The 121,896-nt window shown below is 43.8% G+C and overlaps 4 protein-coding genes and 1 pseudogene across 7 annotated transcripts in view; 2 read left to right on the top strand and 3 right to left on the bottom strand.

The window, feature by feature from the left end:
* The first annotated feature begins 3,688 nt into the window (after nucleotides 1-3,688).
* Nucleotides 3,689-21,218, top strand: SYNC (syncoilin, intermediate filament protein). Of its 2 annotated transcripts, XM_026516775.4 has the most exons (5): nucleotides 3,692-3,809; nucleotides 10,741-11,893; nucleotides 18,511-18,635; nucleotides 18,813-18,889; nucleotides 20,033-21,218. In XM_026516775.4, exons 1-5 carry the CDS (start codon nucleotides 3,757-3,759, stop codon nucleotides 20,041-20,043), a joined length of 1,419 nt encoding a protein of 472 aa, XP_026372560.1. In that variant the 5' UTR covers nucleotides 3,692-3,756; the 3' UTR covers nucleotides 20,044-21,218. The 2 variants fall into 2 exon arrangements, with proteins under 2 accessions (XP_026372562.1, XP_026372560.1); XM_026516777.4 differs by lacking the exon at nucleotides 18,813-18,889 and having other exon boundaries at nucleotides 3,689-3,809.
* Nucleotides 8,716-10,184, bottom strand: LOC113268349 (POU domain, class 5, transcription factor 1-like; annotated as a pseudogene).
* On the bottom strand, nucleotides 21,219-42,419 carry RBBP4 (RB binding protein 4, chromatin remodeling factor). The gene is made up of 12 exons (XM_026516782.4): nucleotides 42,124-42,419; nucleotides 41,387-41,534; nucleotides 36,673-36,818; nucleotides 29,746-29,919; nucleotides 29,282-29,397; nucleotides 29,004-29,164; nucleotides 28,781-28,907; nucleotides 28,568-28,645; nucleotides 26,513-26,589; nucleotides 26,348-26,405; nucleotides 26,146-26,256; nucleotides 21,219-22,202 (listed from the first exon to the last, which is right to left on the bottom strand). Exons 1-12 carry the CDS (start codon nucleotides 42,137-42,139, stop codon nucleotides 22,137-22,139), a joined length of 1,278 nt encoding a protein of 425 aa, XP_026372567.1. The 5' UTR covers nucleotides 42,140-42,419; the 3' UTR covers nucleotides 21,219-22,136.
* A 461-nt stretch (nucleotides 42,420-42,880) lies between these two features.
* Nucleotides 42,881-63,223, top strand: ZBTB8OS (zinc finger and BTB domain containing 8 opposite strand). The gene is made up of 7 exons (XM_026516783.4): nucleotides 42,881-43,028; nucleotides 55,108-55,132; nucleotides 55,408-55,529; nucleotides 55,750-55,832; nucleotides 56,803-56,855; nucleotides 58,330-58,366; nucleotides 61,035-63,223. The coding sequence occupies exons 1-7, from the start codon at nucleotides 42,896-42,898 to the stop codon at nucleotides 61,119-61,121; spliced, it is 540 nt and encodes a 179-aa protein (XP_026372568.1). The 5' UTR covers nucleotides 42,881-42,895; the 3' UTR covers nucleotides 61,122-63,223.
* An 8,964-nt stretch (nucleotides 63,224-72,187) lies between these two features.
* The window catches only part of ZBTB8A (zinc finger and BTB domain containing 8A), a 59,170-nt gene continuing 9,461 nt past the window's right edge, over nucleotides 72,188-121,896 (bottom strand). For 2 of the 3 annotated variants that reach the window (XM_048221882.2, XM_057305251.1), the window contains exons 3-6: nucleotides 119,970-120,073; nucleotides 85,340-86,163; nucleotides 81,111-81,280; nucleotides 72,188-76,416 (exon numbers count right to left, since the gene is read on the bottom strand). In XM_048221882.2, the coding sequence (XP_048077839.1) occupies nucleotides 76,084-76,416; nucleotides 81,111-81,280; nucleotides 85,340-86,162 (1,326 nt within the window). In that variant the 5' untranslated portion in view covers nucleotide 86,163; nucleotides 119,970-120,073 and the 3' untranslated portion in view covers nucleotides 72,188-76,083. The remainder of the gene's footprint in view (nucleotides 76,417-81,110; nucleotides 81,281-85,339; nucleotides 86,164-119,969; nucleotides 120,074-121,896) is intronic. The other variant, XM_026516781.4, reaches the window with a different exon arrangement.

Genomic DNA, 121,896 nt, shown 5'->3' with positions numbered 1-121,896 from the left:
GTTTTAGGCTTGGATTTGTACCCTGGCTCCCTTGAAGCCCTGGCCTCTTCCTGTCCCCGTCCCACCCCTTGATGGGAGCTCTTGGCGCACAGAAACGCCGCAGAATGGCCTCTACCTGCACCAGTAATAATGAGGAATGTGCTACTCTCAGCTTTTGGAACAAGTTTACTCCACTCACTCATGTGCTGAACCTCACATCTGATTGCTTTTCACAACAATCCTGTGAAGAGGGTATTGATTGCCCATTTCACAGACAGGGAACTGAGGTTCAGGGAGGTTGGCTTCCCAAGGCCCCGTAAGGCATGTTCTGGAGCAAGACAGAGGCTGCTGCCAAGGCTCCGCCCGCTGTGTGGCCCTCTGGTGCCTCTGTGCTTCCAAGCTCATGCCTCTGCCATCCCCCACCCCCCATTCCTCGCTGCTCATCCCCCTCCCTGCCCTGTTCTCCTGGCCAGGGTAACTCCAGGCAGAAGCCTGAGTAAGGTGAGCTAAGAGGAACCTCTTGGGTTGGGCTCCTGCCCAGAGTGGTGTGGCCAGGAGGGCACTGTTCACCTAGGATGGGATTTTGATCAGTTCACAACTTTTCCAATTCTGGTTTTGGTGGCAATTTAGAAAGAGGGTCCTCTTGAATTCTCTGCCGAGGGCTCTCCTTCCCTTGGTTTGGTTCTTAACCTTAGGGATCTCAGCAGGAAAAAGGAAACACAAAGCATCAGCCAGGAGAGGGTTTAATGATGGAACTATTCATGGAGGTGTGGCAGGAATGGTGAAGCACCCTGGGGCTCCCAACAGTGGGATGGAATCATTGCCCTGGGGACCTGAAGGGCAAGGGAGGGATCCTTGTTAATGAACCTGGAGAGAGTTGGACCCATGGGTGCAGGCCTCCCCACAAGAGCTCTGGCTTTCAGTGGAGAACATAGTCACGGGCAAAATCACGGAGCAAGGGTGGGTAGTAGAAATATCTCAGGCTAACTCCCCTCCTTCGCACTGGTCTCTTGTCAGTGTCTCTTATTGGCCAAACTCAACAGGAAACTATAAGGCAAGGGGGCCCAAGTGAGACTGTCAGCAGGGGTCAGCCCCAAGATGGCTTTGTGGAAGGGCCCCAGAGACCGAGTGGCTATGCTTGTCTTGTGCCTGACACCTCACCCTTCCTCCTCCTTCCAGCCCAGGTTCCTTTGTCTGTGAGGGTGTCCCAGCCTTGGAGTTCCTCTCTCCCATCCCTCGCTCCCCCCGGTTCTCCCTGCCTACCACACCCCTCAGCCCCCTGATGGAGCATTAGTGTCGGCATGCGTTTGTCTCCCCAGACAACAGTTCCTGCCGCCTCTACACTGTGAGCTCTTCTCAGGCAGGAGCCTGGGCCGAATAAGGCTGATCGCCCTGACGCACAGGCCGAATGCCACCTTTTGCCAGCTGAACTGAGTCCTGTGTCAGAAGACCTGTTTCCCTGAGCACACCGGGGCCTCCTTGGTGGTGAGCAGCGCAGGCCTGTTGCGTAGCGGGCATCAAATGTTGTCTGAATTGGCCTAGGTAGGACCTTCTTCTTTCTCTCATTCATTCAACAACGTTTCTTTATTTATTTGAGGTCCTATTATGTGCCAGGCCCTGTGCTGGGTGCTGGGGACACAGCAGTGACTGAGACGCACCAAGTCCCTGCTGTCACGGGGCTTCTATTCTAGTGGGGAAAGCAGACTAGGAGGGAATGGAAAACCAACAGTATGACTGCAGACTGTGATAAGTACTGTACCGAAAATAAACAGTACATGGAGAGACGTTTATGCCGGGGGCGGGGGACTTCAGGGAAGTGTTTTCTGAGGCGATGACATGTAAGCTGAGACCCAGAAAGAGCAGAAACTGGGATGTGAAGGGTTGGAAAGGGTGTTCCAGGCAGAGGGAACAGCAGAAATTAAGGTATGGAGGTGGAAGTGCTTCTGGGACCCTGGGAGATTCAGAGTTTCAGCCTAAAGAAGGCCTTAGGGGAGGTCAAAGGGGGTGAGGGATTCGGACTTGGGGACAGCCCAGGGCCAGGTCCTGGGCTGGGGGGGTGGAGGGGAAGGGATAGCCCTTCTTCACGCCACCCTGGCCGCCTGTTGCCTAGCACCCACAGCAAACAGTGCTGCCGGCAGGCCTTGCCCTTTCTCCCCCAGCACCCCTCCGACTGGCAGCAGCTGTCAAATGACCAGCCTTTGCCAACCTCCTTCCCTGGAATATTTTAGGGGTAAGTCAGAAAATGACCAGCCGCCTCCTTAAAACCCAGCTTTTTCTCGTGCACGCCTTACAAGGGTGTATTTGGCTACCCTGGGTGTTAATGTCCCAGCCCCTTGCATTAGCCAGAGAGATATAAATACACAGCCACAGGCGGCACACTCAAATACACAGATTAATGAACCCGTCGGCAGGCCCCAGTCCCGGAGGACACTCCACCCATCGGCTTGTGAGCACCCACTCCCATACTTGCAGGCATCAGCCCTAGGCCCTCACAGGCACACAATTACACGCAGGCCCATACACAGTCCACAGCCAGCCTTCAGCACACATAATAACCACTCTCTACGCCCCCCCTGCCCCAGATTATACAAGCACACAACCACATGTCCACACACAGACATGTACCCCTCGGTCGTCCCAGAGTCACACACGGCACGCAATCCCACATTCTCCCCCTCCACACACACACACACACCCACCCATGTAGTGTTCACACAGCCTGCAGTGGGCACACTGATCGCAACACACAACCCACACATGCTCAACACAGCGGCACCATTGCCCCCCCACCCCGGGCCCCCGCCCCATACTCAGGGCCTCTCTGATTAAACACACATCCAGCCCCACGCTCTTTACAGTGCAGAGCATTCTTCTGCGATTGAGTCAAAGACCTCCCCAGACAGAGAGGTTAAGTGGAAAAAAGGCATCAGAAGGGAGAATGCCCGAGGCCCAGGTCTGGGAAGGGGCCGGCAGCTTCTGGCTTAGGGAGAAAGACTTCAGTATTGAAATTTGACCCTGACTCTAATGGGCTAAGGCCTTGGGGGAGGGGGCATGCCTTGGAGGGGACAAAAGCGGGGCTGGGTCAGGGTGACAGGTGGAGTAGCGGAGAGACTCCAGGAAACCTCGCAGCGTGGGGGTGGACGTCGGTGTTAAATCTGGACTCGACCTTATAGGCTTAAACCCCTCGACGCAGTCCTCCCACCGCCCTTCCCTAACCCCGGCAACAGGCTCCCGACTGTCCCTAAAAGCACGGGGTGTGGCCGTGACCCCTCCTCCCCCAGCCCTTCAGGACAGCTGCGGGACACGGCGCTCCGGCCTCCCCCCCCCCCCCCGCCACCGCGCGGGTGGGGATCGCAGGGGAGCCGAGCTACGCGCGCTGGGGTGCTGGGTCCTTCACAGCCCCCACCCCAAACCCCTGCACCCGCCGGCCGGGCAGGGGAAGTGCTCTCCCGGGGCCGCAGAGCCACCCTCCTCCCCGGCCCCCTGCAACCGGGACCCTTGGAAAGAAGGCGTGAAGAGAAAGAAGGTTCGGGAAGATCTCGGGGCGAGGCGGTTTGGGAGACGCCGATCGGCCACCCCCCACCCCCCGCCCCCGGCCGTGCGGCCCGCTCCCTCCTCCCGCGGGCGGGAGCTGGGGCCAAGTGGGCGCGCCCGGCCCGGGGCGGGCGGGATCCGGTGTCGGCGGCAGCTGCCAGTGCGGCGGGCGCGGGCGCGGAGCGAGCGGCCGGCGGGGCCGGCTATTAATAACGCGGCCGCCCAGCCCGGGGTCGCGCAGCCATGGCCAGCCCGGAGCCCCGGCACGGCGGGGACGGCGCCGCCCAGGCCGCGAGGTAGGACCGTGCAGGGCCCGCGTCGCGGTCCTGTGGGGAGGGGGCGCTGCACGAGCCGCCCCTCGACCCCCCGCGGGCACCTTTCTCCTGGCTAGGGGTGGTGGGCCAGCCGGGGTGCGGCGCTGGCACCGGGCGGAGCCACCGGCCGAGGGAGATGGGAGAGGCCCGGGGTCCCGGCACCTCCGTTTGTCTGTGGCTTTTTATAGTGGCCCCCACCGGGGCTGGGTGAGAATTAACCCTTTCAGACCGGTGGGCATCAACCCTCAAATGCCACTGGGCCAGGGTGGCCCAGGACGCTGGCTCCTCGCTTTCCTTCGTGCCTCACCCCAAATGCAACTGGAGATGGAGGCCTCCGGGGGCTGAATTCGCTGTGTGGAGGAGACTTGGTGCAAGGCTGGGCGGCTGCCAGCGCGGAGTTCGGAGTCTGTTCTGGCAGCCCGCGCTCTCCTGTCTGAGGCCTGGGATGGGGGGCGGGCGTGGGGAGGGTCGCCCGGCCCAGACCAGTAGGAGGGCCTTGGCAGCCGGCCTCGGCCAGGGGGCCCTGGAGCGGAGGCCCGCCCCCAACCATGCACACTGTCCCCTTACCACTGCTTAGGGGAAACGGCCTGTGGCTCCGGGATTTGGGGCCAGTAGGGAGGATTTCTGCCCCAGGTCGGACTCCGGCCCTGAAGAGGTGGTGGTGCAAATACACACACCCCGTCCCCCTTCAGCGTCTCACACAGCACGAAGCCGAGCATAGTTTTACAATCCCCTGCACTGCCGTATACACATACAAGTGCACACCCAGTCAGATCCACACCAGCTCACGTCCGCACAGTGTCTCAGACACTCCTAGCCACCGGGGTGATGCGGGGCCGGGAGCTGCTGGAGTCCTCCAGGTCCAAGGAGCCAGTGGCAGAAGCAGGCTGCTTGGAGTCCAAGGAAGCCTGAGGTCGGGGCCCCAGCGGGGCGGACTCCCTAGGCCTGAAGCCTCCCATGCTCTACTTGTCCCCAGCTCCTAAGAGAGAGAGAGGCATCTGTGGCTAGCAGAGGCCTGGCGCCGCTGGGGGGAGGGTGACAGAGGCAACCACAGCGTGTGGGGTAACAGCGCTGCCTGGGGGTCAGGAGGACAGGGTTCTATGTCCAGCTGGGCCCCTCGACCTTGGGCACGTTTCCTCTTTGGATCGCAGTCGACTTCTGCCTGCCTTCCCTCTACAGAGCCCCACCCTGGGATCCACAGGGAATGCGAACTCCCCTTGTGCTTAGGAGACGGACTCTCAGGGGACGCGGACACACTCACCGCTGTAACACAGAACACTAAGTGCAAAGATGAGGTGCGCACCCGGTGCCTTGAGAATGCAGTGGTGGGTTTGTCTGCAAAATACTTTGCAGAAGAGATGCAGTCAGAGCAGGGCTTGGAGGATGAGGAGACATTTACGAGTAGGGAAATCAGTACGTTTTGTTAGACCTGCTGGAGCCGTAGCCTGCTTTCGAACTCATGCCTGTTCTGAGAACAGAGTGGTCAGCGGGAGCTCCAGCCGGCTCTGGAGCCGGACGCCGTCTTCTCCAGGCTCCACCACTTACGTACAGGTCGTGGAGCTTTGAGTGAGTTCTCAGTGCTTTGGTTTCCTCATCTACAAAATGGGGGTAAAAGATAGCATCACATACATGACTTTTCACATGAAAGACTTGCAGTCCTGCCTTAGACACAGTTACGTCATCCCAGGGGGGAGGACTCAGCAAGAGCGTGTGAGGACCGTCTGCCGGGAAAGCAGGGGCTCTACTGAGGATCGAAGGGGGTCCGGCTGGCTGAGCGGGGGCACCCTTCCTGGCGCGAGGAGCTCTACCTTTCCAGGCAGTGCAGGACTGTTCTCTAATCGGATGGTGTACAATGAGCTGTATTTTCTCAGCTGGATCCTTTAGACATAGTGGGCTAGGAGTAGGAGGTGTAAAAGTGTTAACCCATGTTCGGGATTGTCAAGCACGGGGTGGGCGGCAGGGAGTGTGTGAGATGAGGCTGAAAAGGTATGTTGGGGCCACATCGTTAAGGGTTTTGAATCTATGCTAGGCCGTTGGCTGTGCGCGAAGTGGGGCGACACGGCTACGTTCTAGCAAGCTGTGGCACTGTAGAGAATGGACTGGCGTGAGAAGGACGAAACCCGTTGGAAGGCTGGCACACGAGGGCAGGTGTGCAGTGATGACTTGGAGTCCGGCTCTGGCAAGGGGAGGAGGAGGGGACGGAGGCTGGAGACTTTTTCTGAGATCGGTCAGTTCGCAGGGAGTTGGCTATGGTGGGCAGGGGGGCAGGGAAAGAGCTGCGTAAGGATCATTGTTTCATCAACCTGCTGTATGGGGCTGTGCGTCTCTGCGCTGGAGAATACAGGTGTAGCAAGCCCAGGGAGAAGGGTAGTCTGAGATGTCAGGTGACACCAGATGAAGAGATCTAAACAACACCCTCTCTGGTAGAGTGACGGGGGCGAACTAGGTGACAGTTGAGGCCGTCCTCAAGCTTTAGATTTCAGCGCAGGTGCTGGGCTGTGTGAGGCCAGTGACGTCCGGGGCCTGGTGAAGCCACACTTGTGGTTTCCCGAGGGCCACGAGGGCCACCGTGACACACAGAATGGGAAGCCAGGGATTCCTGGGGTGCTAGAGAGGAGGACAGAATACACAACGATTTAGAAGAGAAATGATCTGGGGGCGCCTGGGTTGCTCAGTCGGTTAAGCGTCTGACTCCTGATTTCAGCTCGGGTCATGATCTCAGGGCTGTGGGATCCAGCCCGTGTCGGGCTCTGTGCTCAGCGTGGAGTCTGCTTGAGGTTCTCTCTCTCCCTCTGCCTCTGTTCCTCCCCCTGCTCGAGCACGCTCTGTCTCTCTCTCTCAAAATAAATAAATCAAACCTTAGAATAAAAATAATCTGTAGTGGGAACTTGGAGCTAAGATATAGAGCTTAAAACCTGGACACGAGTAGGCCTTTACTTTTTTTTAAAATGTGCTTTTAAAAAAAGAAAAAAATATATTTTATTTGAGAGAGTGAGCATGAGCGGGGTGAGGGGCAGAGGGAGAAGCAGACTCCCCGCTGAGCAGGGAGCCAATGCAGGGCCCGAGTCGGGGACTCCAGGATCATGACCTGAGCCTTATCATGACACTTAACCAACTGAGCCACCCAGGCGCCCCACAAGTAGGCTTTTTCAAGACAGATACGTTCTTCGATACAGGGACTTTTCATTTATACTTTATATCTGAAGTAGCTTTCTTGAAAACTATACTCAAATTTAGACTGTCTTAAAACTGGTGCCCATGGCGTATCTGAGTTCCCTTGAGCAAACCGCATAATCTCTCTCTTTTTTTTAAAAGATTTTATTTATTTATTTGACAGAGATAGAGACAGCCAGCGAGAGAGGGAACACAAGCAGGAGGAGTGGGAGAGGAAGAAGCAGGCTCATAGCGGAGGAGCCTGATGTGGGGCCCGATCCCATAACGCCGGGATCACGCCCTGAGCCGAAGGCAGACGCCTAACAACTGCACCACCCAGGCGCCCCTGCATAATCTCTTTTAACCTCAGTTTCCTTATCTGTAAGATGGGGATAATAAATATAACTACCTCACAAAAATGTTATGAGGATTAAATGAGTCGATAAAGGTAAATCATTCAGCACGGAGCCTGGCACAAATAAGACCTTTATAAGTGTAATTTATTGTTACTATTTCCATGGTAGTTTATATTTTCAAAGAATTGCTCAGAGGTCCAAGGTAGGTAAGATGTATTTGCAACAGGAAGGATCAAAGCCGGCTGAAGTCCAAAGAAACGGGAGGAGATTCCTTAACAGGAGCCGGTTAAGCTAGCAGGCAACTGGCAGCTGGCTTAAGGAGCTTCCCCGCAGAATCACGGTATCTGAATTCAAGAGTCTTCGACAGGCCAGAGGATGGGCCAATCCTAACAAGATGAATGAAGTTTTGCTCTGTTCTGTTCTGTTTTGGAGGGGGAGATGGGAAGGGGCAGAGGGAGAGAGAGGGAGACTCTCAAGCAGGCTCCACGCCCAGAGCGGAGCCCGACGTGGGGCTCAATCCCACAACCCTTAGATCATGACTGGAGCCAAAAATCAAGAGTCAGATGCCTAACCAGTTGAGCCACCTAGACACCCCAACAAGATGAATGGAGTTTTACAGGAACAAGAGATGTGACTTAAAAGCACTTGGTGTGAAAAAGTCTTTTTTTTTTTTTTTTTGGTGTGAGAAAGTCTTTTTTTTTTTTTTGGTGTGAGAAAGCCTCAAGGTTTTTAGTCAAACTTAGCATTTGTCAACGATATGATAGAGCTGTTCTATATTGGCAATATTAGCCTTTATCAATAGGAGTGTAGTGTCCAGAGATTCACTGCTCAGAACACACCTGGGTACTGTTTCCAATACCCATCCCCAAGGGACAGTGACAATTTGGAAACTAGTCCAAAAGGAGTGACCCAAATGAGGAGAGCACTGGACACTTTGGCATGCATGGAATAGTCGAAAGATGTTAGTTTTCTTTAGGTGTCTAAAGAGCTTACATGAGAAAATAGGTAGGTTTGTCTGATTCTAGAAAGAGGAATCAAGCCTAGGTAAACATCGCAGACAAGGGGCGCCTGGGTGGCTCAGTCAGTCAAGTGTCTGACTCTTGGTTTCGGCTCAGGTTGTGATCTCAGGGTTGTGAGATTGAGCTCCGAGGTGGGCTCTGTGCTCGGTGCGGGCGTCTGCTTGTTCCTCTCTCCTCCTCTGTTCCTCCCCCATCTTCATTCTCTCTCTCTCTAAAATAATCTTTTTTTTTTTTTTTTTAACCTACTGAGTCCCAGGCTCCTTTATTTAAAAACGTGATGTGGGGATTCAAAACAAGAGCATCCTTGAACTTTACCTTCCCTCCAACCAGTCCCCCCAACTCCCTGCCCCCGCGCCCTTTGTGTTCCCAAATCCTTTCTTAGTGAAGGAAGAACTTAATCCCAAAGCCCTGGTACAAAGCCCAGGTTCTCTTTCCCAGCTCGGCTCTTCTCCTTCCTCTGGCCCCCACCCTGGGAAGGGCCAGCACCGCAGTTTGAATGCATGGGAGAGCCTAGAGAGGTGACAGACACGGAGGGGGAAAGCCTTCACCCTCAGGGACAGGGACCGAGGAGTACAGGGTAGTGAAGCGAGGGCCCTGATAGACTGGGGTACCAAAATGGGGCCCTGGTGCCAGAGGAAAGGATACTGGTGCCCCTGAGAAAGGGGACCCAGCAGCCTCAAAATCATCTCGTTGCAATAGTCACTGCTTGACCGTTTGCCCTTCTGCCGATGATGGCAGAACCACACTCGGACCATGTCCTTCTCAAGGCCGAGCTGCTGGGCCGCGTGGCTGATAGGCTGCAGGGCGGCCTTCGGGCACCGCAGGAACAGCAGGAACACGCTCTCCAGGTGGCCTCTCACTGGATACTCGTTTGCTTTCTCTTTCGGGCCTGCACGAGGGTCTCTGCTTTGCATATCTCCTGTAGATTTTCGTTGTCAGCCTCCTCCACCCGCTTCTGCAGCGGGGGCCGCAGCTTACACGTGTCCTCGAAACTGAGCTGCAGGGCCTCAAAACGGCAGATGCGGGGGTGCCTGGGTGGCACAGCGGTTAAGTGTCTGCCTTCGGCTCAGGGCGTGATCCCACGGTCCTGGGATCGAGCCCCACATCGGGCTTTTCCGCTGGGAGCCTGCTTCTTCCTCTCCCACTCCCCCTGCTTGTGTTCCCTCTCTCGCTGGCTGTCTCTATCTCTGTCAAATAAATAAATAAAATCTTAAAAAGAAAAAAACACAGCAGATGCTCGTTTGGCTGAACACCTTCCTAAGGAGAACCCCCAGGGTGAGCCCCACATCAGCCTGAGTGTATCCCAGGGTGATCCTCTTCTGCTTCAGGAGCTTGGCAAATTGTTCCAGGTCTTTCTGCAGAGCTTTGATGTCTTGGGACTCCTCGGGGTTTTGCTCCAGCTTCTCCTTGTCCGGCTTCACAGCCCCAGGTGAGGCAGCACAGGGGTTGCTCTCCACCCTGGCTCCCCGCTTGCCCACCCGCCCTTGGGCTGAGAGGTTTCCAGGCTGCCTTGGGGCACCAGCCCTACTCCAATCTGAGGTCCACAGTGCGCCATTCCTCCGCAGAAGTCATATGGCGGGGGGCACGGGGGAATCCCCCACACCTCAGTGCCTGGCCCAACCCCTGGCCCAATTGCCAACCCACTGGGAGGGCCTGGGAAGCTCAGCCAGGTCAGAGGGTCAACCCAGCCGGGCTCCAGCCTCCCGGCCCATCGAGTCCACCACCCAGGGCAGGCAAGAAGGCCAAGTCGGAAGCCAGGTGTCCCGCCATGGGGGAATGCAGGTGCCCCAAGCCAGGGGCCTGGAAAAATGAGGGCTCTCCAAAGCTGCTCAACACCTCTCTCTCTTTCTCTCTCTCTTTTTTTTTAAAGATTCCATCCATTTATTTGACAGAGTGAGCGAGCCAAGTAGGGGGGAGCAGCAGGCAGAGGGAGAGGGAGAAGCAGGCTCCCTGCTGGGCACGGAGCCCGCCATGGGGCTCAATCCCAGAACCCTGGGATCATGACCTGAGCTGAAGGCAGACGCCTAACCAACTGACCCAGCCAGGTGCACCTAAAATAAATCTTTAAAAAAAATTTCAGAGAAGGTTTTCCTTCAACACTAGAATTTTCTTATGACAGTGGAACAAATAGCGGTGGCTCAGGTGTGAGTTTCCCGGCCTTAAAGGTATATATGTAAGCAGAAACTAGGCACTGACATCATGGGGATGTTGTCAGGGGACCTGAGCATGGCATGGCGCATCTGTGCACGGGGCTAGACTGCTGGAGGGGAGGGAGCAGACAAGTGCCCTCTGAGATGTGAGCATGGGATATAACCCTAATGGCTCCCATGGCCAACCATCCTGGGATTGTGGCTGTCCTCTCACTTTAAGTCATTTCTCTTGCAGGGAGACAAAAGCAGAAGCCAGTTCTCCTCTTGAAGAGGAGAACTCTGAATCCCCGCATGAGGCAGGGACTTTGGACCCAGAAGTGACTCTGTCTTTGAAGGGGACCTTGAACTTAGAGGACATTCTCTACCTGGGGGACCCAGGTGACTTCGACGAGATAGATGAGATATTCTGCGTGGAAGAGACGGAGAAGCCCGAGGAGACACTGTACATCGAGGAGACCAGGCAGCCAGGCGAGGCGCTGGACGTGGACGAGCCTGTGAAGCCAGAGGAGACCCTCTATGTGGAAGAGCCCACGAAGCCCGAAAAGACCGCAAGCCCAGAGCAGACCAGCGACAGGGGAGAGACCGTCACGAGCGAGGAGAAACCTAGCGGCGAGCAGGGCCTCAGCGCCGGGCCTGGTGCCAGCACGGAGAGCCTGAGCATAGAGGACCTGGAACTGCTGGAGGAGCGTTTCCAGCAGTGTGTCCAGGCTGTGGCCCAGCTGGAAGAGGAGCGGGACCAGCTCATCCACGAGCTGGTGTTGCTCCGGGAACCAGCCCTCCAGGAGGTGCAGCAGGTCCATCAGGACATCCAGGCTGCCTACAAGCTGCACGCCCAAGCGGAGCTGGAGAGGGATGGGCTACGGGAGGAGACCCGGCTGGTCAAGCAGAAGCTGTTCAAGGTGACCAAGGAGTGTGTGGCCTACCAGTACCAGCTGGAGTGCCGCCGGCAGGACGTGGCCCAGTTTGCCGAGCTGCGGGAAGTGCTGAGCGCCCGGGCGGCGCAGCTCTCGGAGGAACTGGCCCAGCTCCGGGAGGCCTACCAGAAGCAGAAGGAGCAGCTCCAGCAGCAACTAGAAGCGCCTCCCAGCCAGAGGGACGGGCACTTTCTCCAGGAGAGCCGGCGGCTGTCTGCCCAGTTTGAGAACCTCATGGCCGAGAGCCGCCAGGGCCTGGAGGCGGAGTACGAGCCTCAGCTGCTGCGCCTCCTGGAGAGGAAGGAGGCTGCGGCCAAAGCTCTGCAGAAAACCCAGGCCGAGATCCAAGAGATGAAGGAGGCCCTGAGACCCCTGCAGGCGGAGGCCCGGCGGCTGCAGCTGCAGCACCGGAACCTGGAGGACCAGCTCACGCTCCTGAGGCAGAAGCGAGACGAGGAGGTGCAGCAGTACCGGGTAGGCCCCTGGGGAGGGAGGCGGGACCGCAGTCAGCCGTCTCCCGGGCACTTGCAAGGATCCTCTCCTGTGTAGGAAGCACAGCTTACTCCTTGGGGCGTCACCTCCCTTCCTGACTCCACTCTTCGTCCCACGCAGGCAGGCCTGTGCTAGGGGCTGAGCGCCGTGGGCACCCCTCGTGCACGCAGCACCCCGACAGCGTGGTCGCTTGGGCCGCTCATCAATCCTCCAAATCACGTATTATCACTTTCCTCAAGGAGCAAACAGGCTCAGCGAGCTGGGGACTTTTGTACCCTGGTCTGACCAGCCCTGAGTGTTTCAGTGCACTTCCCACGCTACCGTTTTCCAATTCTGCGTGAATCGTGGTTGGGTGCAGAGAGCAAGAGGGGCGGAGGCCAGGCGGGATGTTCCTTCTCTCCCTCCCTGTGTATTCACCCTCAAGTCCCACCTGTCCCATCTCCGCCTGAAGCTTCCCAGTTTTAAAACTGGGATGAGGGACACCTGACTGGCTCTGTTCAGTAGGGCACGCGACTCTTGATCTCAAGGTTGTGAGTTCGAGTCCCACCCTGGGTGTAGCGATTACTTAAAAAACAAAACGGGTGAAATCTATAAAGCTCTATTCCTCATTTTCTTTTTTTGTGCATTGCCACCATTTTGCTTGTATTTGAGTTACTTCTGATTGAGTGTGAGCCAGTTCTAATCTTTTTTTTTTTTTAAGATTTTATTTACTAGTCAGAGACATGGGCGCACAAGCAGGGGGAGCTGCAGGCAGAGGGAGAAGTAGGCTCCCCACTGAGCAGGGAGCCCAACACCAGACTCAATCCCAGGACCCCGGGACCGTGACCCAAGCTGAAGGCAGACGCTTCACCGACTGAGCCACCCAGGCACCCCCTACTCTCTTTAGAGACAGAATGGGATATAAATACTAAGTGAAAACACCACAGACTGTGAGCTTTCAGAAAGGAGTATGGTTTACTTATTCCTGCCACTCCGGCTCAGAGCACGGGTCAGTTAAATGCTGACATAAGCACTGCTGACCACTGTGAGAGCCTTTCAGAGCAGTATTTTCATCTTTTGAAGCACACATTCCTTTGGATAAACTTAAAAAGCTTACGCCCTTCCGGGGCGCCTGGGTGGCACAGTCGTTAAGCATCTACCTTCAGCTCAGGGCGTGATCCCGGCGTTATGGGATCGAGCCCCACATCAGGCTCCTCCGCTGGGAGCCTGCTTCTTCCTCTCCCACTCCCCCTGCTTGTGTTCCCTCTCTCGCTGGCTGTCTCTATCTGTGTTAAATAAATAAAATCTTTAAAAAAAAAAAAAAAAAAGGCTTACGCCCTTCCAGAGATTCTGATACATCCTTCAAGGAACAAATCCACTGTTGAAAATGGCTGCATTTACTTCTCTCAAGATTTTGTCAAGCTTTCTGTAGCTTGTATTATGAAAGCAATGGGGTTTTTGGCCCTAACAGTGAATGTGTGTGTGCTACCCTCAGTCCCCTCCCCCACTGCTTTTTTATTGGTTCACAATCTAGTGAAAGAGTTTAATTTTGTTTTTTGAATAAATACTGTCCTTAACAGCTTGTACTCAGACATCAATGGCTGTAACCCAGGGGAGACAGTAGCATGTGATGTGAGAGAGGTGCAGCTACGAGTGTTGTAGGATAATGAAATCTAGTCATTGGTTAAGTCACGGAATACTTCAAGGAAGAATGGGTGTTATTTGAAGTTTAGGCAGGATCTAGACCAGTGCTGTCCAAAAGACATACACAAGCCACATACAGAATTTTAAACTTTCTAGTAGCCACATTAAAAAAGTAAAAATAAATAGGTGAAGGTAATTTTAATATATTTAACACAACATATGCAAAATGTGTAGTGAACTGGCTGCATGTGAGAGGTGAAAAATTGAAAGGTGGGGTGCCAGGGTGGCTCAGGTCATGATTCTGGGGTCCTAGGATTGAGCCCCGCATCAGGCTCCTTGCTCAGTGGGGAGTCTGCTTCTCCCTCTGCCCCTCCCTCCACTAATGCTCATGCGCGCGCGCTCTCTCTCTCTAGGTCTCAAATAAATAAAATCTTAAAAAACAAGAAAAAGAACAACAGAAAGGTGATTTGAACCGTAAAGGTAGGTTGGGGCAGATTATACTGGACTCTGAAATCCAGACTACGGAACGTGGGTTTTAGTCAGAAGTCAGCTGCATCAGTAAAGGTGTTTGACTCAAGGCAGTAACACGACTGCCTCTCTACTTTTAGAAAAAGTACTGGTGGCAGTGTGCAAAATGGGCTGGAGACCTAGAAGCTAGGGGACTAATTAGGAAGCTATGATAGGTAAGAGGAAAAAATGGTAGCGGGAATGTGAGGAAGGGGAGGAATTCGAGAACAAATGCGAAATAAACGTGGCCACTGACTGAAGGGGGCGGAGGTGAGAAGTCACAGAAGGTGAAACTAACTGGGACAGTGGCGCCATCAACAGGGAATCCTCTGGGAGAGCTTTTTTGTTTTTTAAAGATTTATTTACTTGAGAGACAGAGAGAGAGCATGAGCAGGGGGAGGAGCAGAGGAAGAGGGAAAATCCGACTCTGCTCTGAGTGTGGAGCCTGACATGGGGCTCGAACTCACAACTCTGAGATCACGACCTGAGCCAAAATCAAGAGTCAGACACCCAACCCAACCGACTGAGACACCCAGGTGCCGCCTCTGGGGGAGTTTCCTGACACAAAATGAGCGTTGTAGAATTTGTCCCCCTGTGATTTTCATCACTGTACCGGATTTGTTTCAGATCTGATGGTCCGTGCGTCTTTCCAAAGATCATTCTATGAAAAACACTCTTGAGGAAATGTCTCCTATCGCTGTATCATAAAGTGGGAATCAAGGGCTAAGTGAGCAAATTTTTCTGAAACAGCTTCCCAAACTGTTTGCCAAAGGTCACTTAGGGCATCTGACTACTTTTCAAGGGTACACTTCGGTCTTGCAATTGTAAACTTTGCCTTCCATCACCATCACCTCAAGTAGTTTATAGTCCAGGATGGAAACCAGATAAAATGAATATATTTCATAAAATCTAAGACACTTGATTTTAAAATGCACCCTGACCTGAGATGTTAAAATGTGAAAGTCTTAGAATCGATGAAATAATTTTCTTCAATGTGATAAACACTGTAATAGTTGTAGGAATAAGGAAGGCATGGTACCAGTAAAATAGATATAATTACCCTGCCTGGGGAAATACAGGGGAAATTTCATGAGGATTAATAGCTAGCATGTACTTTTAGTTCTTTACACGTATTAATTCACTTAATCCTCACCTGTCTGTGGGATAGGTATGAATTGGTCATTGGAAAAATGAGAAAAGAGATGAGACAGAGAAGTTATTTGTTCAGGGCTATGTGGCTAGGAGTGATGGAAGGAGATTCTGACCCTGTGCAATCAAGCTCAAGTTCACATTCAACTTCCACAAGGTGTTAGAGCTGAGCCTTGAAGAATAAATTCATTGGGTAGACAAGGGAAAGGCATTCCAGGCAGAGGGAATAGCTTACACAAAAGCATGGAAACACAAAAAGACAGTGTTTTGTTTTGTTTTTTACATATGTTATTTGACAGAGAGTGAGAGAGAGCACAAGCAGGGGGAGAGGCAGAGGGAGAAGGAGAAGCCGACTTCCCTGTGGAGCAGGGAACCTGACATGGGGCTCGATCCCAGGAACCCGGAATCATGACCTGAGCTGAAGGCAGATGCTTAATGACTGAGCCCCCGGGTGCCCCACAAAAAGACATTGTTAAGGGAAGTGAGCTCAGTGTGGCTGAATCATAAGGAATGTAAGCGGTAGAGAGAAGTGGCTGGAGAGGTGGACTGGACCAGACTGTAAAGAGTTTTATCTATTAAGTCAGTGGTTTTCAAAAAAGGTTTTCTCCAAAGCCACAGACCCTTTTCCCCAAACAGAATCTTACATAGAATGGTAAAAGTGAGGAGCTACTTTCTAACTGTGGCAAGGGCACTTCAAAATGGCCTCCTACTAGGGTTTCATGGAAAAGTCTAGGACCACTGACAGGACGGCAGCGAAGCAGTTGTAAAGCATGAGCTCTAAGCCAGTGGCAAATCCTGGCTCTACTGCTTAATAAGTTTTGTTTAATCTCTACATCCATCATGGGGCTCAAACTCACGTCCCTGAGATCAAGAGCCACTTGAGTGGCTCTTCCCACTGAGTCAGCCAGGCGCGCTTGGCTCTACCACTTCCAACTGGGAAACTCTGGACAAATTACTTAACCTGTGACTCCAGTCCCTCACATGTAAACTGGTATTGGTGATAATACACATCATAGGGCTGCGGAAGGAAGGAGTCAGGTAATATTTGTGATGCGCTTGCCATGGTGCCTGGCACGTACAGGTACGCGCTCTTAAAAATGGCAGCGTGCAGGATGAATGGAAAGAGCCTGGAAAGACCACTTATGAGGGAGAAATAATGTAAGATACATGAAGAAATTTGGGTAGGATTTGGTGACTGGTGCAGGAGGTGGTACGAGGAATTTGCTGAGAACGCTGTCCAAGTTTTTAGCTGAAATCAGTAGGTCGCTTATGCTGAACTAGTGTTTACTATCTACATATTTCACACCAAGCATTGTGTAGGGTGCTGCACAGGGACCTACAATCTGATTGGGAGTCAGACATGAATAAAAAAGATAGATAGTGATATAATACAGCAGAGACTGTCTAGGTGACAGACCGTATTTCCAGTACTCGATAGCCACATGTGGTTGTAGTGGCTTCCATACCACACAGTGCAGACCAGAGCGAAGTGTTCCTATGAAAGAGTAATGGAGGTTCTAGTTAGAGGTAGGGGTCAAACTAGAGGGGGTCTGAATGCAGACTAAAGTGGTGGAAAGCCTTTGCAAGACTGAGATGATGAAGCGGTTTTTGGAAAGTTAATCTGGTTGGTGCTACACAGCATTAAGACTGGAGATTGTCTATAATGCGTCACTCTAGCAATATTTACTTCCTCCGGTGACATCGTTCCTGCCAGTTTAGCACTGATGGTACAGACCAGCCTTCCCAAGCGTGTACTTTTATGTCTAAGCAAAATACAGGTTTGCTGGCTATCTAAGGGAGGCTTGGGAAATTGGGACACAGAGGTATGCAGATGCCTCCCTTCAGAAGACAGGCTTAGATGGTAAGGCTGCTTCTGCGTGGTGCCAAAGTATGGGTAAGGCACTAAAAAAAGGCCTTTTGATAAGGTTGTTGGAAGCTGAGATTCAGCCAGAGTATCAAACCCTGCAGACTGATGTGCTACAGGTGTACCAAGGATGACTCGGAGAACCAATTATTTAGATCCTTCTAGTAACAGCGTGTACCCAAACTGGATTCCTGTCTTATTATTCTTCAAAGTCTGAGGTGAGGTCATTACCCCTTTAAAATAGGACTTCCAACTTCAACCTTCCCTTCCCATCTCCCTCATGCTTCCTAAGGATCCACGCCAGCTAGCAAATATGCCAGAGACAGATCTGCTGACATCTTCCTTACCTCACTCCTCAGGCATTAATCCTAGGCAGAGACAGTTTACAGAACGTATCCTGTCTGGTTTTGGCAGAATGGGAAACAGTTATCTTAAGGCTCCTGAGTGCCTCCAGGGCATTGCTTCTTCATCTTCCAACTTAGCACTTTGGAATGAATTCAGTCTTTTAGTGTAATGAGTACAGGATATAGGAAATTAACAATTACAATAGCCAACATCCTAATAAAGCGCCTATTTGCATAGGATGTTACAGTTAAGGACCAGGTAGAGCTATCTTGCACTTCAAGGAGGTTTGAAAACAAAACTTGTGGGCGCTTGGGTGGTTCAGTCGGTTAAGCCTCTGCCTTCGGTTCAGGTCATGATGCCGGGGTCCTGGGATCGAGTCCCGCGTCCGGCTCCCTGCTCAGCAGGGAGTCTGCTTCTACCTCTGCTTCTGCCACCCCTCTCCCCCACTTGTGCTCTCTCTCACTCTCTAATAAATAAAATCTTAAAAATATATATATAAAACTTGTATTTACTGTTTTTCCTGTAAAACAACTGGAGTTCTAGGAGTTGAACTCTCCCGGAATTGCAGTTAATGACTGCTTACAAAGAATTTATTTTCCTTTTCTTTTTTTAAGCCCCATGCCCAACATGGGGCTCGAACTTAGAACCCCGAGATCAAGAGTCGCATGTTCCAGACTTAGCCAGCCAAGTACCAAGACTTGGGCTTCTTTTACGTTAAGTCGTTTAAGTTGCAGGATGATAGAACTGATTATCCTAATAGAAACAAACTTGCACAGAGCCAGAGGTCCGTAAAACTCTCAGCATGCCAACTAGAGGACCAAAATCCTCCCCCACACTTAAGACTGCAACACAAACAAAAATCCCTCTGAGCACCCTCCCACCCTTTGCAGGATTCTACTGAACAGTCATCTGCGGATACAGACAAGACTCCTTTTCAGGTCACCATTGGCAAAAGCAGGATCGCTTTGTCCAAACACCTCTTTGAACCTCAGTTTCTCAACCTCAATACTGGTGTGAAGGTCAAACCCTGTGTAAGAAACTGCTTTACCAACTGTAACAATGTTTTTTACTGTTCTGCTCATTAGAGATGTTCTTGGCCTTCTCACTGCAGGATCAGCTGGAGGAAATGGAAGAACGAGAGAGGCAGTTAAGGAGCGGGGTGCAACTCCAGCAACAGAAGAACAAAGAGATGGAGCAGCTAAGGATCAGCCTCGCTGAAGAGCTTTCCACTTATAAGTCAGTTTTTGCTGCTATTCGCGTCTTAACCAACACTGGCTGAGGGGATGGTGGAGGGCAGATGTGGCTCCGGGGAAATTTCACTTAACAGGGAATAGCAAAAAAAATGACTTGGGAGATTATTTCCAAATTGCGCTCATCCATGACAAACGGAAAATGGATCTCTCTTTTTTAAAGGGCTATGCTACCCAAGAGCCTGGGACAGGCTAACGCCCCCACTTCTCAGGCTGGTGGAACGGAGACACAGTCTCAAGGTGATCCTTGAGGGTACAACAGTGGTGTTTGCATTATTGCTGCTCCTAACTTAACAATACTAATGCCTTGAAAAACTTAAAAGAGTGTGTCAAATGACAAGTCAGTTAGGAATAACGCGTATCTCCACATTGCCTGGCTTAAGCCTTCAGGGGTCACTTGGAATGTTTCAGTTTCTAGCAGGACTTAAAATATGCTCTAATTATCACCAGGAATTCTGTAACAGGATGACACGTCCGGGCTCTGTGCATTCTTACTTTCCTTGGCCTGTCCTACCCCACCTGCTATTCATAAATAGCTTCCTGAGAACAGCAGAGAAGACAGTTATGCTGTCTAATTCAGACTATGACAAAGGAGGCCAAAAGGCTAAATTAATCTGTAAGTCATAAAAAAGGCTCAAGTGGGTGTTGTTTATAGCCTGTGGGACAGGATTATTGCTTAATATATGAAACAAGCAATACACCTATCCATTGATTTCTTTATATACTCATGTTTTTATATTCTGTATAAAGTCCTAGATTGTCTCGGATAAAGAAACTAAGGATAAAAAAGGTCTGGGTCAAGTTGTATACTAGACGGATGCCCATAAATTTTATTCTTAATTTCCTAGTTAATCTTGCAAGTCTTGGATACAAACTCACAAATAACAATTATAACCAATACTTTTCCTAACTTACTAGCATTTTCTTTTACTGTGTTTTATCCAGGCATGACTGATAATGCTTATTGATGGGGAGACTAGAAAACCTTGTAATTGAGGAAAATGATACGTTAAACACCTCTGTGGATCAGATTAAAAGTACAATAGGGAAAGGGCAACAACTCGTCTTAAGAAATGAAACTACAGAATCCGGTCCTCTAATGCCCATGTAAGGTTAACCCGGGCAGAGAAAATCTCTAGCTAGCCCCTCCCATCACCACCACATAGGTTACCATTCATTCTATTTTGCAAATAGGAGGCACCTAAATAGGCATTTGGTGAGGAGAAATGCACCCCTAATCATATGCAAATTACACTCTAGCAATCTCTCCCCAACCTAGCCAGCACTAACTAAACTTCAGAAGTTCGTTGTGAACTTTACACTGTATTATTTCAAGTTGCACCAAGTATGAACTTATTCTTTTTTCTTTTCTCAACTTCACAGGGGCTGTTTAGAAACGTATGGCCGAATCTGTAACCCAGAAACAACAACAACAAACTTTTTAGCAAAGGATCACTAAGCACCCTTTGGACATACTTTTTTCCAGAGAAGGGAGTGCCAAGGACTTGGCAAGCAGTTCACCCTGGGAAAGTTACAAATACTGGCTGACCCGTTTTAAAAGATTTGAAGGCTGGCTGGAGGCAGAACACCATCAGTCAGGATTTAGGCGGAGTCTATTTCATGGGCGGCTGGTACCAATCTCAATGCACTTAGGAATGGAAAAATGGGCCTTCTGTCCTCTGGCAGCAACTCCCACGTGCACAGAGTAAAGGATGGATGTGTGGACACACTTTAGTGTTGTGAAGAACGTACCTTGCCTTGTGTTGATCCAAAACAAAAACCTTTTTTTGGAGTACAGATAGGGTCAAAAAGGCAGCCGATTTTCATGATATGGGTTTACAATTTGAATTCTTTTGTGCCATGAGTGTTAAGACTTTAAAATGAATCCTTTTACAAAGTTTAAGTCTGTGTGGACTCATACAGTTTACTCCTGTATCAAGATAATTTTCACAACACTCTAAAAGAACTACTGACTTGGAAAAAAGAAACCAACCTAGATTTGAACCTAAAGGTTTAAGGATATTCAGATTTTCCCAAAGACTGTACCTCATGAAAATGATTTTGGGTCAGTGATGTACTCCGTTAAATTGAGTGACTGGCAAAGAACCAGGCATTTTCTCTGGTTATGGCACTTGGTGATAAAGGCTTTCAAGAGCCTATTATTTCTAACCTCTAAGTACAGGCTCCAGTGAAAAACATACTGGGGAGATTCAACCTCTCTATGGGAAAAGGTTCAAACACCTTTTCCAAATTTAAAGTCTGCCTTAAACGCTCTCTGCCACATTGCCTTTGACAGCCCTGAAAGTCCATGTAGTTCTCTAGGGACAGCCTTCAAAAAGATGTTATGTTATCAAAGACTAATCCGTGTACCTCCGGCTCAGGGTTTCATGTCTTGCACTTTCCCTGGGAAGGAGTGAAGCTCTTTTCTATAGCTCTGGGTCTATTATATTTAATTCTGCTCTTGACAGTCAAAGACCATACACAGTAACTGTCCTCTGAACAACTCTTCGAGAAGCCAGACTGGTGTTGGATGAATGTTATATACCAAATAAAACCCATCGGCATGGGGTTACGTAGAAAAGCAATTTATTCCATTATAAGCACTTACACAGTTAGTCATGGAGAGTAACAGGCCTGCTGGTGAAACAGGTCACCCAAAATAGAGATGGTACCAAACTAGTGGTCAAGGACTAACTCCTAAAAAAAAAAAAAAAAAAAAGCAACTCTTATCCAGGATTAATTTAATTTTAAAAACAAATACAAGCTATCAATTCACTCTTCTCAACTCAACTGGACAGTCTACCTGTGGTATAACTGTCAGGTAAAAACATACATCTTTACAACTTGGTGGTCCCAAGTTTTTAAAAAAACCATTTCACAGAAAGGAAAGAAATATGAAAACAGCTCAAGAAATACACTAACAAGCAAAAATATATGGGGAAAGAGGAACACATAGTTTTGACTTAACTGAAGAAACTCAGAGGAGACTGGTCTACATAGGAAAATGTGCATCCTGGAAAGTCAGGTGTGAAAATTTTAGAATAGGAATTTATATGACTCGAATCTCCCCCATTTCCTGAATAAAAATGACATCTTGTGGTATTTATACTTCATGGCTCAGACACCTACCTCACTTGGCTCTACTCCTTCTTCACTTTAGCTTTACTTAAAGGAGTCTGAAAAACTTGGGGATATAGCCTAAGAAGAAAAATAACCACACACAATATTCCCCTCTCTGTGACTACTTTAGACCTTTGTTACTAGAAAATTCCTGAAGAAAATTTAAATATAAGTCTGTGGCTTTACTGAATCAAGTCCCCCAGTTAATAGTTAGAAAACACCCTGTTGGGGCTAATAACATTGTTGATGGTACCTATCATAGAGGGATGGCCAAACAAAGTCTGTGTCTCAAAACCAGTGTTAAATCAATCTCAGGGTTGAGAGGGAAAAAAAGGGGAGTCTAAAATCACAAGAAGTGCAGACGTATCTAGGACCCTTGTCCTTCTGGATCCACGCTTCCTTCAGGATCTTCATCATTATAAATGTTCTCTGCCTGCCCAAAAAAACAAGAAACAGAGAAAAGGATAGTTAGTAAACATGAAGGATACTCTGGAAGTTAAAGTTTCAAAAACAGACAAGGCCAGGGAGACAGACTGTGTGCCACAGTCTCTGTAGCAACTATTCAATTCTGCAGTTGCTGCATGAAAGCAGCCAGGGACCATCTGAGAATGAATGGGTACGGATGGCTGCGTTCCCGGAAAAACAGGCAGCTGGCCCACAGACCAACTAGATTAGGACATTCCCACAAAACTGAAGTATGGTTACTGTTTGTCTTGATACTCGACCTTCAGGAGTCCTTCTACTGGACATTACTCACAAGAGTCAGAAAGTAAAAACAGCACAAATGTCCATCAAATGACCAATGAATAAATAGAAACGTTATCTGGCAAAAAAAACCCCACAAAAAACAACAAACCACTAGTCACATATTGCATTATTTAATTTATATTATATTAAATGTCCAGAACAGACAAATCCATAAAGTAGACTGTGGGCTACCTAATGCTGGGTGGACTGGAGGAAAATGGGGAGTGATGCTTAATGGGTAGAGGGTTTTTCTGTGGGGTAAATTAATGTGATGATGGTTGTATTAATTGTGATTATAGTAAAAAAACAAATAAATAAATTAGAAAGTATTCATTAAGAGCCCCCCCAAACCATGGGTTTCAAAACTCAATTTATAAGTATTTTTAAAAGAAAACTGCGCTAGCATAAAATAAACTCTACTGCTTTTACTTGATGAAAACGTTGCATCCAAAGGCATAATCTTAAATACAGAAAACACTTCCATTTGGGCAAAGTTTACTGTTCTTACTTAGCACCTAACTATGCTCAAATCACTAGGCTACATACTGCAGCAGATGGGATAGTCTTGTCTTTAAAGAGCCCGTATCTGACTGCAGGAACAGGGAAGTATACAACGGTTTCATGTTTTCTGATGACAAATTGTAGTGTCTTTTTCACCCAACTGGATGTCTAACAATTCAGTCCAATCCTGACACTAACGGCACCTAAAAGTAGTGTCAGCCTCCACGGGTTTAAGGGCCTTGTCCCCAAGACTATGATCCTCACTTCAGAGGCCAGCGTCAAGCCCTGAGTGCCTAGACTGCCCCTGTACTTCTGTCCAACTTGGCTATCAACTCGGGGGTTTCCACAAGCCGCCCCCGCAACCCCGCCGCCTTAGGTTTGATAATTTGCTGGAACGACTCATGGAATCATGAACATGCTTTACTTACTATTACCAGCCTACTATATAGCTTACAACTCAGGAAGAGACAAATGGCAGGGAAGCCCAGGGCAAGGCGAGAAGGGAATACAGAGCTTCTAGGTCTTCTCTGGGTAGCATCAATATATTCAACAACCCGGAAGCTCAACGAATCAAGGGGTTACAACACAGAGCCATTTCCAGAGTTTTTACAGAGCTCAATCCCCTCTGCCTGTGGGTGGGAGGGACTGAAAAGTTCTCCAATTACCTATTTAGTCTTTTGGGAGATCAGCCCCATCCTGAGGCTGTCCAGGGGCCCTAAGTTACCTAGTTGGCCTAAACTCAGGTGTGGCCAAAAGGGGCTCCTTATAAACACCAACAGAGACTCCTACCACTCAGACAACCCCAAGGGTTTTAGGAACTTGGACAAAGACCAAGTATTTTCTTGTTTTACAATTCTTTTTTTTCTTTTACCACAATTCTAAAAAAACTAAGTAAAGAAACAACCTGGCCTGAAGGTGATGTAGTTCAATCTCCTACAACATTCCCACGGCAACTACTAAAATACCTTGAACTGACAGGCTATCCAAGGCAGCACATTTCACCTTCCTGTCAGAACTCTTAACTTTTTTTTTTTTTTAAAGATTTTATTTATTTATTTGACAGAGATAGAGACAGCCAGCGAGAGAGGGAACACAAGCAGGGGGAGTGGGAGAGGAAGAAGCAGGCTCATAGCGGAAGAGCCTGATGTGGGGCTCGATCCCACAACACCAGGATCATGCCCTGAGCCGAAGGCAGACGCCCAACCGCTGTGCCACCCAGGCGCCCCAGAACTCTTAACTTTTTATATTAATTATATGCAGATGTATTACAAGGAAAAGGTGAGGTAGATTTTCTGTTTACATATGTAATACATACTTATTATTAGAAATTATAATACTGAAAGGTATAAAGAAGAAATCCAAAAACCTCCTAAACATACCAACCACATTATGGAAAATAGCCTTCTAAATAGTTACATACAATTAAATTCAAGACTAGCTACAATAACTTTATTTTTTAAAAGATTTTATTTATTTGAAAGAAAGAGGGAGAGAGGGAAGAAGGGAGAGAAAGTGCAAGTGAGGAAGAGCAGGGGCCAAGGGGGGGCAGAGGGAGAAGCAGACTCTCCGCTGAGCAGGGAGGCCGATGTCGGGCTTGATCCCAGGACCTTGGGATCATTACCTGAGCAGAAGGCAGCCGCTTAACCAACTGAGCCACTCAGGCGCTCCTAGCTACAATAATTTTAATATGAGGGATTATAACATACTATCATTTTACAATCTGCTTTTTTTCCTACTTCATGTCATGAATATCTTATAAAACTAAGCATATTTCTTTTTGATACATGATATTCCAAAGTATGGGTATACCATATGATCTGTTAATCTCATAGACCACAAAAACTCTCATTTCTTTTTCTTTTCATTTCATTTAACTTTGATTAATAGTGCTATTAAGAAAGTTCTGATTTTTTTAAAAAAGATTTTTTATTTATCTGACAGAGAGCGAGCATGCGTGCATAAGCAGGGGGAGCAGCAGAGGGAGAGGGAGAAGCAGGCTCCTTGCTGAGCCAAAGGCAGACACTCAACCAACTGAGCCACCCAGGCGCCCCAAGAATGTTATGATTATTAAAACATATTTCCTCATGTTGAGCCAAAAACTTTCCCCTGGAGCTTATTCCTACCTCTAGATCTATCCTAAAAACAACAAAGTTTTTTTTCCCAAATCTTTCATTAATCAGGCTACCATCATTCAAAAGTTCCACAATAAAAAAGAAAGAAAGAAAATTGTGGTAAAGATACATATAAAATTGCCATCTTAACCATTTTTAAGTGTACAGTTCAGTGGCATTAAGTCCATTCACCCTGTGTGCAACTATCACCACCATCCATCTCCAGAAGGCAAGCGTTTCTTATTTTGCTATATATTAGGCATTATTATCTTTATGAAATTCCAAGGACTCTGGAAATTCAAAAGAGGGTGAACACTTCCCAACTGGGGTATAAAGGACAGGGAGGTTTTTGGAATCTAGTAATATTTCTTGAAGGAATGGCAGTATCCGATGCTGTGCTGTTGTGGTAGAAACCATGCTAGGCATGTCCAAAGCCACAAGCCACTTCGAAGGAATGACCATTCCCAGAGATTCAAATGCTTATAAAGCGGGGAAAGCACGAGGCCAGCAAGGAGGCTACTGCAACAGTCTAGCAAGTTGTAATGAGAACCTGACCAAAAAACCAGGGTGTGGAGTAGAATCAGGAAAGCTGGGTACGTAAGTGTGTATGAGTACAGATACGAGAAACAATGAAGACAGACAACGTAAAATCTGGTCAGTAAACTAGACCTTGAGGTGAACAGATAATGAAGAACTCCTGAGTTTTCAAGTTGGTTGAGCTGGGGCGGGGGGGTGGTGGTGACACTGGAGCCAGATAGGAAACAGAAAAATCAGGAGAAAAGGGGAATAAGGAGAAGGGGGAGAGAAGTTTGGTTTCCTTAAGTTTGAAACACGAGTGGGATAAGCAGATAAAGGTAATGAGCAGGCAGTTGAAAAATGATAATGTGCAGCAAATGCTAAAGTCATACTTGGGAGTAAACTCACCAGAGATGCCAGCTGTATTCGTAAAGTCCATAAATATGAGGTGATACCACATCTCATTTACCTAATGTCCCCCGAATAAATGACAACACTTACCATTTGCCACACTTGCATGATATTGTCTTCTGATACAGAACAAATCACCCAAGGTTCATTGGGATTCCAGGAGAAATCAGATATCTTGGCAGTGTGACCACCATGAATAAACTGGAAGTGGGAGGAAAACAAAGATATGAAAGGCAGATAGAGGACAATAAATAACAGACTATTTCACTATTACTCAATGTGCAGAACATACCAACAATTCTGGTGGCCCATCTTCTGCATCTTCCGGGGACTGTTCCTCTCCAATTTTACTAGCACAAAAAGATTTTTAAAAGTTAAAACAGACTTATCCCAAGTAACTAATTTGGAAAAGTATAAAGAAAATAACTCCACAAAGAGTAACCAATATAAGACTCACCTTAAATCCCAGACATTCAGTCTGCGATCAGTACCACTGGAAGCCAAAATAGTCTCATTGTGAGGTGACCACTGAACCTACGGTCAGAATGAAGGAAACAGAAAAGCTGTTATTTAGAAAATTGAGGGGGAAATACCTAAATTATATTTAACAATGTAAGAATTCCATAAATAAAAAAGAAATCAAAGTATTTTAGACATTATAATTAAAACTGACAGCTGGGGGGGTACCTGGCTGGGTCAGTTGGTGGATCATGCAACTCCTGATCTTGGGGTTTAAGTTTGAGCCCCAGTATAGGTGCAGAGATTACTTAAAAAAAAAAAAATAAAACATTAAAAAACCCACAAAAAACCTGATAGGTAGATAAGACGGTTTCTTGTATGAAGATAACCTATCACTAAACCCAGGATGTCAGCTTTTGTTCTATTTCATTTTATTTATTAAAAAAAATATATATATATGTATTAAAGATATTGAAGTAAACTATCATAGAAGTTTTTTACATAGAAATCTTCACACATAGAAGATTTTTAATTTTTTAAAAAGATTTCATTCATTTATTTGAGAGAGAGTGAGTGAGCGCAGGAGCAGGGGAGAGGAGCAGAGGGAGAGGGAGAAGCAGCCTGACATGAGGCTGGATCCCAGGGCTGGGATCATATCCTGAGCCGAAGGCAGATGCTTAACCAACTGAGCCACCCAGGCACCCCAACATTTTTAATTTTTAAGTAAACTCTACACCCTATGTGAGGCTGGACTCATGAGTCAAGAGTCACATGTTCCACTGACTGAGTCAGCCAGGTGCCCCATATCTTATATTTTTGAATATCTGATCTTAATCTAGTCTTACTAATTCTGGCTTCTGGCCAAATGTAATCCACTTCTGACCTTAGAACTAAAGTATGGAATACATACATACAGTATCTATTTTATCAAGTCCTTATTATGAATTCATATTACACATAAAACTGATAAAAAACTACAAACAAGGACAAAGAGACAGGATAAAGACAAAATGTTCATTGGAGCAGGCTAAGAGTAGAAAATTAGGTTAAGCGAGACTAAGTGCATAGGAGTATGGCTCACCTGGAGCCTAATTCAGAGGCCACTTTCACACACCAAAATTAACTTTGATCACCCTTAAGTTCGTTTTTTTTTTTTTTTTTTTTAAGATTTATTTATTGGGGGGGGGGCGGAGAGCACACAAGCAGGGGGAGCAGAAAGCGGAGGGAGAAGCAGGCTCGGATCCCAGGACCCCGGGATGACGACCCGAGCCAAAGGCAGCCACTTAACCGACTGAGCCAGCCAGCCGTCCCCCTGCCCTTTTTAAAGATTTTATTTATTTACTTAAGACAGAAAGAGAGCAAGCGAGCACACGTGCACGCAAGCCAGGGGAGGGGCTGAGTAAGAAGCCTGATGTAGGGCTCCATCCCACAACCCCAGAATCATGACCAGAGCCGAAGGCAGCCCCTTAACCAACTGAGCCACCCCAGTGCTCCCACCCTTAAGTTCTTAACGCTTAACTAGTCTTCCGTTATGGTGCATCTAAATGGGCCTCTCCTTGCTATAAAACTGTAAGCTCTCTGAAAGCAAAGACTATATATAACATATTCCTCACAGAGTCCTGGCAATAAGCGTTGAACGTAGTGCCACATTTCTTGAATTGAATCAGAGAGCTTTTTGCATGTTAAGAAAGGAGCTTAAACTGACGAGGCAGAAAACTTGGAGCTAGTGCTTTTGGCTTCAACTGCAAAATCAATAGACATGGCAAGTTCTGGAAATAAGGGAAGAGACAAATGTCAGGAACCATGAATACAATTATCAGGCACTGATTTTCTTAATACCTCAAGAGTGTAAGTGGCCAATGACCAGTTTGAGCAAGTATAGAAATAACAATCCTAATTCCTACAGAGATTAGCACAGATATGTAGATTTCGATTATTGATAATAATGGGATAAAGCACAAGTGTGCCTACTCACACATCCAGGTTTTCCTTAAAACAAACAAACACGAACACACACACACACACACACACACATAGCATTAGTTTCTCTTACCTGGAATATTTCATCCTTATGTGATTCAAAGGAATGCAACTTAAGTTTCAGATTTCTCAGATCCCACAAGGCAACAGTCTATGTACAAAAAAGAAAGCAAGAGTAACCAGTAATTTTTTATGAAAAGAAAACCCACAACTGAAAAGACCTCAGTTTATTCAAAGGAAGCAAAAGAAATTTACCCAACGTTTTCTTAAAATAAGTCAAACTGACCTTGTCGGCTGATCCTGTGGCAAGAATGAACTCGCTGTAAGGATTGAAAGACAGGCAGTTCACTTCAGCAGTGTGAGCATCAACTGAGTGGCTTGGTTTGGAAGTATTGTTCGAACGCGTATCCCAGCTTTAATGAAGAAGGAAAAACAGGAAAAAAGCTTGAAATAGGTAATATATAAGATTTAGACAATAAGGAAACAACTAAAACATGGATTCTACTCACATCATAAGTTTCTGATCATCAGCAACTGACCCAAACAGACTCTCATGGAGCAGATGCCAGGAAACATCTTCTACTACTGCTGTATGCCCTGTAAAGATGGTCTTCGCATCCACAACTTTTCCTTCCTTTGGAACAGCACTGATGTCCCAGAGGCAGATGGTCTGAAATGTAAAATTAACTATTATATAAATGGCAGATTCTCACTTCCCCACATACCCCAGAAAAGAAACCGACTGATAACTAGCCCAGATTTGCTTCAAAATGAGGAGGATACGCACATGGTCATCTGAAGCACTAAGTAAGTGCCCACTGAGATTTGGGTTCCAAGAAAGTCCATAGCCTTCCTTCTGATGTCCACGAAGACGCAAGTCTGGGTTGCACTCTCCAGAAGGGTCTGCAAATTAACAGACATATCAAGACTACCCAGAGTCTACTGCCTCTTTGGGTCTACAAAGCATAATGGAATTTTGATGAAGAGGTCTAAAGCTCTTCGTATTTATAGTAATACAGATCCATTACGATCAAATTTATAACACTTAAAACGCACCATCATTCTGTTCTGTGCAAAAAAGCATTTTTTCCCACCTAGGTAAGAAGAACGAAGGAAGAATATCCACACATACCAGTATACACCACAAGATGTTAAAATATACAAATAACAAGCAATTAAACTCAGACCGAGTGGAACAGTGTATTCCCATAGTGACTCATTATCTGTATTTGAACTGAAGAGGGCAGGTACCTGGTTTGGAAGGATGTTTTGTATAGTCAAAAACAAGAACATCACTGGATGGAGTCTTTGTTGCAATGATGCAAGGGTTCTGGGGCATATAACGCGCCCGATTTACTTCTCCTTCATGGTTGATCTTGATTTCTATTTCAATTTTTCCACTAACTGAGCCAAAACCTCCAAATTCTGTAAATAAGAAATTGCAAATGAGGACAAAGCACAAGCTGCTCTATGTCACTCAAATTATGACACAGGCAAGCTTTTTATCAGCAAACTAGTAGAACACTAGAAATAATCTAGACATCTGGTAGTAGTATAAGGTGTTTTCACGCCTCTTATTTGATTCTTACCACAACCCTACATACTAGGGAAGGCAGTTAATATCCCCCAAAATTTTACCAAGAAAAACAGAAATTTGGAGTAGCTACATTAATCTGTTCTAGTGACAGGACTATGGCTGAACCTAACGCGAACTGCCATTTTTCTGATTCCTAGCCTACTACTCTTCCAGCTTACCTACACCAATTCTAGATAGTTATATAATAAAAGTTATAATACTATCTAAAAGTAAGGAACACTACCAATTCCACTTCAAAACAGATTCTCAATAAGCAATTTTCAAATCTCATTTAAAGTACCAAAAAAGTGCTGAATAAGATTTTATTTTTTTAAGATTGATTTATTTGAGACAGCGCGCACGCACGAAAGAGCACATGCATGTGAGCATGAGCAGGAGGGGCAGAGGGCAAGAGAGAACCGCAAGCAGTCTCTGCACTGAGGGCAGAGCCCCATATGGGGCCCGAGCCCAAGACCAGCACCTGAGCCGAAATCAAGACTCAGACACTCGACTGTCTACTCCACCCACGTGCCCCTTAAATTACTACTTTAATGAATATTAAAGTACACAGTGTGCCAGGTACTAAAGAGTCCCCTTTACACCATTTATTTGAAGCTGTAGTTTGGAATGACCTTCTTGAAATACCACCACACCATTATTTTTTCCCCATACTATTTCTCTTAGTCCAGTGAGGAAAAACAGAGCCACAATAGCTAGTTCCATTTTCCTTAACCCCCATTTACACACGCCAACCACAATCCTTAGCTGAAATAAACCAGGCAGGCAAGGACTAGATAAAAACATTTTTTATTCACATTTGACTACTGTATGCACTTAGTTCTCCCAAGTGCCATTATAAAATGTATAACAATATAATTTGTGACCACGTAAATCTTGGCAAAGCAACATATAAACAAAGGTAGTTAATGATTAGTCGAAGAATTACAGAGGGCAGCACGATAAGATACCTAAGTAAGAGTCGGACCTTGGCCTGACTGCCAGAGCTTGGTGATTTGGGGAAGGCCTTCAATTTCTAAGTCTCAAATACCTTCTCCATAAATCAAAGTTGTGAGAGTAACTTGCAAATGAAAACGCTGTCAACAGCACTGTTACACAAGTGTTACACTTTGAAGGACAAAAATCTTTTAAAAAAGCAAGGACATAGATGGGTAATATGGCTGGCAGATTAGGTAACTTTCAATTTCCAAATAACTCTTAAAAGTTGAGATGCAAGCATTTCATACAGACTAAAAATCTAAAAATAAAAGCTCAGAATAGACTCCAAAGGAGAAAAAAAAACCCATATTAAACCAATTTTCCCCCAGAACTCTAGACCATGAGTATCTACAATGTAAAAAAAAGAAGGCATAAGATACGCGATTGCAAGGAACTTTCAGTCCAAACACAGAGATAAAATATAACTACAGACGACTATGACAAAAAAGCCTAACTGCCAGAAAAGGGATCCCAATAACAAGGGAAGAACAACAGCTGGCACAGAGCCCACAGAGGAAGGGTATTAATTACATAATGTGGGGTATTTTGGTATTGGATACACACTAAACAGAGGGTCTCTCTAACTGTGGTTAAAATACAATAATGTCAGCTCAGAGGATTCACAATTGAGTTTTTACAAAAGGATTTATCTATTTAAAAAATAATTAGGGGTTCCCAAGCTGAAGCCAACAGATGAAAGGCCAAATCTTTCTTTCTTTCTTTTTTTAAAGACTTTATCTATTTGACAGAGCGAGAGAGCACACAAGCAGGGGGAGTGGCAGGCAGAGAGAGAAGCAGGCTCCCTGCTGAGCAAGGAGCCGGACTTGGGGCTTGATCCCAGGACCCCAGGATCATGACCTGAGTCAGAGGCAGATGCCCAACTGACTGAGCCACCCAGGTGCCTCCAAAAGGCCAAATCTGAAGTAGGAAAGAAAGACTGAGGTATCAACGTACAATAAATTAAATGACTATCAAGGTCCAGTTGTATCCCTATTTTGTTTGCTTCTCTCCACATAAAACACTATTTAAAAAATTGGAGGGTGGGGCGCCTGGGTGGCGCAGCGGTTGGGCGTCTGCCTTTGGCTCAGGGCGTGATCCCGGCGTTGTGGGATCGAGCCCCACGTCGGGCTCCTCCACTGTGAGCCTGCTTCTTCCTCTCCCACTCCCCCTGCTTGTGTTCCCTCTGTCGCTGGCTGTCTCTATATCTGTCAAATAAATAAATAAAAAATCTTAAAAAAAAAAAAAATTGGGGGGAGGGGGAACTTGAGCTATAATGTATTAAAAGTGCCTAGCTTGACAAATTTTTTACAAATGGATACACCAGGAAAACCAGCACCCAGATGGAAATATAGAACATCTCCAGCTTCCCAGAAAGTACTATCATGTCCTTCAAAACCAATATCCACCCCTCCCCCACAAACTAGGTAACCAGCGTTGATTTCTACCTGTAGGCCACTCTTTGAATCCACAAACACCCTTTTACTAAAAAGAGTAAACTCTAACAACAAATATCCAATTATCTCACCATGATTTAATAAGTTTATTTTATACAATTGAGACAAAAGACTAAAGCTATCTTAAAAAAAGTTCTCTAAGTTACCAAAAAATAAACTTGTTGATATTGAAAGATTTTGGTAACAGAATCATAAGTAAAATTTTACATCTATTTTACAAGGGCTTAAAATGTGACTATAGCCGGGCTGACTGTAATATAAACAGATTCTTTTAATGTCAAAACAGGACAAAGCCAGTGTTCAGTTTTCACTTTGAAAGCTCAATGATCTTTTGAAGCTGTCTGCCATCTAGTATCTAAAACCAAATGGGGTCAAGTGGATGGTAACTAATTACAATAGTTCAATCTGAGACACAGGATATTTCATCTGAGAGCAAGACAGACTAGTAAACTATCTACTTAATAATCACCCAAGAGACATTTAGGATATTACCTACTTCCACCACTGTTAAGACCATAGAGGAGAGCACCGCCCCTCTTTAAAGCACCAAGCCTACCCAGTGATCTGAAGATTGGGGGGGGGGGCGGGGAAGGAAGGGGAGTAAAGGGAAGAGAAGACAGAGAAAAGGAGATAAGCTGTATAACCTTAGGGCAAGCTACAAAACAGCTACCGAGTAACAGTTTCCCTATGAGGATTAAATAGGGTGATTTATATAGTTGTACAAATATATCACACGTTATTACCAATATTTTTAATTGTTCCTCTATAATTAAGCATTAATTAAGGGGGATAAAGCAAAAGTTGGTTTGATGCTGTTCAAAAAACTCAAGTTACCAGAAAAAGATTTGAGTACACATGTTTAAAAAATCCCACTTCAACAAGCAGTGAAGAAAACAATTTGCCAGCAAATGGCTTTTTTTTTTTTAAAGTAGCCTCCATGCCTAGGATGGAGCCCAATGCAGAGCTTGAACTCACCACCCTGACATCAAGACCTGAGCTGATCCAGAGTCAGAATTAAGCTTAACCGACTGAGCCACCCAGGTGCCCCCAGCAAATGGTATTTTTTTAAAAAATATTTATTTATTTATTTGACAGAGAGAGACAGCCAGCGAGAGAGGGAACACAAGCAGGGAGAGTGGGAGAGGAAGAAGCAGGCTCCTAGCAGAGGAGCCTGATGTGGGGCTCGATCCCATAACGCCGGGATCACGCCCTGAGCCGAAGGCAGACGCCTAACGACTGTGCCACCCAGGCGACCCCCAGCAAATGGTATTTTTAAAAAATTTACTAACCACTTAGAAAAATGCTTGATTTCTACACTCCATACCCAATGCCAAAACAAATCCAGAAACATTACAGTTTTAATGGCCAAAACATAAAGAAGCATCAAAAAACAACAGGTAAATATTTTAAAATCTTGGAACGATAAAGGCATTTCCAAGAATGACACAAAATCTGAAGGATATCAGAGGGAAGTAAATCCAATGTTGGCAAGGGCATGGAGAAACATACATAAATACATCTGCTATTGGTGGGACGGTGAATCATTTTTGGAGGGCAACTTAGCAGTATTAATTTTACTTGAAAATGTTCTTGCCCTCTGATCAGCATTCCACTTCGAAAATTATTCTGTAGCAAAACTAAGCAAGACATATGGTACAAGAACTGTTTTTCAAGCCAGAAAATTGGAAACCACTTAAATGTCAAACAAGGGACGGTTAATTATAACATAGTATACAACCATCAAAAGGAGATATACCTTACACAAAAAGATGTCCAAGATACACCAGGCCGGAAAAGCATATTCTATGCCGTATCCTTAATACCAAGAAAAAAGCCTGGTGTACAGTAAGTACTCAACATATATTTTGAATCAGTGAGCCAATAAACGGGATAGATAAATAATTCAGAAAACAATCAATTTAACAGTTATCTATATGTAGAGGATAGGTTTATGGCAGTGGCAGGGGTCCACAGTCTTCTCTATTTGCTTTCTTTTCTTCCTTTCTTTCTTTTTTTTCCCAAGATTTTATTTATTTGACAGAGAGAGAGAGAGACAGCCAGTGAGAGAGGGAACACAAGCAGGGGGAGTGGGAGAGGAAGAACCAGGCTCCCAGAGGAGCAGGGAGCCCAATGCGTAGCTTGATCCCAGGACCCTGGGATCACGCACGCCCTGAGCTGAAGGCAGACGCTTAACGACTGAGCCACCCAGGCGCCCCTATTTGCTTTGATTTCTAAAAAAACTTATTACACTACCAATCAGAGTATTTGCTTTTTGTCACTAACTAACCAAAAATCCTATTTAAAAACAATTTATCTTCATTTAGTAGAAAGGACGCTGACTCTAAGAGAGGCTAAATGATTTATCCAAAACCACACGACTAGTTGAGTGGCGTAACAGAATCTCAAGCCTAAGTCCTTGGACTCTTCAGTTCAGTATCCACCCCCCACCCCCACACTAATGTCTACCCACAGAAGAACTTCCCAATAATTGTATCACAGACAGTTGGGTCAGTGACACAAAATCGTATTTGTGGACTTTTATCTTAAGAACTTACTACTTTGCATTCTGTATCACCCTAAGGCAAATATGGAGTGATCAAAAGATTAACGGCACACAACAATCCTGGCCAAGTAACTGGAGCTCAAAAGAACTTAGATAAAAGAATGGATTCTGCTAATCGGGAGAAATTTAAGAAACATTAAACATCCATTTTTCAGGGGGGGACACCTGGGTGGCTCAGTCGTTGAGTGTCTGCCTTCGGCTCAGGGCGTGATCCCAGAGATCCGGGATCGAGCCCCACATCAGGCTCCTCCGCTAGGAGCCTGGCTTCTTCCTCTCCTACTCCCCCTGCCTGTGTTCTCTCTCTTGCTGGCTGTCTCTCTCTGTCAAATAAATGAATAAATAAAATCTTTAAAAAACACCCATTTTTCAGATCACTTATCTCAATGGGAGCGTATCATCTCTCCGTAGTAATTTGAGTTTAAGGACAACAACAAAGGTAACTCATCCATTTCCACCTCTATTAAAAGGGAAAGAGTTAAGTATTTCACGGCTAAACCCTACGTTATCTCCTAATATAGAATATAACTAAATGGCTCATTTAATTTTTATATACACATCAAGAGCCATGGTTAAGTCATTTCTACTACCTCAAATGGAAAGGGTAATTTAAGCCAGTGTCTCTCAGTCTTTTTCCTCCCCTCTTTTTCTTTTCCCTCCCCTCTAAAAAACCTTGTAAGACATCTTTTCTGACACTCCTGATGAAATTTTAATACCACAGATATTTATGTATTTATGTTTACCATGTATATCTGTGTATTTATGTTTACCATGTATATCTGTGCTTTGTATATTTAAAGAATTAAGATTGTTTTCACACATCCCCCTCTCCAAGAACCAAATTTCATCCCCTTAGGGGCGATTATCTCCCATGCTGAGAATGCACACATGCATGCACGAGAGCAACAATAAATGGTGGACTTTGGGGGCACCTGGCTGGCTTAGTTGGTAGAGAATGTGACTCTTGATCTCAGGGTTGTGAGTTCAAGCCCCACGTTGAGTAGAGAGATTACTTAAAATTAAAATCTTAAAAAAAAAAAAAAAAAAATCTATGATGGTAATAATTTGCAATATACGAGTGTATCAAATCAACACCTGTACACCTTAAACTTACACAACGTTATATGTCAACTACATCTCAATAAAGCTGGAATAAAAAACAAAACAAAACCAACAAAACCACCCCCCCCCCAAAACACAATAAAGGGGCACCTGGCTGGCTCAGTCAGAAGAGCATACAACTCTCATCCCAGGGCTGAGTTCGAGCCCCACGCTAAGTGTTAGAAATTACACAAATATAACTTAAAATAAAAGAATGAATGGTGGATTTTGGCTTCCTTCAATTCTAGACCCCCCCCCAAATCCAGTAGAGGAAGATTTCCAGAAAAGACATAGAACTAAGTATGCATTAAGTATGTCTTCTGATATCTAATCTAATATCTGTATTGCAAACTCAGGCTTTCCAAAGCTCAAAATCTTATTACTAACTTGACAGGCTAGTTAATCAAACTTTACACCCTTTTCATGATAATTCAAAGATATGAAAGCTATAACCCACACATCATTGCTTCTTTCGGTCTGAAGTTTCCTACCTCCTTTCTCGCTGTCGTAGTGTGAGGCGTCAAACTGAGCATCGTCGTTCGGGAGCTGCACACTGGCTATCACAAGATGGTTTTGTTCATCCGACGTGTGTGTTCCCAGGACAAGCCGGTGAATGCTGAAGTCCTTCCCCTCTGGTCTATAATAGCAATACATGGTCACTATTCAAATTAGTTAACACTAAGAAAGACAATGAAGTCAGTGATATACATGTACACGAAAGGCACGATTACATCCAGGTTTTGGGAAGAAAAACTTATTAAAAGCCGTATTTCTGGGGCGCCTGGGTGGCTCAGTCGGTTAAATGTCTGCCTTCGGCTCAGGTCATGATCCCGGGCTCCTGGGATCGAGCCCCACATTGGGCTCCCTGCTCTGTGGGGAGCCTGCTTCTTCCTCTCCCTCTGCCTGCTGCTCCCCCTGCGTATGTTCTCTGTCAAATAAATAAATCTAAAAAAAAAAAAGAGCAACATTTCTGACTTTTTTTTTTTTTTAAGATTTTATTTATCTGTCAGAGAGAGAGAGAGAGAGAGAGAGAGAGAGAGCGTGCACAAGCAGGGGGAGCAGCAGGCAAGAGGGAAAAGCAGACTTCCTGCTATGCAAGGAGCTCGATGTGGGACCCTGGGATCATGACTTAAGCTGTAGGCAGATGCTTAACCGACTGAGCCACCCAGGCCTCCCCACATTTCTGACTTTTATCATATTTTCCACAGAGAGGAGTATGAGGAGGACCACACAGCACTTAATTTTGTAAATATTTCTTAACTTGGCCAAAAATTTACAATTACTTTGGGGAAAAATTCTAATGGAATAAAAATGTGAATTAATTATTCACCCTTTACAATAGGTTGGGGGTAAAGAAAATAACTGCTAGGTATACTAACACTTCAGGTTACTTCATTAAAAGGTAAAGGAAAGGGGCGCCTGGGTGGCTCAGTCGTTAAGCGTCTGCCTTCGGCTCAGGGCGTGATCAAGCCCCACAGCAGGCTCCTCTGCTGGGAGCCTGCTTCTTCCTCTCCCACTCGCCCTGCCTGTGTTCTCTCTCTCGCTGGCTGTCTCTCTCTCTGTCAAATAAATAAAATCTTAAAAAAAAAAAAAAAAAAAAGTAAAGGAAAGAAAATAACAGTAGGTAAAGTAATTGTTTATTTACCAAATGCCTAATCAGTGGACAAATTGTGCCAAATACTATGAACTACAAAAATGATTAAGACATGATTCCTGTACTTGAAAAACTAGGGGCAATTAGATAGTCACGTCCATAAATAATTAAAATACCAGTCAATAAATACTACATGAAAGGCACACAAGATGGGAGTTTAGATAAGAAAGATTACTTCTGGAATTAAGGAAGTGTCCATGAAAGAGAGGGTACTTCACCAGATGTCAAAATGAGAACTAAAACCCAGAAGAGACAAGGGCTCTGGAAAACAGTATTCCAAGAAAAGGGAACTGAGCAAAGGGCAGGTCTACAAAATGCTAGACACCTAAGCAGTTTACAAACCATGTATTAGTTAAAGATGAAGATACCTGAGGTTTAGGAAAATCACCCAACTTGCCTAAGATTACACAACTACTAGGACCAATATCCCAATATGACTTTGGATGTGGGAAAAATACAGTCAGAGAGAAGGCTAAAAAAGGAAGATTCTAGGGTACTGAATGCCACCTTAAAGAATTCACAATTCTGTATTACAGGGGGAACAAAGGACCATGGAAAATTTCTAAGGCACCTAGCACCATCAGAATTACCACAGAAGGATTAATCTAACAGTATAAAGCAGAAGTTCTTCAAGTGCGGTATCAGGACCAACAGCATCAGCATCATCTAGGAACTTCAGCTAGAAAGGCAAATTAAATTCTCAGATCCACTCCAGACCTACTAAATTAAGAACTTGGGATGCTGGGCACAATGATCTATCTTATAATCCCTCCAGCTGATTATGAGGCATGTTCAAGTTTGAGAACCTCTGGTCTAGAAAAGGAAGATATGACACAATAGAATCCACTGGGGCTTATAAATGAACTGTCAAGTGAAAAAAAGAGAAAAACCTAGGAAATGTCAAACCAAAGTCAACTATGATAAACAGAAATAGGAACAACAGGAGAAAGCTGGAGTGGGAAAAAATATACTCAGTTTGGAACATGTGATGTTGGGGAAGACAGTAACGTACTCCAAAGACACCAGTAGGCAGCTGAAAATTCAGGAAAAGCTCTCAAATTGGGTCTAGAGATAACCAACAGGAATTCCTCTTAAGTAATCCTCATATTAAAAAGAAAATTAGTACTGTTGGGGCACCTGGGTGGCTGAGTTGGTTAAGAGTCCAACTCGTGATTTCAGCTCAGGTCATGATCGCAGGGGTGGTGGGTTTGAGCCCTGCGTGGGGCTCTGCACTCAGCAGGAGGCTGCTTGAAGATCCTGCCTTCCCCCACTCTCACTCAAAATAAATAAATAAAATCTTTAAAAAAATTGGCATTGTTATATGTATAGAATACAAAAAAAGGAAGGTAAGGCTGGGTATTTGGACAAAGGTCAAACACTGCAAAAAGGTTTATTTACCCAGTTCTGCTAAAGTAGAAAGCTACTAAGATAACATAGATTTCAACCTTGGGGAATTTAGTCTAATTCATTGCTTTCCAAGTTGAGTTAATCACTACATTATATAGGAAGGTTTTTAAAAATATGGCTCCAGAACGATTTAGTAGGTGTGGGGTGGCCAATACTGATCCACTGATCCAATAATGATATAGCTCATGACTGTGGAATCACCATTCAACTATTTTTCATTAAATACTCTGCCACTAGTTCCTAAATGGTTTGACTATCACTGAGAACTCCTGAGAGAAATGACTCCACTTAACCTGAACTCAATTCTTTAAAAGAAGAAGAAAAAAAAGATTTACTTATTTTTAGAGAGAGCGCGAATGTGCAAGCCCATGGGAGCAAGTGTGGGGGGAGGGGAAAACCTTAAGAAGACCAGGGTGCAGAGCCCAAAGTGGGACTTGATCTCATGACCCTGAGATTGCAACTGGAGCTGAAACCAAGAGTTGGACGATTAAGCAACTGTGCCACCCGGGCACCCTGAACTTAAATAATTCTGATGATCCATCAGTAGAACATGGAACTCCTGGTCATGATAAAGCTTCCAACTCTAAATTTCTAGGTATTTATTAAGAGTTTGGTAAACATCATTAGAGCAGATTCATTTTTTAATGTCACTGTGAAGGAAGCAACGTCTTTAAGTTATTAGTAAAATTTGTATCAAATTTCTATTACTTGTTGAGCTGAAACAGTCTAATAACCACATTCTCCAAGATCTGAAGACATGAATTTTGAAGAAATTTATTTAGCACACAATATAATTTTTAAATGCTAGTCTGAATGGTGAAACAATTTTATAAAAGAAAACCCATTATCCCAACAGGCACATTGGTCTTGATAAAATTTTGTATTACTTAAATTCACCTTCATCTTTGCACTGTCACTTCCTCCTGGAAGCCTTTCATGATACCCTAAGTTTAGGTGATTTTTTCCTGCCCCTGATCATTTTTTTTATCTGTGCCACTCTTATGATAATTATTTTTTACTGTAATACAGTAGCCCCCCTAGCTGTGGTTTCAGTTACCCGCAGTCAACCACAATCCCCTCCGGAAGTAGATGATCTTCCTTCAGACTTATCATCAGGTCAATAGTAGTCTAATACTTCATCATAATGCCCATGTCATTCACCTCACTTCATTTCATCACATAGGCATCTTCTCAACAACATCACAAGGGTGAGTACAGTGAGAGATTTTGACAGCAAGCGACCACAATCAGATAGTTTTTATTATGGTCTATTATTATAATCACTGTTTTATTATTAGCCTCTTACGTGTCTAATTTACAAATTAAGCTTTTTTGCAGTTATGTGTGTATAGGAAAAAACAAAACATAATACAGAGTTCAGTACTATCCATGGTTTCAGGCATCCACTGGGGATCTTCAGCCATATTCCCTAAAACTAAAGGTGGGGCGAGGTATTTACCGTACTACATACAGAAGCAGTCAAGGCAGGGAAGGTGTCTATCTAAACTTGCACACCCTGATATATGGCATCTTGCAGACCCTAAATAAATGGAAGATAAATTAAGTACCATTTTATCTTCTTAGAGGTAAGCTTCTCACGTGTAAGACCTACCCTACATGTGATTGATCTCTCACTATGTGTAATTCCCTTATATAAGACCTATCCCACCTTCCGGTGTTAGTTCTAAGCATCCTAAGTATCTCTGTAAAACTGCTCTTAGCACATGTAACTATAACTATTAGTTTACATTAGCCTCTTGAACTATGCTTGTGCTCCTTGAAGGGAAGTACCATATCATATAAATCTTTGCACTAGGCAGCTACTACCTATAGATTCCAATGTTTTGCTGAAAAAAACTGAACTCACATCATTTTTTTGAAAGCTGACACATTTTACACTATATGGTCAACTGTAGTTATAATAGGCTATTCAATTCGTTATCAGGAAAAGAAAACAAGTTTTCTCTTATCAGGTACATTGCAAAACTATTTTTACATTTTGTCTTATTTTTTGGCCTAGAAAAAAACGTCACCAATAGGTTTTGATCGCGTGCTGTCTTTGGGTGACTGGAGGAAAACAGGGAAAATCAACGTGAGAAATCTACACTGAGGACACAAGATAACGTTCAAAAGATTCACATCACCTGGTTACATCTGGAAGCCACTGTGCAGTTAGGCTAGGCCACTCCAGAGCATGGGTCATCACCAAATCGTAAAGAAAAGGGGTGTTCTTTTTCCATATTTTGTACTCTTCGTTGATCACACGTTCTTCTACTGCGTCATCAAAGGCTGCTAAAAAGTTAAAAACAAATTAAGTTAGCGAACACAAATGGAAACCGAGTCAACACTTCCAAAGCTACCGGCACCGCTCGAGTCCAGATTCTGAAATGGAGGAGATATGTGTAAATCTCTCCGCGGCGGAGGTACCAACACCCCTCTCCACCCGCGCAGGCCCGCAACTACTCTGGGGCTAGCCAGGCCCGTCACTCCGTTAGCCGTTCCGGCGACGGCGCCGGGCCTCACGAGCACGCTCCCGTTCGCGCTGAGTCTACCGAACCGGCGCGGAGGCCCGCGCACCGGCCCCTGGGGTAGGGAACGGCGCAGGCAGAACGGGGAGAGGCGGGCAGACCGACAGGGAGCGCGGGGAGGGACCAAACATCGGCTGGGGACCCCCCCCACCAGCTCCACGCCGCGGGGACGGGCCTCCGCGCCGGAAGAACTGGTGCGCCGTTAGCTCGCCCCGCGGGGCGATTTCTCCTCACGCCTTCGATGGTGGGGACAGCACTCAAGAGTCGGGCTTGCCTTCACTGCTAGGCCCTGCCGACGCCGCGGAACCAGCCCGGCACCCCCCGCCCTCCTGGGGCGGCCCCAGCACCCTCACCTTCCTTGTCGGCCATGGCGGGCAGGCAAGCCTGGGGGATCCCGGGGTCGAGCGTTGCGGGAGGGGCGGGGAGGCTACGAGCGCTCGCTCTGCGCGCGCGGCCTCTATTGTTTCCTGCTGCCCCTGCGTGAGGGCCGACTCGCGCACCTTCGCGCCAACACTGGCCAATCGGAGCGCCCCGAATGATAGTGTGGGCGGGGAAGCCAATTTCGCAGCCTATCGAGACACGCAGAGTCGCTTTCTGCGGATCCGAGGCGCGCGCCCCTCCCCTGCCCCCACACGGCCGGGAGCCGACTTCCTTCGATTGCGCGCGCGCGGCGCCGGTGGGAGTGCGACCGCCGGGTCACGTGAGAGGTTTAGTCCGCACTCTCCAGGGGGCAGCCATTTTCTTAAAGGCTGTTCAGCTCCCCACACTGTCAAAGTACTCAGCTGAGAAATATAGGATGCTTTCGGGTCTAGTTAACAACTCTGGGAGTGAGGCGGAAAGAAAAAGCTTCTAACCACTCAGACATAGGGGTGTCTAGTTCAAGTGTTTCCCTCCTCCCAGGTCCTCCAATTTATTTCTTTCCTTAGTTCTTAGAAAGAACAGATGAAGCAAACGCAGAAAATAGGGCCTTAGCCTATTAAAGATGTGCTCCTAGCGCGGGCCCTAGAACAGAAGTCTTACGGTATAAAGTACATCTGTGAGAATGGAGTCCTGGTCCTTTAAGGGGGCGGGCCAAGGGGGCGGAGTCTAGGGCGGAAGTTGTAAATCAGGGCTGAAGTCCGGCTAATGAAGGGCGGAAGTAGAGTGTCCAGTGCTGCAATTATGGCGCAGGAAGGGGAAGATGTTAGAGATTACAATTTGACTGAAGAGCAGAAGGCGATCAAGGCCAAGTATCCTCCAGTCATTAGGAAGTACGAGTGTGAGTAAGATGGCTCACTTCTCTCATGCCCTTTTTTCCTTGCCCAGGTCTTCCGGCCTCGCCTACCGCTTTACCCCTTAAGGTGCTTCAGGCTTGATCCCATTTCACCCTGTATTGTAGGTCCTTGTCCGGGGGATGCTGAAGGAAAAAGCCACCTGGTCTGAGAGTCGGGAAACTGGGTTGCCACATATACAGTCTCTTGAACTTTTTCTACATTTACTTAGTCACATAATTTTGTGGGGTTTTACCAGCGTATTCATTCTAAAGACAATCGTATTTTCAAGCGTTTGCCGAATTGTCGCCCGTATGTATCTCCAACAGTGGGGTGGTTAGACTGTGGTTACGTTAGAGGACTTAGAAAGCTGAGTAGGGAAGTTCTAACTTGGTTTTTTACCTGGATCGTGTTTTTAGTAAAAAGACCTGGTTTTGCCATGAACAGCTTAGTAACTTAAGGCAAATCACATAACCTACAGAGGACAATAGAATATTAGTGAGATTTTTCAAGTAGAAAAATAAAAGTCAGATTTGTGCTCCCCAAACCATAGCAACCTTTAGGGATGATAGCTAAACGTTTATATAGAAGATCAGAATCTGCACTATAGTTTCAGATTTATTATCTCATTTACTCCTCAGGTGAAGGAACTAAAGTGCAAAGAAAGGTTATGTGATTTGCCTTAAGTTACTAAGCTGTTCATAGCAAAACCAGGAGTAAATGAGATAATAATAAATCTGAAACTAAAGGTTGCTATGGTTTGGGGAGCACAAATCTGACTTTTATTTTTCTACTTGAAAATCTCACTAATATTCTATTGTCCTCTGTAGAGTTTATTTACCTTGGCTTACTAGGTTCTGAACTTTCATATCTCCGTAACTTTTTTCTCTTAAAAAAAATTTTTTTTAAGATTTTATTTATTTATTTGAAAGAGAGCGCATGTGAGCACGAGCAGGGAGGGGGAAGAGTAGAAGAAGAGGGAGAAGCCGACTCCCCACTGAGCCGGGAGCCCTACAGGGGGGCTCCATTTGAGGACCCGGAGATCATGACCTGAGCCAAAGGTAGCCGCTCAACCGACCGAGCCACCCAGGGACCCCTTAAAAACAGTTTTTAAAAATTATTTTTAATAAGTCTTATATCTAATTCAAAAAGTACAACAGGTATGCAGTGTGAAAGTCTTTCAGCCCTGATCCCCAGCCATCTAATCTTACTCTCCAGGTCGTCAGCAGCCCTTACCATTTTCTTATGTATACATGCAAAGATGTTCTAACATTTACTTTATTTAACCGGTTTCCAGCTGATAGACATTTATGTTATTTCTAATCTTTCGTTATTAGAAACAATGCAGCAGTGGATATACTTTTGCATCCATTGTTTTGCACATGTGCAAGTGTATCTGTAAATTTCCAGAAGTTACACTGATTTGTCAAAGGATATGTACATTTTTAATGTTAACAATTATTGCTAAATTGATCTCCCGTGAGATTGTGCCAGTTTATACTCTCACTAGCATTGTATGAGCGTCCCTCTTTCCTCTCACTTTGACTCTTTTACCGCATAACCATACTTTTTGGTCTTTTCCAGTTTAAATATCTTGTCATATTAATTGCATTTTTAAAATTAAGGTTGAACATATTTCTGTATATGTGGAGCTATTTGTATGTCCGCTTCTGGGATGTGTACATTTGTATTCTTACGCATTTTTCTATTGGGTGGTTTTTTTGTTTGTTTACTCTGTAGAAATTTATTTTTATATAGTGAAATTTGTTAACTTTTTTTCTGGCTTCTGGGAAGTCATACTTGGGAAGGCTTTGCCCACTCTGAGATTGTAAAATAATTCTCCTATGTTTTCTTCTAGTACATTTGGAAATGAAAACTTTTTTTTTTTTTTTTTTTTTTTTTTTTAAAGTAAGGTCTACACCAATGTGGGGCTTGAACTCACCACCCGGAGATCAAGAGTTGCATGCTTTATGAACTGAGCCAGCCAGGCGCCCCTGGAAATAAAAAACTTTTTTTGAAGGATATAATACATTCACTGAAGAGTACATATATCGTGAGTGGATGTTCACAAACTGAATACACCTGTATAACTAATGATCAGATGGATAAATAATATTATAGCGGCCCAGCAGCCCATCTCATGCTCCTTTCCAATCACTACCATTCTCCCTACTTTTGTTAGCCTGACCTTTTTTTTTTAAGATTTTATTTTTAAATAATCTCTACACCCAATGTGGGGGTTGAACTCACAACCCCCAGATCAACCCTCTCGCTCCACCAACTGAGCCAGCCAGGAGCCGCCAAGCCCCCCCCCCCCCCCCCCTTAGCCGGACCGTTAACATCATAGATTAGCTTTGCCTGTTTTTGTACATTATATAAATGGAATTATACAGTATGACTTTCTCTTCTTTCCTTTCCTTTCCTTTCTTTTTTAAATTTTAAGTAGGCTCCATACCCAGCATGGGGCTTGAACTCACAACCCAGAGGTCAAGAGTTTGCATGCTCTACTGACTGAGCCAGCCAGGCATCCCCAGTATGTCTACCTTTTGTGTTTGGTTTTTTCTTGCTCATATTTGTGAGAACCATATTTTTGCTGATAGTTATAGATTGTTCTTGTTTTAATCTTGACTACATCCGGATTAGAGTAAGGTAGAAATTAAGTATCTGATTCAATTATTTTCCAGATGACTTACCAGATGTTCTGACTTCATTTCTTCAGCAGTCTGTCTTTTCCCCTGTGATTCAAATGGGACATCTTTATCATATGCAGAATTCCCCTACCTATATTTAGTTCTGGGGCTGGACTTAAGTGTGCCGTTCCTTTGTTCCGTCTCTCTTCTTACGTGCCAGTGCTGTAGTTTTAATTATTGAGGCTTTATTCTGTCTTTTAATATTTTGTAGGACACTCTCCCATCGCTATTTGCCCCTTTCCTGCCATTCTTTTGTTGTTGTTCAGAGTGAGCGAGTGAGAAAGAGTGGGGGTGGGGCAGAGAGAGAGAATCTTAAGATCTTAAGCAGGCTCCACACCCAGTGCAGAGCCCAGCGTGGGGCTTGATCTCAGCAACTGAGATCACGATCTGAGATCATGACCTGAGCCGAAATCAAGACAGGGACGCTTAACCAACTGAACCACCCAGGTGCCCCGCTTTCTTGCCAGTCTTGCTTTTTTTCCTGTATGTACATAAACGCCAGCTATATATAAATATATGCAAAACTAAGGGAATGGTATGATGACTTTCATGTATAATCACTCAGCTTCAGCAATGAAGAACTTGAGCTTACATAGCATCTTGACAGGAGCAGTAATTTTGTAGAGCAATGACAAGACAAAGGAAAAGCACTTGGTACTTGTGCGGCAGCCAATTGTGGGAAGATAAATGTATGGGGGGGACTAATGGAAGATGAGGGCTAGTTAGGAAACTTTATTGCGTAGATTTCTCTGGTGCTGACTCTGGGTGGATAAGGGTCTAGAGTTTTCTCTGATGATTAATTTCTGTCCTTGCTGATAGGCAGTGGGGAGCACTTTTACAAATTTGTTTTAGGCATATAGTGGGGAAGGCAGAAAGTTTTTCTTTTTTTTTTTTTTTAAAGATTTTTTTATTTATTTGACAGAGATAGAGACAGCCAGCGAGAGAGGGAACACAAGCAGGGGGAGTGGGAGAGGAAGAAACAGGCTCATAGCGGAGGAGCCTGATGTGGGGCTCGATCCCATAACGCCGGGATCACGCCCTGAGCCGAAGGCAGACGCTTTAACCGCTGTGCCACCCAGGCGCCTCAGAAAGTTTTTTATACCTTCTCTCATTTGTCTTCAGCTCAAAATAATCTTTATGCCAGAGTGGCATATATTTGGCTACCTTTCACCTCCTTTCCTATTATTTATTATTATTTTTTTAAGTAGGCTCCATGTTGGTCCCCACGTTGGGTGTAGAGATTACTTAAATAAATGCAAACTTAAAAAAAAATAAAGTAAACCACATATTAAAAAATTACTATTGGTATTTTTCATTCATATTAATTATAAATTTAGGGAGAATTAAAGCTTTAATATTTATATTAGCTTTTTTTCTCTAGGAATAGAGTATTCAAATCTTACTTTATGTATCCTGAGGTTATTTTTAGGTATTTCATCTTTTTTGTTTGCTTGTGTTTTTGTTTTTTTTGAGTAATCTCTGTGCCCAACGGGGAGCTCAGACTCATGACCCTGAGATCAAGAGTTGCATGTTGTACCGACAGAGCCCGTCGGGCGCCCCACATCTTTTTTGTTTCTGATGTAAATGTAACTGATCCTTTCTTCATGATATCCTCTCTATCTTGTTATTGATTATAACTGTGAAAGTTATTGAGTTGTATAATTAATTTTCTACACTGCCTTTTTATGGAATTCTCTTATATTTAGTATAATTTTTAGCTGATACTCTTGGGCAATCATCTCCAAATTTTTTTCATTGCACACTTTGAATTTTGAATGCTGTACTGTCTTATCATAATATATGCATTATAAAACTCTGTTTTCTTTCCTCTGACACCACTTTTTTTTTTTTTTTTGTAAGATTTTACTATTTTGAGAGAGAGCAGGGGAGGGGGGTTGGCAAAGGCAAAGGGAGAGAGAATCTGGAGCAGACACTGCACTGAGCACAGAGCCCGACTTGGGGCTCAGTCCCACGACCCTGAGATCATGACCTGAGCTGAAATCAAGACTCGGATGCTTAACCAACTGAGCCACCCAGGTGCCCCGCCGCTGACAGCACTTCTGACCTGAAATGTATAGTTTCTCCGCATCAGGCAGTGTCCCAGTTCTCCGACACCAACTAGGTGTCCATCAATTCAATTCGTTTCTGACACTAACTCCCCAGAATTAGCACAGACCCCACTGGTTAAGGGCTCAGTTCCACAGGGCTGCTCCCACTTCAGACACCAGCCTCAAAGGGGGCACCTGGGCTACCTACACTTCTGCCTAGCCAGTTGCAGTTTCTGGTGTTCCCATGCATCCCCTCCAAGCCCCCTTGGGCTCAAGTTCAATAATTTGCTAGAACAATTTATGAACTCAGGTAAATGCTTTACTTGGGTTAACCAGTTTATTATAGGGGATACAACTAAGGAACAGTCAAACAAAGGCCATGAATTGGGCAAGGTATGGGGAGAGGGGCTTGGAGCTTTCAGACACCTCTGGGCTTGTCATCCTCCTAGCACCTTGATAAGTTCACCAATGGGATGTTCTCCAAATCTTTAAAAGAGTCTCTAGTTCAGTCTCCTGCTCCACTCTCCACAGGCCAAACACACACTCATCGGTGAGGGGGTGGGTTGAAAAGTTCCGACTCTTTAATCACGTGTTTGATCATCCTGGTGACTGCCCCATTCTAAGGCTATCTAGAAGCCGTACCCTGAGTAACCGCAGTAGCATAGACTCAGGTGTGGACAGAAGGGGATTATTAATGAATAACAAGACACTCATCACTTAGGGAAATCCGAGGGTTTTAGGAGCTTTGCCAGAAACCAGAGACAAAGACCAAATATGTATTTTTACTATACCGCAAAAACATTCAGTAAATACAGCAATTAAGAAGGAGAGAAGAAAGAAAGCTAGTTTAATTTTTAATTTGTTGTACAGAAAAAACCTTTTGCTGAAAAATCCTGTTAATATTTTTATGATGTGTTTCATGATTATATCTATGGAGAGGATCATGCATTTATATGAGTTAAATTAATCTGTTTCCTAATAATTTAATCTTGGCATTCCACGAATAAATCCCACTTGGTCGTGTACTGGATTCTACTTGCCAGCGTCTTGTACAGTTTTTGAATTGATGTAATGTGAGATTAGTCTGTATTTTCTCGCAGTTCCATTTCTTTCCACAGACGGCCCCCAGACCCCCCCCCCCAAGCTTCTCCTGTGGCTCTGTTTTTCCTTTCAGACTCAGCATAGTTGTCATCTCATTTATTCAGTCAGCAATATGATTGAACACCTGTTGTGTATCGGGCACTGAGCAGAAATGGGGAGTAAGAGAATGAGCAAACACATTGAGATCACCCTTAGTCCCTTGGCTCTTCCGGTGTTAAGTCTTGTTTCCTTTGGGAATTCTTTTTTTTTTTTTTTTTAAAGATTATATTTATTTGACAGAGAGACAGCCAGCGAGAGAGGGAACACAGCCGGGGAGTGGGAGAGGAAGAAGCAGGCTCATAGCAGAGGAGCCTGATGTGGGACTCGATCCCAGAACACTGGGATCACGCCCTGAGCCGAAGGCAGACGCTTAACGACTGAGCCACCCAGGCGCCCCTCCTTTGGGAATTCTTAACTGAACCCCTCAGTCCAAGTTAAATTTATTTCCTATTCCATAGTTTTCAGTTCTCCAAGTGTGGTCCTTGGACCCCTGGGGTTTCCCAGACCCTTTCAGAGGATCTGTGATGTCAGAACTATTTTCGTAATAATACTGAGATATTTGGTCTTTTACTGTGTTGATATTTGTGCTGATGGTGCAAAAGCATTGAAAGGGTAAAACTGCTGGACCTTTAGCCCTGCTTGAGGCAGCCGCCCCGAATTGTGCTGGGAGTCACTTGATTCCTTCCCGCCGTGTACTTAAAAGAAAAAGTTATTTTGACTTAAAGATGTCCTTGATGAATCAGTAAGGACTGCCAATTTTATTAAATCTTGACCACTGAGTACATGTCTTTTTAATATTCTGGGAAACAAAATGGGAATTACGCATAAAGTGTTTCTGCTGGTTGTCAAAGTATTGATGATTACCTTGAGGAAAAGAACGGTGTAACTGAGTTGTGAGCTGCGTTTTTTGTTTGTGTTTTTGTTTTGTTCTTGTTTTTCATGAAACCCTTGTTGCTTTCTTTTTTTTTTTCCTCCCCAAAGAATGACTGAAAGATATAGTATTGTTATTCAGACAGGGCTATTTGGCACATAATTTCTTTAAATAAATTTAAATAATAATAATAAATTCTTTTAAATAAATAAATAAATAACAATATTTGTTGGCAATGATAAAAGTCAAGGTTTTGAGTGAAACTCAAAATTTGGAAAACCATTGATGGAAAACCATCATGAGCTTGACAGTTTCCCAGTAATTAAAGATCTTTGTGATGAGATTGGTGGTGATATTTACAAATATATATGTATATGTGATTTCATTCCATATAATTAAATGTGTCAACATTATCTGTATAAATCAATGAACTGGTATTTTTTTTTTAATATTTTATTTATTTGAGAGAGCACGGGAGAGAGAGAGACCGATGGGGGGAGGGGTAGAAAGAGAGGGAGAAGAGACTCCCCACTGAGCAGGGATCCCGATGCGGGGCTCAATCCCAGGACTCTGAGATCATGACCTGAGCTGGAGGCAGATGCTTAACCAACTGAGCCACCCAGGTACCCTGAACTGGTATTTTTCAAAAGACCAGTACTTTGATTTTATACAATCAGGCACAGATAAGATCCATTTTAGGCACAAGATAGAGCAATGGATTTTAACGTTACAGAGCACAAAAATTCATTGTTACAGCTTCAAAATCCACATTGCAACTAACCTTTAAAAAACCAGCATATTTCAGGGGCACCTGGGTGGCACAGTTGGTTAAGCATCTAACTCTTGGTTTGGGCTCGGGTTGTGATCTGAGGGTCGTGAGATCAAGCCCTGAGTGGGGCTCTGAATTCAGCATGGAGTCTGCTTAAGACTCTCTCTCCCTCCCCCCTGGGTACTCTCTCTCTCTTCCTCTCTCTCAAATAAGTAAGTAAATCTTTAGAAAAAATTAAATAAAAAACTAACATGTTACTAGTTTTGGTGTACCATCAAGGAAGACTGTATGTAGTTTTTCGAAAGTCTATTAAGATGCTCCTGCCTTTTCCTCCAGCATATCTGTGAGGTTCATTTGATGTATGTACTTCAGCCACATCAATGTACTGCAGCACCTTGAAAATCCGACATTAAAAACACTTGCATAGGGGCGCCTGGGTGGCACAGCGGTTAAGCGTCTGCCTTCGGCTCAGGGCGTGATCCCGGCGTTATGGGATCAAGCCCCATATCAGGCTCCTCTGCTATGAGCCTGCTTCTTCCTCTCCCACTCCCCCTGCTTGTGTTCCCTCTCTCGCTGGCTGTCTCTGTCCTGTCAAATAAATAAATAAAATCTTTAAAAAAATAAATAAATAAATAAAAACACTTGCATAAATAGTGGCACTCTTCTCACTAAAGTTTTGGGAAAATATGGTTATTTTTCATAAAGATATGCAATATATGTTCAATAAAATGGTTTTATTTTTATTTTTAATTATTTTTAAAAAATGTTCTTTGTAAGTAATCTCTACCCCCAATGTGGGGTTCAGACTGACAAGAGCTTACAAGAGTTGCATGTCCTACTTTGCTAAGCCAGCCAGGTGCTGTCATTTTTATTTTTTATTTTATTTTATTTTTATTTTTATTTTTTTTAAAGGCCAATTATTTTTTTTTTAAAGATTTTATTTATTTATTCGACAGGATAGAGACAGCCAGCGAGAGAGGGAACACAAGCAGGGGGAGTGGGAGAGGAAGAAGCAGGCTCATAGCGGAGGAGCCTGACGTGGGGCTCGATCCCAGAACGCCGGGATCACGCCCTGAGCCGAAGGCAGACACTTAACCGCTGTGCCACCCAGGCGCCCCAGGTGCTGTTATTTTTAAACGAATAAGTATTTAAAAGTTTTTTCAGTTAAAATTTCTGGTATGGTAAATATTGACAGATACAACCCATATGAACCAGACCTCTCTGGGGTCTTCTAAAATACTTGAGTAAAGTGTTCCTGAGACCAAAATCTTTGAGAACTACTGCACTTTAGCAATCTGTCGTTGTCGTTTTAAATTGTTTTTTAAAGATTTATTTAGTTATTTTTAGAGAGAGTGACAGAGCAAGAGCGAGAGTGCTGGGGGGTGAGGGGGGAGAGTCAGATGGAGAGAGAATCTCAAGCAGGTTGAGCGCATGTGGACATTGATCTCACCACCCTGAGATCATGACCTGGGCTGAAACCAAGAGTCGGACTCTCAACCATCTGAACCACCCAGGCGCCCCCTTTTAAATTTTTTTTTTTTAAATCAAGGTATAATTTACATATATATAGTAAAAGTGCTCAGATATTAAGTGTAAAGTCCAATAAGTTTTGATAAACAGAGGGGCGCTTGGCTGGCTCAGTCAGCAGAGCATGCCACTCTTTTTTTTTTTTTTTAAAGATTTTATTTATTTATTTGACAGAGATAGAGACAGCCAGCGGGAGAGGGAACACAAGCAGGGGGAGTGGGAGAGGAAGAAGCAGGCTCATAGCGGAAGAGCCTGATGTGGGGCTCGATCCCATAACGCCGGGATCACGCCCTGAGCCGAAGGCAGACGCCTAACCGCTGTGCCACCCAGGCGCCCCAGCATGCCACTCTTGATCTCAGGGTTGTGAGTTTGAACCCCACAGCGGGTGTAGAGATTATTTAAAAATGTTTAAAAAAAAGTTTGGTAAACAGAAATATATACGTATTTATCATTGGAGTGTATTTTACATTGGATTGTAACCAAACTCCAATCAGGCTATAGAACATTTCCATCACCCTAGAAAATTCCTTTTTGCTTTTTTCCTGTGAGCCCCCACCCACATCCTTACTTTGAGGCAGACAGTTTGGATTTCTATCACCAGAGCCTGTTTTAGAGTTTCACGCAAGTGGAACCACACGGTATAGATTCTTTTATGCCTGGCTTCTTCACTCAGTATCAAATGGACATTAAAGTGGTGAATGGGATTTTATTCAGTAACTACAGTAAGAGAAAGAGCTGAGCTCCATTCTGAATTGCACAGAGGTGATGGGACCTTTTAAAGGGCAAATGCAGAAGAGGGGAGAGAGGGAGCTCAGTGGAATCAGAGGAGTGAAAAATTACAAGTGGTTAGTCTATAAATCCAATTAGGCCTGCAGTATTTGGTAGCAGGCAGTTACCATTCGGATTCTGTCCTCCCACAGGAACTGGGAGTCCTTCCTGATGATTACATTTCAAAGGAATGGCTGTGGAGTCCTTGAGAAGGACCATGATGAGTTCTAAGGGATAAATATTCACTATTGTAAGCCCTTTTTAGTAAATGCTGTAAGAAAGGGAGGTTAAGGGCCGATTGTCAGGTTTGGGCTGAAACAAACAGCAAATTCTGGCTCTGCAGCGCTTTTTCCAGCAGGTAGTCTCATGCCCTCGGGCTGGGGTGATTCTGGGAACAGGGTTTACGCTGTTCGAAGCCCAGCTGTGCTGAAGTTTGATCACTCTTGGCGCAGGGGTTTTGGATACAGGTCTTAGGTGCTGAGAGTTCTGCAGTTTCCATTTAACGTTTTTGGGATTCATATTAGTGCATGAGTCAGTAGGTCGCACTGTTTTATCACTGAGCAGTACTGCATTGTGTCTTTGTTTATCTCTTCTTCCGTTGGTTGATATTTGGTTTTTAATTTGGGGGAATAAGATGCTATGAGCATTCCGGACACAGGCGTTCATTTTTCTAGGGTTAATATCTGTCATTTAAACTCGTTTATCATCTCTCCTGGTGCCTAAAATGTGTTCCGTCCACAGGAATATTTTTGAGTGAGTTAAGAGTATTTGAACTTTGAGTGCCACCAAGAGACTGTGTTAACGGTGCAAAGTCTGCTAGCCTGGCGTTAGGGACGTCTCAATTCTAGGCCCAGCGTTGCCTCTAATCAACAGTAGTCTTTAACTAAAGTCACACGATCTCTTCGATTTCAGGTTTTTTCCTTTAAAAAAATTTTTCTTTTTTTTCTTAATAATCTCTACTCCCAACATGAGGCTTGAACTCACGATCATGATCAAGCGTCGCATACTCTGCAAACCAAGCCAGCTAGGCACCCCAGGTTTCTTCTCGTAAGTGAGGGAATTGTAATAAATGAGCTCCATGGCTTCCTTCTAGCCTGAATATTCTATGATCCTAAGTGGGAAAAACTGATAGAAGTCATGATACCAGTGAAGAATAGACTGTGAAATGTTGAGATAACAGATCCAGTGGGAGTTCGTGATAGGAATGGTTGTTACTTTCGGGTATTCCTGTGGGGATATCGGGGGAAAGCTCGTAAACACATTGCAGAGTTTACTTTCTAAAACCACTGTATTAGGCAAGGGCATCATTGAGGAATACTTCATATGAAAGAAATCAACGAATAAAAAACTTGGCTCTTCTTTTAAAAAGACGAACCTATTTTGGGGCGCCTGGGTGGCACAGCGGTTAAGCGTCTGCCTTCGGCTCAGGGCGTGATCCTGGCGTTGTGGGATCGAGCCCCACATCAGGCTCCTCTGCTGGGAGCCTGCGTCTTCCTCTCCCACTCCCCCTGCTTGTGTTCCCTCTCTCGCTGGCTGTCTCTATCTCTGTCGAATAAATAAATAAAATCTTAAAAAAAAAAACAAAAGACGAACCTATTTTGTATAGGATTTGGTTAGCTGTTCATGAAAAGGTGAGACAGAGAAATCTGGAATTTTGTGTCTTTGATGATGAGGTAGTTCCTAGAATTTTGATCATTCACACAGCAGATATTTAGAAAAGATTTGTTTTATTTAGGAAAAGTAACTAATGGCAGGAAATAGCATTATTGAGATACCACGATGTATTAGACACTTTAGATCACCTAGAAGCTTCTGTCCCTGCTGCCTTCCAGAAATTGTCATTTAAATACAAACCCTGACTTTTTAGAAAATAACCTTTAACAAGGCAATTAACTTTCTTATGTAAATGGATAGCAAAAGGTGAGGTTTGCCCCACATTTGCTTGCTTTTGAAGAATAATGTGTTTTTTGTTTTTTTTTTAGGATTTTATTTATTTATTTGAGAGGGAGAGAAAATGGGCTGGGGGGTGGCGCAGAAGGAGAGGGAGAAGCAGGCTCTCCGCTAAGTGGGGAGCCCAACACAGGGTCTCCATCTTAGGACCCTGGGATTATGACCTGAGCTGGAATCAGTCGCCCAACCAACTGAGCCACCATTAAGAACATTATCTTAATAATGAACTAGAGTTCTTAATAATGTTCTTAATAATGAACTAGAGTTCCTTGTGATTTGCAAGTCAAGTTTAATGACCTATGTATTTTTCCCTCTCTCCCTCAGATTTGGATCATACAGCAGATGTCCAGTGAGTACACACCTGCAATTTATGCCTTTGAAATCATGTTCTTAAATAGGAAGTCTGATGTTTTAATCTTGATGTCCCTAGTGTTAATTCTCTCTTCCTATTTTGGTTCCTTTACAACACGAAAGTGATGGTTTAAAAGAACCCGGTTTCCATCCGTTAGATTGATTGAGGCCTTTGGATTTGTATTTATCATGCTGATTTTATTTTGACCCCGCTGTCAAGTTTTCTCTCTTGCTGTAGATTTTATTACACAGGGCATGAATGTATTTCTCTAGGTTACACGCGTGGGGAGATACTCTGGAGGAAGCATTTGAACAGTGTGCAATGGCCATGTTTGGTTACATGACAGATACTGGGACTGTGGAGCCCCTGCAAACAGTAGAAGTAGAAACCCAAGGTAACCGATTTATTCACAGGGAAGAGATTGTCATGCAAATGTGCAGTGTTCTACATGACTTCAGTGGTTTTCACAATAAGAACGACAAAATCAGTGACGAGCCTGTTCTTCCTCCTTCAGCTAGTCTAAGAAATTCCTTGCGCTTTTAAATTCAAACAAGCGTTTAGAGACAAGAATTGTTCAACGTCATACTATCATGATTCTTCTTGACCCTGTGTAGGAGATGACTTACAGTCTCTGCTCTTTCACTTTTTGGATGAGTGGCTTTATAAGTTCAGTGCTGACGAATTCTTCATACCCCGGGTAAGCAAGGGTGTTTCTTTTTTCCTGAGCAAATGGGTTCTTAGTTCAGATTAAAAAAAAAAAAAAAAAGTGATTGAGAATAGAACACATGATGCAAACCCAAGCCATACAGATACATAAGATGATACTGCTTTGCAGAAAATAGGGTTAACCTGACTTCGCCCGTGTATATGCATTTTGTAATATTTAGATCTCTTACCATATACTTGTCGCTAATCAGGATTGTGTGATAAGAATGCACCTGCTGTCTTCGCCCACACTTTGTATGTCTCCCAAGTTTGAACTATATTTATGTGCATCCATATGTTCCTTTGCCCCATGGGAAATTTAGTAGCTCGGCCATGTTGGCCTACATTTAAAAATTGTTGTCAGCTTTCCTTAACACGAAAAAGGAAAAGCCAAGTGGAGATTGCTTGTTGCCATCAACCTCGAGAAGGGAACCCCTCTCCAACATCATCGTTTACCTAACACACAGGGCCCTCCTTGCTTCCACGGGCCCTCCATTCTGTCCCTTCCCAGCCCCGCTACGTACACGCTTCTAACTGGTCACTTATCGTACAGAGGTCAAGAGCCTACAGTGTTATTTAAAAATGAGCTGAGAATGATTGAGATCCTGTATTGTCCTATTCTGTTTTACAGAGAAATTTCTTGACTCATGTTTTTAGATTGTACATTTTTCAAGAATACTTCTCCTGAATATGTAAGAAAAAACCTTATCTCCTTGAAATATATTTCATTTATTCTACTTTAGTTAACAGTTTAATTTTCTGTGCTTCAGAGAAGTCGTATGCTATTATTTTCTAGGAAAGGGGATGACCTAGACATATTTCCGTAAATGAAAATATAGTTGACCTACAATATTATATTAGTTTCAGGTGCGCAACGTAGTGTTCTGACAACTTTTAGATGTGTTTTAGTAGATGGTCTGTTATGAACGTTCTTTTTAAATTGAATTTTTTTTCCTCTTTAGGAAGTGAAAGTACTTCACATTGATGAAAGAAATTTCAAATTACGCTCAATTGGGTATGTTTTGAAAAATCTTTTCAGTAGCAAGTCATGAAGGTTGTTAAAATTCTTCACTGAACCTAGTAGGCAGGAAGACAGAAATGTGAAGTCAGAGGTCCAGTCGCATCCCAGTGGAGCTCTGCGGGTTAAGCTTTAAGAGCCCGAGGAGCAAGGGCTTTGGTCCTCAGCTTTGGAGGACCAGAAGTTTGTCAGAATGAAGTTGGTGTTGGTTCTTGAACCTGATTCCCAGTTTATTGATTTTTAGCGTCAAAATTTTTGCATGAAGCCTGGCTTGGTGGCAGGAACACTGACGAATCCTTCTCGTAGAGCCTCACACCTGGACTCTGTTCAGACTGGTTCCTTCTGTTAACAAATTACACTTTTCCTTCCAGAGTTTGCAAACACTTGATTCGATCTCTTTGATCGGACTTGGTGTTTCCCAAATCTCTTCAGTCACCTAAGGATATCTTTTAGGTTATTTCTATATAAAATCTATTTTTTCCAATTTATGTTAAATTTGATTTATTTCTTTGCAAAGTGAGGTCTTTTATTATTTCCCCTCCTTTTTTCTTTTTTCTTCTTTTTTTTAATGGGTAAAGAGTCAGGCTTCTCCAAGGGTACTTCGCTAATACATAGTTGAACAGAATTTTAAAGCTTTGTTCTTTTGGGGTGTCTAGGTGGCACAGTCGCTTGAGTGTCAGACTCCTGGTTTTGGCTCAGGTCACGATCTCAGGGTTGTGGGACCGGGCACTTTGTTGGGCTCTGCACTTGGCAGGGTCTGCTTGGGATTCTCTCTCCCTCTTCTTCTCCCTCTGCACTTCCCTGAGCCCTGCTCTCTTCCTCTTCTCTCAACTAAATAAGTTTAAAAAAACAGCAACACAAGGCTTTGTTCTTTCTGCTACCACTACTGCTTCTCCTCCTGTGAGCTCTAGTTACATTTGTGTTGAAGGGAGAGAAGATACTTACCCCAGGTTCTAGGAGACAACCTTTCTGGGGCTTTCTCTCTACAGGCCATGGACATTTTCTGAAAAGTTACAAGGTTTAAGGTTAAATCTTATGATTTAAGAACATATTACAGCATGTAGTATTTTGCCTCTGCGGTACTCAGACCTGCTTTCTGCAATAGGAGATGGTATTTACTTAGTTCTGTAGCCTTGAGTACAGTGAAAATTTCGAGCATGCTACGCTATTGTGAAACAGTAGTCATTAAACAGCGTCTATTGAGAATCGACCCCATACACACGATAGTAGGGCACTTTTTTTTTTTTTTACGGCAACCATCAACCTTGTTGAAATAGCTATAGCACGGAAGCCCCTCGACAGCTGTATTTACTGGCAGTCAAACTGAAATTTATAGCTTGCTTGCCCCTCCCAGCTCTTTTGGCTTTCTCATATCTGAACCACATTTATAAGGTGTATTTTAAAATACGTAAAGGATAAATAAATATGAAATCTTGGAAGTCTTAATCATGTTTTAATTTTCCTTCTCAAGGTGGGGAGAAGAATTTTCATTGTCCAAGCACCCTCAGGTATGTTTTTAAATCCAGCCATTAAAAACATTTTATGCTTCCTTACCATAAAGTCAGTATATGACGGTAAACCTCAGTGAGTTCTAATAAACTGGTGTGAAGTCGTTTTCCTCAGACTTCTCCGACCACCTCGTGTCTAAACCCTGGGACTTCACACATCTGATCTGGTGGAGTAGGAGTCAGTACTTGGGTCCTAGGGTCAGGTTAGCTACAGATGTTTGTGAGACTTAAAAGTCCCTTTGGCTTTTTGAGCTCCGTAGCTCTCCCTTTAATGAAGGTTGGACTAGATGTTCTCTGAAGCACCTTCTCCTTTCTGTGCATCTCCAGATCCTGTATTGGCCACCCTGTGCGCCTTTACTCTATAGCAGTCAAATCTGTATGGAGGAATAGGGGCAGGCACATCTTTCTGGAAAGGGCTGGGTCATGTTGGAAGCTTCGTGGAACGAAAGCAATAGAAGAGCAGCATTCAGCTCCTCTGTTGTAACACGACGGCCGCCACAGACCACACAGACGTGAACGACTGCGGTTGTATTCCATTAAAACATCATGGACACTGACATGTGAATTTCATATCATTTTCAAATGTCATGAGACACTCTTTTGTGGTTCCCCCCCCCACCATTTAGAAATGTAAAAACCATTCTTAGTGTGGGGGGGCTGTACAAAACCAGGTGGCAGGCTGGATTTGGCCCGTGATTTTGCAGTTTGCTGACCCTTGTGTTTAGGCTAAGGAGACCTAAATTAGTTGAGGGTGACTGAGGACTCCCGGTTGCTTCTGGGAGCTGCAGTATCATTTCTTCAAGCACAACATAATGAAATGAAGCCTGGTGAGGGAGCCTTGGGAGAGAAACCAGGAGAGGGAGCCATGTGAATTATAATACAAAAGACACAGTGGAACTTTCTTTTGAACATAGTATGTTTGAGGTGTATATTAGATATCTAAATGGAGATGTCACATAGTAGGCACTTGTCTGTAGGATGACTTGTTCAGGAGGTAGGGAGATCTGGAAATCTCAGTCTGGAAGCCATCACTGAATAGACAATATTCATAGCCATAGGACTAAATAAGATTACCAAGGAAGGAGGTGTAGATAAGAGAGAGTATAGAGAGGACTGAGCTCTGGGGCACTAACTTTGGAAGAGATGGAGCCAAAAATTAAAGGAGAAGGAGAGCCTCATGAGAGAGGGAGCAAAAGAAGAGGGGTGCCCTAAAGCCAGATATCTAATGCTCTTGAGACTAATCGCTCAGAGTGAGATGAGGATTGACAATTGACTGGATTTACTAATCAGTGGAAAGATGTGTGAGTCCGAGAGCTAATGAATGAGAGATAGGGAAGTGGAGGCAGAATTGAGACAATTCTTTCGAAGATTTTGGAGAAAAGGGGAGCATAAGGATAGAACCGTAATAGCCAGAGGGGCATGTAGTGGGGAAGGGAGAAGGTTTTTGGTTTTGTCTCGTTTCAGCGAGGAGGTTTTATAGCACCAGTATAGGCCATGTGGCAGTGACCTAGGACCTCGGGGCAAATGGATCATGCTGGAGAGGGAGAGGATCATTTCAGAGCAAAGACCTTAAGTTGGGAAGGGGGGGAGGGGATAGAGTGTCCAGGTTCAGGGGTCAGCCTTCTGATAGGAGCAGGGCTGGGCCGTTCGTTGTAACAGGAGCCCAAGCGAATGTGAGTACAGATGCAGGAGGTGGTTTGATGGGGGGAGATGAGCCAGTTCTTCCTGGTTGCCCATTTTCTGTAGGAGGCACGGCCGGAGCGTGAGAATGAGGGAGGGATGCTAGAGGCGCAGATGGAAAGTAATCGTTTCAGAGAGTGAGAAGCTCGGTTTAATGGCAAGTGTAGGATCAATCCCTGGTCAGTGCTGAGAACCCTTCTGAGACTGTGCACGTGACTTCAGGTGTACCAGTTAGCGTGGTGTCTGCTGCCACAGAAAGAAAGTTGAAGTGGATTTAGGTTGTGCTTTTACCAGGCGATTATGGCAGAGGGGAAAAAAGCAAAGGTAGGTGCCTTTCAAATCTGTCTGCGAAATCTTCAGACTTCCTTTATGCCACAGAGCTAGCAAATGCCAGTCACCTATTGCCTGATACATTTGGCGCTGCACAGAATTCTTGTAGATTCTTTTCTAGAACAGGAAGGAACTAAGAGGACATCTAATCCTGTGGTTCTAAACCGGGGCAGGGGCAGGGGGGTGTCATGTATCAAGCACGTGGAGAGAGAACCCCATGAGGTAAAGCGAGCAGGCAGCTGAGGAAGAGAGAAGAGTCCGTGTTCCTCGGGCCCTGGGTCACCCTGCGAGCAGGAGGTCTCGAGGAGGAGCCCTGAGCCAGGCAGTAGGAGAGCTGTGGGCTCCTCCACCCAAGCCATTCGGCAAACGGAAAAGGGGGTGCTGGAGAGGTCAGACGGCCTGCGGAGCCAGGTGGGAACAAAGCCAGGATTCGAGCTGCGGCTCTTACGGCCCAGCCGGCTCGCTTTCCCTGAGCGCGCGTCGCATTGTTGCCGGGCGAGTGTAGAATGCTGTACGAGTAACTGCTTGGTTCATGGGGGTTTCAGTTTTTCAGGATAATAGCAAAATTTGGCCTTTCTGCCAGTTGTTGCTAGAGTTAATGATTCTGATTTCGATGTTCACTTTTTCTTTCTCGTTCTTTCTCTAACCCCCACTTTAGGGAACTGAAGTCAAGGCGATAACCTACTCAGCCATGCAGGTCTATAATGAGGAGAAGCCGGAGGTTTTTGTGATCATTGACATTTAAGAAACCACAAAACAAAACAACCCCCCCCCAAATCCCCTCCTATGAAGATCTGTTTTTTCCCTGTAACTTTTCAGAAGATCCCATGATATAAATCTGCTGTATCTGTTGATAATATGGACATTTGCAGAACAGAACTTTCTTTTTAAGATTTTATTTATTTGTTTGTCAGAGACAGCACAAGCAGGGGGAGCAGCAGAGAGAGGGAGAAGCGTGACGCAGGGCTTGATGCCAGGACTCCGGGATCATGACCTGAGCCAAAGGTAGACGCTTAACCGACTGAGCCACCCAGGCGCCCCGTGAACAGAACTTTTAACATAAAATGTGAGTGTCAGAAATGGGACATCAAGGTGCAGCTTGGTCCGTGTTACCCAAATATTCAAATTTTAAAGAATTCTTCCGCGGCAAGCGTGGCATCTCATCTCTTAGCTCCCCACTGTAGCAGCGGATACTCAGACCCTTCCAGTGGAAGGCCTGGCCCCAAAAGGATCAGTAATCTAAACAGCAGCCCCAGAGACTCTGAACCTGCCACACTCTTATCGAATCCGGTTTGAGAAAAATAATAATAATTTGAGAAATCCTACAGCCAGGGCTTTGCTTTTTTCCCACATTGGTTCACACACACATGCACGTGCAAACACACACACACACACACACATTTTTTTACGCGGGTCCTGAACTCAGGATCCTGAGATAAGACCTCAGCTGAGATCGAGAGTCGGATGCACAACCGACTGAGCCACCCAGGCGCCCCAACACACATATTTTCTATATATACATTAAGAGAGGTTGTGTTTTAGGTTCCTGTGGGACAGAGCCATCCTGTATTCCACTTGATTTTTCTCAGAAGAAATAATTATGGTTTAAAAATTGGGAGACTTCTCGAGGAATTCGAGAGCTCTGGGTTTCTCTCTCATTTTTAAAGCACTAACGTATGGACACTTTACTGCTTTCCCTTAAGAAAAATTAAACACCCTTACAGATGGGCCCTTCCTCCTCACATGTGATTTTATATTAAAGCCAGTATATTTATACAGTTAGAGAAGAAAATAATTGTTTTTCTTTGTTTTTTTAAAAATTACCTAAGTTCTCTGTTGAGGGAAAACCATGTTAAAATGATCTGAACTCCTCAAAGGAGGTAACTTTAAAAAAAAAATGAAACTGCTTTTGTTGGATTTGTAACGTTATTCGATTCTCTATTCACTGACTGAGGTGTTCTTTGTTGCCATGACAAGTTTGCAGAGTTGCTCTTTTTTCACACATAGATGAGAAAAGATTGCCACTGGGTGGTGCCAGATATCATTACAGCGTGCTAAACTGACCTAAAACGGAGAGATTGTCTGCGAGCTTCCCAAGTCTTCTGAGCGCTGTAATATTTTTCTCTGGGTATTTAACAGAAAGTAGAGGTAACGGGAAACTAGGCCAAGACCCACGGTGTGAATAGTCGCTCTTCAAGTGAATACGTAGCGGGATCACTGGGGTGGTGCTTCGTAACCTCCTTTATTGTTAGGCACATTTTGTAAACTTGAATTGTGGTCCTCCAAGCGAAAACTGTCTGGAAGAACTTCTTTACCTTTTGTTAGGATGAATTTGCAGGCTGACCTTGGACTCTCTTTTTTTCATGGACTCCTTTGAACATCCTGGGCTATTTGGGGCATTGATTGTGAAAAGGAGCACTGGGATACTGTGAGTCCAGTGGAAGAGCTGAATCCAGCATCGGAAGAGCTCTTGGGATAGATTAAGCCAAGTAGGGTACAAACCTGACTAGGAGAAAAAGGGTAGCTACCCCTCTTACCACCAGTGCTGTATAATGGGCTCCAGTAAAAGGAAGTCAGTTGTAATTATGCAATACAAGTTATATTTCTTTTCATTGATAATTTGTTACAATTTTGTGTGAATTTTAAAATGTTTGTGTTTGGGGACGCCTGGGTGGCTTAGTTGTTAAGTGTCTGCCTTCAGCTCAAGTCATGATCCCAGGGTCCTGGGACCCAGTCCCGCAACGGGCTCCCTGCTCAGCGGGGAGCCTGCTTCTCACTCTGCCTGCTGCTCCCTTGGCTTGTGCTCTCTCTCTGACAAACAAATAAAATCTTAAAAAAAAAAAAAAAGTTTCTGTTTTTAAATATGCCAAAATGAAGATACTGAGTAGAAGGAAAATGAGTATGTTGCCCTTTGTATGTGAAGTCGCCATTCTTGACTTACCAGCATCACACACTTTATTTTTGTTTATTTATTGAGATGGTCGCACCAGGCTCTCACCAGACTCTTCTGCTAGTTTCAGATATGTGTCTTGGCCTAGGGAACACATTTTTCCCCTTTGCAAAGCCGTCCCCCCACCCTATAACATACCCACTCATCTTCACTTTTGTGTCTTACTCTCCTATCTGGGCTGTCTTCCTATTTCCCAAAACATGAACAGCGCACTCACTTCCCAGGGAGTCAGGGGGGTAATGAGAATGAACTCTGGGTGTTTAGCTGAGGACTTAGGCTGTGGCTAAGGGGGCAGCTGCCTCTTAGCTCTTGCCCTATTGCTAAGGTGAATATAGGCCTAGTGTTGCAGTTTTCGTGACACTCCAGAATTGGGGTTTTCATATGAAAGCTCCCGAGTTTGGGGAAAGAAAAAAACCACTATGGCTCATCACAGTGGAATACAAACAAATTGTGGGTGGGCTGAATCTCGTCCACAAGTTGCTGGTCAGAAAGCTCTGCTTTAAAGCACAGCTCAAGTCACATTTTCTCGAAGCTCCCCTAATAACTGTCCAGCCTTCAGTGGTCTTTAAACTATGCTCCCTAGTTAGCTTTAAAGATCTGCAGCCTTGGGGCGCCTGGGTGGCACAGCGGTTAAGCATCTGCCTTCGGCTCAGGGCGTGATCCCAGAGTCCTGGGATCGAGCCCCACATCAGGCTTCTCCGCTATGAGCCTGCTTCTTCCTCTCCCACTCCCCCTGCTTGTGTTCCCTCTCTCGCTGGCTGTCTCTCTCTCTGTCAAATAAATAAAGTCTTAAGAAAAAAAAAGATCTGCAGCCTTAATTTTATCATTGTTCAGTGTTTGCTAGCCTTGTGCCTCTGAATAGAAGGAGTGCTCCAGGTGGCATGCAATAATAGATGGTCAGTCACTACCTAACAGTCCCTGGGCTAATAAGTAAGCATCTTGGAGCTACATCACATTTAGGCAGAGCCTGCAGGTCAGCTCCTTGAGCAGATCAACAAGAGCTCAAGATCGCAGGTCACAAGCCTCAATTTCTAGCCCTCAGTCTGCTATCTGACCTTGGACCTTGGACCTTCCTCCTCTACGTATTAGAAGTGCTAGTGATGGGGCGCCTGGGTAGCGCAGTCGTTAAAGCGTCTGCCTTCGGCTCAGGGCGTGATCCCGGCGTTCCGGGATCGAGTCCCACATTGGGCTCCTCTGCTGGGAGCCTGCTTCTTCCTCTCCCACTCCCCGTGCTGTGTTCCCTCTCTTGCTGGCTGTCTCTCTGTCACATAAATAAATAAAATCTTTAAAAAAAAAAAAAAGTGCTAGTGATTCCTCAAGTTTCTATGGTCCTGTAATACTGTATTTTCAACAACTGAGCTGAGAACAACAAGGTTTCTGTTACTGAAACAGTTTTTGGTTATTTAGCCTAAAAGGTCCAAATCACACCATCAGAATCTTCTCATTTGCTCCAATCAGATGGCCTTTGTCATGAGTATGGCAGTGTGTCCTATGATGGCGGTGGCTTTCCAGGAAAGTCATGGTGACATGGTGACCTTTTCTCCCTGGTGCCTCTCCCTCCAAGCGGGAGAAGTGGCTATGGGTCCCTATGGCCACTCTTGCCAATTCTCTTTCCACCTTGCTATTACTACTTGGGCGTTGGAAGAGAATGTTCAGGAAGGGTGGGAAGAGAACCGTTTATGCCCTTCTCAAAGTGAGGCACGTGCACCAAGTGAATAGGAGTTCTGCCCCCTCCCCACTTCTGAAGTCGGAGCTGCGGAAGGCTTGAGGATTCCAGATTGAGGGAACCAGAAAACCAGAAAGGATGTCCTCCAAAAGCTCCTTCCAGAGCAAACATCCACAAAATCTAGTGACTATAGTACTTCGTCACTGCTGTTTCCCATCTAGTGTACTATGAATAGCTTTTATTTTGTTATCTATGAAACGAACAAGGTCAAATTCTGGACATACAAGAAAGTACTCTTAGAAAAAAAGGCCAACATATTTATTTGGTCATAAATCCATATCCAGGATTCATCTGTACAAACTCCTTTCCCAGCTGCTCTCTGTGTGTTGCCCGTTTGTCCTTCCAGTGTTTCTATGTGGTGCATTTATCCTGCATTTTACCAATAGGGAAATTAGCAACACCTGGAACTACCAGGCTGTTAAGGGGCAGATTGGGGACCTTGTTTATTGTCTTCATACAACATGCTCTAATATATAACAAATTGCATCTATGTTCTGTTGTCCTTTTGATCCAGGTAATAATCCTATGAGGTTAGTATAACAGCTATTACTCACGTTTTGTATATAAAGAAACACTCCGTGTTTGGGTGATATTTGTAAGATACAACCCAAAAGAAGATGACTGACAAAGATTCTGCCATTTTCTTTGACACTTCTTCTAAAAGTTCAAAAGCTAATGTTAACTTAGCAAAAAATATATATATATTTTTAAGGTTTATTTACTTGAGGCAGGGAGGAACGGAGGGGTAGGGAAAGGGACAAGCACACTGCACTGAGCGTGGAGCCTGACATGGGGCTTGATCTCATGACCCTGAGATCATGACCTGAGCTGAAACCAAGAGTTGAACGCTTAACCAACTGAGCCACCCAGGTACCCCAAAAACATTTGAACTGTAGAAACAGTTTCATAGGACACGACAGTAAAGAATAGTAGATTTCTATTGTTTCTTCCCACTGCCAAATAAATACACCACTGTGTGTGTGGTGTTTGTAAGTGGAATCTTTGCTGGGCCTGGAGCCCAATGTGGGGCTTGAACTCACAACCCTGAGATCAAGACCTCAGCTGGGATCAGGAGTTGGATGCTTAACTGACTGAGCCACCCAGGCGTCCCAATGTGTGTGTGTGTTTAAACGGCTTCCAAGTATAAACGTTAAGATGTTAGTCGAATTCCAGTGCTGACCCTGTCATTCATGAACTGTTTGACTTTGGGAAATCTCAACTCTGAGGCGTAGTCTCCTCAACTCTGAAGTGGGGAGGATGACTGTCAGACCAGGTTGCTGTGCAGTGCTCCAGCATTGCCAGGGTTAAGAACCTTATTTTTCAAATGAAGAAAAAGGAGTCATTCTGGAATTATACTTGCAGCTGTGGAATTTAAACGACTGTGCTAATGTTATTTTGAGGACGTGGGGTGTGTACTGGAGCCAGATCACTGGGGGTCAAGTCCTGGTTCTGCCATTTACTAACTGTCCACTTTGGACACATTGCTTTGCCATTCTGTGCCTTAATTTCTTCATTTTAAGCGATGATGATAGTACTTGTAGGGTTGTTGAGAGGATCAAATACACACACACAAAGCTCTTAGGACGGCACCTGACACACAGTAAATGCTCTATGAGGGCTAGTGTTACTGTAAAAATATATATTTTTTAAGATTTTTATTTATTTGACAGAGACACAGCAAGAGAGGGAACACAAGCAGGGGGAGTGGGAGAGCGAGAAGCAGGTTTCCCGCCGAGCAGGGAGCCCAATGCGGGGCTCGATCCCAGGACTCCGGACCATGACCCAAGCCGAAGGCACAGGCTTAACGACTAAGCCACCCAGGTGCCCCAGGGCTAGTGTTACTTTGACAAGCAGAAATGCTAACAGCTCCCTTACTCTTTCTCCTTATTAAAAAACAAAACAAAACAAAAAAACGTCCACAGTGTTGAGTTAGGGGCTGTGGCCAGCCTGGAGACAACCCTGGCGGCCAGTGCTATTCGCTAAGGTCTTTGTTTATGAAGAAGGGCAAAAAAGCCACTTCTTTTTGCTTCTTCCCTCTTCTGTTTTCTCTTTAGACTTCTCTTCCTTTCCTCCTCCTCTGCTCCACGTTTTTCCTGTTTAATCTAGTTTTCTTTCTTCCATGTGTGAGTTGAGCCTCCATCTTCAAAAGCCGTGCCCATCTCTTGATTCCAAACCAGTTGCCCTTCGGAGGAGCTCCCTCCCATTTGTCCCTTCCTGATCCCGAGAGCTCACAATATTACACATTCAGGGGTGTAATGAGAAGAAAGATGAACAAGTTATTGGGCAACTTTGCTTCTGCCTTTATCTTTGTTCCCCTGGCCTCTTTGGAGCCGTCTTGAGACCAGTGCAGCCCACCATCACCCACCAGCTAAGTTCACATAACTCACCAGTTCCATCCTACCTTTGACTTTTTACCCTTCAGTGAGAGATAATTCACATACCGTACAATTCACGCACTGAAAATGTACAGTTCAATGGTTTTTAGTATATTTTCACAGTTGTGCGACCATCACAATTTTAGAACACTTTCTCCCCAGAAGAAACCCACTACCGTTTTAAGCACTCACTCCCCGACCCCCCACCCCGGCCTCCCAGCCCTAGGTAACCACTAATCACCTCTCTCTTCTTTAGATCTATCTATTCTATTGCCCAGATTCTTACCCGCCAATCCTGTCCTTTTTCAAAATAACTGGAAATTCACCTTTCAGAAGCTATTTGGACTCATCCCACCTGCTTGATCCCAGCTTTACTGGGTTCTCTCAATTCCAATGAAATACTTAAGGCATGTTCTAAATATCTGGATACATTGCTGCATAAAGCTCCTTAAGTCAATATATGAAGTCACAACTCCTTTTTTAAGTGGTTCCTTAAGCAAGGGAACTGGCTTCTGATTATAATATATACCTTATTTGAACCTTCTATCTTTGGGGGTCTGTTTCAGTGACACTTAATCCAGATCTTTCTGGATTCCAAAGCTCCTGGCGCCATGCTCCTTAGGAAGAGATCCTTAATGTCATATTTCCATATCCAAATTCCATATTCCTTATTTCTATCTATAGTGCCCTTGGCCTCCCACTCCCCAGACTGCAGCTGTCCTGAATTCCTCTTAGACTTCCATTCCCTGCACTCATTCCTTAGTTATATTGATCAACCCCCTTTTCCCTTCTTTGTGTCTCATAATTGGATGTTCTTTCCATTCGAGGCATAGCTCAAAATCATCTTTTTCTTTTTAAATCAGCGGATGTTATTTGTATGTTGGGATGAATGACAGTTTTTGTTATCTATATTCTTTTTTGTGTAAAAACAAAATAAATGTGATACTCTCCCCACCCAAATTCTTTGTCTGAATTCCATCTAGGGATCTGTGTGCTTGAAGGAGGCTGCAAATGGTGTATATTAAGCTCTCTGTTGGATGAACAAATGGATGTGCTTCCAGCACTTGGTACTTTCCACCTCACTCACATCATTATTGGCCATATGTACGTCTCCCCACCTGGAATGTAAAGTTCTTGCACTCATTTCATCTCATTCCTCCGCCTTGCACGTGACAGGGGTTCCCCAAGTCATTTTAAATGCCTAATCTTCCAGTATGTACGTAAAGGTAGGAGCCAGGGGCTCTGCTTCCAGTTTCCTTCTGGAAACTTCCCAATTCTGGTCTTGGCCAAGTCTTTTCATTCTAAGGCTGTTTCTTCATCTGCCACAATAGCACCTACCTCACAGGGCTGGCATGTTAAAACGCTTGTTGCTCAGTGTTTCTCTTAAAGAGTTATGACCCCTAAAAAGAAAGGGGGGGGCAGGGAAGAGGAGCAAAGAAACGAAAGAGAATGGGCAGCCACGCTGGATAAACGAGCTCGGCGGCGAGGTCCGGGCGGAGTCTGACCGGCGGGACGTTCTGGAGTGGCAGGAGTTCTGGCCAACCCCGGGTCCCGGATCCGCCCCAGGTGTCCTTGCCCGGCTCCTATTGGCTTGAGTGCGGACACCCCGAGCGCCTGAGGCTCTCATTGGCCGCCAGGGCCCATCTCTCCTTGCCGCCCAGCCGGCAGGGAGCCGCGGGCTCTGGGCTGTCGGGTGTCGGCGTTTGGGTGTGGGGGTCGAGTACGCGGAGGTAGTGAAGGGCGCTGTCGCAGACACTCAGTATGTAAGCGGAAGTCAAGATAAAATAGACCAGCTGCCCCTGGCCTGGCCACGGTTTTAGGCACCTGTGGGTGTCCCATCGCATGGGCTCCAATCCCTCCCGGGCCGTCTGTCAGCGTGGCTTTGGGGCCGTTCAACTTCTCAAGCCTGTTTCCTCCTTCTGTGACGGGGAACCTGAAGCACTCCGTAAAATCTGCTTCTTGTGCCTTTTCCTGCTTCTGTTCTTGCCAGGACGTGCACCCCCACTTTACCCATGCCTCGTGGTGCAAATAGCGTCTGTCTTCGTTGTAAGGGGCAGGAATTAATGATTTCCTTAGAATAGGTAACGTCTAAGGAAGGACCGGCCCAAGCCATCAGATGCGCATTCCAGACCACCGGCGCTACACAGCTCCAGGCCGAGACCCCTGGCTCTCAGGACTGACACCTGGCCCCTCGTCCTTGTCCCAGCGTTCCGGGATGCCTGGGAGGACCCGACACCAGACCACTGTCCTCAATAAAAACCCCAGCGCCCAAGCAAAGACTAGGGCTCTCTCCTCTCCTGAGTCTCCCAGACGCTCTGTACCTCGCTCTCTCTAGAGCTTCAATAATAAACCCTTTCACCTCCTGCTGGCTCGAGTTCGATTTCGAGATTGCGCGCAGCCAGGGACCCTCTCGGCTGGTTCCCCAGGACCCCCTCTGGGCCCTCACCAGGCCTGCAGGCATCACCTCCAGTCGAAAATGGGGCGGGCGCGAACGCCCACCTCAGAGGACCGGGATCCAGGACACACTAGGCAAATGTGGGCTCTTTCATTGGGCACCCACTTTGCAGGACAGACTGTTGTTTCCCCCCAGAAACTAGCCTTGGGGTGTCTGGTAGGTCGCGGGCCTCTCCGAGGGTCGAGCTGTGGTCTACTTTCCAGGAAAAGCAGTTGTGGAGGCAACAGGACTGAAAAGGGAGAGGGAGGATCCTACTACTCGAGGCCGTAGTCTTTCCTGAAAAGAAGACGGAAAGCCACGCGCGTCACCCACCTGAGCTCGAATATCTGTCGCCGATGGTGATAGGGGGATAATTTTGGAGCGTCGCGGGCCAGTGCTTATAGGCGCCACTTTCCACTGTTGTGCTCTTTATGGATTTTTTTCCTCCAGAGAGAAAAAAGCTTTAAGTCAACTGAAAGACCCTACAAAAGCACAGTATCTATTTCCATTTTATTTCAGCCCTTAATCTTTTTGAACTTTCCCCAAAAAAGTGCCACTTTGCTATTGGTTGAAACTTTTTTTTTTGCAGGAAACTAAGCCAGGGAGTGTCTGTGTATACAATACTGCCAAACGGAGATACCTATCCTATTTGAATTGCAAGCACAACCTTAAAGGTGGGAATGAGGATGGGACTCTACAGGTGCTTTATTAAAAAAAAAAACAATTTTTTTTAATGGCAATACTTGAAGAAGGAAGAAATTTACTTTTGTTTCCAAATTTATCCTCAGCCTTCTTTAAATAACACATCTTAGTATTGAGCCCTACCTCTCCAGTATGACATTTAACTTGAATAAAAAATGATTTAATTCAATTCATTAATGGAATTCTAATGTGTAGCCATTAAGTTCCATAGTGCTTAGAGAGTGTTCTGGTTCCTTCTTCAAAAACAAAGAAAACATTAAAGCTTGTAAAATTTCAGGATATAGCATTTCAGCCACCTATTCCTAAGGCAGGTCTTATTAATCTGAAGTTCTGTGTGAATTCCCGGAATGCAATACCCATAAGCAAATAAAATCCAAATGCACCCCAAAGTAAAAATGGGCTAGGTGAAGACTACCCAATAATATAGTCATTATTTATCTTAATAAAAAACTTTAAATAAGGGAACATATATAGTATCTCGATATTTCACAAAAATTAATATGTTCCTAAGGTTGAGAACCAGTGCACTGGAAGGTCAAATGCTCTGAATGCCCCTCATAGCATCTGTATGAGGAGGACAGAGGGAAACCTTGAATAAGGGACCTGTTTTGCATGAAAAACACTGGGAAGGTTTTTAAAAATACTTTGTCCAGGCGTCATCTGCCAAAGATTGTGATTTGCCTAGGTAGCTGTATTTTTATTTTTATTTTTTTGTTTTTTACTTCTTAAAGATTTTATTGATTTATTTGAGAGAGTGCACGAGAGAGTGCATGGGGGGGGGGGGGCTCAATCCCAGGACCCTGAGATCATGACCCGAGCTAAGGCAGCCACCCAACCAACTGAGCCACCCAGGCGCCCCAAGGCATCTGTATTTTTAGAAGCTACACAAGTGATTCCGATGTGCAGCCAAGGCCAAGAACTACGGTCTAGGCAGAAATGTTCTGTTTTCCTCCGAATGAAAATAAGTTACTCTTTAATAAAGAAACCAAGCAGTTGTAAATAATATCAACAAGGAATTAAAAGATTTTTCCCAATGGGAAAATCAAGAAACTATATAAGGAATTCATGTATCTAGAAATCTGAAAGAGCAAAGCAAAGTAGAATAAATTCTTAGATGTATTTTATAAGTTGTATTCCATTTAAGAATGTTTGTAAGTGATCTCATCAAGACCAAAGGTAGAGGTGACTGGCATTACCTTGGTCACTGGTTTCCAATCTAAACGTGGGAAGTTTCCAATGGCTTTTGAAACAGGTGTGAAAAAAAAAAAAAAAAGACAGAGAAAAGTGTTTATCATACTATTTCAGTATAGAAAAGCCTTGAAAAGTTAAGAAGCCCTTGGCTTCTCTGATGTGTGGTTTATTGCTTATTAACATATTTGACCTACTGTTGGCATGAATACAAATTCTGCAGGGAAAAGACTAACAGGTTAGAAGATGAAGTTTATGGATCCTCTGTGGATTTCATTTTTCTGGTCTATTCATGGTTCCATTAGCAGGAATAGTTAAGAAACTCCTATATCAAAATAAAACAATTATACTTCACCATATATAAAGCCGCTGGCTAAATAGTGCTGTTTCTGTGATAACCTGAATTTTATCATTAAAACTCTTATAACTAAAGTCACATCCTTTACATAATATTTATTCTGTATAGGATTTATCCACATACAATGACGTCGACTTTAAGACAATGGACTATTGTTTGTATAAAGGCATCTTATAAAATAGGGTAATACACAACACACCTCAGTGAATTAAGCTGATATTCTAGGATTCAGAAAATCTGATCATCCTAATTCCTATTTTTGCCATTGTTTCACTGGGTTGCCTTGGGGAGGTTGCTTTACTGTTCTGTGCCTCAATTTCTTTACCTTTCATGTGAGATAACTGTCCTATTTCATAGATATGTAAAGAATAACATAAAAATTATTAAATACTTTGCAAATATAAAATGCTATATAAATGATAAATAGTAATACTGATCCACTCTAATATAAAATAACATAGAACTTTCCATTTATAATCTAAAGTTTGGTCCTCCAGTACCTATTATCACCCTTCCCAGTTAAATACATCTTACACTATATTGCTTTTAGTGATTTTCCATAGTATTAAATTTCCATAGTATTAATTAATTTAGGATATCTATCTATCTAGATAGATATGTATAGATATGCATAGATATATATATCTATATGTGTATATATATCCAATATGAGTGGAAATTTCAATATATCTTAGCACGACTTTGCAAAATAATGAATTCAGTTCTGAGCTCTTAAGTCATCGACACACCAAACTCTCTTCATCCACTAAGCAGTGACTTGGTAGCATAAGAGCAGTTACTATGTTTTGATTCCATTACTCAAAAATCCACTGTTGAAAAATGTATTTTTCAAAAGTCTTGAGACATGAAAACTATAGAAGGAACACTGTATAGACTAAGGATGTGGTGTGCGGCTCTAGGAGACCCTCCGATTACCAGCTTGTAAGCACAGTGAGTAATAGAGGTAATGAAGAGGGACCCCAGTGCTCAAAGGGAACTCAGAAAGGTCCCCGGTTCCAGGGTGTTCAGTGCTGCCCTCCCGGGCTCTGCAAAGGTGTCTGCTGAAAGCTCGTAGGAGGCTAGAACGAGAGCAGCCCTGAGTTTAGAGCTTCTCCCTTAAATGGTGAGCTTCTCTATGAAACAGTTCATCTGAAGAAAGGGTTTCTTGGGTTCAAAAAAATCTCCTAAACCACTGATCTAGTCCATTTTGCTTCCTCCAGCCACCAGGCATGGTGGCTTTATTACAATTTACTACAATGTTGCTTTATTTTGCAAAACTTCTTCCCATCACCAAACACTCTGGAGGACCCCAGGGTTCGAAGGGCGTTCAGAAGCTGATAAACAGCATTACTGTAAAAGCAAGCTTTGTTCTAACCAACTCCCACTATTTTGCTAAGATTAAAAAAAAATTCTTGGCATAAATAAAGCTTATATTAACAGAGTATACACCTATGTAACATTTCCCCACATTTAAAAGCCAAAGAATTTTGTTTTCTCAGAAATCATTAATGGACAGTCTCACTCTAGGCAAGAATCGGTCTCTAACGTCTTAGATACACGATATGATAACTGGAGTTATTATTTACAACTTACGCACATGTCACAAATGTTCTTTTATGATACTAAAATGGTAGAAGAGATACGCTGTCTAGTTTGACGGACTCGATGGCTATTTTGTGGGGAGAGCCTGATGCCGGTTATAAACAAGAAAGCATTATTTCAGATAAGGCTGTACAGGTGCTGGTGGCAGTGTGTTCCGTGGACTTTGCTGACATTCATGCTGATGTTTGCATGCAGAAGCGTAAGAGAACATTTAGATCACAGACTAACGTGCGTCAGAGCGTACACATGCACCGCCTCATTCCCACGAATAAAGCTGCAGTCACTCATTTTTCCTACTGGTTCCAAGGACTAAAAATCAGATAATGATTTTAAAGATGTTCCCATCTGGTGAGAGTAAAGAATGTCAAGGGCTCCCTCCCCCACTTGGATACAACTTAATTGTTCAGACTCCTGATTCAGGAATAGGCCTGTTGAGAGAACAGTGAACTCGGTGCATGCCATCCAGTCTTGAAGCAACTGGAAACTGACCATCAGGGGAATCTTGGAAAGGTCTCAGCATTAAGTACCATAAAACAAAAACAAATGGTTATTCATCTATTTGTAAAAAAAAAAAAAAAAAAAGTTTCAGAAATTAACCATTTTAGCCCTCCAATCGGTATCAAGGACAATCAGTAATTAAAGAATAAGAAAAAATAAAATGAAAAGTATCATCTTGAGGGATGTCATGACATTTAGAAATACAGTATAATACATGGAGGCTCTATCAAAATTAAATTATATCGAGCTTAACTGTAATAATCTGAAGCACCCTTCAGGAAGTTCGGTTCTTCTGGGACTCAGATTTTATCTTCAGAACTAAAATAGTGCTTCTCTGATTGAACTGTAATTTTAGACTGTTGCATAATTCATACAGGGGAGGAGTTTATTTTACTTTAAAGATTTTTTTTTTTTAAGTGATCTCTACACCCAACGTGGGCTCAAACTTACAACTCCCAAGATTGAGAGTCGTAGCCAGGAGCCCCTTACAGGGGAGGAGTTTAAACACACCTTTATGTCCTAGGAAAAAAGTTTGTTTTGAAAAACGATATAAACAAGATAAGAAAAATGCTTAAAGCGTGTAAGAGAATAACTTGTTCAAAGAGTGTTATATAGAACATTTACATATAAATAACCTGACATCGAGAGACACTGGAGGGACATCACTGAGCACTCCTGGATAACTCTAGTCCAACTTATTATGTGTTGTTGAAGCTTATTAAGTTCTTCTTTCGTACTTTTTAATTCTAATAGGCTTCTTTTTCTAATTACTGCAGCTTGGTGAGGTCTGACTTCAATTCTTCGCCATTTCAGGAGACAATACGGGGAGAGACAGTTCAAAGAGGGCTGTTTAAAATCAAGACCTGTCCATCGCCAGTCCCACCACTGACACTTCCTGATTAATTTCCTCACTTGTAAATTAGAGACAGTAATATCTACCTTGCTGCTTAAGTGAGAAAATGTGTGAGAGAGCACTTCAGAAATAAACAGCAGAACAACAAATGTTAGAAATTACTGTTAAGAACTGATAACCTCCAATTTTCTTGTTCATCATTTTTTGTTTCTTTGGGTATTTTTTTTTTTCCCTTAAGAGAGGAAGAGAATTCTATGGACAGATCTTCACAAACTACCTTGACTTTTAGGCAGTATTTGTTTCCTGCTTTAGACGATGATGTCTGTATGTAATCTCCAGTCTGCCTCTATTTTAGGTTTTTGTTTTTTGGTAAACAACACTGACTACATAAGCGTCATCTTTAACTTAATGACAAAAAATTCAAATGTGAACGGTTTCACACATTTTGGATCTGTCATCTGCCAAATCCTAAAACAATATCTAGGACATTGGGATACTGAAAGGTTGTTTTAGATCTGAAATTAATTAGATCTGAAATTAATAGAAAGACTTATTAGTTCAGTCAGGTAGGATCCCAGACCCTTAAATGTGCTCTTACCTGGTTCCCTGTGAAAATTCAATATTGGTAGTTTGTGTTTTTTGAAACACCTTGAAATTATTTTACATAAAGTTTGGTTGTGGTAAATTTATTTAAAATACTTTCTTTGAGAAAAGTTTGCTAAGTAGATCTTTCAATATTCAAAGAAAAAAGGTACCTCTGTAACAAAAGGAAGAGGATTAATTGTTCATCCATCATGCCAACTCAAGCTAGGTCTTTCTTTCCAGTGCAGCAACGTACTTTAGGGCGACAGAGTTCAGAATGGATACAATGACCTGTTCGGAAAGCATGCAAGTTATAGTAGGTCGTCACTTTTAAGTCAGTCTGATGCACTTGTGAACCAGACTCTGACCACGGAAAGAGAGAGATACAGGAAGTCAGCGTAAGTTGCAGACATGCCAGCTCTGTTGGTCCACATGTCAGCTACCTAATGTTGGGCTTTATCTCCTTCTCTTCTTCTTCTTCACTATCATCAACCTGCTGTATGACCAGATCAGCAGACCCGTCCTCTACGATCTCCACGTATGATCTATTCTCGTCTTCGCTCAAGTGCCATCTGGAATCCTTATCTCCATCTGATGGGGACATAAGGTGCTGTTCAGCTTCCAAATCGATGGGGAGGCTGTCTATGCCCACTTCGGCGAGGCACTCATTACACAGTCTGTAGCGCCTGGTTCCTTCCTGGACCACTTGCCCTGTTAGATCAGTCACATGGCGTTTGCATTTTCTGCAGATTAATTTGCATGCCTGGTGAATCTGTGCAGAGATTGAAATAGTGATAAAAAACGATTGGTATGTCAACATATCAAAAGCAGCACAGTTGGATATCTAGGCACCAGTTCATAAACTTCAGATGTCCAAAGCCAAGCGCTAATATTAAATTAACATCTAATTATTAGAAAAAGATCACAGGTTTTAGTGATAAATTGACATCACAAATAAACACCACCTTTCTCTAAAGGATGGCTATAACGTTTTTATGATTAATAAAACATGCTTAATAATTTCACACATCCCTTAATCCAACAGTATTTTGATATCTGAGGTAACAAGGGACATCTTCCCAGAATAATAATAATAATAGCAAACATGTATCACACATACTATTCTAAGGACTTTATATACCTTTTTTCTCTCTCTTTCTTTTTTAAGATTTTATTTATTTATATGACAGAGAGAGAGACAGCCAGTGAAAGAGGAAACACAAGCAGGGGGAGTGGGAGAGGAAGAAGCAGGCTCCAGCGGAGCAGGGAGCCCGATGCAGGGCTCGATCCCAGGACGCTGGGATCACACCCTGAGCTGAAGGCAGACGCTTAACGACTGAGCTACCCAGGCGCCCCAAGGACTTTATATACCTTGATTCTGGCAAGGGAGAAACCTTGTTTCACATGTTAATTTATTATTATCAGCTAGAGAAAGAAAAATATATTGTCCCAAATTTAAATTAATCAGAACATATTTTTGGATAGAAGGATTACTTGCCACTTCTATTAATGAAAGATGCTGTAGAAAGAGGACTAGACTAGGAACAGGAAGGCTTGGGTTCTAGCCCTGCTTTTATCATTTACTAGCCACGTACCTTGAAGCAAGTCATTGAAAACAATATAGACCTGCTTCCAGGGTGACAGGCACAATATTTAACAACTAGTAAGATGTGGGCACCACCCAAACGGAATAGAAGCCTGACAATCTAAATGGACATTGGTCGTAACAACAACTGTGGTGGTTCTGCTGTGTATCAGCCTATTATTATCCCTGAACACAACTCAGGTTGTGACGACCAATGAGTTAATACGTGTGAAGTGCTTCGGGAAAAAATTATAACTGATGAATAATTACATAATTATAGTTACTAATAAACAACTTTAACAGCTGTCAGAGCAGATTATGGGTTCTACTCTAAAAACTATTACAATTAATTTTATAATGTTGAATTAATATTTATGGCATATTCATTTAGATAAAATCAGAACAATATGGAAGTAGGCCACCAAACACAAATAGCCAAAAAACCCCAAGAAAACTAATGCAGTCTGATAAAATATCTAAGAAAATGTACGGGGCTACAACTCAGTATAGTTATTATTTTCTGCTTAACTGTTGACCTATCAGTCAGTAAATATTGAAAGTACACAGTGTGAATGTACCCTTATTGCTGCCGAGATAATAATGTTATGGGTATCGTGTGCGGTATTGTTTTTGTTAGAAAGTTCTGGCACAGACTTGTGTTTATCCCCATCCCCTCAATTCCACTATAATTACTAAGTCAAAGAAATTAAGGGAAACACTATAATGTTAAAATTGAAAATATCATCACAAACTCATTATTTAAAAAACATGTATCTTCTAGCTCTGTCCACTGAAATAATCTAGGAGGAATGGCACGCTAGCAACAGTAAGCACCCCAGGCATCCAAAGTTTGGTTTCTAATTTTACTCCCCATTAAAAGGATCCAAGTGTCCTTTGAGAAGTGGCTGATTCCAGGTTTGTGACAGGAAAAATACAAGGTGAGCCTAGGGAAATTTGAGGGCCAGAGAATAAAGCCACCTTGAATATTTAATGACGTTATGACAAAGGGAGACAAGAACCAGCTTCAAGTTGTCCTCACTGGACAAAACTGAAAATTTGAGTATCAAAAAGAATAATAATTGTTGTAGATCCAAACACAATGAACCAATGGAAATTCATGAGGCTGTATGCTATTAAAAAAAAAACAAAGCCTGGGGCGCCTGGGTGGCACAGCGGTTAAGCGTCTGCCTTCGGCTCAGGGCGTGATCCCGGTGTTCTGGGATCGAGCCCCACATCAGGCTCCTCCTCTATGAGCCTGCTTCTTCCTCTCCCACTCCCCCTGCTTGTGTTCCCTCTCTCACTGGCTGTCTCTATCTCTGTCGAATAAATAAATAAAATCTTAAAAAAAAAAAAAAAAAACAAAGCCAGAAAAAATTCATATTACCATTTGAAACTGCTATTAAATCAACTCTTTACTTTGAAAATGGATAATTAAAGGGAAAGAATTAAATATTTATCCTGTTTCTCCTGTAGTAACTGTATTTCAAAGTAACTGAAGCGTCCCAGGCGAGGAAGGAAAGTTTTACTTTATAGAATTCTAGCTAATAATGTAGAGGAAATGATAAAATTAGTAAATCATTCTACAATCCAAGTAAAATGAATAATTGGGACAGTTTATCAACTGATAGTAATACCATTACATGAATGGTTGATGGGGAAATGCATAATAGCAGAATGCCAAAATAGTTCCACACAGATTCCTTTCTGATCACAAGGTGGCACCTTTAACTGAACAACAGTGGGATCACAGTATCATTACCCTTAGTGACCAATCTTAACAATACGAATGATGGGTCCACCAGATATTATGTGTCTCCTAATGTGACACATGATAAGATAAATAATTTTACCCTTGATGTGTTCTAGCCGAAAGTATTTACATGAATCCATAAAGTCTTTATTTATTTATTTTTAAAGATTTTATTTATTTATTTGAGAGAGAGAGAGTGTGTGTGTGTGTGTGCAAGCAGGGGGAGGGGCAGAGGGAGAGGGAGAAGCAGACTCCCTGCTCAGCAGACAGCCCAAGAAGGGGCTCCACCCAGGGCTCCATCCCAGGACCCTGAGATCATGACCTGAGCTGAAGGCAGACGTTAACCGACTGAGCCACCCAGGTACCCCTCCATTAAGCCTTTATCTATCTATTTATTTACTTATTTACTTATTTATTTGACAGAGAGAGAGCACAAGCAGGGGGAGTGGGAGAGGGAGAAGCAGGCTCCCCGCTGAGCAGGGAGCCCCACGTGGGGCTCGATCCCAGGACCCTGGGTTCATGACCTGAGCCAAAGGCAGATACTTAACCAACTGAGCCACCCAGGTGCCCTCCATTAAGCCTTTAGATAAAACATCTAGTTTATAGAAAATGCAGGGGGAAAGAGGAACAAGCTAAATGACACCAGTGAAAGCAAGCAGAGAACTTGAGAGGTAGGTTATTTTATAAAACAATTATCTTGGTATCTTCAGTCAGTCAGTGTTATGGAAATAAGAAGGGAGGCGGGGAAGACTATGCACTCTTAAAAACATATTTAAGGGACTTAACAATGAGATGTAACACAGGATCCTGCACTGGATACTGGTTTGGACAAACCAGCTATAAAAGGTATTGGGGGACTACAGGGAAATTTGAAATTGGACTGGATGTTAGATAGAATTTTATTGAGATGGAAAGGTAGCGATTGTTCACTAAAGACAGCAGCACAAACAGTATGATCCAATTTGGTTAAAAAAAAACCCCATATATATGCACGCGATAAAGTCTTAAGAATGGTAGTATCTGGGGACACCTGGGTGGCTCAGTTGGTTAAGTGTCTGCCTTTGGGTCCTGATTTCAGGGTCCTGGGATTGAGTCCCAGGTCTCCCTCTGCCTGCTGCTCCCCCTGCTTGTGCATCTCCCCCCCACAAATACATAAATACATACATAAATTAAATCTTTAAATCTTTAAAAAAAAAAAAAGTATCTGGATGGTGAAAATAAAGTATTTTTATTTTCTTATTTTTACTTTTTATAATGCATATTCATTGCTTTTGTAGTAATAAAAGGTTGTTTTTAATTTTTAAAAAACCTAGCTTTATAAGGTTATCGAAGGTGCTCAGTATGTATTTGCTAAATAACGAGCTATGAGGCAATGCGTGAGGAAATCACCTTCGGCGGCCCACTGCCCTTTAACGTTAAAAGGGGCTGATACAAATGGAATAGAAGTAGAAGTAACAGAACACGGATTTCAGAAAACGTTCTTGCTTCAAGACGAACAGCAGAGTAATTCCAACGTCCCTACCTTAGTAGGCCAGTGTCCAGAGCCCTGAATAGCAAATTCCCTGAGATTTTCCTGACTGCTGACAGTGTGGTCCCTGACCGGAGTGGCCCTACTGCCCACCTTGTTCCCTTCTTTGAGGAGACTATAATAGAGACTAGAAAGGGGGTACAGTGGACAGAGGATGGACAGCAGAAACCGGGCTGAGATCCTACCAGATAAGCATTCAAGAACCACGAGCAGATGTGGAGTATCTGCAATGGTGACTCTGACCTCGAGATTCAGCTATCTTTAGCTTAATTGTCTTCGGCTCTTGACAAGACCGGTATACAAGAACATATTCGATCTTAAATGAACTAAAAACGGATATTCAAAAAAATAAATAAATAAAAAAATTTAAAAACAAAATGGATATTCAAACGAATATCTCCTACTTCAAGGCCTCAAAGGAGAATAAAAATATATCTATGTTAAATGATGCACGATGTGCAAAGTAAAACCATTAAGTTGGAAACATTTCTAATATAAAAGAGTGGTGTCTGCAAAGATTTCCCTCAGTAAATTAGATTATCCGAAAGCAGATAAGCACACACATCTCTTCAGAAGTAAAGTGACGAAAAATCATGTACGTACTGTTCGGAAATGGCTACTGAGGTGGTCCAGCCTGCTAAACCTCTTCCCACAGGCTTGACACGGATAGGGCCTTTCCCCTGTATGACAGCGAAGGTGGCGCTTGAGGTCCGCCTTCCGCTTCACCACGTGTGTGCAGTATGGGCACTTGAACCGCATCCTGGGCAGATCATCTGTGGGAGACAGTTTGATTAAGCCACTGCAAAGTTCATCACAGCAATCTAATTCATGAAGAATCCCAAAGGCGTTGGGGAGTCCGATCGTGGAAAGGCAGGAGAAAAGGAGAAGGAAGAAAAGTTATTAAGACTCGATTGTCCATGCAATCCTGAGTCCAGAACTGTAACTTCGGCCCGGGATAGATTTACAGAGTTGGGTTAAGTGTAGACTCTCCCACTTGTCTTCTCATCCAGTTCACTGGATTTGAAACATAAAAAGGTAGTGCTGGATTTTAAAACTGGAGATACAAAAAAAAGACAAAAACAAAAGACCTGGAGGTACAACCCAGAAGTATTTCATATTACAGCTTTTATTTTTATTTATTTATTTTTAAAGATTTTATTTATTTATTTGACAGAGATAGAGACAGCCAGCGAGAGAGGGAACACAAGCAGGGGGAGTGGGAGAGGAAGACGCAGGCTCATAGCGGAGGATCCTGATGTGGGGCTCGATCCCATAACGCCGGGATCACGCCCTGAGCCGAAGGCAGATGCTTAACCACTGTGCCACCCAGGCGCCCCTATATTACAGCTTTTAAGTAGTGAGTTTTATTTACACATTTTTATCCCCTTGCCTCTACTTTAAGTACACTTGTAATACTTTTAAAGGTGAAAAAATGTCAAGGATATTTAATTTTTTATTTTATTTCTTTTTAAAGATTTTATTTATGTATTTGATAAAGAGACAGACAGCCAGCGAGAGAGAGAACACAAGCAGGGGGAGGGGGAGAGGAAGAAGCAGGCTCCCAGCAGAGGAGCCTGATGTGGGGCTCGATCCCAGAACGCCGAGATCACGCCCTGAGCCGAAGGCAGACGCTTAACGACTGAGCCACCCAGGCACCCCTAATTTTTTATTTTAAAACTCATGTATTCAAGGGGCACCTGGCTGTCTCAGTCATTAGAGCATGTGACTCTTGATTTCTGGGTTGTGAATTTGAGCCCTACGTTGGGTGTAGAGACTAGTAAACAATAAATAAATAAATAAATAAATAAATAAATAAATAAATAAATAAAACTTAAAGTTTAAGTATATATAACTTAAAAAAAAATAAAATAAAACTCATGTACTCAAGATGTTAGTTATGATTGGGGGCAAACTTCATCAATTTAATAGCTGTTGAACTCAGCTGTTCATTATTGAAGTTAGGTTTGCATAACCTACAATTATAAATGTACAGAGCCCAAATAGAGAAAAGATCACTCTTGCAGTTTTAAAATGCAACAAAGATTTCTCATTTTTGCTCTGTTGTTTCTGTACGTTTTGGTCAATGGTCAGAGCTCAGCAGGCCTTTCAGTAAGCTCTGTAACACGATACAATTTCATGTATTTTAAGGTTAGCACTACAGGAAAATGCAATTAGTAAAGATCCGCTGGTTGCCTCTTATTTTAAAGTATGTTATCTACAACCAAATTATTTTTTAAAAATGTATGTGACACCCCAGGAAATGTGAATACGGATCAGCTATTTACCGATGTTAGGGAACTGTTCATTTTGTTGAGGTACAAACTATGGGATTGTAGTGGTTGTTTTTTTTTTTTTTTAAGATTTTATTTATTTAATTGACAGAGAGAGCCAGCCAGTGAGAGAGGGAACACAAGCAGGGGGAGTGGGAGAGGAAGAAGCAGGCTCATAGCGGAGGAGCCTGATGTGGGGCTCGATCCCAGACCGCCGGGATCACGCCCTGAGCCAAAGGCAGACGCTTAACGACTGAGCCACCCAGGTGCCCCTGTTTTTGTTTTTGTCTTTTTAGGACAACTTTATTTTATTTTTATTTTTTTAAATAGGCTACATGCCCAAATTGGGCTTGAACTCGCAACCCTGAGATCAAGAGTCGCATGTCCTGGTTTTGTTTTGGTATATTTTTAGGGGAGTGGAGGGGCAGAGGGAGAGGGAGAGAGAGACTCTTAAGCAGGCTGATTCATGCCTAGCATGGAGCTGGACGTGGGGTTCGATCTCACAACCCTAAGATGATGACCTGAGCTGAAATCAAGAGTCGGATGCTTAACTGACTGAGCCCCCGTCTTTTTTAAGACTACATTTTAGGGGCACATTCTGAAATATTTACAGATGAAAACGGATGTCTGCTATTTGCTTAAAAATAAAAAAGGGAGGGGGACACTTGGGTGGCTCAGTCAGTTAAGCGTCTGCCTTCAGCTCGGGTCATGATCTCAGGGTATGATCTCAGGGTCCTGGGATGGAGTCCCTCATCGGGCTCCTTGCTCAGCAAGAAACGTGCTTCTCCCTCTGCCTGCCGCTCCCCCTTCTTGTGCTGTCTCTCTCTCTCTCTCTGACAAATAAATAAATAAAATTAAAAGATAATAATAAAGAGAGGGGTTGGGAGTAACAATACAGATGTAACAATACTGGCAGTGAGTAGAAAGTTGTTCAAACTGGGTAAGGGGTACATGGAGGTGAATCATACTATTCTCTTTCCTTTTGTGTATGTTTGAAATTTTCCTAAAATAAAAATAATTTTAAATATATAATCTGAATCTTATGATCCGTAGGAGTTTCATCTTATAATTTTCCTTTAAATTCACATGTAAACTATTAAGCAAGTTTGCTACCTGATTAATTGGGGCAGAACTATGTGACATGCATTTCTTTTCTTTTTTTTTTTTTTAAGATTTAAAAAAATTTATTTACTTTGAGGGGCGCCTGGGTGGCGCAGTCGTTAAGCGTCTGCCTTCGGCTCAGGGTGTGATCCCGGCGCTCTGGGATCGAGCCCCACATCGGGCTCCTCCTCTGGGAGCCTGCTTCTTCCTCTCCCACTCCCCCTGCCTGTGTTCCCTCTCTCGCTGGCTATCTCTGTCTCTGTCAAATGAATAAATAAAACCTTTAAAAAAAAAATTATTTACTTTAAGAGAGAGCGTGAGCAAGGGGAGGGGCAGAGGGAGGGAGAGAATCTCAAGCAGACTCCACACTGAGCACGGAGTCTGACGTAGGGCTCGATCCCACAACTGTGGATCACGACCTGAGCCAAAACTGAGTCGGCCGCTTAATCAACTGAGCCACCCAGGCACTTCTGAATGACATGCATTTCTAATTCCTGTTCTCTACTGCAGTCTTCTGACGGTGAGGGGTGGATTACTGGAACCGACAACCTACATAATCTTTGTGCATTTTACTACTATCATAAAATCGGGACATCTCCCATTGCTGCATACAGGATTTCAGTGTCAGTGGTACGGGTTGTGTGTGGTATTTAAATTGTCTTTATATCTCAATAAAATCAGATGTAGTCCAATTTCTTTTAAGTCTTGGGTCTGTGAGCCTTTGTAAATATGCATGGCTGCCCTGTTTAACTTTTCTGTATAAAAATTCTCCTCCTGGGGCACCTGGGTGGCGCAGTCGTTAAGCGTCTGCCGTCGGCTCAGGGCGTGATCCTGGTGTTCTGGGATCGAGCCCCACATCAGGCTCCTCCGCTGGGAGCCTGCTTCTCCCTCTCGCACTCCCCCTGCTTGTGTTCCCTCTCTCACTGGCTGTCTCTCTCTGTCAAATAAATAAATAAAATCTTTAAAAAAAAAAAATTCTCCTCCTGAGTGAATACTCAGAAAAAAACATACAATGTAAAGTGAAAATATGCATCTTAGGGATTGAACCATTTAGAAAAGAGCTATAAAGGCTTAACAGTAATCTAATCATCTGCTGACACAGGCTGGGAAAATCGTGGGCTTTGAACTCTACTGTTTTGACTGTTATTAAATGTATCCTTTTTTTTTAGTAGGCTCCATGCCCAATGTGGGGCTTGAACTCAGGACCCTATGATCAAGAGCTGCGTGCTCTACCACCTGAGCCAGCCAGGCATTCCTAGCCAATATTATTTTTTAAATTAGAAATTTAAATTTATGTTTTATGAACTAAATTTCACTAGAGGAGTGGAACTTAAAAAAAAAATCACTTGGTTCAACTGCCCATAACAGTTCAAAGTAAGGGCATGTTGAGACAGGAGTGATTTGTATAGGAGCCTTAGAACCTCATTGAGGGGACAGATTTTTTTTTTTTTTTTAGAATACCTGGGAAGCTTCTGGATGTGACATCGGATCCTGGACCATACGGATAGCCAACAGGAGTAGAGTCCACGTCAGCCTCAATCTGTGCTTGTTCTTCGGCCTGGGAAACGTGGCTGGAAGAATCGGACGTCCGTGCTTCTCGTTTGCTTGACTTATAATGAACAACTTCAGAAGGCTGTGACAGCCGCAAATGTTTGGACTTTTTAATGGAATCTTTCCTTTGTTCGTGCTTGGTCAAAGGCTGTGGGGTATTCCTTTGGGAGGCTGGATGGTAATTATACTTACTCCACGATTTTCCACTTACCACACCTGTTCCTTGATCTGAGCTTAGGTGAGAGTGTGGAGAACGGCTTTCTTCTTGCCAGCCACCGCTATAAAAGGAGGGGCGCTCGATACCATTGGAATTGGCATCTTTGTCGGAGAGACTGAAATAGCGATCTTTTTCTTTCTCACTAATGTCCAGTGAAGATTTAATAAAGGTCTTACATACGCTAATGACATCAGTCATCTGAAGGAAACTAGCGGCTGACATCACTTCTATGACGTTCTGGCCAGTGAGGGACAGTTTGCCGGAATAGACGAAGTCCAGGATAACCGTAAAAGTGTCAGGGGAGAAGGCCTGGAATGTAGCTGTGGTTGGCTGACTTGTCTCCTTAGAATTCTGGGAAAGGAGCATCTTGAAGTAACCACTGCTCGCAAACAAGACATTTCGATGCGCTTTGAAGACCTTGCCTTCAACCAGGATGCTGCAGTCACAAAAGACGTCTTGCCGGCGCTGCTCATTCAGCTGCTGCAGGAGGTGGGACTGGTGGGAGGAGATCTCCATTCTGGAGAGGAAAACACACGTGGTTACCAAACCGAAGCCACGCGGCTTTTCCCAGCAGACTCGACCGGAACAACCATCAGAAGCCTCCCTCGTTTCCACTGAAACCACTTTCCTCTTAGCGAATAGAGTCTCTGAGACACAGAAAATCACTTAGTAACCGAACTATTAGTTATGTGATTTTTGGACATTATTTGTTCAGTCACCAACCTTTCCTGAGCATCTGCTATGAATCAGGCCTCCGGCTCCGCGCTGGCTTCCTGCGCTCCTGCCGGGTTCAGTCTAGAGGGGGATCAGCCACTAAACGAACACTCACATCAAGTCACAAAGGTCTGGTTAAGTGCAAAGACAGCAAGAGGGTGCTGTGGGTGGAACAGAAGCGTGAGCCACTTTAGACTGGGATGGAGAGGCTTAGGGACACCTCTCTGAGAAGTAACGTTTAAGCCGGGACCTCGAAGGCGCACAGGGATTTGCTAGGTGAAGAATGAGGGGAAAGATGACTGATTCCAGCAAGACGGTGATCTAGAAAGTACTGAAACTCTCCTGCCACAAATCTCTGGAGATGCTGGCTAAAATATAACCAAACCTTTGTTTGTTTGTTTTAATTTAAATACAGCGCACTATTGGTTTCTGGGGCAGAATTCAGTGGTTCCTCACTTATATACAACACCCAGTGCTCATCACTTAATGAGATGAGAGCAAGTGCTCTCCTTAATCCCCATCCCCCATCCAGCCCATCCCCCACCCGCCTCCCTCCATCAACCCTCAGTTTGTTCTCTATCGTGAAGAGTCTCTTATGGCTTGTCTCCCTCTCTCCTTTTTTTCTTTTCCCCCTTAAAATATAACCAAACGTTTTAAATGTATGGCCGGGCTCGCAAGAAAATGAGAAATCCCTGGATGCCAGCCGTGGAGAAGGAGTAAAGCCAGGGCAGCAAGATGGCTTCCGGTTTTTCTCGGTGACAAGTTGGAATCCTCTAAGGACCATGACCTTAATGAAGAAAGACTAGTAAACTTTGCCCACAAATCCTGGGAAAAAACAAAAGTTTGTCTTTGCGGGGCTTTTGTTGGGGAAAGAAAAAAAAAAAGTACCTAGGTGAGACATCAGACCCAAGGTTGTGCTTTCTGAGGTTCTGGGAGTCCGAATTTATTTTACCTGTTTGGTGTGAGAAACCTCAAGGTGAAAATTTACTGTGGAAATTAGTCCCGGGCTGGTGGGGCCCATGGAGCACCTGGCAGAAACCAATGCAAAACTGCTTAGGAGGGTCGCTCTCAGGACCCAGGCCAGGTGGGAAATAATCTCTGCTTATGCTGAACTCAAAATCATTCCCCTCTTTACGTAAAGTGGCTCATTTCCAGTATCGTACCATCATGATGTCTATTATCTCCTGTCTTACGGACAAGCAACAAAACCTCCCTTGATTTCACACCCACCTCTGGCTACAATTCATTTCTCTCTCTCTCTCTCTCTCTCTCTCTCTATATATATATATATATATTATTCTAAGTAAACTCTACACCACTTGTGGGCCTTGAACTCACAACCCTGTGATCAAACGTCACATGCACCACCGACTGAGCCAGCCGGGTGCCCCAGGTTATGACTCATTCCTCTGCTCCCTTCACACAAAATTCATTGAAAGAGGTTGTTTGTTTGTTTTTTTTTTGTTTTTTTTTTTAAAGATTTTCTTTATTTGAGTGGGGGAGGGAGAGGGAGAGAGAGAACCTCAAGCAGACTCCACACTGAACGCAGAACCTGATGTGGGGCTCGATCCCATGACCCTGAGATCATGACCTGAGCCAAAATCACGAGTTGGACGCTCAACCAACTGAGCCACCCAGGCGCCCGGAAAGAGTTTTCTGGTTTGCTCTTTCCATTTGCTGTCCTCGCTTCTCCTGTTCTCTTTTGATCAGCTTTCATCCCCATCCATCACGATCATTTTTTAAAAAGATCATTAGTAACTTGCATGTCAAATTCAGTGGTCATTTCTTTGTCCTCATTTTACTGAGGCAGTGGGTCATTCTCTTCATCCTAAAACACTTTCTTCACTTGATGCCAGGACACCACTGCTCCATGTTCCTGTCCCGTAGGCTGGCTGCTCCTTCTCGGTCTCCTTTGCTGGTTCTTCATTTTCCTAACCTCCAAGTGCTGGGGGATTCAGGACATGCTACCCCAAAATATGACACCTTGGCATACTGAATATTTTGAAGGAGTTTGAGAAAACAGCAGAAGCAGAAAGTCCACTCTGATCCCCCCTTCCTTCTCCCCTGCAACTAAAATAACCCTCAGGTGAGAGGTGCTCTCCTGATACCCAGAGGAAAGAGTATCCTTATCTCAGAAGACAAAGGGACGCTAAAAAGAATCTGAACGAACAGGCTTTGCCGAGCTTCCCCGGTTACTAAATTTCTCTCATACTCCTTAAGCTTCCATATTGCTCCACGACTGTTCACTCTTCATGGAACCCCGCATAAAAATATACTCAGGTCTGGGGCGCCTGGGTGGCACAGCGGTTAAGCGTCTGCCTTCGGCTCAGAGCGTGATCCCGGCGTTATGGGATCGAGCCCCACATCAGGCTCCTCCGCTATGAGCCTGCTTCTTCCTCTCCCACTCCCCCTGCTTGTGTTCCCTCTCTCGCTGGCTGTCTCTATCTCTGTCGAATAAATAAATAAAATCTTTAAAAAATATATATATATATACTCAGGTCTAACTGATTCGTCGGTCCTCATCTCCTTATAAAGGCGTCTGTGTCATGTAAAACTTCTATTAACTAAATTTGTATGCACTTCTCATGTTAATTTGTCTCTGTCAGTTTAATTTCCAGACCCAGCCAGGAAGAAGGTCAGGGAAAAATCTTCCTCCCCCCTACCACTGGAATGCCCCGGGCCTCAGGGCTCAGACCTCTTCTCTACTTAGACCATTCCCTAGGTGAGCCCATCTAGTCTCAGAGCTTTAAATACCATCTTTGAGCTTATGACCCACAAAAAAGCCTCCAGAGGCTCCGCATCCACACTCAAATTCACACGACCTCAAAGGCCCTCCCTGATGCGCGTCCGCCCCGTCCAGGGATCTTTCTGCCCGCATCTCCCCTGCTCTATCCCTCCTACATTGCATTCTGGCCACAGAGACCTCTGCTCGTTCCTGAACATTCAAGGCCTATTCCTGCCATGCAGCCTTTGTCCTTGCCCTTCCTTCCGCTCGGGAACTCTTCTCCCAGATACACACATAGCTCGCACTCTCACATTCTCAGGTCTCTGTTCGAATGTCACCTTATCAGAGCACTTTCCTTTGCCGTCCTATATAATCGCCCCTTCCGCTTATTTGTTTGCTGCTTTCTCCTACTAGAATTTAAGGGAAGAGAGCGGAGACTTTGCCTTCTTCACTTATGTATCCCCAGCTCCTGGCGCAGCAGCTGAACACACGACACATGCTCAGTGGTGCTGAATGTGCATCAAACATATTAAAACATACAAGGAAATCGTTCTTTATGAAGAAGGATCAGCAGGCAGAGCAAAGAGGAGAATCAGAACACCAACAATTTTAGAAAATAGAATAAAAATCTAATAGACTATAAAATAAGTATGTTTAAGGGACGCCTGGGTGGCTCAGTTGGTTAAGCATCTGCCTTCGGCTCAGGTCATGATTCCAGGGTCCCGGGATCAAATCCTGCATCGGGCTCCTTGCTCGGTGGGGAGCCTGCTTCTCCCTCTGCCTGCCACTCCCTCTGCTTGTGCGTGCTCTCTCTCTCTCTCTCTCTGACAAATAAATAAAATCATTAAAAAAAATAAGTATCTTTAAGATGGCCAAAGAGATAAAAGATATAAAGAGTAGCATATAGTTGGTTTTTAAAAATATTTTATTTTTATTTATTTGAGAGAGAGAGAGAGCACGAGCGGTGGGGAGGGGCAGAGGGAGAGGGAGAAGCAGACTCCCCACTGAGCAGGGAGCCCCACACGGGGCTCCATCCCAGGATGCTGAGATCATGACCTGAGCTGAAGGGAGATGCTTAACTGACCGAGCCCCCCGGCGCCCCAAGAGTACCACATAGCTATAAGCATAGACACTGATTTGGTAGCTGGATTTGGGATTCTGGCTCTACCACTTAACAGCTGCATGACCCTGGGCAATTTATTTAACCTCTGTTATCCATTTCCTTATCTGTAAAATGGAACAAAAAATATTTATTTCATAGGATTATTGTGAGGATTGAATGAGTTAATGTACACATAGCACTCAAAACGACATGTAATAAATGTTAACCGTTCTCCTTTTGCTTTACTATTATTATCCAAGAAAAGAAACTTGGGGGGGGGGGGGGTTGAGGTAGGAACCAAATGGATTTAATACACGAAAAATGTAATCCACGAAATTAAAACAACTTATGTTGCAAGACGGTTGCCCCCTCTCCAGCCTGATGTCCACACTCCTGGCAGGAAGAAGAGGAAAAGACGAAAGACAACTACCAACCCAGCCTGTCTTCTTTTTTTATCAGAGGGAAAAAAAGCTTTCCTGGATGCCTCACCCAGGGGACTTACACTTGCAACTCAATAGCCAGACCGTGTCACCTGGTATTTAAGTGTATACTCCCATTAACCGTATATATCAACTACTGCTTCTCATCTTCGTCAGTACTTAACATTACCAGACTTGTTAATTTTGCCCATCTTACAGATATGCAATGGTATGTCATTGCTTTTATTTGTGTGGATTGAACAGTTAATGTTTATTGACTGATTCGGTGAACTGCTTGCTCATTACAATGTTGTTAACTAACACTGTGTAACAATTAACTACAAAAAATAATGTTACACAGTAATTTATGTAGCTCACAAGCCTGGGCGTTGGCTGATTTAGGGTGGACTTGTTAGGACAGCTCTGCTGATCTTGCCTGGGCCCACTCACATACCTAGGAGTCAGCTGATTCTGGGGTGGCCGTGTTACTACATGGTCTCGTATCTTCCTCCTGCGACCGGCTGGCTGGCCTGGCCAATTTCTTCTCACGACAATGCCAAAAGGGCAAAAGACCAAGTGGAAATAGATGAAGCCTCTTAGGGCTTAGGCTTGCAACTGGCACACGGTCACATCTACCCTACTGTAATGGTCTCAAGGAAATCACAGGGCCAAATGTAAAGTCAAGAGAAGAAGAAACACCTTCTGCCCTGTTAGTGGGAAGAACTGTGAAGTCACACAACAAAGGGTGTGAATATTGGCAGGGGGTGACGAATGGGGACAGTTACACTATCTACACAATATCCTTTCTTATTTTTCAAGTCGGGTGGTTGGTTTTTTCTTATTTATTTATAGGTATCCTTTAAATACCCAACATTCTAATCCTTCATCAAGTATACGCTTTGTAAATATCTCCTCCCAGTGTGTGGTTTGATTTTTTAACTTCATTTAGGGTGGTTCTCATTAAAAAGAAGCTTTTAGTTTTAATATAGTCCAATTTATCAATCTATTAATGTGTTTTCCATAACTTGTTTAAGAAATTCCTGTCTCTAATACAACTAGTACAAACTGCATGAAGTTGCCAATATTCAACTGTTTTGACCAATAGATGGTAATTTCATACAGTTGACCTAAAATCTCGATTTAAAATGAACTGGTGAAAGGGAAAAGTATGTATTTTTTTTTTTTAAAGATTTTATTTATTTATTCGACAGAGATAGAGACAGCCAGCGAGAGAGGGAACACAAGCAGGGGGAGTGGGAGAGGAAGAAGCAGGCTCATAGCGGAGGAGCCTGACGTGGGGCTCGATCCCATAACGCCGGGATCACGCCCTGAGCCGAAGGCAGACGCTTAACCGCTGTGCCACCCAGGCGCCCCAAAAGTATGTATTTTTGTATTAACAGAAGAAGCTATACCTATTTAAAAGCTGTTATTTGCATTCTTTCAGTGGATGTTTTTGTGTACCAGGCTGTTATACAATTTCCCTTTTGTTTACTCATTATTCTATTCTCACTCCTCCCTCTTTTCTCTCAATACCTTTTTCTGGTAATTACTCCCCAACTTTTCTTTCTTTCTTTCTTTTTTTTTTAAGATTCCATTTATTTATTCGACAGAGAGAGACAGGCAGCGAGAGAGGGAACACAAGCAGGGGGAGTGGGAGAGGAAGAAGCAGGCTCATAGCGGAAGAGCCTGATGTGGGGCTCGATCCCATAACGCCGGGATCACGCCCTGAGCCGAAGGCAGACGCCCAACTGCTGTGCCACCCAGGCGCCCCGCAACTTTTCTTTCCTTCTCTCTTTCTTTCTTTCTTTCTTTCTTTCTTTCTTTCTTTCTTTCTTTCTTTCTTTCTTTCTTTCTTTCTTTCTCTTTCTTTTTTTTTAAGATTTTATTTATTTATTTGACGGAGAGAGAGAGATAGCCAGAGAGAGAGGGAACACAGGCAGGGGGAGTGGGAGAGGAGGAAGCAGGCTCCCAGTGGAGGAGCCTGATGTGGGGTTTGATCCCAGGACTCTGGGATCACGCCCTGAGCCGAAGGCAGACGCTTAACGACTGAGCCACCCAGGCGCCCCTCCCCAACTTTTCTTAAGAGGATTCCCCATCATCTCTTTTAGTTTTTAGGTTTGGGAGATACTGACTCGACTCATCACGCCAGAGGCCAACCTGTGACCCAGATCTGACAAATCAGAGCACTGCATTCCCACGGCCAGTAACTGGCTTGGGGATGGACGCACCAAACAAAGCAAGTAAAGGAGGTTCGGTTAAAGTGAATCTAGCATTTTTATTGGAGCAACCGGAAAAGAAGAGGACTCCGGTGTGGATGGAAGCCTGGAGCTATCGATCACGGATGGACTGCCACCATGACAGAGCCTACATGAGAAAGGAGCAGCCCTGAGGAAAGCAGAGAGGAGAAAGAGAGAAAGGCCAGATCCTACTGACAACATTTTGTTCCCTAGGCTGGTCATTTTTTTTCTGTAAAGGGCCAGAGACAGGAAATACTTTACGGCTTACAGGTATGAGATTATTATTTATAATAAATATATATTTTGGACTTTGCCTATGGTTCCTGGCTCAGAGCTCCCCAAACCCTTGTAATTTCCTAAGCAATAAGAGCAACAGGAGCATCTTTTGTTCTAAAATTTGGTCTTTCATCCTCAGTTTATGAAGTCACGTCAGAGCCATAAAGGTGCCGTGGGTGTCTTGCTATTCACCGTGAAGTCCCGTTCTGCCACAGCCGAGTTTATGTTAAGGAGGCGACTCTTGGAAGGCCCCTAGGATGCAGGGGTGGGGATGGGGTGTGCCAGGGAAACCAACCATTAGATTAGATTTATTAGACCAGAGGGTTGGAACTTCCAGTCCCTCCCCATGACCTCTGGAGAGAGACGAGGAGCTGGAGGTTGAAGGAGTCACCAATGGCCAATGACTTAATCAATCACGCCTACATAATGAAGCCTCCAGAAAACCCCAAAAGGACACAGGTCTGAGAGCTTCCAGACTGGCGAACCAGAACCAGAATGCATCCACTTGCTGGCCCCAAATTCCGTGGGACAGAAGTTCCTGCATTTGGGATCTTGCCCTAGGTCTCTTCATCTGGCTGTTCATCTGTATCCTTTAATATCTTTTGTAATGAACTGGAAATGTAGGGAGTAAACGGGTCTCCTCAGTTCTGTGAGCCACTCCAGCAAACTAATCGTACCCAAGGAGGGGGTCCTCTGATTGACGGCGTCGGTCAGAAGCACAGGTGACAACCTGGCCTAGCGCTGGGCATCTGAAGCGGAGAAGGACTTCTGGGACTGAGCCCTTAACCCGCCAATCTCACGCCATCTCCATGGAGGTAGTGTCAGAACGGAGCTGAATTAGTGTTGGAGAATTGCTTCATTTGCAGGGAAAACCCACACATCATAGTGGGCCAGAGGTCTCTCTCTCTTCACCACTGTATTACTCAATTCTGCCACTGTAGCACGAAAGTGGCCACAGACAATAGGAGAAGCGATGGGTACGGCAGTGTTCCAATAAAGCTTTATTTACAAAAATAGCCACAGGCTGCCTTTTGCCAACCCCAGCCCTAATCCCAGCCATGTGTTTGGATACATCTATCCTTGCACTTTTCAGTTACCTGACCCAATAAATGTCATTTTTCTTAAGCCAATATGAGTTGACTTTCCTTTTGTTGGTAACCAGAGAATCCCAATTTATAAGTTATTTCTAAAGATTCTGAATTCTTTGATAACTTTCATCTAATTATTAGTGCAACTTTTCTTTAAAATCTACTCCTAACTCTGAAAGGAACCAAAGTTGGTTTCATAGAAGAATGATTCATTGATGTCCAAGACATTGCCTGCTCTTCTTCAGACGTGAAAGTGTTATAAAAACACTAACTCTATTCTTAAAAGTTTTAGTGAAAAGCTAATTCCTTGGGGGGAAAATGGATTTTTTTTTTTTTTTTTTTAGTTTAAGTTTCAATAAGAATTTGCTCTCCAGGCAATTCATAGACGTTCGAAGTAAGCATCAGTATTATTAAGTGTTGCCAACAGTAGTCACTGTGTGCAAATTTAAACAGGCTCCTAACTGAGAGTTGATAGGGAGTGGGAGGATGTTTAACAGTGAAAGCAAAGCGGGAAATTGTCTCCTGACTGGGGAGACCTGAGCACCGCTTTTGACAAGCAGATGGAGAACCAGGAGCTCTGAAGAAGGCTGAGGCCTGGGGGAATGGCCAGCAGCGACCGTGTCAAAGGGCAGTCACAGGACTATTCCCTAAAGTGAAATACCCGCAGGCAGCTACATTCCCAGTGCCGGGTACTCCAGCCCGGAAAAGGAGGCTAGGATTCCAAGACAGGATTAAGAGTAAGTTTAAGAGGCTTAATGAAAAGACTCCGATAGATAAAAGGGAAAAGACAACTCACATGCCCGCGGACACACACGCGGGACCACGACCAGGTAGCACACGTATGACGGGGAGAGCCAGAGAACAAACAAGGGTGACTCCAGGCTGTACGGCGTGAGTACGGGCTGAGCGGAGGTCCCGTCTGCTGAGATGGGGAAGACTAGGAGAGGAACCTGCGGGGACTGGTCTCTGCAGCTCAAGTTTGGACAAGGTTCAGGTGTCCTGTTATCCATCCAACAAGAGATAAAGGGTGGGCGTTTGGATGTAAGAGTAGAGTTGAGGAAATAGGTCCAGGCTGGGGATGTGAGACTGGGAATCGGCCTTTGGATGGTATTTCAAGTCATGAGACTGGATGGGACTACCAAAGGAGGCAGGCCGTGTGGAACAGAGGTGAGCCCCTGGCCCTCTGACAAAGACACCCGAGGAAAACCAGAAAGCCAGGAAGACATCCTGGAAGTGAGAAAAGCATTTCAAGGAGAAAGGGCAATCAGCTGTGTTTGCTTTGGTAAGACAGCGACTAAGAGTCAACCACTGGATATATCAGTGGGGGGCGTGTGCGTGTGTGCGTGCATGTGTGTGGCGTGTCTGTGTCTCTGTGTGTGTGCATGTGTGCACCTGTGTTCTGTGTGCGTGTGCGTGTCTGTGTTAGGGTGGGTTTCAGGGAGAATGGGATGAAAGGAACAAGTACCCACAACTCTTCACGGAATTTTGCTGTGAAGGGAAAGAATAAGGGAGACAGTGAAAGTAAGGAGAGGTGTGGTCAACACTGAGAAGAATTTGAATATTTTGGAAAGAAAAAAGTACCTGAAGAAATAAATTTCCAGATAAAGCAGGAAGGAATGAGCCTGAGAACATACTAGAATGGTTATCACTGGAAAGGATTAGTGAGGGGTAGGAGGAGAGGGCACCTTCTTCTTTGCAACAGGAAGAGAGAATGAAGTGTACCGATCTCGAAGGAGATGAGATCAGAGTTTATTTCAGATGCCTTTGATCTCTAAGTAAAATAGCATTACTTGTGAAAATGATGAGGATATGGGAAATATGGTAGAACTACAGTAGTTAATATAAAAATGTGTATCTGATGGGGCGCCTGGGTAGCTCAGTGGGTTAAGCATCTGACTCTTGATTTCGGCTCAAGTTGTGATCTCAGGACGTGAGATCAAGCCCCAAGTTGGGTCCACACTCAGCAGGGAGTCTGCTTGGGATTCTCCCTCTCCCTCTGCCCCTTTTCCCTGTGCGCACGCGCTCTCTCTCTCTCCAAAATAAATAATGTGTATCTGATTTTTTAAAAAATGTGTATCTGATTGCTAATCTACTCTGATTTATACTTTCCACTTAAATCACAAGATTAAACTATAACAGCATGAGCTCAGCTTACAGAATAGTGATGTTCAGTAACTAAGGGATTTCTACTGGGGAAACGGTGGACTATAGCGACTGCCGGGCAGGGGAAGCTGCCATTTTTCTTTAACCTACCCATCTAGGGCTGAGTAAGTTTTTCCTTGCCCTTGTAAGGAAGCAGGGCCCTCATAACTTAGGCAACTGATTTTGGTTTCTGTATCGGTTATTTACCTATTGTTTTTAAGCCCCCAAACTGCCTTTTTATTTTTTATTTTTTTTTAAAGATTTTATTTATTTATTCGACAGAGATAGAGACAGCCAGCGAGAGAGGGAGCACAAGCAGGGGGAGTGGGAGAGGAAGAAGCAGGCTCATAGCGGAGGAGCCTGATGTGGGGCTCGATCCCATAACGCCGGGATCACGCCCTGAGCCGAAGGCAGACGCTTAACCGCTGTGCCACCCAGGTGCCCCCAAACTGCCTTTTTATATTCTGCTCTGTTCGGATGGGGCTGAGAGGGTGCAAACTACATGACCCAGGCTCTCTCACCAGCTGGCTTCCTGCAGGCTATGGAAAATGGGACCCAGAGGACCAGAGGAAGGGGGACACTTCCCGCTCTAGCTCTGCCCGCGGCTGGCGGTTGCCGGATAGCAGCAGGCCGGCATGGCTGTGGACGACAGCAGCTTGGGCGGATGCAGAATCCTTCTGGAGGCTCCAGCTCTGATCGAAGCGGTATGTCTTCAGCGGATCCAGGTCTGGCCGTGTCTCCAAAAGCGCAGCAGGAGTTACACGCTCGTGGGCTCCAGCTTGAAGGAGCATCAGCAGCTTGCGACCCCGAGTCTCATTCCCCCCTTTCTTTTTGTTCCTCAGCCCCCATCCTCATCTGTGCTCTTCCACACCTTCCCACACCTGTATAATTTCCAGTACTGGGTTATCTTTGTCTAGAATATCTAGAATGGCTTCTATTTTCTGGGTAGGACTCTCCCTATATCATCTCAGTTATAGAAAAGGTCCCAGGAAATAGACTCTCTAAAACTGGGTTTGGGGCTTGGTTTGCTGACTGTTTTGAGCTTGAATAGAATGATGGCCCTACTACCACTAAAGAAGGCTGGTAATCCGTGTCATGTAGTGACATTCTGATTACTTCTCAACCTTTGCTTAGGGTGAAGTCCTATTGAACCAACACTTCGGGTGACCGAGGGGCTTCTGCATCTGACCATGATGTTAGTAACGACGACTACAAGGACTCACCCTCATCAGGTAAGCTGCTTCTGACTGTACTGAGGCACTTATAGAAAGGAAATGACAAGCTTCAAGCTTTAAACCCAGCTCAAGTCACCATTAGAAAACCAGAGAACTTCGACAGTGGCCCTAAAGGAACCTCCGTGAAGCCACAGGATGGACAGGGCTAAAACTTAGACACTAATGTAATTGTGTGGGTTGTAAAATTACAACAGAAGTTGATTTTACATCTGACCAAGTCTCTTATGTGATGGGTATTGAGGGTGAAGGAGACCCTGAGACTTGGAATGGGAACATATGAATAGATGCTGACGATCTGAGAACGTACATTCCCATGAGTCTCCCCCTTGCCAGGGAGCAGCCTCTCCTTTGTCTGAGGAGACCAGCCTTCCCTCGCTTGAAGACTCTGTAATAACACACCTGAGGCAATGACCTTTCAAGGGGATGCCAATTTTCTTCCAGACACATCTCACCACCCCTCATTGCCACCAGACCATAACCAGAATCAGCATTTCCCAGGGGGGCGGATAATGAAAAATATCATGTGGGAGGAGATAATTTATACATAAAGTATTGCAAGACTTTCCTAATTCACCTTGGCACACACATGGGAATATGTCTAGTAATGGATGCTGAGGGATAACAATGTTGCAGCAGGCTGGACTTATTCCTAGGGGTGCATTTACCAGAGACTGTGGATTTTATGTGTTAGTTCAAACGCTTGGGAGTGGCTCTAAAAATTTGTTTCATGGGCAGACCACACCTTGAACTTAAGGGTGGACTATATTCAGTGAAGTTGAGATGCCAGAAGTTCTGGCATAATGTGGAGGAAGAAACCCAGATGTCCAGAGGATACTTCCTTCACTAAGATATTGTGGCTGTCACCTATAGGATGGAAATGGCACGAAGGGAGATGTCTTCACTGAAATGGGGATGATGAGGTCCCAGGGTGGCAAAGACCAAGTGACAGTGGTTAAATGCCAGAGACAACGTGTACACAATTACCATATATATACAACAGGGGTGGATCTTTGGCGATGGCTAGTTGATCATGTTGTCTCTGGGAATTATTTGATGAACAGCTTCCTGGAGTATTAAATTGATCTATATAACCAAAAAAATCCAACCAACAAACAAAAGCGAAGACGACCAGAAACTCTAGGTCTCTTGAGCAAGACTCTGACCTGGTTTGCCATATCGGAGCATGACAGCCTGTCATATATACTTCAGACCTAACCCAACTTACAGAAATGGGTTTATTGAGCCTTTGATCAACGTAGTACCACACTACACAAGTACATACTAGAACATTTTCCTCATGTCTTCCTCAAAGATACCGGATAATGTCCTAGTAAGTCATTACTAAATGAATGTAAATGAAACCACGCAGTAGGATGACTGAAGACTGGGAAAGAGAAATATCTGGACCTTCCAGGGATTGCCAGATGATGCTTCTGAATTGGTGTTAATCCCTGGGTACCCAGAACACGACTGTGAGTCACCAATCAAGGGAGGGGCTTATTGAGGTCAAGTAATAAATGGGGTTCTGGCCTGAGTTGATCTCACTCTATGGCAATTTCCCCAGTTTCTAAAGTACGGTTCCAAAAAGTCCCTCTTAGCAACTGGCAGAAGCCCCACATTTGCTCCCTGATCATGGTGTGAGGGCTGTTACGGTAAGAAGGAACAAACTTCCTCTCCTTACCAGGATAAACTAAAACCAATACCGCATCTCTAGGGGATACGCGGAGATTAGCGCCAGCAGCAAAGGCTTCAAAGATGTTAGGGTGGCGATTCCTAGAGCTGCTGCATTTAATTCACCATTTGGCCTCTAGAACGTGGGTGGATCTTGGACACTGACTATAAATTATAGTGTCCTTAATCAATGAGTAATTTTAATTGTAGCTCTTTTCCAGATGTGAACTTTCCATGGGAACAAATCAACATAGTAGCCGGCACCTGGAAGACAGCCATCGCCTTGGAGAGATGTTCTCCTCTCTACCTGGATTAGCAAGAAACACGAGCAGCAGTTTGCTTGTACCTGTCAGGGACCCCGCACTTGATGATGTCATGCTGACTGGACACAATGAGCAGAACGCAGCAACGATCCTCAATACCGTAGTGAGACAAACGCATGGCACAAGGTAGGAGACAAAGACCATGAAGAGGGAGGGTCCTGCCTCCTTGTTGAAATTCTTAGGGGTCACGCGATCTGGGGCAAGTTGGGATTAGCCCACGATAAAGTGAAATACCAACTGGTGCACCTCATGCCACCACCGTAAAAAACAAGTTGTGGGAACTGTTTGGTTTGGGAGCAATAATACATGGCATCTAGGTGCTGTTCCAACCTACACACTGAGTAACTCATAAGACAGTGAGTTGTTGTTGTTTTTTAAGATTGTATTCATTTATTTGAGAGAGAGAGAGAGAGACAGCACCAGTAGGCAGAGAGGCAGGCAGACGGAGAAGGAGAAGCAGACTCCCTGCTGAGCTGAGAGCCCAACACGGGGCTCGATCCCAGGACCCTGGGATCATGACCTGTGAGCCGAAGGCAGACGCTTAACCAACTGAGCCACCCAGGCGCCCAAGATGGCGAGTTTTAATTGTGGCCCAGAGCAAGAAAAGGTTCTGCACAAGGTGCAGGCTACAGTACTAGTTGCCCTGCTACACAGGCCTTATGACACAGCCACTGCAGTGGTGTCAGAGGTTTGTGGGAGACAGGGGGTGCTGTACAGAGCCTACGACCAGCCCCAACAGGGGAACCATAGCCCTTAGAATTTGAGAGAAAATTCAATACTTCTTGTATAAATTAGGGTTCTCCAGGGAAACAGAACCAATAGAATGCATATATGATTTATTACAAGGAATTGGCTCAAATGATTCTGGAGGGTAGTAAGTCCAAAATTTTGCAGTTGGCAAGCGGGAGACCCAGGGGAGCTGCTGTTGTTGTTCCAGTCCAAGACTGAAGGCCTGAGAACCAGGAAAGCCAGTGGGGTGAGTTCTAGTCCGAAGGCTGGCCCGCTTGAGACTCAGGGAGAGCCAATGTTTCAGTTTGAGTCCAAAGGCAGGAAAAAAGCCAATGTCCCAGCTCAAGGTAGCCGGGCAGGAGGAAATACTCTCTTACTTGGGGGAGGATCAGCCTTTTGCTCTATTCAGGGCTTCAACTGATTGGATGAGGCCCACCCGTATTAGGGAGGGCAATCTGCTCTACTATCAATTTAAATGTAAAGTGCATTCAAAATCATTCTCACAGAAACAGTCAGAATGTTTGACCAAAGTACTGTGTACACCGTAGACCGGTCAAGTTGACACATAAAATTACCCATCACACCTCTCCAGCACATAACTATTCTCCTTTTGAAAAAGAGGTTTTGGAATGCCACCAGGCCCTCTTATTAGAGCCTGATGCCTGACCACGGACAGCAAGTGGCTATGCCTGAGTTGCCTATCATGGGTGTTACTGATGCACCAAATTATACATTTGGCCACGTGCAGCAGCACTCCCTCACCAAGGTGAAATGTTAAGTACAAGACTGGACTGAACAGGTCCTGAATCCACAAATAAGTTCATGAGCAGGGGGCACATGCCACAGCTCCTACTCCTGGTCCATTGCTGCCTTTCCTCCACTCACACATATGGTTGTTGAGTTCCCTAAACTACTTGGCTGAGGAAGAAACAGTTAAAGCCTCATTTACAGATGGTTCTCCACAATATGCCGGCAGCGGCTGGAAGTGGATGGCAGAAACATCCCAACTCCAGCAGGAGTGTCCCTGAAAGACATTAGGTAAAGGAAATCTCCTCAGTGAGTGTCTGATTGTCCACTTTGCATGGACAAAGAGATAGACAGAGGCATAGAGTTTACCTAGATCCATGGACAATGGCTAACAAGTTGGCCAAACAATCAAGGATTTAGAAAGAACTGGATAGAAGGATTGGTGGTCATGTGGGGAAGAGGCATGTGGGGGAAAGACAGATGGATATACCTCTTGGAGTGGGTACAGAGTATAAAGTTTTGGTGCTCATGCCAATGTTTAATAAAGGGGACCCACTACAGAGAAGCCTTTCAGAAATCAGGTGGACAAGATGACCTGTGGCGGTCAGCCAGCCTCCTTCCCTGGCTGCCATAAAACCTGCCATGTACTCTGCCACCCAGAGGCAGCTCACCTGATAAAACGGTAGAATAACCAACTGAATATTCCATTAGGACCCCATCTGAGAGACGATACCCCGAGAAATAGGGGTGCTATCCAAATGGATGTGCTATATGCTTTTAACCACTGACTAATATATAATGCTATTTTTTCCATAGCTAGAATATTTAATTCTAGAAATCAAGGGATGGATAATAACCCATTTGCAGAATTTTTGCTTTCTCTCCCTGCCAAGGTCTTAGCTCTCAAGATAGGAACACCTCCAGCAGGGAAACATCACATGATTCCATTAAAAAAAAAAAACTTTTTAAGGGAGGGGTAGGGGCAGAGGGAGAGAGAATCTTAACCAGTCCCCATGCCCACTGCGAGCCCAACATGGGGCTCCATTTCACAATCCTGAGATCATGACCCAAACAGAAATCAAGAGTTGGACACTTAACTGACTGAGCCACCTAGATGTCCCGATTCCATTAAATTTGATTATGACTGACCTAAAAGAGGAATTAACAGCTCCCATTTTGGGAGAGGGTGAGGGCATCTTCTTTTGTACTAAGGATAGTTACCTATTGTAAAGCAGACTCATGAATTTGTTTAGAATTTTAAATATGGGGGGGAGGGTGCCTGGATGGTACAGTCAGTTGAGCCTCTAACTCCTGGTTTCAGTTTGGATGGTCATCTCAGGGTCGTGAGATCGAGCCTCATGTGGGACTCCACACTCAGCGATGAGTCTGCTTGAGATTCTCTCTCCCTCTCTGCGCCTCCCACTTGTACGCGCACACACACACACACACACACACACACACACGCTCTCTCTCGCTCTCTCTAAATAAATCTTAAAAAAAAAAAAAAGAATTTGAAATATGGGAAGAGTGGTGCATAGAGATGCCAAGTTGCCCAGAGGGTGGACTATGCTGGTCATTTACATGTTGTCTCTCTGCTCAACACCTGCCATGCTCTACTCTCTACTGATGCACCTGGAATTCTACAAATGACATTTCCCAGGCTTCCTTCCTTGCAGCTGGCTTCCTGTTCGAGTCTATCAACAGGAAGCACTGAGAGGAAGTCAGGCAAAGAAAAAAGAAGTTTCCTGTTTGGAAACTTGCAGTGGAAATGCAGCCATTGCTAGTGGCTGCTGGCTGTTGGGTGTAGGGGCAGAGGGGTGGGTGACTCTGGACCCCACAGCCTTTCTACCCTCTGGACCTTCCGTCTCCGGTAAAAGTGGCACCCCTTTGGCAGATGCAGAGCTGACCGTGACAGCAGCTCAAACACACAGCAGCCAGCACACACCTGGGGGCTCCAGGTCAGGGGCACAGCAGCTTCTGACGTAGGATTAGAATCCTTCTCGCTCCGTCTGGGCCCTCTTTTCCATTTTGCTGTTGTAGCCCTTCCTAGACTTTCAGCACCGATTTCACATATTCAACTCCCTCTCTTTGAAAGACCCAGACTGGTTTCTGTTTTCCCGAGTAGACCCTGCCTGATAACGTTTCTAGGACCAAAAATAGATAAATCAGCTGTCTAAGAAAAGGATCTATCCTGAGACTTGCCCGTCTGGGCAAATGACATATAATCTTTCCTCTCTGCGTCTCTCTTACCTTTTATTTCTTAGAAACAATTGTAGTCAATTAGAAACTGCACTTGTTTTTGTCCTTCACGTCTTTAAGCAGAATTTTAAAGGCTCACCGAAGCAGAGTAGGTAATATACAGAATGCCTGTATATTTACCACCCAGCCTTAACATGGGTCAGTCCTGCTGATTTTCCGTCTTCTCTCTGCCTCCACTTTTCTCCCTCCGGAATACTTAAAAATCAGATCACAGGCATGAAGTCACGTCACTTACAACCTTTCAGGGGTAATGCTACGTGATCCTCCTTCCACTTCTGTTATTATACTTGGACCTCGGTCGTCTTCATGGGCACAGCAGCCCTTTCTCTTCCTCAGCAGAGGATTCCTATTTTTCTTTTGGGAGCTGCCTTTCACAGCTTGGTGGTCCTGCCCATTCCTTGGCCTCACTGAGCCCACGGGCACATGACCAGACTGGTCAGTCCGAGTCCTCCCTTCGGGTGTATCATGGAAGCGAGAGAATGAAGCTCTCACTACATGACAGCATGGGCCTTAAGAATCATAAAAGCCTAGGGGCGCCTGGGTGGCGCAGTCGTTGGGCGTCTGCCTTCGGCTCAGGGCGTGATCCCGGCGTTCTGGGATCGAGCCCCACATCAGGCTCTTCTGCTGGGAGCCTGCTTCTTCCTCTCCCACTCCCCCTGCTTGTGTTCCCTCTCTCGCTGGCTGTCTCTGTCAAATAAATAAATAAAATCTAAAAAAATAAAATAAAAATAAAAAAGAATCATAAAAGCCTAGAACTACAAAAAGGTACCTTCAACAAGGGATTAACCCACCGAAAAGTGATGTTAACACAGAGGAAAGCCAGACAAAACTGTTCTAGAGAGTTCTGATGACAAGCCAATGCTCCTTCTAGATTCGTAGTTACAAGAGCCAATACGTCTTTTCTGTTGAAATTTGAGTTTCTATAATGTGTAACCAAGAGTCATTTATTCCTAATTTGTGACACTCTCCAAGGCTGCAACTGTAGCCCATTCAAGAATACTCTATTTAGCGGAGAGAACACATTTCCATAAACGGGAACAATAATTTAATATACTCAGTGCAATTCAGGTTATCATATCACTAAAGCATAGTCTCTGGTGTGGCTATGTTGCCGTTGTTTTTTCCTCCATATCCCCTGAAGTCCTAGCATGCCTGCGGGCAAAATTTCCTTCAGTTTCGTTCAGGTATATAGTTGTGAATCATTTCTTTGCAGGCTACAATAACTTCGTGGTACTTTCCATGACGTCAGAAGTCTTCCACCAATCTCTAATTAATAGCTGACAAGTTTTTTGAAGGTGTTTTCCTGGCTCAAGCCACTGTAAAATATCCATTTTATTTTATTTTTTTTTAAGATTTTATTTATTTATTTATTTGTCAAAGAGAGTGAGCACAAGCAGGGGGACCTGCAGGCAGAGGGAGAAGCAGGCTCCCCGCTGAGCAAGGAGCCTGAGGCAGGACTCGATCCCAGGACCCCGGGATCAGACCTCAGCCGAAGGCGGATGCTCCACCAACTGAGCCACCCAGGTGTCTCTAAAATATCCACTTTAAAATCCGAAATAGGGGCGCCTGGGTGGCACAGTCATTAAGCGTCTGTCTGCCTTTGGCTCAGGGCGTGATCCTGGTGTTCTGGGATCGAGCCCCACATCAGGCTCCTCTGCTGAGACCCTGCTTCTTCCTCTCCCACTCCCCCTGCTTGTGTTCCCTCTCTCGCTGGCTGTCTCTCTGTCAAGTAAATAAATAAAATCTTTAAAAAAATAAATAAAATAAAATCCGAAGTAATATTTGTGTTTAATACTCTTATGGTAACTTTAGCCTAAACACTTGCATACCTGTGAAAAGTCATTATGGGCCAAAACCATTCAGCAGAACATGTAATCGTGAAGAAGGGGAGACCATGGCCAGGAACACAAACAGATTAGTGAGGCCTCTCCACTCAGGAACGTGCGGTCTGCCAAACCAGCTCTCATTCGTGCTAACTGTACTGAACTGGCTGGGCACGTCTTTTAAAAACGCATTAACTGGGGCGCCTGGGTAGCGCAGTCGTTAAAGCGTCTGCCTTCGGCTCAGGGCGTGATCCTGGGGTTCCGGGATCGAGTCCCACATCAGGCTCCTCCGCTAGGAGCCTGCTTCTTCCTCTCTCACTCGCCTGCTGTGTTCCCTCTCTCGCTGGCTGTCTCTCTGTCACATAAATAAATAAAATCTTAAAAAAAAAAAAATAAAAAAAATAAAAACGCATTAACTACAAGTCAGTACTGTATCAAATTTATAAATCTGAACATATTTATTTATTTTTAATTTTTTAAAAAAGATTTTATTTATTTATTTGACAGAGACAGAGACAGCCAGCGAGAGAGGGAACACAAGCAGGGGGAGTGGGAGACGAAGAAGCAGGCTCCCAGGGGAGGAGCCTGATGCGGGGCTTGATCCCAAAATGCCGGGATCACGCCCTGAGCCGAAGGCAGACGCTTAACGACTGCACCACCCAGGCACCCCTGAATCTGAACATTGGGGGGAAGAGCACCCCAATATATTAATGCTCAAGGAGCCATGTCTACAATGAAGTTTCTTCCACGTTTGATGTAATCCAGATTCTGGCTAATAGTGGGCTTCAAAATCCCACTTCAAAAACCAGAAATTATTACATAAAAGAGACTGAATCATGTGGTTGGAGATTGGCACCTTCGTATTCTCATTCTATGCCCAAAGAGCCAGCCTTTCCTGAGTTCTCGTATGTCTCCAGAGCACAGACGAACAAGGACACTCTGCTAACAGAAGGAGAACGTACTCGGGGCTGTGCCATACACCTGCCAAAACAAGACACCTGGGAATATTGCTAGAGGAGCATCAGGTCAATACCCAATTTTTTACTATCATGTCCTGTCAGTTAAAATCTAATAATTGCTCTATTCTCATTTGAAACATGGTCATGGGTTATGACTTTACAATTTTTTGCTATTATAAATGATGCCGCAACAAACACCTTTGCACCTGGATCCTCGAACACTTGTGAAATAACCGGATTCCGAGAAGTGGCACAGCTGAGTGGGTACAGATTACCTTCCCAAAACATTATATTAATTTATATCTTTACCAACACCAGTTGAGAGTGTCTTTTTCCTCCAACACTTCCATTAACTCTTGATGTTATCTCTTTAAAGAGCTTTCGCATCTACCCTTAGGGAAAAATACCGAGAAAATATCAATACTATTATTTAAGACTGTCCCGGATGTACTAGCCAATGAATTAGGCAAGATAATTAAATAGAAAATATGAATATCGGAAGGGATGAAACAGTTGTTGTTATTGTAGGTGACACCATGTATCTTTAAAATGCAAAAGTAGGGGCACCTGGGTGGCACAGCGGTTAAGCGTCTGCCTTCGGCTCAGGGCGTTATCCCGGTGTTATGGGATCGAGCCCCACATCAGGCTCCTCTGATGTGAGCCTGCTTCTTCCTTTCCCACTCCCCCTGCTTGTGTTCCCTCTCTCGCTGGCTGTCTCTATCTCATAAATAAATTTTAAAAATCTTAAAAAAATAAAAATAAAAATAAAATGCAAAAGTAGGGGCTCCTGGGTGGCTCAGTCAGTTGGGTGTTTGACTCTTGGTCACGGCTCAGGTCTTGATCTTGGGGTCATGAGTTCAAGCCCCACACTGGGCTCCATGCTGGGCATGAAGACTACTTTAAAAAAACACAAGAGTAAAATTAAAAAACTATTTTCTAAAGTAAAATTGGGCTTTTGCCATGTTGGAATAACTGGTAGTAGACTTGGCATTCTGCTATAAACTATTAGAAAACTGAATAAAATACATGAAAAAATGTTTTTAGACAATAAAAAACAGGAGAAGTGGGACTATGATCTCTGAGGATCAAATGAGGTAAGCCAATCACTTTGGCTTTCTGGATTGTGATACAGGAAGGGGAAATCAAAATGTACTGAACAGGGGCGTCGGGCTGGCTCAGTCCTTGGACAATGTGACTCTTAATCTCAGGGTTGTGAGTTCAAGCCCCATGTTGGGTGTGGAGTCTATTTAAAAAAAAAAAAAAAAAAGCAGAAGTGGGGGACAGGGGGCTGAGTTCACCAGGGCTGAGGTACCTGGAAGTTTTAGGGTAAAGTACCAGAGGAGACAATGACACAGGCAATGGGGTCCATAAGTCTGTATAGGAATATTCTAAGTCTGTGCTAAACACTAATCCATATGTGTAATGTGAAACTTCAAGAGTCTGAGTAAAGAGAAGAAGAAGTCTAAGCAGAAAAATTCCCAGAGCTCACGGAGAGTTAAGAGACAATTAAGTTTTGACCAGCCAGAGTAAGACTTCTTCACTGAGCAGCCAGGGCATTAAATGGAGAACCCAGAACAGCAACATCTTAGTTGAAGGACTACCCGAACTCAACAGTAAAGATCATCCTAGAACTGTCCCCCAAACTCAAAAACAGGCCTTAAATCATCAAGCTGATCCCTTAGCAACTTAACTAACAAGTAAACCAAGAATTCAAAAGTCTTTAAAGACACGAAATTCAGACACTCAAAAACACATGTTTACTTTGACCATCATCCCATCAAAAAGTACTAGACATGTGAAAAAAAAAAAGTCACGCTAGACTCGGAAGAAAAATTAGTCAATAGATCCAGAAATGAATGCCAGACTTAGCAAAGATGTAAAAAGTTATTATACATATATTCACAATTTAAAGAAAAACATGAAGAATATAGAGAAATAGAAGATATTAAAAACAATCAAGTAAATTTCCTAGAAACGAAAACATATAATATCTGAAATTAAAAATTCACTAGATGGGCTTAATAATAGCAGTTTTCATTATAGAAGAATAATCCATGAATGTGAAGACACAGCAATGGATTATCTGATGTTAAAAAAAAAAGACAGATGGGGCGCCTGGGTGGCTCAGTCGTTAGGCGTCTGCCTTCGGCTCAGGGCATGATCCCGGCGTTCTAGGATCGAGCCCCACATCGGGCTCCTCCGCTATGAGCCTGCTTCTTCCTCTCCCACTCCCCCTGCTTGTGTTCCCTCTCTCGCTGGCTATCCCTCTCTCTGTCAAATAAATAAATAAAATCTTAAAAAAAAAAAAAAGACAGATAAAAAATGAACAGAGACTTAGTGACATGTGGAACGATATTAAGTGGTCTAATATGTTTGTAATTGAGGTTCTGGGAAGGACGGAAGCAGAAAAAGTATTTGAAGAAAAGATGAGAAACAGAAATACATTATATATCAGAGGTTTGCAAACTTTTGCTGTAAAAGGCAGGACAGCAAATATTTTAGGTTTTACAGGCTAATGGTCTCTGTTGCAACAACTCAACTCTATCACTGTAGCACAAAATATACCATAAAGAGCACATAAATGAATGGCTGTGGTTTTACTTATAAAAGCAGGTAGGGATCCAGACTTGACCTGAAGACTGTAGCTTGCCAACCCCTGCTATACATGAAGTGGTGTGATTTGTGATGAGTGATAAGTAAAATGCATGTTGTAACCTCTAGAGCAACCATTAAATGTAAAACAAGGAGTTTAAGCTAATAAGCCAACAGTGGAGATAAAATGGAGATAAAGTGGAGAATACAAAAATTATTCAGTAGTCTTTATTGAGGCAGGATAAGGAAAAGGCAGGAAAAGAGCTGGAAAGGAACAAAAACAGGTGACATAAATAAAAAACAAACAGGAAGATGGTACATTTAAATCCAACTATATTGATAATTACATTAAATGCAAATATTCAGAACTCCACTTAAAATAAGATTATCAGACTGGATGAAAAATGACCAAATGTATGCTATCTACAAGAAATTCACTTTAAATATAAAGATACAGACGTTAAGAGTAAATAAATGTAAAAAGGATACCATGAAAACCCTAACTGTAAGAGAGAGGGATGGTTATATTAATATCAGGCAAAGTAGGCTCAAGACAACACCAGAGTTAAAAAGATTTTATAATTATGAAAATATTACTTCACTGAGAAAATATAACCTAAAGTATCTATGTACCTAATAACAGAGGTTCAAAACAGAAAGCAAAAACTGGCAGAAGTGAAGAGAAATACTGAAATTCATATCTATTGCTGTATATTTCAACACTCCTCAGTAATTGATAGAAGGGATAGAAAAATCGATAAGTGTACAAAACACCTGACCAACACTATCAACCAACTTGACCAAGTTGACATTTATAGAACACTTCACACAACAGCAGCAAAGTATACCTTCTTTTTAAGTGCATTTCAAACATTTACCAAGACAGACTATAGGCTTGGCCATAAAACAATGTTTAATATATTTAGAGGATTGCAATCATACAAAGTATATTCTCTGACCATATGGAATTAAGTTAGACATCAATAGCAAAAGAAAATCCTCCAAAATTTGGAAATTGAAGACTAAACTTCTAAATAACCTATGTGTAAAAGAAATCACAAACAATATTACACAGTGTTTTGAAGTACATGAAACAATATATCAAAATTTGTTGTTTTCAGTTAAAGTCATGTTTAGGGGAAAATGTATAGCTTCAAAGGCTTACATTAAAAAAGATAAAAGTTCTAAAACTCGGTGAGTTAACTTTCTACATTAGAAGCTAGAAAAAGGAGATCAAATTATACCCAATAGAAGGAGAAGAAAGAAAATAAATAAAGACAAGATCAGAAATAAATGAAATAGAAACTGAGCAAATGAGAGAAGAAAATCAATGAAACCAAAAGCTAGTTCTCTATCTCAATATCAATACATTGATCAATAGCAATAAAACTGATATGAATATCAATGAAATTTATCAACCTCTAGCTTGACCAATTAATTAAAAAAAGAAAAAATGCAAAATTACCAATATCAGGAATAAAAGAGGGAAACATCATTACAGATCCTACAGACATTAAAAAAACAAAAACAAAATATTATGAACAACTTTGTCAATAAATTCAATAATTTAGATGAAATGAACACTGTTGTTTGTTTGTTTGTTTGTTTGTTTTGAGAGAGGGAGGGAGGACTGAGGGAGAGAGAGAGAATCTTAAGCAGGTTCCACACCCAGCACAGAGCCCTATGGAGGGCTTGATCTCACAACCCTGAGATCAAGGCCTGAGCCAAAATCAAGAGTTGGACACTTAACCAACTGAGCTACCCAGGGCCCCTGAAATGAACACATTTCTTAAGAGATATAAATGGTCAAAACTAACACAAGAAAAAATAAAAAGTCTGACCAGCCATATATCAATTAAAGAAACTAAACATATAATATTAAAGAAACTGAAAATGTAACTTTAAAAATCTGCCCACAAAAAAGACTCCAGGCCCAAATGGCTTCAATGTTAAATTCTATTAGACATTTAAGGAAGACATAATACACATCCCATACAAACACTCAGGAAATAGGGAAGGCGGAAAACTCCCCAACTCTTTTTATGAGGCCAGTATACTAGTACTTAAACCAAAGACACTCTAAGAAAAGAAAACTCTAGAATAATATCCTTTGTAAATACAGACACAAAAAATGTGTAACATTATACTAGCAAATCGAATATATAAAAAGACAACAACAACTAAGTTTTACTCCAGGAATGCAAGAGAGTTTAACAGTTGAAAATCAATCTGCACAATGTACCATGTTAATAGAAAAAATTAAGAAAAAAAATGATTATCAATAGATGCAGAGGGGTGCCTCAGTGGCTCAGTCAGTTAAGTGGCTGCCTTCAGCTCAGGTCATGATCTCAGGGTCCCAGGAATAAGCCCCAGGACGGGCTCCCTGCTCACTGGGGGGTCTGCTTCTCCCTCTCCCTCTGCGCCATGTGCGTGCTCTCTCTCTCTCAAATGAATAAATAAAATCTTTAAAAAAAAAACAATAGATGCAGAAAAAGCATTTGAAAAATTAATCATGCATTTATAAAAAAAAACAAACTACGCATTCATGATAACAACTCTAGCAAAATAGGAATAGAAGGGAACTTCCCCAGCCTGTTAAAGAGCATCTACAAAAAGCAAAAGATAGGGAAGAGGGCAAAGATTTGTGCTCTCATCACTTCTACTCAACATTGACCTGGAGGTCTTGGTCAATGTAATAAGAAATGACAAAGAAATAAAAGAGAGTGAAAAGGAAGAGGGAAAAGCCTGTCATTTTTTTTTACTCACTGTACAAATAAGTAAATCCCAAGAGAAATCATGTAGAACATCCCCAGAGATCTACAGAGACTCTTCTAGAACTAATAACTAACTGAATTTAACAAGGTCACGGGATATAGGGTCAACATATACAAATTTACTCGTATAAGTTAATAATGAACAATTAGAAAATGAAATAAAAAAACAATGCATTCGTAAAAACATTAAAAAACATGAAACACCTAGGGATCAAATTAATAAAATATATGCAAACTCTGTATACTGGAAACTACAAAATGGCTAAGAGAAATGTCAAAGATCTAAATAAATGGAAAGACAGGCCACATACATGAATCAGAAGACCAAAACAGCTAATATGTCAATTCTATTCAAATTAACCTATGGAATCCATGTCATCTCAATCAAAATCCAAAAAGCTTCTTTTTATAGAAATTACCAAGCTGATTCTAAAATTTATATGATATGCAATGGACCTAGAATAGCCAAAACAATGTTGAAAAGAATAAAAGGTACTTGCCTCACAAGTTTTAAGATTTAATATAACTACAGTGACCAAGAGAGTACAGCATTTTTTTTAAGATTATTTATCTATTTATTTTAGATATGGGAGAGCGGAAGGAGTAGAGGGAGAGGGACAAGCAGACTTCATGCTGAGCGCAGAGCCCTACTCGGGGCTCAATCCTACAACCTTGAGATCATGACCTGAGCTGAAATCAACAGCAGGATGCTCGACCCACTGAGCCACCCAGGCTCCCTGACAGTGTAGTATTAACATTAGGTTAGACACATAGATCAGTGGAATAGAAGAGAGTCCAGAAATATACACACAAATATATTATCAATGTTATCAATTTTTTAAAAAGGTGCCACAATCACTCAATGTGGAAATACTAATATATTTTTTTAAATGGTGCCAGAACAACTGGGTATCCATTATAGGAAAAAAAAATGAACCTTGACCCTTACTTTACACCACAGACAAATTTTAAACTCAAAATGGATCACAAAACTAAATGTAAAAGTTAAATTTGTAGAAGAAAACATAGGAGAAAATCTTCAGGACTTTGGGGTAGGCAAAGATTTCTTTTCTTTCTTTTTTTTTTTTTTTTTTTTTGAGAGAGACAGAATGCGTGAGCAGGGGGAGGGGCAGTGGGAGAGGGAGAGAGAATCTCAAGCAGGTGCTAGGCTCAGTGCAGAGCCTGACATGGGGCTCACACGGAGATCATGACTTGAGCTGAAATCAAGAGTTGGTTGCTTAACCAACTGAACCACCCAGGCGCCCCTCGTTTTTTTTTTTTTTTTAAGATTTATTTATTTATTTAAAGGGGGGAGGGGGGGCAGAGGCAGAGGCAGAGGGAGAGAGTCCCAAGCAGATTCCATACTCAGCACATAGCCTGAGGTGGGGCTCAATCTCACGACCTTGAGATCACATCCTGAGCCGAACCAAGAGTCTGAAGCTTAACAGGCTGCACCACACAGGCACCCCTCTTTTTTTTTTTTTTAAGTTTACTTATTTTAGTAATCTTTACGCCCAACATGGGGCTCGAACCCATGACCCCAAGATCAACAGAGACACACTCTTCCAACCAAGCCAGCCAGGCACCCCTAGACAAAGATTTCTGAGCACACACAAAGCATCGGCCATAAAGAAAAATTTGACAAATTCTGCACTTTGAACGATACTATTAAGGAAATGAGAAGCCACGCCATGAATTAGAATAAAGTATCTGCAATATATATATCTGACAAAAGACTTGCATCTAGAATGTCTAAAGATATCAAACAACTCAATGATAGGACAACTATATGACATTGGCAAATGATTTAAACAGACATTTCCCCAAAGAAGATACACAAATTAGCACATGAAAAGATGTTTAACATTATTCTTTTTTTTTTTTTTTTTTTTTTTAGAGAGAGAGAGCGCTTGCGTGGGCACGAGCGCATGCGCAAGCATGGGGAGGTGGGGCAGAGAGAGAATCTTTTTTTTTTTTAATATTTTAGTTATTTATTTGAGAGAGAGAGTGAGCAAGAGAGAGAACATGAGCAGGGACAGAGAGAGAGGGAGAAGCAAACTCCCCACTGAGCAGGAAGCTCGATGTGGGGCTCGATCCCAGGACGCTGGGATCATGACCTGAGCAGAAGGTAGACCGTTAACCAACTGGCCCACCCAGGCATCTCACAAAGAGAGAATCTTAAGCAGGCTCCATGCCCAGTGCAGAGCCTGACCAGGGGCTTGACAGCATGACCCTGAGATCATGACCTGAGCCCAAATCAGGAGTCTCATGCTTAACCAACTGAGCCACCCAGGTGTCCCTAACACCATTCTTCATACACTTCATACAGGAAGTGGAAATTAAAACCACAATTAAATGTCATTACACACAGGGGCGCCTGGGTGGCTCAGTTGGTTAAGCCTCCGACCCTTGATTTTAGCTCAGGTCATGATCTCAGGGTCGTGGGATCGAGCCCCACCTTGGGCTCTACACTCAGTGTGCAGTCTGCTTGTCCTTCTCCCCCTCCCTCTCTCTCAAAGACAAAAGTAAATAAAAACTTAAAAAAAAAAAGTCATTACACACATACTACAAAGGCTAAAACTGAAAAGATGGACATTATCAAGTGTTGACAAGAATGCGGAGAAACTGGATCTCACCACCGCCGGCGGGAATATGAAATAAGAGTCAGTCACTCTGGAAAACTGTTTTAGCAGTTCGAACAAAGTTATACCTGCTTTTGAGCCAACGATTTCATTCCTGAGTATTTACCCAAGAGAAATGAAAACATACGTCCACAACGAGATGGGCACAAGAATTTTCATTATAGCAGCTTCATTCGTAGTGGCCCCAAACAGCAAAGAAAACGTCCATCAGTTGGTGAACAGCTACATCGCGGTCCATCTGTACCACGGAATAGTACTGAGCCACAGAAAGAACAACCTCTGATGCACGCAATGACCTGAATGAATCTCGAAAGCGTCGGCCTCAACACATGAAAGCCAGACACAAAGGAGCACGTACTGGGTGGTTCCCGTTACAAGAAATTCCAGAACAAGTGGACAGAGTGACAGAATTAGGAGGTTAATAGTTGCCTGGGCTGTGAGTGAGACAGATAGGAGCGTTTAATAACAAAAAGGCATAAGGGGGGAAAAAAGGCAGGAGGGAAATTTTGGGTGAAGGAAATGTTCTATATCTTACTTATGGTGACTGTTATGAATATATGTCAAAACCCACTGAATTGTACACTTCGAATGGGTGCGTTTTATTGTATGTAAATTATACTTTAGCAAACTCAATTAAATAAAAACTCCTAGAAACAAAAGAATCTGGTAAGATAGCCACTTATGAAATTAATACACAAAAAGAAATAGGTGGTTAGCAGATACAATGGAAGATCCCTTTCACAAAAACAGTTGAAACGAAATATTGTAATGAGAAGCATGCAGGAAGTTTACGACAAAAATGGCAAAACCCTCCTGAGGGTCATAAAAGAACACCTGAGTAGACAGACTACTGTATTAGCTTCCTGGCTGGTCTCTGCTTTTTCCAGAGGGATCTACTCAAACCTTATACAGTGCTCGTATCATTTCCCCAGTAAAAATGAGCATTTTCCCGGCACTAACTTCTAGGAGGACTTTGTCACGTGAGTCCTTATATGAGGATGCTAAATGTCATCAGAGAGAATATTTGAACTAATACAATAACTTCCTAATTGGTCTCCTCCTTGCCTTTTATCTTTCTCCCTTCAAACCACCCTGAAGTATGGTATCTTTCTGGATTCTGCTGCTTAAAATTCTTTAACAGCTCCTTCCTGCCTACTGGATAAAGTCCCTACTTGTGTGAATGGATTTAATACTCTCCGGGACCCTGCTTCTGCCAATCTCTGCACGCTCATCTCCTCCCACCTACCTCGCCTCCCGTCCTTAGGCTACATGCCAATTCCCGGGCACACGGTACCCTTCATGCCGCCAAGCTTCTGTCCATATTGTTCCTGTACTACAGTAAAACCATCCTTCTCAATCTGAGAAGCTCTTGCTCCTCTTTCAGAGTCGGCTCAAACAGCGCCTCCCTTGGGAAGCTTTCCTTGACTTCCCTGGACTGACGTCAACTTCGCTTTCCTACACGCTGTACCATATACATGCACTTCCTGGCAAATGCTGGACTGCATCTGTCTATTCTAATGTATGTTTCTCCGCAACACTGTAATATCCATACGAGTAGAGACCACGTCTGTCTGTGTATGGCTGTTGGCCTTAGTTTAACGTTTGGTATGTCGGAGGCACTCAGTCAATATCCTCACCAGTGTCCTTACTGAACTAACAAAGGTTCTCTGCATGACTTTCCCTATATGTTGCCTCCAAAGTCAAGGACATCCTATAATGAATTTAAAGAAAACATTCCAATGCAAACTAATAATAGGCTTTAGTACCTTGTTCTTTGGACTTTTTTTTTTTTTAAGATTTTATTTATTTATTTGACAGAGAGAGAGACAGCCAGCGAGAGAGGGAACACAAGCAGGGGGAGTGGGAGAGGAAGAAGCAGGCTCCCAGCTGAGGAGCCTGATGCGGGGCTTGATCCCAGAACGCCGGGATCACACCCTGAGCCGAAGGCAGACGCGTAACGACTGAGCCACCCAGGCGCCCCTGTTCTTTGGACTTTGATCTTGACATGGGGCTCAAGCTGATCAGCCATCAACCTTTCTCGTGCCTCCACTACACTCTACATAACTTGACTGTGACATCTCTAACACTAATTTGTGTATCTGTCTTTTCCTGTAAACTCTTTGAAGCCAGGCAGAGTCATACTCATTTTCTTTTTTTAATCTCTATTTTATGGTACAGAGTCTGGTCTATAATTTGCTCTCAATAAAAGCTGGTTGGTGATAAAATATGTCTATTTCAGTCTAAAACCTAGCATCTGAATAGAACATTCCAGTAAAGTCAGCAACAGAACAAGGATGCCCACTAATACCACTATTACTTAACGCTGTTGTAGAGGCATTAGCCAAGGCAATTAACTTGAGAAAGAAAGTAGAAAAGGGACCGCTGGAGGTAAAATTATCATCATTTGCAGCTAATATGATTGTATACGTGGAAAATGCAAGAGATTCGACTGCAAAATGACCACAAACAGGAAGCGGGGGAAAGAGGTTATAAAATGAGTATTAGAAATCAGTAACTTTCATTGTTACAAAAAACCCCACTTTAGGTAAGAGATATAATGGAATAAAAGACTCCCACTTACGATAGCATCAAAATTCTAAAATACCTAGGAAGAAATTTAACAAGTGCATAAGACTCATATGAAGGAAACTAAAAGACATAAGAGGAGACTACGGAAAGCTAAGACTTTTGAATTAGAAAATTTGACATACTGGGTGTCAGTTCTTCCTAAAATATGTTATAATAACAAGACCATAATAAAAACACCAGCAGGTTATTTTAAGATCAATACAAGTTGCTGCTAAAGTTTTATGGAAAAATAAGTAAACAAGGATAGCTACGTGAATTATGACAATGAAGAACAAAGAGAAGAATTAGCACCAACATCTATTTAATTACACTTCCTCAGTAATTAAAACCATGATGCTGGTGATAAAGAAAAAGGCCAGTGGAGCATATTTGAAAATCCAGACATACGCTCCAGTATCGGTGGGAATTTAATATAGGATGAACCTGTGGTGAAAAATGAGCGGTTTAATAAGTGGCCCTGAGGCAATTTTAGCTTTCCAGAAAAAAAAAAAAATTAAGCTGGATTTACACTTCCCATCTCATACCCGGATAAATTCCATATGGATCAAAGATTGAAGTGTGAACACAAAGCCATAGAAGTTCTAAGAGAAAATACAGAAGACTCTATAAACTCAGAGTGGGAAGGGCCTGTGACTCAAAATGCAGAAGCCATAAAATAAAAGGCTGATATATTTGATTACATAAAGATGAAACAAAATCCTGCATGGGCAAAAAATATCACAAGCAAAGGCAAAAGACATATGACAACGTGGCAAAAAAGTCTATCAGAGAAAAGTGTCATCTCCACCTACTTCGAAGAAATTGGCAAGAGAAAGAACAATAACCCTAACATAAAATGAGACGAAGATCCCAGGAAAAGAAACACAAATGTCCCTTATCCTATGAAAAGTATGTTTAACCTCTGTCATAAAAAGATAAACGCACATTAAAACTACACGTGATGTCCTGCTCATCCCCTCTCAAGGCAACAAAAAATCCAAAAATGTGATAATATTGATAAGAACACGGGAAAACAGGGGCGCCTGGGTGGCTCAGTCGGTTAAGCATCCAACTCGTGATTTCCACTCAGGTCATAATCGCATGGGTCATGATGTCATGGGTTGTGAGATCGAGCCCCTCATGGGACTTCGCACTCAGTGTGGGGTCTGCTTGGGATTCTCTCTCTCGCTCTCCCTCTGCCCCTCCCCCTGTTCGTGTGCTCTCTCTCTAAAATAAATAAATAAATAAAATCTTAAAAAAAAAAAAAGAATGTGGGAAAACAGGTACCCTCAGTCGTTACTGGCAGAAGTATAAATTAGTATGATCCCATGAAGGTCAAACTGGCAATGGCTCTCAAAATTACAAAAGCATGTATTTTCTGACCAAGCAATTTCCCCTCTGGGAATTTATCCTACAGGTTCAATGGTGCATGATCAGAATGACACACGTCCATGGTTACCGCTGAAGAACTGTTTGTGATAGTGAAGGATCAGAAAAATGTCCATGAATAGGGGATAGTTAATGGAAAGATGGCTATGATACATAGTTAAGTTTTTAAAAAAGCAAGGAATAGATTGTGTGTGTGTGTGTGTGTGTGTGTGTGCGCATATACATACATACACACACACAAGGAAAAAAAATAAGCAGAAACTCTGAACCAGAGTAACAGGAAACAGAACAGTGGTTGCGAGCTGGAAGTGAGATGGGCTCCGGGAGATAGGAAACAAAAGGGGATGGGGACTTTGCATGGTATACTTTTAAATATTTTGAGTTCTGAATAATAAAAATATGTTCAAAAATACGAATGTTTAAAGTTTGTCAAACAAGTGGGTACAATATGAATGAGTCTCCCAGTTAGTCAGATCTAGGTTGTAATTCGAGATTAAGGGATTTTGGAAGCTGCCAGAATAATGATATTCTGTGTCTTTACTTAAGTCAAGATTCATGTGCTAAATGAACAAGCAACAAGCTGACATTCCATTACAAGAAATCAAGAGGTGGTATTTCTCGGGGGAGAGAAAGAGAGGAAAGGAACCCGGCCACTTCCAGGTAAATGAACAGCTACTCTCTTTGCAGCTGTCGGTCTGGTTACTGGCCTGAATGCCATGATGATGGCAGGAATGGGAAGGAAGGAAAAGGAGCAAAATACCCGAATGGGAAATAAATCCATGGGTCTTGATGGCTGATTGAAAAGGCCTACTACATATGTTCAGAAAGCCTCGCTGCAGTCATCCAGATATTTTGCAAGTTATTTAATTTGCCAGATTGTACTAGAGGGTGCATGACAATTTGTCATGGCTGTGGAAGGCTAGAAAGCTATAAAGAGAACACAGTGATCTGTACAGCCCAGGTGTCTGGTAGTATCACTAATAGAAATTAGGAAGTCAGGAGGAAGAACTGGTTTAGGGGGAAAGGCATGGCTTTGGTTTTAAGCACATCCTATGTGAGGTGAGTGGGAAGTCAGGTAACAACGGCCACAGGGCCACCGGACATGCTGATCGGAAGTTCGGAGGGTAAGTCAGACGTGAAGACAGAGAGGTGGAAGATATCTGCAATGAGAGATGGAGGGGCTCACCAGAAGCACGGGCTGAGATGAGAACCTAGAGGACTGCCCCTGACTGTGGAGCAAGACGGGGAAGAGCCAGGGCTACAGAGATTTACAGGGAGAATTAGGAGAGCATGGTGACTGTTAGCCGAGGTGGGGAGTTTCAAGAAGCAGCGAAGGGATCAACCCAATGAGAAAGAGGGCCACGGACGGTAATAATAGCAGCAATATATATTGTCTTCTTCGACAACGACAACCTAATGGGTAGGTGTTATTATTCTCCCCACTGGACAGAAAAGGGTATTAACTGAGACAGGCCCTCCAAAGCTCAAGGATGTAATCCCTGAGCTATACTCCTGCACAACTGTCAGGGGAAGAGCTGGGAGATCTGACGCCAGCTCTACCACTCAATTAGCTCTATGTCCACGGACTTGACCTTTACCTTTCTAAGCTTCATGTCCTTCTCTGCAAATTGAGGGGACTGGTCTAGATCATCTCTAGCTCTTACGTCATATGAGTCTTTGATTAAGGTAGAATGGAAGAGATACGTACACGAGAGGCAATGAATGAAACATTTAGCAATAAGGGAACAGGGAGACCTGGCCAAGAAAATCAGAATGTTGAATGTTTTATACAGTCACTTTTCAAGCAATAAATCCAGACTCTGACATACACAATCTATAATTGCAAAACTCTACTTTCTGTCTATACACTTAAGTTAGGTATAATATCAAGAATTAAAATGGCTCATACCTGAAAATTTATGAACGCTGCTCTTGAAACCCTGCTAAGTCAATTGAGTGGAGTAAAAAAGGGAAGATTCCAAGTCAAACACACTCTGTATGTGAAGGATTGTCCTGTAGAGAGAGCAAATAGCTATTTACAATGTACTTTTGTAATTAGAGACAGAAACATCTGCTAACGTACTTAATAGCTACTTATTTAAGTAAACTACACGGTAGCACTCATCAGGGGTCACTTTTTGGCAGGTAAAAATAGATAATCGCCACAGATGATGAATTACCAGAAATAAACAGATGTGCTTATTTTTAACTGAAACCTTAATATGAAAATCTGCAAGAAGCGATTTCTGATATTAAAATGGATTACGGCAAATTGCAAGCAGACGTACTTGTTAACTTTGACAATCAAATAAACGTCTTAAGACAACAGCTGTTCAAAGGCAGGCCAGCTGATGAGGAGGCACCAGAGTGACACACGTCCTAGCACCCTTTTCCTGCAAGTGGCATTGATGTGATTTGCAAGAAAACCAAGCAGAAGAGCTTTAAAGATTCGACTTGAAAAATCCAACATTTCTTAAAAACTGTATGGTTGCAAGAAGTGGGAAAAAAAAAATCCTACTGCATATGTTCAGAAGGCTCTTTGTAGTCCCCCGGATCTTTTATGACTTATTCAATTTGCCAGATTGTACCAGAGTGTACCACAATTTGTAATATCAGCTGTAACAACTTGTTAACCATTTTTCAGCTTTTACTCTATTTTAAAACTTTTTAATTGCCAAAAAAAAAAAAAAATCTGTTTGACTCTTTTCTTCGTTGACCATGCAGTTTTGTTACTCAAAGAGAGTGTGAGGCTTCATGTCTATAGGCAGTGGAAAATGAATTTGATGCTTTTTAAATCAATCAATTAAGCTAAGAATTCTCCCCACCCCATTTTTAAAAAAATTTATTTAGACAGCCAGCGAGAGAGGGAACGTAAGCAGGAGGAGTGGGAGAGGAGGAAGTAGGCTCCCAGTGGAGGAGCCCGAAAGGGGGCTCGATCCCAGGACCCTGGGATCAGGCCCTGAGCTGAAGGCGGACGCTTAACGACTGAGCCACCCAGGAGGCCCTCTCCCCAAAAATTCCTTGACTGAAGTAATGGAGTCACTTTTTAAGATAATACGTATTTTTTTTCTGATTATGAAAGTATTATATACTTACAGAAAATTTAGAAAATACAGACAAGTAGAAAGAAGAAAACACACTGAAATAATTTTTATTTATTTATTTTAAAGACTTTATTTATTTGACAGAGAGAGAGAGTGCGCACAAGTAGGGGGAATGACAGAGGGAGGGGGAGAAGCAGGCTCCCCGCTGAGCAGGGAGCCCTACACGGGGCTCGATCCCAGGACCCTGGGATCATGACTTGAGTCAAAGGCAGATGCTTAACTGACTGAGCCACCCAGGCGCCCCTGAACGGAAACAATTTTTTAATGAGTATCCTGAAAACACCACCAGAGAAAGGAGAGCTGTTCAAATATATTTAAACTAGTAAAACGATTGCATCAACTACCCACTCATGAGCAGGTCTGCATTCTGGCAACTTAAGCCATTCAAAACATTGTTGCCTAGAGGCTTACAAAATTTTTTGAGCAGAAAACTAGTTGGGGGAACAAAACTAATAATTTTTGAGAACAACTCCTCGCGACACGACAAGCTCATCTATCACCTAGCCCCACTGAGCTAGGAGGGCACCCAGTACAGGGTACTTACTGTGAGGGCTTTAGCTTTACTATTTCAACAATGGGACGTAACAGCACACTAACTAGTACTGGGTCTGTACAGCGGCAAGCAAAGTTAATTCTGTGGCTTTTTAAGAAAACTGATTTCTGAACATAGTCTGTGCCCTAAGCAGTTTTTCCATACTGATGCCATCTCATTTTTAGGAATAACCACCATGT

This window comes from Ursus arctos, unplaced genomic scaffold, assembly GCF_023065955.2.
Source record: "Ursus arctos isolate Adak ecotype North America unplaced genomic scaffold, UrsArc2.0 scaffold_32, whole genome shotgun sequence".
Classification (NCBI taxonomy): Eukaryota; Metazoa; Chordata; class Mammalia; order Carnivora; family Ursidae; genus Ursus; species Ursus arctos.
The sequence above is the reverse complement of the archived record's forward strand: the minus strand, read 5'-3'. Positions and strand labels throughout refer to the sequence as shown.

Coding starts and splice junctions, on each gene's coding strand:
- SYNC (XM_026516775.4), top strand. CDS start 3,757: ATGGCCAGCCCGGAGCCCCGGCACGGCGGGGACGGCGCCGCCCAGGCC. Junction 11,894..18,510: donor AGGAGGTGCAGCAGTACCGG/GTAGGCCCCTGG, acceptor TTCTCACTGCAG/GATCAGCTGGAGGAAATGGA. Junction 18,636..18,812: donor GAAGAGCTTTCCACTTATAA/GTCAGTTTTTGC, acceptor TCTTTTTTAAAG/GGCTATGCTACCCAAGAGCC.
- RBBP4 (XM_026516782.4), bottom strand. Junction 28,908..29,003: donor GATGATCAGAAACTTATGAT/GTGAGTAGAATC, acceptor TCTTCATTAAAG/CTGGGATACGCGTTCGAACA. Junction 26,406..26,512: donor CTGAATGTCTGGGATTTAAG/GTGAGTCTTATA, acceptor TTTTTGTGCTAG/TAAAATTGGAGAGGAACAGT.
- ZBTB8OS (XM_026516783.4), top strand. CDS start 42,896: ATGAAGGGCGGAAGTAGAGTGTCCAGTGCTGCAATTATGGCGCAGGAA. Junction 43,029..55,107: donor AGTCATTAGGAAGTACGAGT/GTGAGTAAGATG, acceptor TCTCTCCCTCAG/ATTTGGATCATACAGCAGAT. Junction 58,367..61,034: donor CATTGTCCAAGCACCCTCAG/GTATGTTTTTAA, acceptor CCCCCACTTTAG/GGAACTGAAGTCAAGGCGAT.